At 46.3% G+C, this 113470-nt stretch overlaps 7 protein-coding genes across 17 annotated transcripts; 3 read left to right on the top strand and 4 right to left on the bottom strand.

Annotated features, from left to right (window-relative positions):
• The first annotated feature begins 1756 nt into the window (after positions 1-1756).
• TM7SF2 (transmembrane 7 superfamily member 2) lies at positions 1757-18455 on the top strand. 2 transcript variants are annotated; one of them, XM_007070345.4, is made up of 11 exons: positions 1757-1912; positions 4807-4970; positions 5239-5435; positions 5739-5793; positions 6154-6348; positions 6960-7063; positions 12372-12491; positions 13727-13895; positions 14346-14426; positions 14583-14705; positions 15416-18455. In XM_007070345.4, the coding sequence occupies exons 2-11, from the start codon at positions 4913-4915 to the stop codon at positions 15574-15576; spliced, it is 1263 nt and encodes a 420-aa protein (XP_007070407.2). In that variant the 5' UTR covers positions 1757-1912; positions 4807-4912; the 3' UTR covers positions 15577-18455. The 2 variants fall into 2 exon arrangements, with proteins under 2 accessions (XP_007070407.2, XP_037761331.1); XM_037905403.2 differs by having other exon boundaries at positions 6154-6387; positions 15416-16551.
• A 3805-nt stretch (positions 18456-22260) lies between these two features.
• ZNHIT2 (zinc finger HIT-type containing 2) lies at positions 22261-24009 on the bottom strand. The gene has a single exon (XM_027832573.3). It carries the CDS (start codon positions 23771-23773, stop codon positions 22493-22495), a length of 1281 nt encoding a protein of 426 aa, XP_027688374.2. The 5' UTR covers positions 23774-24009; the 3' UTR covers positions 22261-22492.
• Positions 24010-25069: 1060 nt separating this feature from the next.
• FAU (FAU ubiquitin like and ribosomal protein S30 fusion) lies at positions 25070-29306 on the bottom strand. 4 transcript variants are annotated; one of them, XM_007070344.4, is made up of 5 exons: positions 29238-29306; positions 27703-27790; positions 26469-26613; positions 25469-25524; positions 25070-25232 (listed from the first exon to the last, which is right to left on the bottom strand). In XM_007070344.4, exons 2-5 carry the CDS (start codon positions 27775-27777, stop codon positions 25107-25109), a joined length of 402 nt encoding a protein of 133 aa, XP_007070406.3. In that variant the 5' UTR covers positions 27778-27790; positions 29238-29306; the 3' UTR covers positions 25070-25106. The 4 variants fall into 4 exon arrangements, with proteins under 4 accessions (XP_007070406.3, XP_037760789.1, XP_037760788.1 ...); XM_037904861.2 differs by having other exon boundaries at positions 27703-27785; positions 29238-29286; XM_037904860.2 differs by having other exon boundaries at positions 29169-29273.
• A 67-nt stretch (positions 29307-29373) lies between these two features.
• MRPL49 (mitochondrial ribosomal protein L49) lies at positions 29374-34298 on the top strand. Of its 2 annotated transcripts, none has more exons than XM_027832492.3 (4): positions 29374-29514; positions 29738-29903; positions 32446-32570; positions 33734-34298. In XM_027832492.3, the coding sequence occupies exons 1-4, from the start codon at positions 29434-29436 to the stop codon at positions 33878-33880; spliced, it is 519 nt and encodes a 172-aa protein (XP_027688293.2). In that variant the 5' UTR covers positions 29374-29433; the 3' UTR covers positions 33881-34298. The 2 variants fall into 2 exon arrangements, with proteins under 2 accessions (XP_027688293.2, XP_007070405.2); XM_007070343.4 differs by having other exon boundaries at positions 29377-29529.
• LOC102941138 (pre-mRNA-processing factor 39) lies at positions 34192-60528 on the bottom strand. 2 transcript variants are annotated; one of them, XM_037904856.2, is made up of 14 exons: positions 60231-60528; positions 54082-54389; positions 52437-52562; positions 49782-49900; positions 49224-49391; positions 46997-47186; positions 45928-46035; positions 44943-45107; positions 43729-43855; positions 41937-42205; positions 39952-40136; positions 38356-38430; positions 36964-37117; positions 34192-34800 (listed from the first exon to the last, which is right to left on the bottom strand). In XM_037904856.2, exons 1-14 carry the CDS (start codon positions 60340-60342, stop codon positions 34738-34740), a joined length of 2169 nt encoding a protein of 722 aa, XP_037760784.1. In that variant the 5' UTR covers positions 60343-60528; the 3' UTR covers positions 34192-34737. The 2 variants fall into 2 exon arrangements, with proteins under 2 accessions (XP_037760784.1, XP_027688292.2); XM_027832491.3 differs by having other exon boundaries at positions 46922-47186; positions 60231-60435.
• Positions 60529-61984: 1456 nt separating this feature from the next.
• SYVN1 (synoviolin 1) lies at positions 61985-88852 on the bottom strand. Of its 3 annotated transcripts, none has more exons than XM_027832503.3 (16): positions 88699-88852; positions 79804-79952; positions 77945-78037; positions 77320-77472; positions 76532-76580; positions 74240-74343; positions 73518-73644; positions 72239-72338; positions 72071-72136; positions 71268-71384; positions 70517-70692; positions 69716-69874; positions 68863-68982; positions 68416-68602; positions 66922-67076; positions 61985-66489 (listed from the first exon to the last, which is right to left on the bottom strand). In XM_027832503.3, the coding sequence occupies exons 2-16, from the start codon at positions 79933-79935 to the stop codon at positions 66335-66337; spliced, it is 1893 nt and encodes a 630-aa protein (XP_027688304.1). In that variant the 5' UTR covers positions 79936-79952; positions 88699-88852; the 3' UTR covers positions 61985-66334. The 3 variants fall into 3 exon arrangements, with proteins under 3 accessions (XP_027688304.1, XP_037760787.1, XP_037760785.1); XM_037904859.2 differs by lacking the exon at positions 88699-88852 and adding an exon at positions 84976-85122; XM_037904857.2 differs by lacking the exon at positions 88699-88852 and adding an exon at positions 84157-84226.
• Positions 88853-90862: 2010 nt separating this feature from the next.
• Positions 90863-105963, top strand: SPDYC (speedy/RINGO cell cycle regulator family member C). 3 transcript variants are annotated; one of them, XM_043550478.1, is made up of 7 exons: positions 90863-90911; positions 96567-96820; positions 97622-97680; positions 102088-102173; positions 103556-103727; positions 104587-104893; positions 105638-105963. In XM_043550478.1, exons 2-7 carry the CDS (start codon positions 96601-96603, stop codon positions 105703-105705), a joined length of 912 nt encoding a protein of 303 aa, XP_043406413.1. In that variant the 5' UTR covers positions 90863-90911; positions 96567-96600; the 3' UTR covers positions 105706-105963. The 3 variants fall into 3 exon arrangements, with proteins under 3 accessions (XP_043406413.1, XP_007070401.1, XP_043406414.1); XM_007070339.4 differs by lacking the exon at positions 90863-90911 and adding an exon at positions 91959-92053 and having other exon boundaries at positions 96565-96820; XM_043550479.1 differs by lacking the exon at positions 90863-90911 and adding an exon at positions 92070-92156 and having other exon boundaries at positions 96565-96820.
• Positions 105964-113470: the final 7507 nt, after the last annotated feature.

Raw genomic sequence — 113470 nt, 5'->3', positions numbered from 1 at the left:
TCAGGTTGCTGTGTAGAAGCATGGGGTCAAATCTCACTCCTGACACACCTCTTAAAACACAGCAGTGTGGCCTAGGGGATAAGGGCATTGGCCAGGGGCTCAGGAGAGCTGCGTTCGGTTCTGCTGCGTTACCTTAGGCAAGTTGTTTCCCTGCTCTGTGCCTCAGTTTCTCCATCTGTAAAATAGAGATAATGATAACTACTTGATAAGTTTATGAACAGGAGTATATGACATAGTTCTCTGCAACAGCAGGGACTGAACTTGTTGATCCAGGAGGTCCCTGCCATCCCCATGAATGTTAATTGTTTTGCTGTAAAACGCTACGGGGACAAGGCTCTGTAACTTTCACTGGTAATGAAGATAGGCAACACCAGATTGGGGAGATGGTGTTGCTACATTGGTAAAAACAGGCTATGCCTTGTCTCCACTAGGATTTTACAGCAAGGCAGCAAATGTTCATCAGTTATCCCGCTGTAACACCCCTCCTTTGACTGACAGTGAAGACATAGCCTAGGCTGCATGGCAGGTCACAGCCAAGCCAGAGAGCTGAGGGGTTTCCCTGATGGCAGACACAAGGACTAGGAGATTGGATTGCCTGTGTGTGCTGGAGGCAGGAAGCCAGGAGAAGCGGTTGTGAGCATGACCCTGAGAGGAAGCAGAGAAGCAGGGCTTCTTGGGCACAGAGCTCGCTGAAGAGGCAGACGTGGGGATTTCGGAGCAGGGAAACCACCTGCTGTTGTTGATTCCTACTCTGTTCAGGGCAACAGGACTTTGTGTGCATTCTTTGTGATTGCAAGATTGCACCAAAGAACAGACCTGGCTTGTACCATCAGTTCCTCTTAACAGAAATAACCCTGCGAGGCCCTAGATTCTAGCAAACCCATACGGGCCAAAGAAGTGACAACTGCAGGGAGCCTCTGCCAAAACAGCCCCAAACTGCACCACCCGACTGCCACATCCTACCCTTCGCCATCCTGTATCTAAGCTAACTCATTTGTAGGGCCCTACCAAACTCACGATCCATATTGGTCAATTTCACGGTCATAGGATTTTTAAAATAATAATTGTCATGACTTCAGATATTTAAATCTGAAATTTAACAGTCTTGTAATTGTAGGGGTCCTGACCCAAAAAGGAGTGTGTGTGTGTGTGGGGGGGGGGGGGGTTGTGGTACTGCTACCCTTACTTCTGTGTTGTTGCTGATGGCAGCACTACTTTCAGAGCTGGGCATCCAGCCAACAGTGGCCACGCTCCAGCCACCCAGCTCTGAAGGCAGTGCAGAAGGGTGGCAGTACTGCAACCCCCCTAAAATAACTTTGTGACCCCCTGCAACTCCCTCTTGGGTCAGGACCCCCCCAACTGAGAAATGTTGGTCTCCCCCATGAAATCTGGTCTTTGGTGTGCTTTTACCCTCTACTATACAGATTTCACGGTCCATGATGCGTTTTTCATGGCCGTGAATTTGGTAGGGCCCCAGTCATTTGGCTTGCCCTGCATACGAACACTTTGGTACCGCCCATGGCCTGATCCTATTGGGATCTGGGCTGCCCATGGCCTCTTTCTGTGCTGCAGGGCTCCTGGGATGGGCAAGGCAGCCATTGCCATGACCACAGCTCCTGGCCAGTAAGAAGAGAGCTTAGGGAGCTTGATCCACCCACTTAGCTAGTAAGAGGCTCGGAGTCATCCTGATAGGCCAGAAGCTCTGGCTTTGCCCCTCGCTCGGCAAAGCTCCCTGCTCTCAGATTGGATGTTTGGTGATAGTAACAGGCGGGGACGAGCTACAATTAGCTGGCGTGACAACAGCTGCTGTGGGTTAAAGGGACAGGGGGTGAGGTGCATGTATGGGAGGAATCCGGAGTCACTGCGAGCACCTACTGTGTGTGCTTTGGAGAGACGGACACCGGGCTGTCAGGTAGGACTGTGTGGCAAGGGGGAGCATAGGTTAGTCACACAGAGGCGGGCAGCAGGCAGAGATGCAGCTTGACATTGCTCAGAGCGTTAAAGGTGACCGGTGCTGCTGCATTTCATATGGCTGACAAGACAGCGCAGTCTTGTGCAGCCACCGGCAACAGCCTGTGAAACCGAGAGATCCCCACCAGGAAGGGGGTTTCTGGAAGACTTGGAAATTCTTCCCCTTTTGTGAATTTGGAGGCTCTGAAATGCAAGTGCTGGGGGCCTGAGCTGCACATTGCCCAAACTTTCCCCTTTGTGCTCTGATGCCCCTCAATCCCAACCTGTGTTGCAATCCTGGACTCCCCTCACGTGCCCTGTTGGTTCTCCTCAGTATCAACCTGCAGCCTCACCTGCTATTCTGGTTCTGCCCCCCCCCCGCCACTCCCCGCCAATGCCCCTCTGTCCTGGCCTGCAGCCCCCTGCTATTCCATTTCTGGGGTCTCCACCCCACATGCAGCACTGCCAATGGCCCTCAGTCCCGACCCGCAGGCCCACCTGCTGTTCTCATTATGGATTCCTCCCTCTCAATCCTGATGCACAGCCTCCCTGCTATCCCTTTCTACAAACATACTTTAAAACAACAAAACCTTGTTCTGCCAGATGACTAGGAACTCCAGAGCAGACAGGGCTGTTTTCTGTCTCTAACGCTATTGCTGGAAGCATTTCCAGGTCTTCTCTTAGCCAGCAACCTCATCTTTCCCTTAGCTATAGACCCACATTCAGTGCCCTGCTCTACCACAGGCTCCCTGTGGGACCTTGGGCAAGTTGATTAGGCCCAGATCCTCAAAAGTATTTAGGTGCCTAACTCCCATTGACATCTGTCCTCCATCACTGCACAGGAGTTTGATGCTGCTCATGTCTTATAAACCTATGGACCTCCATGCTACTGGATTTTACTGAAGCAACGAGTAAGATTAAAAGAAAAATGAGTGGGAGACATGAATGACCAGGAGGGGACTGTCAAGAACCATGGGGCTGAGTTCCCTAGCTGAGACTGGGGCTAGCAGGTTCAGCCTTCAGACAGGTTAATGAGACCAGCTGGGCTTCAGCAAAATCACTTGATTGGCCAGGCCATTCAACTGGCTGAAAGAAGCCAACAACTCTGCATTTATGCTCAACAACAGCACAGCTTAACACTTACATCTGCAGCTGCAATTGCTCTTGTGCACAGCTCGCTAGGGATATTAGTTGGCGTCTCCTTCATGGAGCTGTGAGCATGGGCATGTACCTGGGATGGTTCACCACCTCCCCCGATACCTGCCCCTTCGGCGGTGAGAGGGAGACCCTGGTGCACATCTACTTTGAGTGCGCCAAGTTGCAGCCCCTTTTCCGGCTCCTCCTGAACCTCCTCCTCAGGTTCTGGGTGCACTTTTCACCACACCTCCTGATCTATCTGTGGCCCCATGAAGTTGCAAGACCTTCTTGTTGACCTCCTTCTGGCATTTGCCATGGTGGCCATTCACCATACCAGGAGGAGGAAGCTGGACGGGGAGGTGCTCTGCAACTGTGAGATCTATTTCTGATCCTCCCTTAGGTCACATCTCTGGACAGAGTTCCTCTGGGCCGCATCCACTGGACACCTCTGAGGAGCAGTAGGCATTGTCCGAGGTTCTCTGCTTAGCATTCCCCTCTGGATCCCTGCTTTTGACCCTGTGCACCTCACTCTCATTCCTGTTTTTTCATTTGTTGTCCCCTGAATTCAGTTGAGACTTGGGCCTAGTAGTTCCTCCCCATAGGCTGTGGGGAGGGGCCTTTAGATGTGGGCAGGCGGCGCCCCCCAGAGCCTCAATAGGTGCAATTGCTTCTGTGCCTGCTTGCTCCTGCCCTGTTCTGGTCCTCCTCCAGTCCACCTGACCCTGCATCCTTGCCTGGCTTCTGCTCCTGGCTCTGATTATTGGCTTCAGATTCTAGCTCTGACCATTGACTCCGGGTAGTGGCTTCTGATTCTGACATTTGGCTCTGGCTCCTGGTGCCTGTTCCCCAGTCTAACCTCTAGGGTAGACTGCCCACATCCTGGTCCTGACAGGGGGTGGGTTGCCAGCAAGAAAAAAACAATCCAGGCTAAGCAACATAAGAGTCATGCCCTGTTCCCTTCTCATGATCACTGCACAGGGGCTGGAAACCTCAGACTCTCAATTCACCTCTTTGTAGTCCTGTGACAACTCCAGCCCCAGCAGCATAACATAGGCCTGGTCCACACTACACGGTCAGGTCGATGTAAGCTGCCTTGCATCGACCTAGCTGTGGAAATGTCTTCATTTAAATTTGGCTCCCCCCAACGTAAGTGCGTCTCTACGCCGCTTTAGTAACACCACCTCCCCAAGCGGTGGAGAGTCAAGGTCAATGTAATTAGGTCGATGCAGTATCAGTGCAGACTTTCATTGACTGTGACTGACTTTCAGGAGCCATCCCACAATGCTCTGCACTGACAGTACAATCGATACAAGCGCCCTGGTGAGGACGTGCACCGCCAACACAAGTGATTTAATACCTGTGGTGGCTGTATGCAGATGTAAGTTAGGTTGACATAATTTTGTAGAAAGAAAAGGAGTACTTGTGGCACCTTAGAGACTAACCAATTTATTTGAGCGTAAGCTTTCGTGAGCTGTAGCTCACGAAAGCTTACGCTCAAATAAATTGGTTAGTCTCTAAGGTGCCACAAGTACTCCTTTTCTTTTTGCGAATACAGACTAACACGGCTGTTACTCTGAAACCTGTCATAATTTTGTAGTGTAGACATGGCCATAGGCTAAACACGGAACCCAGATCAGTGCAGGCTCTCTCTGACCCTCCCACTGCAACCACTGTCAGCTGAGAGTGGCAGGTGCTAATGACCCATGTTCTATCCCATAGGTCCGGGATCCACAAGAGCCTCTCCTGAAGGAGGAAGTGACTGCGGCTTGAGAGACTTCCTGTGGGAAGAGCTTTGTGTCTCGGCAGAGAAGGCTGGAGCACGAGGATGATGGATCGGTATAAGATCCCACGCACCAAAGAGCTGGAGTTTGGAGGGCCCCTGGGTAAGGCGAGAGGGTGAGGGCGGTTGGAAGGCAGTGGCTCACATACCCTGAAAGGCAGGGCAAACTGGAGCTTTGCTTCAGGGCTGTGCTATGCAGCTACATGGTTAGAGCAGGGTTGGTGTGGGAGTCAGCACTCCTGGGTTCCCAGCTCTACCATTGACTCACTGTGTGATCTTATCTCTCAGGGATGCTGCTGCCTGTCACTCACCCACAGTTCTGATCACCCTGGAGATCTCGTCCCTCTAACCTCTCCTTCCTCCCTCCATAGGAGCCATGATCCTCATCTTTCTCATGCCAGCTACTGTCTTCTATCTTCTGCTGACGTGTCGCACTGAGCAAGCCAGCGTGCTGAACTTCCCGCCCCCACTGCCACCCCTGAGCACCCTGTGGAGCCCCCACACCTTCCTGCTGCTCCTGGCTTGGGTGGGATTCCAGGCTGCCCTCTACATGCTGCCTATGGGGAAGGTAATGCTGGGTCAGCCTCATTGGAGCAGAGGGGAGGGCAGGACGTCCCCTTCCCTGCTGGGTGCCATCTGCCTAATGGTACCTGTTTGGCTGCCCATGGGGGGTCAAGGGCATATGTGAATTGCCTGGGCCACGGGCTGAGCCAGTTCATGGCCAACTGGCTACACCATGTAGGCAGAGACCTGCCCAAACTCAGCTCATCTACACAGTTGTGAACTGAGGCTCCAGGGAGGGTATCAGTGAGAGGAGTTGGAGTCGAGACCAGAGAGATTAGTGCTAACTGGTTGTGTGGCTTTCCCCCAGGTCACAGAAGGGATCGTCCTTCGAGACAAGAGCCGGCTCCAGTATCGCATTAATGGTGGGTGTTGGGTTTGGTGAGGGAGGGGAGATCGACTATGACCTGCCCCAGAATTTGCAGCCAATCACATCACTTACGGAATTTTCTCATTGTAACAAGTATTGGGGGGAAGTAATAGTATTGGGGGGAAGTGCTGTCTATTGGGTCTGAGCAAGGGGCTAGGAGTCAGGACTCCTGGGTTCTATCCCCAGCTCTGCCACAGATTCCCTGTGTTATGTTGGGCAAGTCCCTTCCCCCCTCTGTGCCTCTGTTTCCTAGAATAACAGTGCACTGTGACTCGGGGATCCTCAGCTAAAAAGCCACAAACTGTTGCTTTATCTAAGCAGCCTGTGTCCTGCTTTCCTTCCTCCTGCACTGCAGCTTTCCATGCGATGGGGGTCACGGCCCTGGTGGTGGGGGCTGGACTGGCAGCCGGGCTGCGCCTCAGCTACATCTACGACCACTTCCTGCAGTTGGCTTTCTCGGCCTTGCTGCTGGCCTTCGGCCTCAGCTTCCTCCTCTACTTCAAGTCCCTCTTTGCCCCAGAGACAACACTGGCACCAGGTGGGAACTCAGGTGAGTCCTTCCTCAGGACTCAGGTGAGCCCTTCCTCAGGTGAGCATGGGGCACACAGACACAGGAATGATCTTGTGCATGCAGACACATAGACGTGTGCACATATGCATGTGTGAACACTCACAGACATGTGCACACTGACAATTGTGCATGCACTAACACATAGACACTCTTCGACACACAGGTCACACCTGGTGTGTCACGGAGGGTGCAGGTGGGAGAGCAGCCAGTGATGCCAGTCAGGTTAAAAACAGCCAGGACTCTACGGAGGTATCTGATCAGTTGATGCAGGTCAGAAAGGAACCACCCCTGTTGTAGGCAGTTTAACCTTCCAATGAAGCATCCAGCAACAGCACCCATTGGAAACTAGACACATCCAGATCTAGCACAGCAGGGGTGGGGGATACCAGGTCAGTGGGATGGGCCCCCTGGACTGATCTGGGGTAGCAGGGAGGGGAGCATACCAGACTAGATGGACCCATTGGTCTAATCTTAGGCAGCAGGGGGATACCGGGCTGGACAGGCCTATTGGTCTGATCCAAGGTGGCAGGGAGAGGAAAGGGGAGTAGCTATTCTGCCTTGAGGTGCCTGACTTGCTATTGGTCACACAGGGAATCCTATCTATGACTTCTTCATGGGCCATGAGCTGAATCCACGCATTGGCTCCTTCGACCTGAAGTATTTCTGCGAGCTGCGGCCAGGCCTCCTGGGCTGGGTAAGTGGGTGGGATTTTAGGGCTCCCTGCTGCAGAAAGACCCTTGGACCCATGGCTTAAATGACCTTGCTAAGGCAAAGGATAATCAGAGAACCTGCTGCAGGAGAACACTAGTCCCCAGGGAAAGGTTGCAAGGGGGAATTTCCCTCGCTCCAGATGGCCATGTGTAGCAGATACTATCCACAGCCAGAAATTCCAGCCTAGATAGACCCATTAGTCTGACCAAGCATGGCGGGAGGGGTGAGGAATACCAGACTGGATGGGCCCATTGGTCTGATCTGGGGCAGCAGGGAGTATGGGATGCCAGGCATGGGTGGGCCCATTGGTCTGATGCAGGGGTAGGGGTAAATCAGGCAGGATGGTCTTGCGCAGGGGCTAGATATGCCTTTGGTCAAATCCGGGGCAGCAGGGAGGGGAGGATACCAGGCTAGTCTGCCTCAGTATGTCAGTGAGATATTTGGGGGTCTCACTCAAGGATGCCAATTAGATAGGGCGGAGGAGGGGCTGCCACACCCCCTTCCCACCCCACCCACAATCCGAGTTTCATACAGGAGGTGTGCTCCCAGGTGGAGCTCTTAACTGCACATCATTAGTGTGGAATGTGAGTTCTGCAGAGAGGTGCTTCTCCCAGCTTGTGTCCCTGGGGCAGGGAGTTAGTGTTTTGTTTCCAAACACAGGCAGGATGATTAAGATAAGAAAAGGCAGATAATTAAATTAAAGCTCTGGAAGTCCTTAGATGAGCCTGTAAAGCAGGTTTCAGAGGGGTAGCTGTGTTAGTCTATATCAGTAAAAACAAAGAGGAGTCCTTGTGGAACCTTAGAGACAATTTATTTGGGCATAAGCTTTTGTGGGCTATAACCCACTTCATCAGATGTGTGGAGTGGAAAATACAGTAAGTAGGCATAAATATACAGCACATGAAAAGATGGGAGTTGCCTTAGCAAGTTGGGGGTCAGTGCTAACTAAGCCAATTCCATTAGAGTGGATATGGCCCATTCCAGCAGGTGACAAGAAGGTGTATCAACAGAGGAAAAATTATTTTTTGTAGTGACCCAGCCACTCCCAATCTTTAATCAGGCCTAATTTGATGGTGTCAAGTTTGCAAATTAATTCGAGTTCTGCAGGTTCTCGCTGAAGTCTGGTTTTGAAGTTTTTTAGTTAAAGAATGGCCACTTTTAAGTCTGTTTATTGAGTGTCCAAGGAGATTGAAGTGCTCTCCTACTGGTTTTTGAATGTTACAATTCTTGATGTCTGTCTGATTTGTGTCCATTTATTCTTTTGCATAGAGACTGTCTGGTTTGGCCAGTGTACATGGCACAGGGGCACTGCTGGCACATGATGGCATATATCACATTGGTAGAAGTGCAGGTGAATGAGCCCTTGATGGTGTGGCTGATGTGGTTGGGTCCTATGATGGTGTCCCTTGAATAGATATGCGGACAGAGTTGGCAACGGGGTTTATTGCAGGAGTTGGTTCCTGGGTTAGTGTTTCTGTGGTGTGGTGTGGTGTGTAGTTGCTGGTATTTGCTTCAGGTTGGGGGGCTGTCTGTAAGCGAGGACTGGCCTGTCTCCCAAGGTCTGTGAGAGTGAGGGATCGTCCTTTGGAATAGCTTGTAGATCCCTGATGAAGCGCTGGAGAGGTTTTAGTTGGGAACTGTAGGTGATGGCTAGTGGTGTTCTGTTACTTTCTTCATTGGGCTTGTCCTGTAGTAGGTGACTTCTGGGTACCCTTCTGGCTCTATCAATCTGTTTCTTCACTTCCCCAGGTGGGTATTGTAATTTTAAGAATGTCTGATAGAGGTCCTATAGGTGTTTGTCTCTGTCTGAGGGATTGGAGCAAATGCGGTTGTATCTTCGGGCTTGGCTGTAGACAATGGATCATGTGATGTGGTCTGGATGAAAGCTGGAGACGTGTAGGTAAGTATAGCAGTCAGTAGGTTTCTGGTATAGGGTGGTGTTTATGTGACCATTGCTTATTAGTACCGTAGTGTCCAGGAAGTGGATCTCTTGTGTGGACTGGTCCAGGCTGAGGTTGATGGTGGGATGGAAATTGTGGAAATCCAGGTGGAATTCCTCAAGGGCCTCTTTCTCATGGTTCCAGATGATGATGATGTCATCAATGTAGCACAAGTAGAGTAGGGGCATTAGGGGACGAGAGCTGAAGAAGCATTGTTCTAAGTCAGCCATAAAAATGTTGACATACTGTGGGGCCATGCAGGTACCCACAGCAATGCCGCTGACTTGAAGGTATAAATCGTCCCCAAATGTGAAATAGTTGTGGTTGAGGACAAAGTGACAAAGTTCAGCCACCAGGTTTGCCATGACATTATCGGGGATACTGTTCCTGACGGCTTGTAGTCCATCTCTGTGTGGAATGTTGGTGTAGAGGGCTTCTACATCCATAGTGGCCAGGATGGTGTTTTCTGGAAGATCACTGATGGATTGTAGTTTCCTCAGGAAGTCAGTGGTGTCTCGAAGATAGCTGGGAGTGCTGGTAGCGTAGGGCCTGAGGAGAGAGTCCACATAGCCAGACAATCCTGCTGTCAGGGTGCCAATGCCTGAGATGATGCGGCGTCCAGGATTCCCAGATTTATGGATGCGGGTGATGGTGGTGGGTGGGCGTTGAATAGAGAATGCAGGGGACTTGCAAGAAATACAACCAAGCCCTCTGAGCCAAGGTTACATTCAGAAAAGGGGAAGATGTGAGGGGCATAAGTGAAAAGAAGGGGCCAAAACCCTGGGAATGGCTAGCAGTGATATAGAGAAGTTCCCACTCCACCTGTGGTACTTATGTGGTCCCATCACCATAGTATCTGAGTGCCTCTTCAAAGGTATTTAGGCACCTAGTGGGATTTTCAAAAGCGCCTAGAAGGTTAGGTGCTTTGTAAACCCCACTAGGTGCCTAACTGCATCTTTGAGTGCCTAAAAGCCTTTGAAACTCTGTCCCTAAGGCACTGACCTGAGGCCATACAGGAAGTCATGGGTGGGTGGGAGGGGTGGGGGGAAGTGTAGAACCCAGGTCTCTCAGGGCTAGCTCCCTAACCACTGGACCAGCCCTTCTCTCTGCTTCATGCTGCAAAAAAGAGGCCTCTGATGCATGGGAGCAAAACCAAGAAGGCCGGTTCGCTGAGACCCCAGCAATTGGTTCCAGGGGATTGGGAAGAATGTCATAGTTGACAGTATGAAAAGCAGCACAGAAGTCAGGAAGGATAAAGAAAGAAAGAGGATGAGAGGAGAGCACTTAACTGCCAATGGCTGGCAGGTTCTGCCCCAGGCTGAGTTGTACAGCAATGCCTGCTATGCAATTTTAGGGCTTGTCTCCAGTGGCACTTGACAGCGCTGCAAATTTCTCGCTCAGGGGTGTGAAAAAACACCCCCCTGAGCGCTGCAAGTTTCAGCGCTGTAACGTGCCAATGTAGACAGTGCACCAGTGCTGGGAACTATTCCTCTCCTGGAGGTCGGTTTTTTATGGCGCTGGGAGAGCTCTCTCCCAGAGCTCTGCTGCGACTACACAGCCGTGTTACAGCACTGGCTGCAGCAGGGCTTTAAACGTTGCTAGTGAAGACATGCCCATAGATTTTTAACTGAAAATCATTTTTTGTTCTGAATTTGAAAAAAAGGAAGAAATGAGAAAGTGTTGTATGAGTATCAGATGTGATTATACATCAGATTCGTAGGGTTTCAGCTGTATTCAGGCCAATTCCAGAACAAAACAGAAATTGCATCCACAGAGTCCATAAAGTCGACGATTATTGTCATGATTTGTGTTATTCACTGGGCACCATCTGTGTGACCAGCACTGTTCAGAATATGCCAGAAAATTTAGTCCTTGAGCCAATGCATATAAGGTGTGTAACTCTGGATAAGATGGCTCTGATACTTAAGTATGAAGTGCATAGTTATTGACCTCAAATGTTCACTGTGATGTTTATATCTATGAGCGGAGGAGCTGATGACAATATAAGTTTTACTTGATAAAGGACTAGAAGATTTGCCCCTCCAACTTTCTTTCAAGAGGAAGAGCTTCCCAGAGGAAGAGCTGTACCTTTTTATTTTCCTTTCCTGTCTGCAGTCGCCCTGATATACCTCAGAAATCGCAATTTTCCCCTCAACTTTAAAATGTGGAATTTTCTTGGTGTTTGATTTAAAATATTATCCTGTAAAAACAGCAACTCAATCACAGTAGTGTTTGTTTAAGACCCTTCTGGAAAGTAACTAGCCTTTAAACAGAAGTGAAAGCAGTGTTGCCAATTCTCATGATTTTGTCATGAGTCTCATGATAATTATTTTTTCCTTAAAGCCCCAGCTCCTGCAGTCAAGTGATTTGTGATGATTTCAGCCTTCATTCTTACAAGTTTCTAGTTCTTGTGGCTGTGGAGAAAGCTTCAAAATGCGACCCCAGTACACCTTAAAGGCTCAAAAAGCAGAATATACATTAACCCCCCCCCCCCCCACCAAATCAATTATTTTTACATAATCTCATTATTTTAAAGTCCATCTCATGATTGTTGGTGAGCCTGATTCTTGATTTATTTTTTTTTTTGAACATTTGGGGTTGGCAATACTATGAAAGTGATTTGAATGTGTCAGTTTCACTACTGCTTCAAGTCATTTTCTTGTCTATTATTTGTAGTGGGGTAACACCCCTAGAGCCCCAGTCAGGTGCAGTATAAACTCATGGGGTCTTACCCTAATAGGATGTTTCCAAAAGTTAAATTATCTATTCCAAGCTTGATGAACTGCAAAAAAGTAATAGAAAGTAATGTAGATTACTTTCTACAGTTGTTTCAATTTTTGTATTCAAGAGTTAGTTACAAATTAAGAATATACAGTAAAATTTTAAACCTACCCAGTGTCCCTTCAGTGACTTGACACAAGATGTCAGACCATATTAGTATTAGAGCTGAGTGGGTCTAATATTTATTTATTTATTTTTTCTTTATATAGGAATTAAAAATTATTATCTGACAGGAGCACTGTATATAAGTTATTATCTGCAAAAAAAAACCAAGAGTTTTTAGGTGCTCAAGTAGCCTCTGGAATCATGGTTAAATTTGCCTCTTCCCAAAATCTGAAATGGCACTCCTGGCCCACTCAGCAATCAAGCTATGCATCCGATGAAGTGAGCTGTAGCTCACGAAAGCTCATGCTCAAATAAACTGGTTAGTCTCTAAGGTGCCACAAGTACTCCTTTTCTTTTTTCAGCAATCAAGTGTTTTTCTCTGGGCAGACAGGGTGCTGGGGACAAGGGAAGGAGCAGGGAGGGAGGTCTTCTCCAAACTCCATTTGATTTCTCCCCTCCTGCCAGGCACTGGTGAACATGGCCATGCTGGTGAAAGAGACTGAGCTGCGGGGAAGCCCCTCGCTGGCCATGCTCCTGGTCAATGCCTTCCAGCTGCTGTATGTTGTGGATGCACTTTGGAATGAGGTGAGTCACTCCCACATCCTGACTTAGCCTGGGCTTGGGATCTGCACTGGCCTAGGGGCTACAAAGGGAACCTTAGGGGAGGCCTCCTGGGTTCCCTTCCCATGTCTGGGAGGAGTGTGGAGTCCAGTGGTTCGAATGCGGGGGCTGGGATTGAGGACCCAGCTCTGAGAAGGGAGTGGGGATTGGTGATTTAAAGCACAGATGTGGCCAGGGTGGATTGATTTAAATCAAAGCAATTTAAATCATTGATTGTAGTCAACTTTTGCATTTGTACTTCATAGTTATTTTCCTAACAAAAGGTTGATTCTCACTGGTGGGTAATTATTAAAACATGTTAACTTGCAACCAAACATGTACCGAATTTAGTATAAAGTCAGGATTTCTTTTTGCTAACCAGGAGGACACAATATATCTATACACATTTATTTGAGCAATTATATAGCTTACTTTACATATATTCTGATTCTTAATTTTTACATTTTTATTATGTTAGAAAATGGTGAATGTTGTATTTATTTACAGTATGATGATTAATGTTTTACTTGCAATTTGTGTCCAGCTCTATTTGTATGGAAATTTAAAATTCAATAAAAAATCTCCAGAAACAGCATGTTAGGAGTTTTAATAAAATAAAACTATTTTGTGGGTTAATACACTTTAAAACTGATTGTATTAAACAAAGGAAGTAGTATCCGTAGTTAGTGAATTCAACTGATTGTTTCTGGTCACCATGTCATTCAAGATTTTAGAATTAGTAGATCTCTTCCTCTCACACATAGTTTTTCTTCATAGATTAGAATAGAAAAACCAACTTTCCTGCCTGTTCAACTCCCAATTGATTTCTTAACTTTGAATGAACTAGTCGCTGAACTGATTTAGTTGAATAAAAGGAAATGAAATGGAAAATATTCTCTCTACACCTGCAGAAGAGACTACTGCCAATAGTTGAAAGATGGTTTAGCGCTTCAACAAACTCTGGTTCCAGGTGCCTAGCCAGTGATGTCAAGCAGTTCCACGTGTTCACTTTCTTTAAACTTGGCAGCAAACGTGTCCTGCCTAATATTGGGTGGGTTTTTTGTATTTAAATGATTTAATAGATTATAGCATGGTTAGGCCTTAGCATAGGTTGTTTGTTTCAAATTTAATTTTAAATAGATTTAGGGTTTTTTAAATATTTAAATTTTTTTAGCATTGATTTTTATCCATGCTGGATGTGGCTCCTCTGTGTCCTGCAGGAGGCCATCCTCACCACCATGGACATCGTACACGATGGGTTTGGCTTCATGTTGACCTTTGGGGACCTGGCCTGGGTGCCGTTCATCTACAGCCTGCAGGCCTACTTCCTGGTCAACCACCCACAGAAGCTGAGCCTGCCCATGGCTGCCGGGATCCTCTTGCTCAATGGTGAGGCTCAGGTGATTCCCTCTCACACAGCAGACCAATAGGCCCATTCAGTCCCATATCTCTCCTCTCCCCCGTCCTGAATCAGACCAATGGACCTATCTAGCCAAGACCAATAGGTGTAGTATCCCTCCCACTTTACCCCATGACCCCATCTATCAGAGTATCTCTTACCCTCACCCCCACCCTCCCTACCTCACCAACCCTACAACGCACCTTACTGTACAATGGGGTGAAATCCCTTCCTGATCAGCCCCAAGCCACACCCTGAAGCCTGAGGATCGAAAGCCCTGCTCAATGTCACCCCCTGAGCCAGCATCCACCAGCATTGTCATTCATCCCTTTGTCCTCTCCAGAGAGATCTGTTTCCATACCAATCCATGGCAGAAGTGCCAGTATCCCCATGCCTCGAGCTCCCACAGCCTATCCTCACTCTGGTTCTCTTCTTGGCAGGTCTGGGCTACTGCATCTTCCGCAGCGCCAATTCCCAGAAGAACACTTTCCGCAGGAACCCCAATGACCCCAGAGTAACTGGTGAGCTGCAACCATCTCTTGGACAAGAGTTATATGGGGGACATGGAGTGAAGGAATCTGGAGTGGGAGAAGAAAGGAATGCTAATGGAGGGTTAGGTAATGGGAGGGACGGAGAAAATGGATGCTATGTGGGTAATGCTCTTCTCCTCCTCCCAGGTCTCAAAACCATCCCCACGGCCACGGGCCGGCGTCTCCTGGTGTCTGGGTGGTGGGGGTTTGTGCGCCACCCCAACTACCTGGGGGATCTCATCATGGCTCTGGCCTGGTCTCTGCCCTGTGGTGAGTCTAAATCCCTGCCTGGAGGGGGCCAGTGGAAAGGCTAGCAAGGAGGTGGTGTTGTCTCCTTCTCCTGCCCCCAGGATTGGTGTCCCACTGGGACCTGTGCCTTTAGGGCATGCAGGACATACCCCTATTGCCCCTCTGCAATGGAGACAGGGCAGCATCTCTTTAGCCCTCAGGGCAGTGATGTCTGCCTTGGGGCACCCACTGTGTCTTCCACAAGCTACACAGAGGGTGCCTGCTCTGGCCCAACCTCCCAGCCATGTCCCAAGCAGATGAAACCAATATGCTGCCCCATACTCCAGCCACAGGTCACGTAGAAGGCGCCTGGTCTGGTTGGCCTGAAGTCCCAGGTGGAAGGCGCTGGTCGCACCTTCAAAGTGATGCCATCACTTTGATCATTAACGTGGGAGTGGGAAGGAATCTATGCCCCTAGACAAGCTTGCTCAGCGCTCAGGCTATCCACTAGAACAATTGTTCTCAACCTATTTACCATTGTGGGCCACATATGCAGCTCTCTCTGTTATGTGGGCTGCATCCACACAATATATATACTACCTGTAATGCCCTGAGGATGTCACATGGGCCACAGCTGTGTGCTGATTAGGCCACAAGCAGCCCATGGGTTGCGAACCATTGCACAAGAAGGTCCTAGAGGAAGGGCCCATGGCCTCCTCTTCTCATGGCCCATGTCTCTCCCACCCCCTCAGGCCTGACACACGTCCTGCCCTACTTCTACGTCTTCTACTTCACCGTGCTGCTGATTCATCGGGAGGCCCGGGACGAGCACCAGTGCCTGCGGAAGTACGGGCTCGCCTGGCAGGAGTACTGCCAGCGAGTTCCCTACAGGATATTCCCTTACCTTTACTGAGATGCGTCCCAGCACATCATGCCCCATGCAGACCCAAGCACAACAGCTTACATCTGCCCACCTCTGCTCCTAAGGCTGGTAGGACGCTAGCCTCTGTCCTTACCACTGGGGCACGTTGTCATCCTCTACCGCATCATTGCTGTGACACTGTCCATGCTGAGTCAGTGCCAAACACCCACTCAACCAGTCCCCAAAGGGAATTAAGTCCATCTTCCTGGAAGTGCAGGATTGTTCCCTCCAGTGTATTCCATGGAGCTATGCACTGTCTAGCTTTAAATGGTTCATACAATGCAGCTCGCAACTGGTCCCGGAGGGAGAGAAGATCATCTCATAACGGAGCTTTCTTCTTCGTTATGGAGTAAATCCAGACCCCAGAGCAAGTGGGGAGACTCTTCCTCCTTCTGAACATCCACAGTTGAAGTTGCTTTGACCAGCTGTGTCCTAAACGCCATCAGCCCTATCTGCACACTAATGCTCGCTTACCATCACTGCTGCCCAAAGGCAGCTTGGGGCTACGCCGAGCTTCGCCACTGAACACTAAAGAGGAACTGCAACCAAATCAAGGCAAATGGCAGTACTTAGGTGACAAGATGCTGCCCCCATGGCAATTTCCCACATGGAACTATAGATTTGTTTGTGGAGCTGCCTGAATTCACAGGAAGTGGATGGCTCATGGAAGCTGAACTCCTTATGTCTTAGAGAAGCTGCCACTCCACCCACCTTGTGCCTATAGTGAAATAGAAAGCCATTGTGCCAGAGTGCGTGCAGAAATTGAACAGACTCAAGGTGCTTTGCAAACTGCTATGTGTGATTAGCAGGCGATGGTACTCTCTCCATCCTGGAGTCTAGAGAGACCCACACACAACAAAGTTGGGTAAACACATGGGAAGTTGTCCACACTCATGGCCTTACACCAGAGGTGGGCAAACTTTCAAGGTACAGGAGGGGGCTCCGGGTTGGGGCAGGGACTTGGGGTGCAGGGGGGTGAGGACTCCAGTTGGAGGTGTGGGCTCTGGGGTGGGGCTGGGGATGAGGGGTTTGGTGTGTAGGAGGGTGTTCCAGGCTGGGACCAAGGGGTTTGGAGGGTGGGAGGGGACACCAGGCTGGGGCAGGGGATTGGGACACCGGGAGAGGGGGGAAGGGCTCTGACTGGTGGTGCAGGCTCTGGGGTGGGGCTGGGGATAAGGGGTTTGGGGTGCAGAATGTTGGGAATCCTTAAGAAAGGGATGATAAGAAGAAGAAGACAGAAAATATCGTATTGCCTATATATAAATCCATGGTACATCCACATCTTGAATACTGCAGATGTGGTCGCCCCATCTCAAAAAAGATATATAGGAACTGGAAAAGGTTCAGAAGAGGTCTAAAAAATCATGACTGGTATGGAGAAAGTGAATAAGGAAGTGTTATTTATTCCTTCTCATAACACAAGAACTAGGGGTCACCAAATGAAATTAATAGGCAGCAGGCTTAAAACAAACAAAAGGAAGTATTTTTTTCACACAGCGCACAGTCAACCTGTGGAACTCCTTGCCAGAGGATGTTCTGAAAGTGAAGACTATAACAAGGTTCAAAAAAGAACTAGATAAGTTCCTGGAGGATAGGTCCATCAGTGGCTATGGGCAGGGATGGTGTCCCAAGTCTCTGTTTGCTAGAAGCTGGGAATGGGTGACAGGGGATGGATCATTTGATGATTACCAGTTCTGTTCATTCCCTCTGTGGCATCTGGCATTGGCCACTGTTGGAAGACAGGATACTGGGCTAGATGGACCTTTGGTCTGACCCAGTATGGCCATTCTTATGTACAACAAAACCCACAATGTTCTCATAACAGCACTAGATGTCTGAGCTGCATTCCTCTGTGCTTCACTCGAGCTTAAAGCGTTGCCTTCCATGAGGGACCACAATGGAGCTTACTGCATGATTGGTAAGGCTTTAATGAAAGAGTCTAACAATATCACAACCACTACAGTTGGCTGCAAGCTCATTGCAGGCTTCACCCTGGACATCTGAGAATGGAGCGTGCCTGAATTCTCCTCTCCTGCTTGTAAGGAGGTGACAGCAGAAAAGTCAGCCCAACAGATGCATGGGTCATGATGAGATGGAGGGTTTGTCTTCACTGCAACAGTTAGCTCAAGTGAGTACACTGGAGTTACTCACTCTAGCCGAGCTCAAATGAATCTCTACACTGCAATCAAATGTGTGAATGCAGCCTAGACTGGTATAGCCACACTACCTTTACTCTAGCTAACATGGCTAAAAATAGTGCTGTGGATGCACGGGCTTATACAGCACGTGCTGCTGCATCGTCACTATCCTCAGCCATGCTAGCTAGAGTAAAGCTAGGGCAGGTGTGCCCACCCAAGCTGCAGTCATGCCTCGGACAGCAGTGTAGACCTACACTGAGAGCAGCATGAGAGCACCTGCACTGTGAAACAATACTGGAGCTGTACAGGGTGATTGGATTAGCAGTTGATGTGCTGCTGTAACTCAAGATGCTGCATTACAAGCTTGAGTGGCAGCAGCACTCCTGCTTCAACTTCCAACCCCGTACAGGCCAGCTAGCTTGATTTTAAAGCACCACTTAACTCATGCTAGAAATGTGTGTGTGTGTGTGTGTGTGGACAGGAGTCAGGTTAGGAGCCAAACTTGACTTAAACCTTGAGCTAACACCAGAAAGAAGACAAGCCCCAGAGAGAGAGAATCATAGCTGGGAGTCTGTTTTGGCTTGAAGTGGAATACAAGTTTGGTTTGCTGTGTCTGTAAGGGCCTGATTAATTTTAAGGACTGGGGAAATCCCCTTTTGGGGAACGCTGGAGTGTGGTTTTGGACAATGCACTGACGTGACAATGATTTTATTAAATGCCGTCTCCATCTGGGTTCAGAGTCAATTGTTTGCGATGCTTTTGAGGGCTAGATGAGCAAACTGTCAGATCTTAAATACATGGATATAAACTGGCCATCAGGAAGTTTAGACTTGAAATTAGATGAAGGTTTCTAACCGTCAGAGGAGTGAAGTTCTGGAACAGCCTTTCAAGGGAAGCAGTGGGGGCAAAAGACATATCTGGCTTCAAGACTAAGCTTGATAAATTTACGGAAGAGATGATATGATGGGATAGCCTAATTCTGGCAATTAATTGATCTTCAACTATTAGTGGTAGATATGCCCAATGGCCTGTGATGGGATGTTAGATGGGGGGGATCTGAGTTACTACAGAGAATTCTTTCCCGGGTGTCTGGCTGGTGAGTCTTGCCCACATGCTCAGGGTTTAGCTGATCGCCATATTTGGGGTTGGGAAGGAATTTTCCTCCAGGGCAGATTGGCAGAGGCCCTGGGGGTTTTTCGCCTTCCTCTGAAGCGTGGGGCACGGGTCACTTGCTGAAGGATTCTCTGCACCTCAAAGTCTTTCAACCATGATTTGAGGACTTCAGTAGCTCAGACATAGGTTAGAGGTTTGTTACAGGAGTGGATGGGTGAGATTCTGTGGCCTGCGTTGTACAGGAGGTCAAACTAGACTGTCATAATGGTCCCTTCCGACCTTAAAGTCTATGATATGATTCTAGGAAACAATCAACCAAATAGGCAACACTCCTTTCAGGGGGAGTCTGCTCCAGAACCTCCCTCCCCTGATGGGTAGAAATCTTCTTCTCATTTCCAGCCTCAGTTGATTTCTGGACATTTTATCCCTACTTGTCCTTGTGCCAACATTGTCCTTTAGCTTCAATAGCTCTTCTCCCTCCCATGATTTATCCCCTTTGTGCATTTATAGAGCACGATTAGATCCCCTCTCACCCTTTAATGGCCAGGCTAAACAAACCCTACTCTTTCAGTCTCCCCTCGTAAGATTGCCTCTCTACTCCCCTCATTGGCCTAGGAGCTCTTTTCTGCGCCTGGGGCTGTTTGAATATCTGATAGATGGGGCTTTTCAGGCTAGCAGAGGAAGGCACAGCAAGATCCAATGGCTGGAAGTTGAAGTTAGACAAATGTAATCTTGAAATAAAGCAATTTCCTAGCAGGGAGGGTGAGTAAACACTGGAACAGCTCGCTAGGGGAGGGTGGGTTGGCCACCACCCGGAGTCTTTAAAGCAAAACTAGATCTCTTTCTAAAACACATGCTTTAATCCAGCTTCTGGGGAAAATTCTACAGCCTGTCTGTGGGGGATGGGGAAGAAACAAACTGGATGATCACAATGGTCCCTTCAGGCCTTAGGTCCATGACAGACCAACAGGGCTCAATCGTGTGCCAACATAAAAGGGCACATCTACAGTGTAGTCTCAACTGTACAAAGTGCTTGTGGGGTATGGGACATTCAGAAAGGCCACAGGCTCTGAAGCCAAGGAAGGGTCAGCAGCAGTCAGGAAAACCCCGCAGACTGATACAGAATGGTGACTGCATGGAACATGTTATTCTGATTCCCTGAAGGCCCATAGCCAAGGATTAGATGTTTATGGCCATGTGGCTTAGAGGATAGAGCACTGGGACTCAGCAGACTGGGGTTCTATTCCCAGCTCTGCCACTGGCCTGCTGGATGACCTTCAGTGACTCATTTCCCTCCATGTATCCTAAGGTACATCTACAGTTTGATTAAAAAACCAACATGGCACAGTGTCTTAGGTCAGCTGACTCAGATTCGGGGGGCTTATGCTGCAGGGCAATAAAGTTGCAGTGTAGACTCTTGGGCTGGAGCCCGGGGAACTGAGATCCCAGGGAGCAGGGAGAGTCTGAGTCCAGCCCCAGCCTGAACATCTGCATTGCAATTTTATAGCTCCACAGCCCCACCCCATGTCAGGTGACCTGGCCAGCTGCAGCTGGGCCACAGATCTTTTATAAAAGCATAGATGTACACTTGGATACTGATATGGCCCCAATCACAGTGAGATCCAAGGACCTTAAAACCTTTAAATGTATTTATCCTCATAACATCCCAATGTGGCAGGGCAGTGCTATTAACCCTATTGTACTGATGAAGAAACTGAGGCACAGAAAGGCTAAGTGGCTTTCCCAAGGTCACATTGGAAGTCTATGTCAGAGCAGGGAGTTAAACCCAGGTCTCCTGAGTCATAAGCTAGTGCCCAAATGGAGTTCTCAGATCATAGAGTCACACTCCACCCAGGATAGGTTAATGCTAGTTCGAAGTTTACACCCTAACCCTTCTTTGGTTGGGCAAAGGAATTTGAGGTAGGAGGTGGGTTGCGGTCAATTGGATACCATTATAAGAGCTAGGTATTATTTTAAATTCATAGATATTCTATTGGATTAAGCCCCAGACCTTCCATGACTTCTCCCTTCCCCATTGGTTCTCCCTCATTCAACCAACCCACTGCAAATAAAATGCCCAATGGTTCTCAATCCATAGCTGGCTCTCAGCCCCAAGCAAAAGAACAGACAGGCTGTGCAGCATGCCCTGAAGGGCTACAAATTCAACCTCTCTCACACCAAAACCTTAGGGTATCATTCTATGAAGCCTTGCACCCATCACCGGCCCCATAGGACAGAGTGTAAGACTAAGGTGTTAGAATTCTAACTAATCACACCAAGCCAATGGGACTTAGGGACACCAATAGCTTTCCAAAAATATTTAGGGGACAACATCCCTCTCCTTGAGACACATGAAATTCACCTGTGACATCCTAGGGCAGTTTGGAAATGGGCCTATTTTCCAACAATCCTGCAAACCTTTAATCAAAGTCCCATGCTGTGCATTTTGTGTCACTGATAAAATGAAACACACCTTTTGCAGACAACATATTGTTAGACTGTGAAAGTCACTGCCACAGGAAGTCATTGAGGTGAAGAATTCAGCAAGATTAAAAAAGGAATAAACTACCTATATGAGTATCAAGAATATCCAGTTATCATAATTCAAAACAACATTATGGAAGGAATATTAAACCTCGCTATTCAGGTCTTAAAGCCAGTCTAACTCCTACAGAGCAGCAAGGGCAGATTACACTACATCTGCCTACTGTGGGGTTTTTACACTTTCCTCTGAAGCATCTGGAGCAGTGTCACAGATAGGATACTGAACTAGATGGACCATGAGTCTCATCCAGGCCAGCAATTCTTACATTCCTGCCACAGTGATCAGTTACAATAGCTTAGAGAGCTAAATAAATATTAACTAGATAAGACTACATATATTAAAATATCAGATCTTAAAAATACCTGATATTCATTTGCTCTTTCCTGCCACTGTCTCTCACTCTCTCCTGAGCTGTGAATGGGTCCGGCCTCTCTCTCAACAGGAGCTGTCTTTTCACTTATTTCAGCTGAAGCTCCAGTCTAATGATGCAGAGTAGGCCTTGGGGGAATACATCCCCCATATTAATGCACAGGAAAGAAAGGACTTTTCATGGTCTGTTATTGCTGTTGAGTGGTTTATAACAGCTGTCAGCACTGATGTAAGGATGCAGAGTACGTTTGTCCTTGCAATGCTAGTTTTCTAGTTTACAGCAACTCTAGCTATGGTGGTGTCTAGCTGTCCTTTTATTGATGATTTCTGCAAAAAATCTATACTTGGTGGGATACAAAACACATTGTATGGGACTCTGTGACCAGCCAGAGCTTTGTGCAGCACCAGTGGGAAACACACCAACTTTGAAACCAACAAAGTAACAGCCAAAGCTTTAAGCGCATGAAACACACCAAGGGGCCTGCTGAATGGAAGACAGGAATGCACACAGCCAGCTGCTTTGCTCTTTTTATTGCAACAGGTCAACTCCCTAGAAACCAGATCAACATTTGTGCCAAGACTCAGTGTGGTGGATTTATCTAAAATAGCTATTCACCAAGAGAGGGTTCATTCAGTTTTTCCCACTTAAAAAAATAATCTGGTCTCTAAATGGGTCCAATTCCACTCAAATCCCCCAATGTTTTAAGTGTGGATGGTTTTAGGGGTGACTAAGTTCCAGCCATCAGTCCAACTCCTCAATCAATGGCTTTTTTGCAGGGGGCAGTTTCCCACCCCACATCTTCTGCAGTTCTTTGGTAACTACATCCACTTCTTTGACTGCCTCCAAATGGGTTTTATATTCCCTTTGCACCTCTAGGGCCAGGACAGTCAAAGATTCCTGGTTCTCATTGACCCAGGAGAGCAGAAATTCACACTTCTTCTTGGCGCCATACACCCTGAGCCGCTCCTCTGTTGGCATCAGTTTCTTGGCCTTGCCCAGCAGCCTGGCAAGATGGGAGAGGGCTGCCAGGCTGTAGCCTTTCTGCATGGCTTGATTCTCCCCCATCAGGATCTGGGCCACTGCCATCATAGCACCTGCATTCCCCAGGGGGCACTCAGGGTACCGGCTGGCTGTCACTGCCTGGAGGGAAGCCTGCAGCGCCTCTGCTGTGGAGTGGAAGACCTGCTTGGCACCCAATGCCCCAGCGACATCCAGGACCATGTCAGAGAACTCAGGCAGCAGCTCATCTTCACTCAAGTCCCCATTGTAGAGGGTGAGGGCGAAGACGTAGGCATAAAGGACATTAGGCAGCTGGAAACACACCAGGGGTGAGGCTGGGCTGCAGGTCAGGGAGCTCAGTGGTGGAACGGATGCAGGCACAGCAGGAACTGGGCTTGGCATTTCTTCAGGCTGCTGGGTGGGTGCCATACATGAGCTCTCCTGTGGCTGCTGGGTGCCCATGGGGGGGGAAGTACCTTGGGGTATCAGTGGCTGGTGGATGGGTGCCGAGCCTGGGGTCTTCTTCTCTGGCTTCTGGGCAGCAGGGGGTTGGGCACCCTCAGCACCCCCCAGCTCCTGGACCAGCCCCCGGCCCCATCCCCACCACCAGGGCCTCCACGGGGGCAGAAAGGCTCCAATCTCCCCGCTGCTCAGCAGGCGCTGAAAGGCGGCCTTTTCGGCCGCACTGAGCCGCTCCCACAGACCGTCGTCCTGGTCCTCAAGGTCGTGGCCTAACTGGGGCTCCGCATCCCCGAGCTCGCGTAGCTCCCGCAGCCGGAGCAGGGCTTCTTTCAGGCGGGTTCGGGAGGCCGGGTCCCCCCGCTGGCCCTGGAGCCGGAGCAGCAGCTGCCGGCGGTGGAAAGCCTCGGCGCAGGCCCCGTGGCCCCGGTAACAGGGCACCGAACAGAAACGCATGTTACAGCGGGGGCACGTGTAGGGGGCCCGCTCCCGCAGGCACAGGCCGCAGGGCTCGGCCGCCTCCATCTTGGCAGCGCTCGGACATTTCCGCCACGGCTCGGGCATTTCCGCCTTCACTTCAGAGGCGCTCGAGGGGGTTCGCAACCGCCGCTGCGTGGTTCGGCTATTTCTGTCTTCGGCTCGGAAGCGCTCGTACAACTTCGAAGAATTCCGCCCTACATTCGGAAACGCTCGGGCGTTTCGCCTCTCAGCTTCGGAACTCCCCCCCGTTCGGCTATTTCCGGCGACCCCGGCGTAGGGTCACGCTGTGTCAGGGTATGACAGTCGACGGCATTGTGGCCGCCCCTGCCCTTACAAGGCTGGCACCTGTATCTGAATAATCACAGCGTTGATCATCCGCTCCCACCTGTGTCACTACTACAGCTGCCAGGAAAAAAAAAAAAAGCCTGCTCCACAGCCAGAGGCAGCTGCAGCAAAACTGCATCGGGTTCTTGCGGAATAGAGTCCCATGAAAGTCTGTACTTTTCCTTCTTCCTAGAATTAGATCCAGCAATACACCCTCAAAGGTGCAGTAATAACAAAAGCAGCAGCATGGCCGCACTGCATCATCACTGAAAAGGCAGGTGGAGTAACACTCAGCCCTTCTGTCCCAGCACTTCGTAATTACTGACACATTAAGCCGTAACTGCCTTGGAAGTATCATCTCTATGTTACAGATGGAGAAACTGGTGCACAGAAGCACACAGACTTGAGCTATCTGAAGTGATCAGCACTAGAGCCCTGCTCACATCTTCCATGCTTTAGTCTAAATGAAGCAGAGAACAGGACTGAGCTAGTGCACAGCTCAGAGCACACGATCAATCTTTTTGTTCTTTGTTTCTACTAATCTGTTTAAGCAGAGGATAAACAGTTGCCTGCTCATCGTAGCTACAGCTTCCAGAAGGGTTTCTCCCCCCCGCCAGATTTTGGGCACCAAATAAGAAGCCCCAGGGAGACTTATACTGGGAGTGTTCAGAATTCAGCCCATAGAGAGACAAAACCAGCACTCATTCCCCTGCCTGCTTGGCGTGCCAGTAATGAAGGTTGCCTACAGGACATGGAATGCACAGAGGCTTCAGTGAACATGCAGCGGTATGTAAACTCAGAGTGAAGACCACAGGTAGGGCAACCTATGGGTCATCCCCAGTTGTCCTAGCTCCTTCTCAGTCTCTCACAGCTGGTTCCCTCCCTTGAAATGCCCCAGAGGAATCTGAAGCACAGGCAGGCAGGAGTGGTTGAGAGTGGCTGGGACTCAAGGACATCTTGAACAAAGCCAGCTGACATGCAAGCGGAGGGAGAAGAGAATGCCTGCCCCCCCCCCCCCCCAACCCTGAGAATGAAAGCAGCCACAAGACAGCATGCTTGGGTGACATCTGCTTTATTGGGTGAAGTGTGTCATTTAGGAGTTAGCATTGGGGCCCTTCTTCTTGCCGAAGCCTGGCACGATATTGACAAAACGCCGGTTGTACTGCATGCGTCTCTTGGCACGGCCAGTCTTCTTCTTCTTCTTCTCTTGCTTGGCAACCTTTGAGGGAGAGAGTACAGTTAGCATAGCAACATGCCAAGAGGGGGCACTCCCATTCTAGACCCAGGACTCCTGGCTCCTAGTCCCATGGCGTGAACCACTAGGCTGTGGTGGTCTCAAAGTGTTTACTGATAAAGTGCAACAAACCCTCAAAGTCTGCAGCAGGTGAAACAGCTCCCCCCCCCCACTACCACCCCTCGGTGAGAGTACATCAATGCACCAAAAGAATCACTTACCTTGGGAGTCTGGCCTCTCACCTTCCCAGCACGAGCCAGGGAGCCATGGACCTTACCTGCGGAGAGAAATCAGGAGAGCTGCACTCAGCGCCACAGGACACTGGGTAATAGGTACAGTGTGGCTGGGACAGCTGCCCTGATGGCCAGATTCATCTCAACTTTGTTATTCAAGGGCCTGCACTTTATTCACCAGTCCTTTAAGTTAACCCATGTGTCACCAGTGCCCTGGTAACTGGTTCCTGAACCTCCTTTGTAAAAGACACATGGGTGACTGGGGGCCTTTAAGGGTATGTCTACAATAAAAGACTAGGACCATGGCTGGCCCAGATCAGCTGACTTATTCTCACAGGGCTACAGAACTGCAGCGTAGACTTTCAGGCTCAGGCTGGAGCTTAGGCTCTGAGATCATGTGAACAGGGAGTTTCAAAGCCCAGGCTCCAGCCAGAACATCTACACTGCTATTTTTAGCCCCACAGCCTGAGTCAGCTGATCAATGCTCAGACTGTGCTGTGGGTATTATTGTTGTTTGGGAGGGTTTTTTTTTTTTTTTTTTTTTTTTTTAAAATCACAGTATAAATGTACCTCAAAGGACTGACAAGGTTCCCACAACCAACCCAACGGGCCTCAGTCCTGGACTGGAGGGGAGTTCAGTATGTTCTATTCACTCTGGGGGCCACAGACTGAATATGAGGGGCCTCTCAGTGCTGTCTGATATGAATCCCTGTACACTGGGCAGAGACCCAGCAAGCTTGTTTTACACAGGCATCCTCCAGGTCCTCTGGCATCTCATGCACCATTCAGAGCCCCAATGGCTACAGTGGTCTTAGTTTAGCAAGACCCTGCTGTAGCTGGTGGAGTTAACAGCTTGGCCATCCACTTTTGAAACCCAGCTAAAGAGCACAGTGGGCTGGATCTCTTTTGCATGCCTCTTCCACCTGTCCAGGAGCTTTATCTGGGAATTGAGTCTAGTCCACCTCTCCCAGAACCTTTTAATACTTACCACCCAGCATGCGAGCAGCCACCTCCAGGGTGGTAAACTCGCTGATGCCACATTGCCCAATGAGAGATTCATCCTCCAAGGGAGTTCCACCCAAGAGAACCACCTGATCCTCAGGTGCGATGCCCTCCAGGGACTCAATGTGAGCCTGACAGGAGACACAAGGTACAGCGGGGTACAGTCAGCTAGTAAGGCCAGGAGAACAAAGCTAATCAAGCACCTTCCGCAAGTCAGCAGGCATCACTGTAATCCTCCCCATAACATGAGGTAGAGGTGTGCTATCCAGGGGGGCACAGTATCCCAGATCAAAGTTTCTTTCTGGGCAGCACAATGCTAAAAGGGTTGAGTGGTTGGAAGGAGTTCAGATCCCACTGACAGATCAGGAGTGAGAAGAACTGATTCAGCAGGAGAGTTAGATCTGTAGAGACTGGATTTGCAGGGAAAGAGATGATGCATTCCAACAGTCTCTGGGGATATGAATGGGGTAAATGCCATGGAGGGAAAGGAATCCATGCACTAGGACACAGACAGGAGCTACAGTAAAGCCTGACCAAATTGATTAGAGTGGCAGTGGGGAGGGGTACCACTGAGTTATAGGGTGAAACTAACAGCCCTTCATTCAAACTGCAAGGCCAAATGCAATTACCCCAATTACAATCTGGTGTCACAAAGTGCCAGAGTATTTTAATGATAAGCAATCAAGAACATTTAATATTTCTTCTGAAGGAGCAGACACCAGGGAGTACTGGTTGAGTCCAGCATTGACTCAGAGGTGAGAGCAAGCCCTCCTGGGCTCAATCCCACCCCACCCGCTGCAGCACAGCCCTTTTCAATACCATGCTGGGACACTGGAATCAGCAGAATGCCCCTTACTGACTCAACTCCAGAGCACTGTGGCTTTCTGTGAAAGTCTTCCGTCCAAGTTCTGGACTTGGAAGCACATGCACAGCGTAAAACGTCAAGATCAAAGCCTGATGTGTTCCAGCTTTGGGCAGCCATGTCCCTAGGATTCTCTCATAAGGCTACCTTCAACACAGATCAAGCAGAGGAAAGAGACATGCAGTGCCCAATACTTTCTTTGCCAATATTTATGATCAGAAATCAGCAGCAATTCTGCTCCTTCCCCTCCCCTCGGGCAGGAGCAATCAGCTGAAGGATGCACTGAAAAGCCCAACACACGTGTTTAGGGTGGCATGGGGTGGGGCACAAAGAAAGTATGTGGCTAGCGAATCCTTACCTTAATGTGAGCTACTGTTTCCTGTCCAGACACCTCAAGGGTGTGCAGATTCTGAGCACGGATGAACAGCTGCATGGTTCCAGCTATGCTGAGTGGACAGAACAAGAAGAGTTAGGGCAAGTTACCCGAGATCAGGCCATTCCCACAGCAGGCTAAAAACATTAGGTGTCGCATTCTGTGGCTACATTGCATTAGACAGACAGAGAGACAAGCAGCTTACTTGTCAGATTTCACCACAGCTACCCAGTAACCTACTGGGAGCTCTACAGATAAAACCCAAACAGAAAACAAGCAGACACCATGAGCCAGTGAAACACCTAGGAATAGAACCCAGGAGTCTTGACTACCAGCACCCTTGTTGTAAAAACTAGACCCCACTCCCTCCACCCACCCTTCCAGAGCCAGTGTAAACCCAGAAAGAGAACCCATAAGTCCTGTCACTTGCTTAAACACAAGAGCAAGTGAAGGAACTCAGAAGACCTGACTTCCAGCCTCCTTCTCTAGCTGTGAATCCCATATCGAAACATGAGTTAAGTGACTGAGCCTGCAGCAGTAAATCATTACTCACACAATGCAATCAGCATACACAAACCCTGGCAAAGGCAGGAATCTCCAAAGGCCCTGGAATTCTGCTCTGACTACCCCAGATCAAGCACAGTCTAGCCAAAGTCAGTCTCTGCACCTTCCCTAGCAGATCTGCTAGGGCATAAACAAGGAAACTTTACTGATGCTCCTCCCCAGATGGACTTTGCTGCCACCCCGGCAACAGACGGTACTGGTAAAAAGTCAATGCCACCTACTGGGCCTGGATTAGTTTGAAAGGTTGTCTAACATGTGGAAGTTTGGATACGCTTAATAGCAGCATCCTTAGCATGCCCCTGAAACAGAACCCAGGAGTTCTGACGCCCAGCCCTCCCCTGCTCTAACACCCACTGACTCCACTTTCCTCCCAGATCTGGGGATAGAAGCCAGGAGTGGTTCACTAGGGAATGAGGATTAGAAGTGCCCAGCTGAGCTAGCCAACTTTACCAAGAGATGCAGAATGGGGAGCCACTTCCCAATCACCAGCAACTTGGGGGGCGACACAAGGCACCAGGCACCATCCAGGGATCTCCTCACCAGTCACAATCCAGGGCATGAGTCAGCCTCAACCCCTCTCACCGTTTGCCTGTCACACCCATCGGCCCTTCCCTCGTTGGGCCTCCTTGTTCCAGACCAGGCCAGCGAGGCGCCTGGCCCACCGGAGGAAGAGGCGGGGGAGCCTCCTCCCTTCACTCACCCAAGGGGTGTCCTACCCGCACCACAGCAGCCAGCCGCCCCCTGCCGCCCGCGGGTGCCCCCGAACCACGAGTCGCCGGGGGACGGGAGAGGCGAGGGCTGCTTCGTGTCCCGCCCCGCTCTGAATCCCTGCCCTCCCCAGCCGCCCCTCTCGCCAAACCAACGCTCCCGCCGGCGTCCCCCACCACCTGATCCAGGTCCGCGGAGCGCCCCGAGGCCGCGCTCTCAGGCGGGCAGGACACCGGGGCCTCACTCACCACGAGACGCCACCACCGTACAAAATGGAGCCGGAAAGAAAAAGGAGTTCACTAGGAGCGCGCACGCTGATATACATACAGGGAGACGCGCGCGGTGCGTAAAACGTCACGTCATACGCAATCGGCTGTCGCCCGCGGAGGCGTCCTATTTTTACGTCAAACCCCCCCCGCGGTCCCAGCCAGACGCGGCAGCAAAATGGCGGCGACCATAGCCCTAGCGGGGCTGAGGAGACGGCCGGGTAGCGTGTGGGGCGCGGGGGTCCGGTGGCTGCTGCAGGTGACTCCCCAGCAGGTACCGCGGACGGGGGCTCAGGTGGCCGGATCGTCCTTACCGCCTGCAGCCCGGACTCCCCCCCCCACAGCGCTACGCGGCTAGAGGGTGGCTCTCCTGCCCCGCACTGAAACGGCGCCCGCCGTGGGGCGGGACAGGCAGCGCGTGGCTGCTGCAGGCGGGATAGCACCTGACGGTTATTTACCCTCCCCGCCCCTTTGCATTTCAGAATCCGTCCCGGGACAAAACTGAGACCCACCACCCCCATTATCCCGGGATTGTGGAATCCACTGAAGAATATAAATTTGTGGAGAGACTCATTCCACCCACCAGAATTCCTGCTCCCCCCAAACACGCCCAGTACCCCACCCCGTCTGGCTGGAGAGCGCCATCAGGTAACCGTATGGGGCACCCGTCAATTTCACTGCATGCACCCAAACCACTGAAATATTGCTATTGATAATTGACATTTACAGATAGTCCACCTAAAAATACTGCTTAAGAACTTAATTTGGTTTAAGGATATTTACTTTGTATATTTTGATATGTGATGAGTTTGTATTTTAATGGATATAAAGCTTTAACTTTGAATTTCAATATGTCTTTAATTTCCCACAACTGTGAACATTTAAATCAATAAAATGCTTCAAATCCATGATTTTGCACAACTGGAAATTTAAATTGAAAAAGCTGCGTAAAACATTGATATTATCCATCAAAAACAAACAAATAATCAAATTCTGCCAAGCTTACTTGTAGCAACTGTTCTTGAATGCCAAGTATTGGAGGGGTAGCTGTGTTAGTCTGTATCTACAAAAACAGCGAGGAGTGCAGTGACACCTTAAAGATTAACAGATTTATTTGGGCATAAGCTTTCGTGGGTAAAAAACCCACTTCTTCAGATGCATGGAGTGAAAATTACACATACAGGCAAATATATATTGGCACATGAAGAGAAGGGAAGTTCTCCACGTGTAAGGTAACTGTCTTCATGTACCAATATATATTTATGCCTGTATCTGTAATTTTCACTCCATGCATCTGAAGAAGTGGGTTTTTTACCCACAAAAGCTTATGCCCAAATAAATCTGTTAATCTTTAAGGTGCCACCGCACTCATCGCTGTTTTTGTTGTTGAGTGCTGATTTAGTATGCTGTGCCTGTATCCCAGTTCTGCATTGACTAGCTCCTCCCACCAATAAAATGTGTCCAAAATGGTGCTGTTGTGAGGAAGACCAGCTTTGGCCTGAGCTAGAGCAGTGGTCTCCAACCTTTTTATGCGCAAGGTCACTTTTTTGAATTTAAGGGCAACCCAGCGTCAACACCCCCCCCACACACACTTTCCCAAAGACCTGCCCCACTCACTCCATCCCCCCATCTCCACTGCTCGCTCTTCTCCAACCTCACTCACTTTCACTGGGCTGGGGTAGGGGGTTGAGGTTCAGGATGGGGTGTGGACTCTGGGCTGGGGGGTTCACTGTGGGAAGGAGCACTGGGCTGAGCCTGGAGCAGGGAGTTGGGGTGCAGTAGGGGGTAAGAGATGCAAGCTCTGAGGGAGTTTCAGTACGGGGGGGGGGGGTCAGGGCTGGGGCAGAGTGTCAGGGTGCAGGAGGGGGTCTGGGGTGCAGCCTCCTGCTGGGTGACACTTACCGTGGGTGGCTCCTGGTCAGCAAGGCTAAGGCAGGCTGTCTGCCCCACTCCACTCCTGGAAGGGACCAATGTGCCCATGCAAGGGGCACATGGCTCTGCAAGCGCTGCCCCTGCATCTGCCATTGGCCACAGCTCCCTGTTCCTGGCCAATGGGAGCTACGGGGGCAGTGCTTGCAGGTAGCATAATATGCAGAGGGAGACCCCTGCTCTCCCCCGCCCCTGGGGCCCGCACTGGCTGCTTCCTGGAGCTGTGTGGGGCCGGGGCAGACAGAGAGCAAGCCTTAGTAGCAGCCCCGCTACACTGCCAGAGACTGCGATCGACTGGGAGATCCTCTGGGACCATGGTGACCACTGTTCTAGAGTATCTTAGAACATCCAGTGCCCTTAAGTGAAAGGGAACTAGTGTCACGCCTATGTTTTTTCCACCAGATTATGGGTTATGCTGCAGTAAATGCACTGAATGTTGGTAAGTCCCGTATGCTCCTTAAAACATTTTTCCATGTGATATTAAAGTGGAGGGTTTTGGTCACAGTGCTATATTCCTATGACTCAGATTATTATTTTTAGTCTGAGGAAGTTTTCATACAGTTAAAGAGCTGGGTGCTATTTGTCTCTTTGAAAATTTCCCCCCATAGTGCTGCATAACCCTAAAGGGTATATGAGCCTAGAGCAAAAAGATACATTTTCTCAGATCAGAAGGCATCCAACCTGCAGTACTTTTTTTTTTTTTAAACTTCTAACAACACAAACTGGCCCTTAACTCTGTTCTCGCTTCCTGTAACTTAATTTGAGCTACCGTCACTGTTGCTTGCATGTTTTATTTCAAGGATTTGTGGCTTTAAGAGTAAGGTACAGAAAAAGTGATCAAGGTTTGTAGTAGTCCTTCCAGCAGGTTATGCTGCCTCTTTGACTGGAATAGGCTTACCCCTCTGTTTCTAAAGCTTGAGAAATACAAGCCTTGTTAAGCAGTTGGTATCAGAAAAGTGACTAAAATTTATTCCAGTCAGATTTTTTTAGCAAAGCTACTGGCATATGAGCAGGCATCTGTTTTGCCATAATGCGTAAGTCAGCTAAATTCTGATTGCATTTTTACCAGTGACTGGTTTAGCCAGGAACAACCCAGTTGGATTTTAGATGGTACTGGGAGTTTGTGGTACGGAGAGTAGAGTTGCAAACTGAGATGACTTGAGCTTCACCAGGGTCGCTTTTCTGATCTGGGCTCACTAGTGGAGCATACAGAGCAAACAGTGCTCTGGCCTAGAGTTGAAATCAGGTTTTTTTTGGTTAGATACTCCACCTGCCCTTCCTTACTTTGTGAGACGTTCCCGCATGCACAACGTTCCAGTCTATAAGGACATCACCAGTGGCAACAGGAGGATGACTGTCATCAGGAAAATCGAAGGAGATATCTGGGTATGTGCCATTCCAACGCATTCCTAACAGCCTACCAGTGATGATACAGATTCTTAAGCAATGCATATTCGGTGATTCTCCTTACCCCAAAAGGGAAAGCAAATTTAATAATAGGAGAAAGTATATTGAATGTATCCTGCAGAAGTCAGTTTCACAGCCAATCACAGGAATATAGCTAGGGCCCTACCAATTCCCAGCTCATTTTGGTCAAATTCATAGTCACAGGATTTTAAAAATGATAAATTTCATTTCAGCTATTTAAATTTGAAATTTCATGGTGTTGTAATTGTAGGAGTCCTGACTTGAAAAGGAGTGGGGAGGGGGGAATCACAAGGTTACTGGGGAGGGGGTGTGGGTTGGTTGCTGTACTGCTACTCTTACTTCTGCGCTGTTGGTGGCAGCACTGCCTTCAGAGCTGAGCAGCTGGAGAATGGCAGCTGCTGGCCAGGAGCAGAGCTCTGAAGGCAGAGCTGCTGCCAGCAGTAGCGCAAAAGTAAGGGTAGCATGGCATGGTATGAGCACAGAAGTAAGGATGGCAATACCATAACCCACTAAAACAACCTTGTGACCTCCCTGCAACTGCCTTTTGGGTCAGGACCCCCAATTTGAGAAACACTAGTCTCCCCCCATGAAATCTGTATAGTACAGGGTAAAAGCACACAAAAGACTACATTTCATGGTTTGACACGTTTTTCATGGCCATGAATTTGGTAGGGCCCTAAATATAGCTTTGGAAGAGAGTTACATATTCCCCAGGGTAACAGCCACTACAGTGATATTAGTTAGGAAAAAGCTAATAGGGATGCTATTCTAGTCCAGGATAAGGAGCAAAGCTTTTTTTCTTGAGAGATCACTTTCCTCCTTGCATGGATGCAGAAAATGGAGAGTTATATTTGTCAGCGAATCATCTACCACCCCAGGAAACAAAATTCCAGACTAGCTGGAGCACTGACACTGCTGTTCTGGCAGCTCCTACAAGACCTAATTAACATAACATCTCTGAACTGTTTAGTGTTATGCCTTACACAGCTTTAAACGAAGACAGTCAAACTAGCTCTTAACTGCTGAAAGCATGGCCTAGTGTTTGATGCCTAAACTTTTGGGCTGTCATTATTTGATAGTTACATTGAGACTGTATTCTTGTTCTGTTTCTTTAACCTCAGGCCCTGGAAGAGGAAGTTAAGGAGTTCCTCACTCAGCTCGCTGGGAAACCACCACCTATTCAAGTCAACGAAATCACCTGCAGCATCCGTATCAAGGGCTATTTTGACAATGAACTGAAAGAGTGGTTGTTGAACAAGGGGTTTTAAATAAACCAACTATCCTGTTTTCTTTGTGCTGATTGATGCTATCTATCCCCTTCTGAGGAGGATGTGTTTTCTTGCTCAGAGCTATTCTCGACCCAGATGAACCAGTCTTACTTTTTATGCAAAAGCAGCAAGGATCCACAGGGGCACAACAAGGTCCCAGTAACCTCCATATTACACTCCATCCAGAAAAGGGGGAAGTGTCCACATAATGTCCTAGTAGCACAATGCTTTTTGCCAAGAGAGGGAGCTGTACTATAACATCCCCATGAAAGTGAACAAAACTCCAGTCTCTGCTGCGCTGAAGAACAATGTCTGATTAATTGCACGTTTATTTATACCACATGAAATGTACAGGAAAAGTTTACAAAATGACCCTTCCCTGGGTGACTGTTGCAATAAAGTTAATTTAAAAAAAAAAGTTCTGCTCTATGAGCTCCAATAAGGGATCATTCCTTTGTTGCTGCTGCCAAATGAGTTCAGCTTTTGGATCCCCATTGTGTTGCAGTGAGGCCAGTTTGAGTTCACTGTATACAGGAAGGGATTCTCAGACATTTCCATCTAAAAGAGATCAGTTCAGTGCAAAGAGGCAGTGCCCACCCTGGCTGCCATTGGAGGTGAAGGCCAGACATGATCTAACCCGGTTCATAATGTGGGCTAAGGAAGGAGTTAGGGCAGCTCACTGCAATGAGAGGAGAAATGGGGCTTTTTAACAAGGCAGTTCAGTTTCCCTCTCTTACAAACAGTCAACAGCCACTTTCCTTTCACTTCCCTTTCACTTCTTGTTTTCTTGGAAGCAAGTGTAAAGTGGCTGCTCCTTGATCTTTAGAACTGGTCACGCGTCTCACACGGTGTCACTTTCAGCTCTGAGAGTAATATTGGCTGTAGTTCCATGGATTTTGATACCCATAGACGCCGTAGTTCTACATTTGAAACAAAAGAGGTATTAGTTATTATCAGAGTGGGGTGAAGCATGAGACTAACTTCTCCCCCAGCACCAAGGAAATTCCTTTGACAGTGAGGCCATCATAAAGAATTACAGTTCTACAGCACCCTTAACCCAAAGGATCCAAACACTATACATAAAGGAAGCACTTCATCCATCTCTGGAGTTCAGTATGACCACTCTAAACAGCTCACAGTAACAGTGGATGAGGATAGGAAAGTGAAGAGTCTGCCATACTGGATCAGACCAACCATTCATCTAGTCCCATATCCTGCAGTAGCTGCCCTGCTGTCAGAAACTATCATGGGATCATCTGCCCTTAGGGGAACTTCCTTACTAACACCAATCAGTTATTGGGGCTGGAGCAGGGAAGTTTACACCTTATGAAGGCTAAGAATGTGTAATTGTGGAGCGAATCCCATAGGCAAATAAAACTGGGATGAGAACAGGAGGTCAGTGAGTCAATGGTAGAGGTGGGAATAAAACCTGAGAGCCCTGACTTCCTGTTCTAGCCACAAAAGCTCATTCCCCTTCCAGAACTGGGACTAGAACACAGAGGGGCTGAGAGTTAGCCCTCCTGCTAACCACCAGAAAACTTTCCAAGCTAGGAACAGAACCCAGGAATCCTGAACCCCAGCCCTTTGATCCGATCACCAGACGACACACTCTTCTTTATTAAAGACCCCAGAACTTTGTTAACAGACAGTTCAGGTTGCCCAGCCCTGCCTTGTGCTCTTCCAGAATGTGCAGAGACACTAATCAAAAACCTTTTAAAACCAGAAACTACAGACCTAAGGCACATACTACCTCTTCAATGCAAACATAACTCTACCCGCTACCCCTCAGCTGGCAATAGCTCCTGGGAATGGATCAGTAAGGGTGGCGGTGAAGAATAAAATTACAAAGAGAAATGGTGGATTTTCCATATCTTCAGGTCTTCAAATCCAGACTGGATTCTTTAGTCAACCACAAGTTATTGGGCTCAATATAGAGGTAACTGGCTGAAATTCTCTGGCTTGTGTTATACAAGTGGTCAGACTAGAAAATCCAATTTTCATTGCTTATCTTAAAAGCTATGAATCTACAATAAGTAGATACAAGAAAGTTCTAAGAGAAAGTGCCATTGTGTTTTCCAGAAATCCAAATTCCAGCATTTATTTGTATGCACACAACCTGCGTTCAGTGTTAGATGTAGCTCAATGAATGGTGGAGAGATTGGTTGGAGCATTGGTTGCAGACCTGTTACTCTGATATGAGGGGTGCACATGTACCTTGAGGGATTAAGTATGCCCCTTTTCAGTGCTGAGTTCTGCAGGTTGTGTCAACAGAGGTACACCAGGGTGTCTTCTTGTCAAAGGGATTTTGGTGGTAGTCTGTGGTCTTTAAGGCTTTGTGAGGGATAAATGAAGGCAATGTCTCAGAAAGAATCCTCATGGCAAGGGTGAAGGGGAGGTAAAATTTAGCAAGGCTGAAGTGGTTTGTGTGGAGTAGGTTTGTTTGAGTGTAAGTACCTCTTGTTCACCACACCTGACCTAAATGCAAGGATTGCCTTAGCAAAAAGGTGGCATTAGACTGGGTTCTACAGTGCTCATGTGCTCTGTAGCATCTGTGAAGGGACAGTGCTAGTATGGGTGTTATTGGCATGGTAGAGCATTGCTCAAAGAGGGCAGATTTAAGGTTGCTTTGTGGGGAAGGACAAGGGATTTACCTTAACTCTTCATTTCCTGGTGTTCTGTGGTTTAAACTTAGCCACTCTCCAAATTCTGGAAGGGCACAAGACACCACTAAGGTAACCTTGACATTTTTAGGCGTTTAATTTCCTCTTTTTGTTTTGTTTTTTTTAAATAATCTCTCAGCACCTCTGTAATACAGCCTACTTCTCCGCTGTTCAACATCCAACACTGACCCACTAACCCTATCCCCACATCCCCATAAGACACAGCAAGTTTCAAGATAATCTGAGTCACCATGCAGCAATCATCTTAACCATTAAGCAACTCGCAACCTGAACTATAGCAGAGCTGCTGTTCTGCTATAACAGGGAATGGACATGGGAACATGTCACACACATTTATTTCAATCTTGCCAGAGGTATTAAAATACAGGGCTCAAAACACCACATTAGTGCCACACTGCTGACCTGATACCAGGTGCTGTAGTTATAAGCGGCTGCTGGATTGGTACTCATATCTCCACCCATCAGTGGTGGGATGCCTGCAGTAGTGACCGCAGGGGTGACCATCCCAGGAGAGTCCTCAGCTCTCAGCTTTTTGTCTTCTGGTTCATCAGTGCAGCTGGGAAAAAATTTAAAATGCAATCAATAACTCAGTTCATAGCACAGGACCTAGAGGGGTCTGGAATCAGAGAGAGGAAACCCAGTATGGTACACAGCACCTCCTTGTCTGGGCTCTGGGGTGAGCATTACTTCATTAAGGATGTCTATCATCAAAAATGCTGCTTAGTCTGTGTACAACAGTTGGCAAGCAGAAGTCTTAACTGAGTAGGGTGGCATTCAAGATTAGATACGGACAGCTATGGTGCACCATAAAGCAATCAGGACTGGGAGGAACCTCCTGTGTCAAATCCAATCCATGCTATCACAGGCAACCTCAAGTTACAATCCTGTTTATAAACTTAGGAAGGTCTATCTTCAAACTACTTTGCCCCCACCCACTGCCTCTACTGGCAGACTGTTCCATAATATCAATCCTCTGATTGTTAGTACCCTTCTAATTTCCAGGCTAAATTTATTCTTGGCCAGTTTATCTCCATTTGTTCTTGTGCCATCATTGTCCTTTAGCCTCGACAGCTCTTCTCCCTCCCTGAGGTTTATCTCCCAGTGTATTTATAGAGAGCCATCAGATCCCATCTCAGCCTTCATTTTGGCACGTTAGACAAGCCCAGTTCTTCCAGTCTCCGCTCATAAGACTGGTTCTCCATTCCCGTCATCCTAGGAGCCCTTCTCTGCACACATTCCACTTTGGCTTCATCTTTCTTGAACACAGATGATCAGGCTTGTACACAGTTTTCCAGATGAAATCTTACAAGTGCCTTGTCCAATGGCATTATTACTTCCCTATCTCTACTGGAAATCTCTCACTTGATAGGATTGCATTTGCCCTTTACATGGCTGCATCACATCGGTTGCTCTCAGTAATTCTGTGATTGACTAATACACTGACATCTTTTCAGTGGGGGGGCGGGCGGGTGGGTAGGTATGATCCCATATCCCAACCCCCAAGCATCGTCTCTGGCTTCTGCCCAGCGGGGAGGGGTTCTTGGGATTTCAGCGCCGTGGGGTGCGCCTAGTGGGGCTTGGCACTTCAACAAGAGTGGGGCTGAAGCCCGAAGCCCCGGGAGGCATTCTCTGGCTCTCAAACGTCTGAAGATTGTCATATTTAGCTTGGAGGGTCAGTAAGTTTGGCCATCCCGATGTAGTTCTTCTTATATAATATTCTGACCCTCCTCTCTATTCATGACACTTCCCAATGTATGAGAGGCTGTTTAAAATCTGGTAGCATCTGTGCCTTACCCATTCTCAGGGGCTCTTTTCCTGGTCATCTGGTGTTTGAGGAACTTCTGGTGTTCATCATACGCTGTCAGCAAGCTGGGAAGACAGAAGGGGAAAGATGGTCAAGAACAGGAGAACTTCCTGTGTGTGTTTCAGTGATTTTACCAAAGTTTCCACTGGTGAGAATAGAAAGCTTTCCGCCTCTAACTTTGAAAGTGCTTTGTTTTGCCCCAAGCTTCCTTTGGCCCTTGGTGCTCCCTAGCAGAGGTGGGAATAGAAGTGGCGTGCTAAACTCCAACCACTTGAGCCAAGTCTTTACCCCCAACAAGATGGGTATTTTACTCCTGCTGAACTCATTCCACCACCACTGGCCTGTTGAGCAGCTGGTCAGACTTGTGGTTCCTTCTGGCTTTATAACCTATGAACGAATGATTGGCTCCCTTATTGGCAGATTTGAAAGATGGAAGATTAGGCCATCAAGTCTCAACTACTGTCCCTAGTGGTAATTCAAGGACAAGGGGCTGGTGTTAGTCACCCTGTGACCGATCTGACGTTTGTGGATGCAATTAACCCAAAGTCAGTTCCAGGCTAGAGGATTCTGGGTGTAAGAATAAAGGGCTTAATTCTTTAGAGCCATCAATCAGGTACCTTTCACCAGAGAAGAAGAGCCACAAGAACACTCCCCTCTGTGGGCACTGGGATGGGAGGCAGTGTGGCCTAGTGGACAGTACTCTGGACTGGGATGCAGGAAATCTTGGTTCTATTACCAGCTCTACCACTGGCCTTTTGGGTGAACTTGGGCAAGTCACTTCCACAATATATGCTTCTGTTTCCCCATATGTAAAACGGGGATAATGATACCAGCCAGCTTTGGGCTCTACTGATTAAAAGCATTGTAGAAGAGTTAGGTACAGTAACTCCTCACTTAACGTCATCCCAGTTAATGTCGTTACATCACTGATCTATTAGAGAACATACTCATTTAAAGTTGTGTAGAGTCTGCTTGTTTGGCCGTGGGGGCTTGGAACCAGGGTGGGCCGGCAGCCCCCCTATCAGCTCCTCTCTGGCGGCCCCACAGATCAGCAACTCCCCCTCCCTCCCTGTGTCTCCCGCCTGCAGCAATCAGCTGTTTTGCGGCATTCGGGAGGCTCGGGGGAGGAAGAGGAAGGAGCAAGGACACAGTGCGCTCAGGGGTGGAGCAGTGCCTGGGGCAGAGCTGGTGGTTGAACACCCCCTGGTACTTTGGAAAGAGCAGCAAGAGGAGCAGCTGGATGATCCACCCTCTTTCTCCCTCTGACTTCACCACCTCAACCAAGCTTCACAATCATTATTGCTGAGTACAGTATTAAATTGTTTGTTTAAAATTGTTTAAAAAACTTATACTGTATATGTTTTGTCTGGAGAAAAACATTTCCCTGGAACCTAAACGACCCCCCTCCCCCATTTCCATTAATTCTTATGGGGCAATTGGATTCACTTAACATTGTTTCACTTAAAGTTGCATTTTTCAAGAACATAACTACAACATTAAGCAAGGAGTTACTGTATTATCTGACTTTTTGTACCCAAGAGGTGAGGGAACAGAACCAGCCCCATGCAGACAGGGTGTTTTCTTACCTGTGTATGCTGGACCCAAAGTCCTCAAGGAACTCCACTCTGCGCTGTGAGAAGACAATCTTGGTCTCCTCAGGGAGGCCACTGCTCAACGCTCTCTCAAAGCAGTTCATGGTGTTGCCTTCATTCTGCCTGACATCGGCGCTGAACTCTATCTCCAGGAGGTTGGTGTAGAGCTTTGCATTTTCCTGTGTGACATAGGGGAGAGGGAGAGATGAGAAATGTGGTGCTTGGCCCAGGTGGAAAAGGCATGTTCAGAAGGCACCGGGGAAGTCTTGTTGAAATCTCCCTGCTTCGGTCTTCATTCTTAGGACCAAGGATGAATGTCCCTCAGCTCCAAGAATTATGGGGTGATCTCTTCTGCACTCAAAAATTCCCCAGCTCCTTTCATCCTGAAGGGCTTCATCATCTACCTATGGGACTCCCTCCTGCCCTACTAAAATGTAGCTGCCTCTGAACTGGAGCGCAATAGCTGTTGAGCCGCACAAAAATACCACACCACGATTTAGTACAAGAAGCAAAAGAATCCCACACTGAGTTGCAAGTGTGAGAGAGTGTGTGTGGGGAGGAAGAAAGTAGATTCAATAAGGCAATAAGGCAGAATGGACTGGTCCAACCTGGAATTCAGCCAGGGACCCTGTCACTAACAGAAGCCAAAATGGCTAATGGTTGGTTGTTGCCCTATGATCCTTGCTTATCACACCCCACACCCCCATAAACCCCCAACCTGACTGTTCTCATATTAAAGTTGTTTGAATGGGCCACTCCAAGAGTCAGGCAGAAGTGTGGTTTAGTGACTGGAGCACTGGGAATAAGGATACCTGGGTTCTATTCCCTGCTCTGCCATCACAGGCACATCCTTTCCTTCTCAGTGCCTCAGTTCCTCTTGTGACACTGGCAGGCCACAGGTGCCAACTGCTGCCCAGGCTGTAGGCATAAGCTAAGAACCAACAAACTCATAGCTGGAGACCAGACCAGTTCACCTGTATGTTCATTTTGCTCATTAGTCTTATAAGAACGTATTTAGTGTTTAGACTCTATGAAAGCTTGTCCTGGGGACTTGGAAGCTGAACGAAGGAAAGAAAACAGTCATGGGAAAATTTTCCATCTTTTTGGCTGTTGAACTCTGACAGGGGCAGAGACTCTAAACTGAAGCCAGAGATCCCCAGGGTCTGCCTCCTGGGTCCGCCCTGAAAGACACTTTGAATTGACACATGACTGAAAGTCTGTCACTCTTAGGATTTACCTGGTAACATTTGTGTGTAAGTTTGTTTGCTTTAACCTGTAAATAATTCTTATTTCTTTTGCCTAGTTAATAACCCTTTAAACAGTTTATTAAAGGACTGGCTATAGGCGTTGTCTGTGGTGTAAGATCTAGGGTACCAACTGATCTGGGGTTGAGAGTCTGGTCTCTTGGGACTGGAAGCAACCTGAATGTGGTGTGATTTTTGGGGTAAGTGACCATTTAGCACTAAGTCCAGTTTGTCTGAGTGGCAAGATAGACTGTAGAGTCTAAGGGGACCGTCTGACTCCATGGTAAGACCGTTATAATGATCTAGGAGTTCACGTTTGTTACTGGGTTCGTGAAATTTAATTACAGAAAACACCACCAGTTTGGGGTGTCTGCCTTGAGGTTGGCACTCAGAGTCATGAGTCACTCTGGACAATGTGATACCCCTCACTAAGCTTGACTACTTGACTACTGTGAGCTCTTTGGGGAGGGATTCTTTCTCACTAAGTGCCTATGCAGTGCCCGGCATCACAGAAGGATGGCCCCCTAATCTTGGTCAAGATCTGCGTGTAGTGCCTAGCACCCCCTCAATCTTAGCTGGAGCCTAGATGCAATCAATATACTAATAAAAATATGCAATTATGCAGAACAGTCTTCCACAGCATCTGTTCCCTCCTGGACAGAGACAGTATCTCACCAAGAAACCCTAATGCATTGTCTTCTTGGGAGCATCACCCTCCCCTTCCCAAAATCTCACCGGGTCTTTCTCTAGTGCTTCCATGAGAACCTTCCGAGCCTTTATTAGATTCTTCTGCACTTTCAGCACCTGTCGGGCCAGCTTGATGGCATAGAATGAAGCCAGGGGCATCCCCTCATTGTCCCGTATGGCTTCCTGCAGCAGAGCCTCAGCTGCCTCCAGGTTGCCGTGTCGTCGCTCCAGGCTCACTCTCCGCAGCCGAACCATAGCCAGCCCTGGGATGGATTCCTCATAAGACTTCAAGATGCGACGTGCCTCCTCCAGGTCTCCTGCACAGATGCGGGAGAGGAGAGAGAAAGAGGTGACAGTGGCAGTGAAGGCAGGCAGCATGGCAAGCACATGTGGTGCTCTGTGAATTCAGAGGCTATATTTATTTTGCTTTAAATCTATGTTGTACGAGAGTCTCACTCGTTTCAAAGGCAAAAAACTTACCACACTAGGGGGCTTAAAGGGTTTAGCGGCATTTTCCAAATCATCTAACCTCCGCTTTAAGCCTGTAAAGACTGAAGGGGATAGCGCACCATCACGGATACACATCATGGTCTTGGCTTTGCAATTTAAACATGGTACAGGCCAATATTTGCAATTGAAATCAATATAAATCTGAAAAGAACACATTTTAAACACATGGACACAGCTAAAGCAAAGGGTTTCCGGCCAAGAAGCTCCTAGGTTTCTGTATGTCCCTTACTAGGCAGCAGTTCACAGATTAAGGCCAGAAGAGACTATTAGATCATCTAGTCTGACCTTCTGTATAATATAGACCGGAGAACCACCCAGTTCCCCCTGTGTGGAGCGCACACGCTTATAATTGACTGAAGTATCTCCCAGGAAGACATCCAGTCTTCATTTAAAGATCTCAAGGGATGGAGAATCCACCACTTCCCTAGGGAGTGTGTTCTGATCGTTAATCATCCTGTCAAAAACATGCCTTATTTCTAATTGGAATAGGTCTGGCTTTAACTTCCAGCCATTGGTTCTTGCTCTGCCTTTCTCCAGTAGTTTCCAAACTCCAGCGAGTTTGACAGTTTCAGCCAGGTCCCTGAATCCCCAATTGGCCGGGAAGAGGAATCTCACCTGTACATGGTGGCCAAGAAATACTGTACAGAAGTACAGTAGGCTAAAGAGCCCTTTAAGTATCCAGTATTTCTCCCCCCCACCCATAATTAAGTCACTTCTTGTTGATAAGTTAAAGAGACTGAGCTCCTTAAGTCTCTGTAAATAATTTTTTCCAACTCTTGAATCATTTTTGTGGCTCTTCTCTGCTGGAGGTTTGAAGACAAGCACCCAACTTACATGTGAGTTTACAGAAAAGCGAGCCAGAGCCAAGATTTACAGAAATGACTAGTGATTTTGCTCAACTTGAGACATCTTAAAGGAGCCTGGATTTTCAAATTGCTAAGCACTCAACCTCTAAGAAAACATCAGTTGTCACGCTGGGCACTCAAAACTCACTAGCTGATTTTGAAAATCTTAGCCCAGCATTCCCAGATTCTATTGTCCGCTAAGCATTCTGGAAGAGACTAGCACACGAAGAGCTAACTTTAGAGTCCAGAACTGAACCGGTCATGTCTGCCCCTTAAGATTTGGCCTCAATCTTTCAAAGAGTTACTGAGCAGGCTGGTTGTGAACACACACAAAAAGGGTTGGGTGGCAACGTGAAATGTCAATGAAAAACTCTGTCACCTCCCCCACTATTGAACTGCTTAGTAAAGTCAACTTCCAGCTAACCAAGGGCTTCTCAGGCCAGCAGATCAGCAGAGAGGTGCAGATAGGGTAAGTTTCCTCTGACCTTGCTTCTCTTCAAATGCAGCCCACAGGAGGTGGATGTTGGGCTTCCTGGGGAGGTGGTAGCCACAAGCTCGTTGGAAGACACTCCTGGCCCCAGCCACAGTGTGGTTCTCAAGGTATTTCGTGTACTAGATTAGAAGGGGTCGGGGGGATACAAAGAGGACATGGATGCGTTAAGGTTGCCCACTTCCTGTGGCATAGAATGTATGAAAGTCTGCTACATCAGCTTGTATTGAGAAGGTTATGGTGCACTCACGTTAAGGGGCTTAACACACCTCTCTTCAGAATTTCCTGCACCCTCTTAGGCAGGTAGGAAACACGGGCAGATAAAAAGCAGCAACGGAATTTAAAAGAAGGGTGTTAGAATTTTGCTCCACAATATACATGCAGAATAAAAAAAATAAATGAAACGTTTGGAAATCCGTAAGAGAGCACCACTTGAACTCATGCTCACTGCACAAGTAATGTGGGCAGCAGCCAGGGTGGGGAGAGGGATCTCATGCCCTGGTGCAGAATTAACTCTCTGATTCCCAGGGGGCATTTAATACCCCCACCCCTGCAAGATGCTGCTGGCTTAGTCCAAGAGCTAGGGGACTCTGCCCAATGCTAAAGGGGAGCAGAATTACTAAACCCCTGCCTAAGTGCTAGAGGGTGAAGCCAATCTACTTTAAACCAGTGAAACAAGAGACTGCATCCAACCATTCTGTTCCAGCTCTGAGCTGCCGTCCCAAGGGGTGGGCTTGCTAAGCCCTGTAGGCCAGTGTGCCCTGGGGATTTAACAGATGCTCCCCCCTTTACCCACAGCCATTTTTTAAAAAAGCAGCAGGGGTCTTCAAGTTAAAATTTGCTCTTATCAGCTGCAGAATAGGGACACAAATCCTCCCAAGGCCTGCTACCTCCATCCAAAGCCAATCCACCCTCCTAGTCATGGCATTGTTGAACATTTGGGACTGCAACGAGGCTTTGGCTTATCTCCTGCCTGTCTTCTGTGAATAACGAAATACGGTAAACTAACAGATCCATCTTCCATGGCTAAGACAACACACAGCCACTGAGGATATTTTTTAGAGCATCCTCTTAACTGCCTTAGGAGCAGAGATGGAGGAATGTGTGGGGAGGAGGGGAGTAGCGCCGCCCATCTTCAGCATGAAGTCAGCAGGATTCAGATATGCAGAGCAACCCCCAGGGAGGAGGGGGAAGTGGGAAGGGGCTCACCTTGATCCAGAACTCCTCGTAGAGGGCACAGGCAATGACGCAGCGCTCAAAGAGCACAATGGTGCGCTCGTGGGAGCCATTGGTAATCTCGTAGTCCAGGTAGTCGCGCCAGTTCTTCAGCTGTGCTCTTTCCAGCGGTTTGACATGAAAGTATGGCCTCTTGATCTGCAAAATGTTTGGGATGGGGAGGAATAAAGAGAGATTTGCAAGATAGACAGGAGGGGGGCTGCAGAGGAAGCAGGCTCAGTCACAGGGTGGGGGAGAGCTAACCTAGAGAGTGAGTTCTTAGGGGCAGGTATTGCATTTAGTTTTACAGTGCCTTGTACAATGGAGCCCTGACTAGGATCCTTCGATGTTACAATAAAGATACTACACTGTAGAGCAGACATTCAGAGCAGCATTCAACCCAGGGAGGAGCTAATGGAGGGGCACCATAATGGTACATCCTTCATCTATCTCCCTATAGTTTGCTAAATGCTACCCAGGCAGCAAGTGCAGCCACCTTTGGGGGCATGAGATGAGAAACCCCCAGTATACAGCAGCAAGGGAAGAAAATTTTGGCCAGATATCTCCCTTACAAAGAGCACTGTGAAATCTTATGTCCATGTAAAGAGAGGTGCTCAGGTTAAGGCCCCATGACTAGAAGCCCCCGACTACAGCTCCATGTTCAGCGTTGCTGCTTCCAGAAGGATGAAGGAGTGATTCCACCAGGGGAAGTCTAGGTATGTCTAACCTAATACTTAGAGCACTGAGCCATCCCCTCTGGCTTTCTATCTCTCCATAAGAGATGGCCTGTGCGAAACAGAGAACGCACAAGAGCTTCTGTGAATTCCTGCCAAAACAATGCACGTTATTTCCTCTTCACGGAACAGAATCTGAGGCTTCTGCACATAGGGACTGGGGTATCAGCTCAGATAGTGGATGCTGCTAAGCACGTAGCCCATGCCGTGGAGCCTTGCCTACAGCGGAGTCCATGGTTACCTACCCCTTCCTCAAAGTTCCAGCGCTTGCTGACTTCTGCCTCATTCTGGGTGTACACTTGCTGCCGGATGGAGATAACGAGCTCCCGGATCTTGTCCTGGTCCAGGTCTCCCTGGAAGATGAACCAGTGCAAAGAGATGGTGATAACCTTATGTTTCTATAGCATCTTCCATCTCATTTAGAGCTTAAGAAGTCATGTGTGAAAGGATCACTAAACATGGCTGCCCCAAGGTGGAACACAGCCATGCTGCTAACACTTTAAGACAGTCAGTGAAGTAGACTCCTTAATTCAAATGAAATTGAAAGGGGGGAATTTCAGGGAGCCAGCACATAGCTGGAATATGTTGGAATATGTCCAGGAGAGGGAGGACCACATGCTATCTTTGACAAGAACTGCCAGGGCATCTTTAGTAACAAGGATCTATGTTTCACATCTTAATCCCTTCCACCATGCTGGGTTACGAAGGCAAAGGCTCACAGCAATAAGTGATCCACGCTGAGGTCACTACCACCAATTCCTGCAGTTCTCCAGGATGGGAAAACGCTCCAAAGTGAAAACCTTGAGTACTGTGCAGGACTTCGCATACAAAAACTGAGGAAATTTCAGATTGCACTGGGCAGTCTATAAGATGCAATGTAACACAGAGCAGGCTCTTGACGGGGGAAGAATAGTCAATTCTACAGCAATCTCTCCAGGTCTATTCAAGAGTGAATAGTGCACTGGACTGGGAATCAGGAGAGACTGGACTACTATTCCTGGCTGTCATTTACCGCTGTGACACCCTGGAAAAGTCCCTTCTCCTGTCTTTGTCTCCATTTCACCCCCTACCCTTTGTCTATTTAGATTCTAAGTTCCGAGGGGGGGGGGGGGGGAGGGAATGGCAGACTCTTTCACTAAGTGTTTGTCCAGCATCCTGCAGAATAGTCCCCACCCCCAACATTGGTCAGGGCCTCTCTGTGCTACCATAACACAAACAACAAACATCAACAATACCCACCCGGACAGCAGATGTCAGCTCAGAATAACTGTCAAAGTCTGCATCATTTGGGTAGGAGGCTGAGAAGCGTGGTACCTGGGCATCAGCTCCTGTTTCTGGCTTTACTTCCACCCCCGGAGGCAGGTCTTCCCCAGGTGGCACCTCCTCCACCTCTGTCTCCACACTTTTCTGTACTGTCTCCGTGGTGATCTTGGATTGCAACCACAGCAGCTCCTCTGCAGACAGGATGTCTTTGGGGGAGTTGCTCATCACGTGTTCCTTGAACCTGAGGCACGGGAGGAAGGAACAACAGCTGATGATGGATACCAAAGCCCACTCAAGTCAGAGTGAGGAGGCCCTTTAAACCTGGTCATTCAAACTGCTTAGGAGAGTCTAAAACAGAGGAACTGCTGTACCCAATCAGCTCACCTGTCTGCCTGAAGTGGTGTCCCACTCAGCCATCGTATTTTATACAGCAAGCTAATTTGGAGGCATCTGCACCAATTTTTATGTCGTTTTTCTTAGGTCATTACCACAGTATCAGAACACCTCACAATTTTTAATGGATTTATCTTTGCAACACTCCTGTGAAGTAAGACAGTGCTATTACCCCTGTGTTACAGATAGGGAACTCAGGCAGAGAGAGACTAAGGAGAGGTCTACACTGCAATCAGGAGGTGATCCAGGTAGATCAAAGCCAGCTCAAGTAAGAATAACAGTGAAGCCACAGAAGCATGGGTGGTGGCCACCTGAGTATGCCCCCAGGATCCCAGGTGGGTGGGGCTAGCCCGTGCTGCCAGAGCTTATCTACTCTTACTCAGTGAGCTAGCTCTGATCTAGCTAGCTTGGGTACATGTACCCTTGCTGGCAGAGCTGGGAACTGAGCCAGGTCTCCCAGTCCCAGGCTAGCACCCTAACCGCTGAGCCATCTTGCATCTCTCATCTTCACCTCCAGTTGTATCAGAGCAGCCCAGCATCCGCTGTATCAGACCAGATGGACAGTGTGGTCTCTTGCTCAGAGTAAACAATGCAGGGTGCTCCAGAGGAAAATGTACAACTCCTTAATGCATAACAGTTTGATACTACACTGCATGTGTAAATATATGTGATAACATATACTCCCCACCTCCCTCTCTGAACCAGTTAGCAATCAGCTCATGCCTTGAAGATGAAGAATCACTAAGCATGTTTAATCCTTTCTATGCTCTCTGCCTCCAATGTCCTGTCACAGAATTCCACAGCTCAACTACTCAAATTGGCAGCAAGTGGGTAGAGGAAGGATTATTCAGCAGTTAGGGCACTAGCCTGAGACCTGGGTTCTATTGTCTGCTCCCTCAGACTTCCTGTGTGAACTTAGGCAAGTCACTTAGTCTCTCAGCTCCCCGTCTGTAGGATGGGATAACAGCTCCACCCTACCTCACTTGGGGGGGAGGGGCGCAAATTGCGAGGCCATTAAAAGATTGTGAGGCACTCAGATGTTGCAGGAATGGGAAAATCTGCCTTACAGAAAATGGCGACCATCGACTTCTACAGCTAGGAACTGAGCAATTTGGGAGAAGGACGTGCAGGGGGTTGTCCCAGAAAATCTGGGATGATTTACATGTTGCAAAAGATAAATTTTTGTGAATTTTTTGTGTGAATTTAACCTCAGTAGTAAGTTCCACACTGAGCCATAGAAAGGGTAGTTCTCCATCTACAGAATAGGCCAATAACTCCACCAGATTAAAAGAGAGACTGGATACTTATATGGACATCAAGAAAATCCAGAGTTGTAATAACTAATGACAAATATTATGGAAGGAACATTAAACCTCATGCTTCAGGGGTTAAGCCAATCTCTAACTATTAGACATCAGGAGCAGTCTAAATGTGGGGACCAGATTATTCCATGTCTGCTAATCTGGGTCTTTTTATGCCTTCTTTTGAAGCACCTGGGATGGACCACTGTTGCAGACAGGATATTGAACTAGACGGACCTTGGGGGTGATCCAGTCTGGTAATTCACAAAGTTTAAGACCAGAAGGGACCATTAGATCATCTAGCCTGACCTCCTGTATAACACAGAGCAGAGAATTTCAACCGGTCACTCCTTTATTAAGCCTAATTTCTATGTCCAGATAGAGTACCAGCAATGTGAGTTTCTCTTATGCTATCCTGCAAACACACCCCCTCTAGGGAAAAGAGGGAAGGTCAGTTTAGATGGCCTACCCCTAGTCAACACTTAGCCTCTCTGCAAAGACTACCAATAGAGAACCAATCACTGCCAAACTGTGGTGGTTGTTGCTGAGACTCAGGGATTTGTTTCATCCTGAATGAGACTTACTTTTCCCAGTGGTGGCTGTACAGCTGGGTTGGTGTGGAGAGCACTCGGTCATAAATGGCTGTGATGGCCTTCAGGTCACCTTGCTCCTTCTCCCACTCCACATACATCTCCCACAGTTTGTCTGAGCGGAAGTCCATTCCTGCGGCAGCCACTGCTGATTCAAACACACTGTAAGAGAGAAAGAACATCCATTAAACAAGAAAGGCAACATGATCTAACGGGTGGGGCACTGGACTGGCATTCAGGAGATCTGAGTTTTATTCTCATCCCATGGGCAGGTTGCTTCCCCTCTGTTTCCTCTCCACCCATTGTCTTGTCTATTTAGACTGTATGCATTTTTGGAGCGAAGACTTGCTCTCCCTATATGTCTGTACAGTGCACCACATTATGGGGCACCAATCTTGCTTGACCTCTAGGCACCACTGCAGTACAAACAGCCACCCCAAAGAAAGCAAGATCCCTGGATCTTCTAGTAGCTCACTGACCCAGCCAATATTACAGTCTCCCCTAATGCCTTACACAGTGTTGTCCTGTGTTTTCAATGTTCTGGTTACGTACCTATGGATCTTCTGTATGGACTCAGGAAGGTTCATATCTAAGGTGGCCTGTAGGTAAGAGATGTAATGAATCCAGAGGTCCATGCTGAGGGGGATGGACTGCAGCCCTCGTTCGAACACCTGCAGAGCAAAAGGTTCTGACAATGACTGAAACGAAAAGAAGCTTCATAATGCTCCCTCCCATCTGACCCATGTGAAAGATGCTGTGGTATATTCAAAGACTATTAGACTGATTTCATAGTACTGTATGTATCTGTGTGTGATCATTAGCGATTATATTCCTAGCTAAAAGGGTAAGGTACACAATGCTTTCTCCAATAACTAAAGGAAGTGGGGTAACTAACGCAAATTCCTAATACTGAAACAATGCAGCTAAAGTCTTTTGAAGATTCAACCTCTTGGGGAAAAAAAGCACACAGACTGCTCTGACCTGGCTCAGAGGCCTTAGCAGACAAAGGACTTGAAGCAGCACAAAATAACAACCCCGACCTGAGATATGGTCATAAACCATTCAATAACTGACAGGCATGAGACGTTTACCAATACAATCAGACTGCATGAGAAGACCCCAAGTATTTTTAGACCTGCCATGGTCTCCACATGAAAGAAAGGTGACCACCTGGTAAACAAGACATGCATATAAGCTTTTATTGTGAATAACTGGTACTTTGCTTTACGAAAACTGGCTGGGGACTGGATAATTCTGTCATTGAGAATTGCAGGTAACTGAAGACAGACCAACTGAGGCAATCCAGTAAATTGCAGGGGTCTGCACCTAAGGACCTGGTCTGGAGAGAGAGAATTGTGGTATTTCACCCTGAGAAAGGGGACTGCTGGAGGCCTGACACCTAAGTGTGGTGCCCTTGAGGAGATGAGGGGGGTCAGAGGTGCAGTTAATTCAGGAACTGTGCAAGACCAGTCCCAGGGAAGAGCACCTTATTGGCCACCAGCTCCTGGGAAACCAGTACAGCACCAAAGGAGGCAATAATAAAAAAATAGGACTGGAAGGGACTCAGGAAGTCATCTAGTCCACCCCCACCGACCATCCCTGACAGGTGTTTGTCTGATCTGCTCCGAAAAACCTCCAAGGACGGGGATTCTACAACCTCCCTAAATAATCTGTTCCAGAGCTTAACTATCTTTAGGGTTAGCACGTTTTCTTTAATATCTAGCTCTCCCTTGTTGCAAACTAAGGGAATTACTTCTTGTCCTATCTTCAGTAGACATAGAAAACTATGGCTTGCTCTCCTCTTTATAACAATCTTGTACATATTTGAAGATTGTTATGTCTCCCCTCAGTCTTCTCTTCTCTAGACTAAACATGCTCAATATTTTTAACTTTTTATTTTCAGTCATGTCTTTCTAAACCTCTCGTTTTTGTTGCTCTCCTCTGGACTCTCTCCATTTTGGCCATATCTTTTTTTAAAGTGTGGTGCCAAAAATCAGTCACAGTACTCCAGCTGAGGCCACATAACTGTTGAGTACAGCAGAGCAATTACCTCCTGCATTTTATATACATCATTCCTGTTAACACATCCCAGAACAACATTTGCCATTTTTGCAACAGCATCACACTACTGACTCGTATTCGATTTGTGATCCACTTTAACCCCCAGATTCTTTTCTGCCTCGCCAGTTATTCCCCATTTTATAGTTGTGTGTTTGATTTTTCCTTACTAAGTGTGGTACTTTACAGTTGGCCTTCTTGAATTTCATCCTATTGATTTTAGACCACTTCTTCAATGTATCAAGGCCATTTTGAATTCTAATCCAGTCCAAAGTGCTTGCAACCCTTCCCAGCTTGGTGTCATTCTCTAATTGTTATAAGCATACTCTCCACTGCATCATCCAAATCATAAATGGAAATATTGAATACTACTGGACCCAGGACTGACCTTGCAGGACCCCACTAGATATGCCCTCCCAGTTTGACAGGGAACCATTCGTAACTACTCTTTGAGAACAGAAACTAAACACAGTCTTTCAGCCAATTATGCACCCACCATATAGTAGAGCATTTTCCCCTAGTTTGCTTATGAAACTGTCACGTAGGAATATGTTAAAAGTCTTACTAAAGTTCAGACATATCACATCTGCTGATTTCTCTCCTATCCACTAGGCCAGTTACCTTGTCAAAGAAAGAAATTAGTTTGTTTTGGCATAATTTGTTCTTGAGGAATCCACGTTGGCTGTTACTTAACATCCTATTATCCTCTAGGTGCTTATAAACTGACTGTTTAATTTGTTCCAATATCTTTTCGGGTATCAAAGTTAGGCTGATTGGTCTATAATTCCACAGTCTATAATTCCACTTTGGTCTATAATTCCAAATCAAAGTTAGGCTGTTTGGTCTATAATTTCTCCCTTTTTAAAGACAGGTGCTATGTTTGCCCTTCATCAGTCCTCCAGGACTTCACCCATCCTCCATGAGCTCTCAAAGATAATTGCTTATTGGCTGAAACAATGCATTCCTGCTATATAATTACCAAGTCACCTGTGACAGACACCAAGAGGGACTTTTGCACAGGCTTTGTGAAGAACTCCTGGCCCTATTGCATTTGGTCCATTCAACAAGGAGTTAGCCACTGGGGTAATCAACCTTGGAAGGGCTGCTGTAGCACAGCACAAAGAAATCCCAAATAATTCTCCCCCCTACCTCCTCTGTCTCCTTGCTGAAGTCGAAGCGCCTCTCCATGTCTGCATACTTCTTCCAGTAGCCGTAGCAGTAGGGGTAGCGAGCAAAAAAGGCGTCGAAGGCTTTTCGTGCTGCAAAGATGTGATTCTGTATAGAGAGAGGGTAGTAGGAGGGGAACGAGCATGTGTGAAGAGCCCTGGAACTGGGAGAGCTGGAAACCAAACCCTGCCAGCCCCAAAGCAGCCTTACGAATAGAGCTGGTAGGAAAACAAGGGTCCCTCCACCCCCCTCACAAAATATCATGTTTTTGCCTGAAAATTGAAGTGTTTCAATTCTGAAACGTCACTGTGGTGCCTCACAGGAGTTGTAGTTCAGGTGTCCCATGCTCCCATTCTCCCCCATAGGATGGGCTCCCTTAGTCAGACTACAACTCCCATGATGCACTGGAGTCTCCCCCTCTTTGTGATGGGACACTGTGCATCATGGCAGCTGCATTAATGCAGTGAATCATAGAAGATATTGTCCAGCTCCGAACCACAACTTCCATGAGACACTACAGGTGCGCTTCAGAAATTATACACTTGGGTTTTCTGCTGAAAGGTTTCTGGTTTTCAAGCAGGGTTGGTGATTTGCCGGGGGGGGGGTGGTGGGTGTTTGGGTTTTTTGGTTGGGTTTTTTTTTTTTGGTTTTTTGTTTTTGGAGAGAAAGCAAAAAATAAATTCCATAGACAGCAGACACTTCTCAAAAAGTTTCATTTAATCAAACCTCCCAATTTCCATTGAAAAACAGTTTTGACTGAAAGTTTTCGAACGAGAACATGTTGCTCTTACTTAGCACTTGACAAACCCTAATTTGGGTTTACAATACAATAAGCTGCGGGAGTCTAAATACTATGTTACCACACCACTTTCAAAGGGAAACTCCATCAATTTGCAGCGAGCCTTAGGCTCTTCCAAATTATCCCTTGTATAATGCTCTTTCAGGTGGCAATTTGATCTTTCATCTGAAGATCTGCAAGGTCCTTGCATTAAATCTCTCACTAATTAGTACTGAAACTTGCAATACCTCTTTAAGAATTATCCTATTAAAATTAATCAAAGGGGCTAGAACAAATCTAACCCTTGACAAACCAGGTGCAATACCAGAGACTTCAATGAAGTTGCATCTGTTTGTGGCAGGGCTAAATTAGTCAGACCTTAAAATGGCTTGTAATTAGGGTGAAGCAAAAGTGCTGCACATAAGTGACTCATCTTACAAATGGGAAAACAGACACAGATAGGTGAACTGTCACAAAACAAGTTAGTGGCAGAGTTGGAAACAGAACCTAGGAGTCCTGTCCCTTAGCCATCTGCTGCGCTAACCATTCAATCCCACTCCCCTCTGAAAACTGGGAATAGAATACAGAAGTCCTTACTCCCACCCTCCACACTGCTTTAACCATTGGACCCCACTCTTCTCCCAAAGCTGGAAACAGATCCCAGAAGTCCTCTCTGCACAGGACCCTGCTCTATTAGACAACGCATTCCTTTTTTTCTAAATTAAAGGAGTTGCTACTTTTTTGTAGGAATTATAAACTTCACAAACTTGTGGCACCTGCGCCACTGTTAAAAAGCAAATGCAGTAGACAAATTAACAGCCCCATGCACCAAGAAAGTTCACTCCCTACCTCTTGTTCCACATACTGCAGCAGTTCAGTCCATGCCGTGAAGTCATGAGGATTCTCCTGAGCTGCCTTCCAGTACTTCTCAAACTCCAGAGGGTATGAGAGGGAGGCTTCTTCCGCTGCCACAGGGGTAGCCACTGCTGCGTGTTCTTCCTCGGAGGCAGGATATTGACAGTTCTCTTCACTTGCATACGGGTCCTTGAGCCCTGACACGTTGGCTTCGGCGTTAACTCCATTGCACCCTTGCGCTGCTTTGGTGTCTTCCTGCTTACTGTCACTTGGTGGTTTTGGGAGCAAGTCTTGGTTGGGACCTACAGCATCAAGATCAGTGAGGAGGTGAGGGATCTATCTTGGGTTTCTCTATCTTGCTGCCAAAGATTACCATCTTTTAAGCATATGCAGCAGTGAAATATTGTATCAGTTGTGTCAACATTCCCTGACATACATTCATTACCCAGCATGTGTCAACATACTGGGTAAAGAACAGAAGCAAAGGTGTGTGCACCCTTTAATTCTGCTTTTATCTTGGAGCAGATAAAATAAAAGACAAGACAAGCCTCCTCAATCTTGTTTTGCTTCATATACCTATACCATGTCCATGACATCTGATAGTTCTTCTGAGAGGTGTAAACACCGAAGTCAGAACCACACCAGACCTAGATTGATATCTTGTCTCCAAACACTACAGGATGATTGATGGAAAATGCAAGAAACCCCTGCAGTGGATAATTATGTAATAACCTGCCCATAGGGTAAGTTTCTTTCTCTTTCTGAGGCAGCCAGCAGTTGTCTTACATGAGAAGGACCAGAGGGCCCAAAGTGATCTAAATAGGAGCATCAGGACAGAACTGAACAGAGCAAAAACTTCAGGCTATATACCTGAATATCTAGAATCATCTCCTAATGAGGAGAAATTCAGATTGTAAAAGAATCAATGGTAAAAGCCTCATTGCTTGAGCCACCGAAAACTGGATGGTCAAAGCCCTTGAGAATATATTGCCGAAAGCAATCCTACATTTGCTAAAAGGGAGATGAGAAAGCAGACTCCAAAGTGATCTGGCATATCATCATTAACTTCACAACACAGATTACTGGAAAGGAGAGTCATTCTGTAATTAACACACACCTTACTACCAGGTAATATTTTGGAAAGAAAATTAATATACAAACTACAGCTCCTGAGTAAACTGGGAAGGAATGTAATGTTTCTTTGGTGTTGGAAACTACTTCACCCTCTTATTTGTACTGAAACGGGAGCAAGTAATGTGGTTAAGAAAGAAAAAGCTATTCCCCAGAGCATTAGACTAAGGATGGGTGAGTAGGATTATGAGGTGGGGACACAAGAGTTCTATGTACTTATATGGTCCTCATCACAATAGTATCTAAACATCTCATAATCTTAATGGGGGCTTTTTATCTTTCAAAACAACCATGTGAGGTAAGGAACTAATTATCCCCATTTTACTGAAGAACAAGTTCTATTAAGCGACTTGCCTTAGATCACACACGAGTTTGTGATTGCACAAGGAACTGAACCCAGGTTTCTTGAGTTCTACCAGTCCAACATTCCTACCCTAGGAATGTATACCTAGAGTGTTATACAGAAGGGGAGCATGGATGAGGAACATTATGAGTAGCACGGTGAAGATGCAAACCAAATTGCTTTGTTGTATTTCTCAATTGCCTTCTATACAATTTCTTGCATCTTCCTCTGAAACAGCTGGTACTGATAAGTATCAAAGATATAATACTGGACTAGACACTGCTCTGAAACAGTCTGGCAACTCCTAGGAGCCTAATTTTTCCAATTAGCTTTTCCTACATTTTGTTGCAAAATTAGTTCCAGTGAAAGGTACTAGCTTGACAACCCCGGAGACTAAGGCCCTAGGAACATTTCCCCAGTACAGCTATCCCAGTATACTATGCCAACAAAGGGCTCCTAGCGTGGATGCAGCTTAGGCCAGCAAAGCTGCACTGTTATGGTCTAGCTTATTTCAAACCCCCAAACAAAAAACACTACCGTATACAAGTAAAAGTACTGTTCTGCCGGGTGCAACTAGGCCATTTGGGCATTGCACCTCTTCACCTGACCAACAGAGCTGTGCCAGCAGAAGTCTGTAGCAAAGACATAGCGTAAGTTCTCCAATTCTCCACAGATCAGGTGTCACCAGGGGCTGTAGCAGGGCAAGCTGCCTCACCCTATCAACATACTTCAGCCCTTACACAGAAGCTAGCTCCAAAGGTGTTCAGTCTCCCTGGTTCATGCAGTCCCTGACGTCTCTGGGAAATCGACTAAACTCAAACTTGGGGCACACAGCCCTCTGAATAGTCACTAATTTTAAAGTTTTGAGCCTATCCCCACACCTGTAGGTAAGGTAGAACCTAAATGGGTTACATTTTTAAGAGGCAAGGTTTTGCTCTGTGATAAAGCACCAAAGATGTCAAATGCCCCCACTCCAATAAGTACCCAATATATGACAGCATTTTAGAAAGTGAGTCGTCTTCATACAAGCATCCCACCCAATATCTTCGTTGAAATCCATCTCTGTCAGCAAAGCTAGCTAATGAGTCTCTCCCACTTAGAACACACTTTATAAACTAGGTTTCAGAGTAGCAGCCGTGTTAGTCCGTATCCACAAAAAGAACAGGAGTACTTGTGGCACCTTAGAGACTAACAAATTTATTAGAGCATAAGCTTTCGTGGGCTACAGCACACTTCATCGGATGCATAGAATGGGACATATAGTAAGAAGATACATAAACACATACAGATAAGTTGGAAATTGCCATACAAACTGTGAGAGGCTAATTAGTTAAGATGAGCTATTATCAGCAGGAGAAAAAAAACTTTTGTAGTGATAATCAAGATGGCCCATTTAGACAGTTGACAAGAAGGTGTGAGGATACTTAACATAGGGAAATAGATTCAATATGTGTAATGACCCAGCCACTCCGAGTCTCTGTTCAAACTCAAGTTAATGCTGTCTAGTTTGCATATTAATTAAAGGTCAGCAGTTTCTCATTGGAGTTTGTTTTTGAAGCTTTTCTGTTGCAAAATTGCCACCCTTAAACCTTTTACTGAGTGGCCAGAGAGGCTGAAGTGTTCTCCTGCTGGTTTTTGAATGTTATGATTCCTGATGTCAGATTTGTGTCCATTTATTCTTTTGCATAGAGACTGTCCGGTTTGGCCAATGTACATGACAGAGGGGCATTGCTGGCACATGATAGCATATATCACATTGGTAGATGTGCAGGTGAACGAGCCCCTGATGGCGTGGCTAATGTGATTAGGTCCTGCGATGGTGTCACTTGAATAAACATGTGGACAGAGTTGGCATCGGGCTTTGTTGCAAGGACAGGTTCCTAGGTTAGTGTTTGCTGTGTGGTGTGTGGTTGCTGGAGAGTATTTGCTTCAGGTTGGGGGGCTGCCTGTAAGCAAGGACTGGACTGTCTCCCAGGATCTGTGAGAGTGAGGGATCATTTTTCAGGATAGGTTGTAAATCTGTGACGATGCGTTGGAGAGGTTTTAGTTGGGGGCAGAAGGTGACAGCTAGTGGCGTTCGGTTATTTTCTTTGTTGGGCCTGTCCTGTAGTAGGTGACTTCTGGGTACTCTTCTGGCTCTGTCAATCTGTTTTTTCACTTCAGCAGGTGGGTACTGTAGTTCTAAGAATGCTTGATAGAGATCTTGTAGGTGTTTGTCTCTGTCTGAGGGATTGGAGCAAATGCGGTTGTATCTTAGAGTTTGGCTGTAGACAATGGATTGTGTGGTTTGTCCTGGATGGAAGCTGGAGGCATGTAGGTAAGTATAGCGGTCAGTAGGTTTCCGGTATAGGGTGATGTTTATGTGACCATCGTTTATTAGCACTGTAGTGTCTAGGAAGTGGATCTCTTGTGTGGACTGGTCCAGGCTGAGGTTGATGGTGGGATGGAAATTGTTGAAATCATGATTTCACCACACAACAAACACACTAACCCAGGAACCTATCCTTGCAACAAAGCCCGATGCCAACTCTGTCCACATATTTATTCAAGTGACACCATCGCAGGACCTAATCACATTAGCCACGCCATCAGGGGCTCGTTCACCTGCACATCTACCAATGTGATATATGCCATCATGTGCCAGCAATGCCCCTCTGCCATGTACATTGGCCATACCGGACAGTCTCTATGCAAAAGAATAAATGGACACAAATCTGACATCAGGAATCATAACATTCAAAAACCAGTAGGAGAACACTTCAACCTCTCTGGCCATTCAGTAAAAGATTTAAGGGTGGCAATTTTGCAACAGAAAAGCTTCAAAAACAGACTCCAATGAGAAACTGCTGACCTTTAATTAATATGCAAACTAGACAGCATTAACTTGAGTTTGAACAGAGACTCGGAGTGGCTAGGTCATTACACATATTGAATCTATTTCCCCATGTTAAGTATCCTCACACCTTCTTGTCAACTGTCTAAATGGCAGGTTTCACAGTGGCAGCCGTTAGTCTGTATTCGCAAAAAGAAAAGGAGTACTTGTGGCACCTTAGACACTAACAAATTTATTTGAGCACAAGCTTTCGTGAGTTACAGCTCACTTCATCGAATGCATTTTCTTTTTGTCTAAATAGGCCATCTTGATTATCACTACAAAGTTCTTTTCTCCTGCTGATAATAGCGCATCTTAACTAATTAGCCTCTCTCCGTTTGTATGGCAACTTCCACTTATCTGTGTGTGTGTATATATCTTCTTACTATATGTTCCATTCTATGCATCCGATGAAGTGTGCTGTAGCCCACGAAAGCTTATGCTCTAATAAATTTGTTAGTCTCTAAGGTGCCAAAAGTACTCCTGTACTTTATAAACTAAGGAATGAAATTCCAAGCAGACCATGGCAGGAAGAAAAACTACTCACAAGCAAAATATGTGCATGAAAACCTAGGCCCCACTGCCTTAAATTTGGAGCATGTCTCTGTCTGGGTCATCAGTCAAAAATTACTTTTTTTGTGTGAATACTTCAGAAGGTGCCCCACAGGGCAAAATCCACTGCACTGTGAGACGATGGGGAAAGAGACACAAAAGTGAAGCAATATGCTCTACATCTACACCACAAATGGAGTTAGGGAGAGGAGTAGAACTCAAGAGATCAGGCTCCCAATTTCCTACACTCACTACTAGGAATCACTCCCCATCCCAGAGCTGAGAATAGAATTCAGGGATTCTGGCTTCCCCTGCTCTCTCCCCTAGATCCTCCCCAAAACCAGGAATAGAACCCAGGAGTCTCTAACTATTAAGCTTTGTCATTTCACAGTATCAGACAATGAAGAAGGTGAACTCATCAGTCCTATGGCCTCCAAAAGAACCACACATAGGTCCGCTATTTATACGCAACCCAGAAAGGAACCAACTCCAGTTTCCCTGCTGTGTAACCAGCCTGCCAACAGATTTATCCCATAAGAAGTTAACGGTTCAGACTAATCCAGCTGACACAGTTGGACCAGCAAGAGATACCAAACCCTCCACCTCCCCAGGGAAGGCCATACATCAGAGATCATCCCAATACAGTGATCCCTTTTGGGGTGCCCCTCCTCAGCCCAGGAAGCACCCCACCCTTTCCTCTCTGAACCATGCTACAGCATTCCCCCCCTCCACCAACAACACCATAGGTCCCATTGCAGAGGGGTGTTTCTCAGCTCCAGCAGTTCTCTCCCACCAGGTCCTATCCCAGAAGTACCTTCCCCGGGGAATCCCCCTGAAGAATCCCTCCTCCCCCAATCCCCAGGAGGCCCTCACCTCTCGGAGCACTTCGCTCCCCTAGCCCCAGAGAGACCCCTCCACCCCCAGCCAGGCTCCTGGCCTTCCTCTTCCCCCTGTCCGCAAGGGGACACACTCGCTCTTCCCGAAAGTCTCCCTCCTTCCACCAACCCCATACCAAGAACTCCTCCCTCCTTCTGAGAGAGACCCCGGGGGCCAACTCTCTTCCAGGACTCCCTGCACGCCAAGGGGATCCCCCCAGCCGAGTCCTTCCTCCCACAAGCCAGGGTCACCCGGTAAAGGAACTCCCCCGCCCCCACCAGCCCGCTCCTCTCCCCCACCCTCGGGGAGGAGCTTGGCCGGGGACTTCTCCCGGCCGGACCCCGAGCAGCCCCCCTTTCCCGCTCTCACCACCAATGTCCAGGCCGCTCTCCCCCCTCTCACTTCCCCCGCCGAGGGCCCTCTCGGTCCCGGCTCCGCCACAGCTTGAGCTCCCCGCCGCCTCCAGCCCCTCAGCCGCCATCTTGTCCCGCAGCTACTACGGCGCCACCAACTGAGCCAGCAGTGCGCATGCGCCCGTCACAAGGACCCGGATGGGGATGGGTAGTCCGCCGGCGTCGTACAGGAAACTAGAGAGAGTAGCGGGAAACAGCCTGGAGCGGCCCATCACCGGTTCGGGACGCCCACCAAGACCATAGAGACCTGGCGGACGAGGAGTTAACTCCCTAACCCAGTAGCTTTTAAACTTTTGTACTTGTGACCCCTTTCACATAGCCAGCCTCTGAGTGTGGACCGACCCCCCCCATAAATTAAAACCACTTCTTTATATATTTAACACCATTATACATGCTGGAGGCAAAGTGGGATTTGGGGTGGAGGTTGACAGCTCGCAACCCCCCCATGTAATAACCTCGCGAGCCCCTGAGGGGTCCCGACCCCCAGTTTGAGAACCCCTGCCCTAACCCGTTCTAGGGCTCCGTGCTATATGGCGGAACCATAGGGAGCTGGTGGAAGAGGAGCTAGGGCAGCAAAGAGGCTTTTCAGCTGAGCAGAGGCCTTGAGGAGGGGCTAGAGAGCTTCCTCTCAGCAGACATGTCTGTGCCATAGAGGGGGAGGAAGAACGGGTCAAGTGCCAACCGGAGTCCCATGACACCAGCCCTACTCTTAAGATTAGAAGACAAAAGGGAACCATAGAGGCCTGGCTAAAGAAGTCTAGAGGGGCCAATCAATCAGGTGGCTGATGGACTCCATTTCTACTGCGTGAAGTCTCTGCATGTAGTCTGCAGGAGAAGTAAAGAAGATGAACTTTATCCTGTCTTTCACCAAGTCTCTAAGGCTATGTCTACACTACAGTTGGGATTGAGGCTCTAAGATCAATCCACCGGCAGTCGATTTAGCAGGTCTAGTGAAGATCCACCATAGCAACAGCAGGTCGCTCTCCAGTCAACCCGTTCTCTGCCCCAACGACCCCGCAATAACTCGACCTAAGATACGTCAACTCCAGCAACATTATTCATGTAACTGGAGTTGCTTAGTGTAGGTTGACTTACCGCAGTGGTGTAGACATAGCCTAACAGTCTCCCACAGCCATCACCAGAGGTGTTTGTGAGCAGGAGACGAAGGGAGGCGCTTAAGCCTACCAGTGTTACACTTTGCATTTGCAACATTAAGCCTTATATTACTCGGGGGCAGGGGTAGTTAATAGGCAGACTGAGGACCACCAAACACTTTTGAATAGACTCTGAAATCTTATTTACTTATTATTGTTGGGTTTATTATTATTTTCTCTGGAGGCCTTGACTATACCTTTGACCAAGAAATTTGGTCCTTGACAAAAAATAGATTACCCCTGCTCTAGGGCATAGGCTGGGTGGTAACTATTATTGACATTTTATAGAAATGTAAACTGAAGAACAAGGAAGTTACAAAACTTGGTGCTGGCCTCCTCCCTCGTTTCCCTTTCAGTAAGGGCAGAACCATGAAGGAAAATCAGGCATCCTACCACTTTTGTGCCTGCTATCAGTACTAAATCATCTTCAGTCGCCAAAGGGAGGCAATGGATTAGTAGGGTTGTGTACTTACTATAGGGAGAGCTGGTAGCACCACTTGTAAGCAAGGCTGCCTAACACTTCCCTTCCAAAACTATCAAAGCATACAACACCATCTTTAAAGCAAGTTTTATTTTGCAGTATATACAATTTAAGCTATTAAAAATGTACACAATATTTACAAATTAAATAATAATTATCCAAACCCTCTTCACCTCCAACACATAACTCTGCAACACAAAAACAATGAAAGAGAAGTTAAAGGAAGCCATTGGGATGAATATAGGCCATGAACATTTCCCAATGGTCTCTCATTTATGTATTTTCCTCTTCATTTATGTATGTAAATAAACTCCTGAAGGATGCAAATGTCACGGAATGTGTGGCACAGTTTAGCACATCCTCTGCTAAATAGTCATTTTATTGAAATTGAAAACAAAAAATATGGACACTTCCCTAAAGTATTCCCATCTTTAAATTCAAACAATTTAATTTTAAACAGGACATATGGCATATTTTTTAAAAATAAAACTTTCTAACCAATCTCTGGAAGCATGAGACCAAGTTTTCTCCTCTTCCGCACACCCGGCAGTAAATTAAAGATGTTTATGCAGGCTAGCTTGTTATTGCAGAGTTCCTCATATTACCATAGTTATTTCTGGTAAGGAGCCAAACAAGTTATTTTGGGGGCATGGAGGAGGGGAGGGGACCCTCAGCATTACATGGACTTTGGAATCAAAGAGGATATATGAGGAACACATGTCAAATTCTGAGTTGATTGATCTTATCATCCCTTTATAGAATGAAAAAAAGGCCCTTCTGCTCACTGAAGGAAATGAACATGTTCCAAGCATGCAGTCCCCTTTAAAAAAGAAAAAAATGCACTCTCTCACTACTTCATGTTCCATAGCCAGAGAACAGGAGGTTCTCGATCCACATTTACAGATGAGTCTACGTTTATGTATAGATTTTACTCATGCTTTTTGTTGTTGTTCTTCCTTAAAACCAAGATTTTCTTTCTTAAGGTTTGGATATAAAGAAAGGAAGGAATGCATAGTTATTACACCAAATGCAAGGTTAGCCCACTGTCTTGCTACAAAGTGATATGCAGCCTGGTTGCCTTTTGATACCCTCTCCCCACCAGAACACCAGGATCCTAGCTGTCTGCCAGATATCACCATCCCTTGTCAGTCACTCACTCCCGTCCTCAATGCTCAGTTCTAGTTCTCGGTGGCCGGGACTCCCATCCAAGCCAGTATTGTAATCCCGATGTGCCGCCAAAAAAACCACAGATCTATGTTTTAAAAATATAAATCTTTAACTACTTTTGCCCTTCTCCAGAAGGAACTCAACTATTAAACGAATTTACAACCCTTAAGTGCTGTCTCTGGATTGTTTCCCTGAGATAGGTGTATGATTAGAAGCCACTTATAGAGAAGCACTGAAGGGTTATACCAACTGCTGAATTAAAGTAAACTGAATAGCAAACAACGGTTTAGAGAGTCACCACACACACAATTTTTGTTTTTTTGGTTGGGGAGGGTAGGAATTTTAGGACTCATTCAGTGCTTGTTCTATGATGTAATCTATTGCCTGTTGCAGAGCATCTTCCCTATACCAAAAATGCTTATTTAACCCTTCATTGCCTCTCCTATCTAAATCCAGCCCATGGCTTACTTCCCCATTAAGTTGATATCCCTATAGATACAGGGGTTTTTATATTGTATTATGCTTGCGTTAGGTATGTGAGTTCACATAACACTATTGGATGGGATTTTCAAATCACTCAAGGACTTTTAGGACCACCAGTCCCACTGAAAGTCAACAGGACTGGTGCTCCTAAGTCACTTAAGTGATCCCCCTGTCATGACTTACACTCAGGAGACATGTCAAACAATTACTCAAGCCAGATTAGTCCTCTCAAATTACATTTTTGAAACACAGTGTTTGAGGACTTTAATATCCCTGCCTGTTGTCTTAACCTATTGGTCCTGTTTTTAAAACTATATAGGCTCACACAAAAAGGGATAGAAATAGCCTATTGAGGTGGACAAGATAGCCAAGAACTTTTTCCAGCTGATTGCTAGCAGACTGAACAAACTCACGGTCCATAACCATGACCACGGTTTAACTGCTCGCTTACATCAATTCAAAAAGTTTTGAGTTTGGTGTTAGTCTTTTAAGGTGCATTGGTGTGCAAGCAAGGATCTGGGGAAAGAACTAGGCTGGACAGATTGCGGAGGAGTTACTAAAAATCTAACATATGTGAAGGTGCTACAAGTAACAAACCCATAAAGTCATATGTTCTTATCATATCAATTAGCCTAATGTCCTTTAATTGACCTACAGAGTCTGGGTAGTAAAACAGACTGGATGAGCAGGGTCTCATTGCTAATGGGAAGTTTCTACTTATTTATTCAAAGTAAAGGTATTTTCCTATAGGAGTTCCACTACTAATACTGTCAATCAACAAGAGTCCATTCAACCGTTAATAAGCCCTTCTGAAGTTGTTGGGCCACTGCTATAAAAAAGAAAAAGAGCAGAAGTGACTGTTTTGTGTCTTGAAAGCAGCTCTTAGAGAACCTGACTGTGGTGCCAGGAGCTGTACAAGATCCACAGGGACAATTCACAGAAGATGGCTATGGGACCAGGGCCTGCATACAGAACAACATAAACCTGGCCAATAAGCCATTTTCATCCCAAGCATAAAAGCACGGACTTAAGTAGAATCACAAAGGATGAGGCTGGCCCATTCTCTTCCAAGTAAGACTGGAGGTGAAGAGGTATTTCATCTCCCAACTCCTTAGCAACTGAAGTGTCACTATGATGAACAAAGCATGTGAAAGCTGCAACATTAGAGAGTATCAAAGGCCAGGAGGATCATTGAATAGCCATGGCTACTGAAACTTCTCCAATCCTTCAATGTGGGAAACATGACAAGTGCTTCTCTGGTGGTGGGGCACAGAGAAGGGGGCAATATTAACTACATATGACTAACTTCTAAATTCTTCACTATCTGTGCCATCAGCATAGATTCATTGCTAAACACAGGCAAATCAGTACTCTGGTTTCAAAGGTCTAACAGACTCCATTCTACATCCAGAAGATGTTATTCTTGCTGGGATGAATATTTGAGCAGTGTAAGCCAGGGGATGTCGTTTTAACTCCATGATTATCTCCTTCTAAGATGATCATCCCAATGCCATTTGGATAAAACTCTTTGAGCATCACAGTTTGCGATCAATACTGAAGCCATTTGCACTAAGTTAAATTATAGATTGTGAGAGCCTGCACTGGGCTTCCTCAGATGATGCAGAACGTTGATCTCCACCCACACTAGAGCACTCAGAGAGGAAATATAGTTAAAAATGGACTGTAAACCAACTCGCAGCTCTCGCACAGCATCCCATGGGCCTCAAGTATCCCACAGTGTCCACTGCTCCATTCAGTGCTCCTCGCTCAACAAAAATAAATTCAAAAAAAGGTATAAAGCAGAAGCGATGGTAGATGTTGTAACTTTACCCCACCACAAACCAATTCAAACTAGCAATGTCTACCAGCAACACCTAGGGTCTGGGTCCTGCCATCCTTAGGCTTAACTGTCTTGGGAGTTCTGGCTGAGTATTAGCAGGGGATGACAAGTGTGTTTCATGAGCTCCTCTCACCTTGAACTGAGTCACCTACATACATTGCTTCTACATATAAATCTGAGACTAAGCTCACTTACAGGTATCCTTCCAAGGGTAGTTTGTTAAGGAAATACACCTCTTTCCCCCTTTCATGATGGGAGCATGTTTCTTATGGACTTCCTTCAGCTAGACATTAGCATTGTTAGGATGAGCCCAGAAGGCATTGCTTGAGGATGGAGGCCAGCCGCCGCATGAATGCCAGAGAGGTAGAAAGAACTGGGTTAAAGCAGGAGAGAACTATTTTGAGAAGTTGCCACCCAACTCCTGTTGGGCAGATGGGGGAAGGAAGGGCAACTTTCTAAACAATAGATATGCCCACTGTAGTTAAGTGGCACACCACAGAAGTCCCTGGGGTCTGATCACCTCAGTCCTGCAGCATCATGTTTTGTAGAAGGACCCTGCTTTTCAGGGAATGCTGCTGGGAAGGCTCTGGAATTAGAACAGTTAGTGCACAGGTGGGTATGACTAAATCTGCACATCAGAGAGAGGACAGCTGCAGACTGGGCGGTGGGGTTTTTTGTTGTTGTTGGTTTTTAAATTAGAAACCATGGCAGATTAAAGAGTCAATTCTGAACCCCAGCATAGCGGCCCTAGCACTCTCATGTCAAGTCAGCACTTGGTGCAGGTTAGAACGTCCTAACAGAGCGATGGCAGAGTCTCATTTCTCTTGTCGTATCCCCAACCACCACCGCACACGCTGCTTTTCAAAAGAAAAAGTCAGTGTCAAACGGTAACCCAGGCAAGACAAGGTACTTAGGAAAGGGGGGTTGGAGGGGTGTCAATGGGAAGGGGGAGAGGAGGATTCCAGTTTCTGAAGCCGGCGCCTGCGAAGCTCAGCTGTGTCAGGCTCCCCCGGTAAAGGCCGCTCCTCTTCTTCCTCATGCCCAGCTGGCTCTGTGTATCCCTCCGCACCCACCAATCCAGATGGATCATCTGAGACAGCAAGGGGGGAGGAAATCATCAGAGGTTGACATCCACCGGATTCCTTTGTTTCCCCTCGCGCCAAAGGGTCTTAGAACCGCCACTTTAGAACAGCCAAATGTGGCCATTAGCACTTAAAGGGACAGCCACCTAGCCTGTCTCATTCAGCAGCAAACCCTCAGCTGGGACACACACCAGCATGACAGATGCTGCCTATCCTGGATGCACCTGTACCTTGCACAGTCAGTAGATGTGTTGCACCTAGGATGAACATGGTGCAGACACGTGCCATCAGCTGCTAAAGCCTCTTGCTACAACTTTTGGCCCCCTCTGTAAGGTTTCTTAGGGAATGGGTTAGGTCTTGTTCCTAGACCATGTGGCTAAACAGCGACACTATGAGGCTTCGCACTACAAGGTCCTACAACAAGGAGGACTTTTGTCTACCTGTTTGACCTGTCGAGTCTGGTTCCACTGCTGGAGAGGTCCCTGGGGAAGAGGTACTGTCAGGTGAATTGAAAGTGGTGGATTCTCTGGTGGGTGTCTCTTGAGAGGAGGTTGAAGTGTTTAGGCTGCTTGGCAGCTGCGTAGGACGGGGTGACCTGTCCAGAGGGGAAGCCAGAAGAGGGTTACAACGTGGAAAGCTATAAACAGACCATGATTAATTCTTTTTAGTATGCTATCACCCAGAGGGCCCAAATGAGATCAGGGCCCTAACAAAAGAACTTTACAAAAGAACTGTCAGACTGGATCAGATCCTTGGTCTATCTAGTCCAGTATCTTGTCTCCAACAATGGCCAGGACCAAATGCTTCAGAAGCAGGTGTAAGAACCTCACAGTGGGCAGATACAGGCTAATCTGCCCCTCCCACATTGGCTTAAGCAATGAAGTAGGAAGTTCAATGTCCCTTCCAAAAATTTTTGCTGTCATGACAACTCTCAATATTCTCGATATCCATATCCAAGCCCTTTTTGAATCTTGTGTAATAAAAAGAGTGCTCCTGCCCAGAACAGTTTACAATCTAAATGGATGCGAGAGACAAAGGTTTACCATCCTCCTCTTTATTTATAGCAAAGCTAAGGCAAAGAGAGAGAAGTGACCCAACTCACACAGGATGTCTGTAGCTGAGCCAGGACTTGAACCCTGATCAGAGTCCCAATACAGTGTCTTAGCCACAAGAACACACTTCTGGCTTCCAAACTCTGCTTTCCTAGCTCATGTTTCCTTTCACAGGGGTGGTGAACAGAACCTTGGCCTGAGTGCAAGTGCAACTGCATCTTCCAGCACTTCCAGTGCAGGCTTATTCCTGGCCCAAGGATAGGAATAAGGGTGTCTCCACACTTCGGTGCCAATTTGCCCTACGAGCAAGCAGGACTTAAAGTATCTACTCAGTGCTATAAAAGGAGGTATTGCCAGGAACTGAAACTCTTGAGTTCTCACCCTTACTCTGAGAAGCTATCTATGGCAATAGCTTCTCCACCGCTCTGCTTCAGGCCCCCCATTTTCACCATGCAGCTGGTCACTGACCTATGTCATGTTTTGAGGTTTGTACATAATCCCTAGATCTTACATGGCACTTTTCATCAGCAGATCTCAAAGCACTTCACAAAAGGTGGTCAGTATAATTATTTTCATTTTACAGATGGGGAAACTCAAGACCAGTGGCAGAGTTGGGAGTAGATACAGGTCTCCTCAGTCCCAGTCCAGCACTCTATCTCCTAAGCCCCACACATTGGTGGTACAAGCTTTGGGTACCTGTTATCACCAATGAAGACCACGCACTTTTAGCATTGTGAGGACCGGGAGCCAGCAGTTTGGAATCACATGTCATTACAATATGCTATCACTAAGCTAGATGGATCATAGTCAAGTCAGTGGTTGCACCATGTGTCCGACAGAGTATAAAAGGTCTCACACCCTGCTGCAGTACTGGATAGTTACCCAATGGTTGCCAGAACGGTGAGATACTGGTTTATCTGTAACATGGCTGCATCTAGGAGTGTGTGGATGTTCTGCAGACACTGGAGCCTGGCTTCCAGATGCTGCCGGTCATGTCCTTCCATGGCACGGAGCTCTTCGTCTGTCAACCCAGCAAACCCAGCGGGTGGCACAGGCATAGGAGGGAAGCCTGTTCAGAAGGAAAACAGATGGTCTGTAAGAGAGGTCTCAAAGCAAGCTTCCTGACTTCCTCTCCAATGGACAAGGTTTTAATTACTGGTGAAATCTATCAATTTACTGAAGACGATATGAGCCACCATGCTCCTGGCAAGTTGCTAATTTGGCCCTTAGAGAGAAAATTTGGATATTTTCTTTTCCCTCCCCATGCTCCCAGTAGAGGAACATCCTTCCCCCATCCAGCCCTGGATGGAAAAAGCCACCCTAGCTTACCAAATAGAGGTGGCAATGCCATTCCCATCCACGGGGGAGGGAAGGGAAAGCCAGGCACTGTTCCCACAGGGGCAGTGTCCGATCCAGATGCTGAATCACCAACAGGTCTCGAGGTACTCGCTGCAGAGGGTGAAGGGGACAAAGCAGATGATAGCCTGGTTAAACAGTCATGGTACATTTATGCCCATCCACCGCTTTACACATAGCCAATGAGGTTTCAGCATGTCTTCAAACACACAACACCAGGGTATCTTTCTTGGGTCAATGTTAGTTAATCCCACACTATAAAATAACGTCAAAAAGTTAAGGGGATATGAAGCCTTTCATCTCTAGGGGTGCCAGTTCCAACCTGGCCTGGGGGTGGAGACTAGCTACCTTGGAGGGGGAATGAAATACAGAGCTTTTTCTCTATAGTGCACTAGCGCAGTTCCAGTACCATGTCTGAGGGACTGGCTGGCTCAGGGTCAGGGAATTGGATACAGGGCCTTTCCCCACTTAGGGGCACCAGCTCCAATCCAGCCCCAGACTGGGGAGATTGGCTGGCTCAGGAGGTCAGGGAATGGGATATAGGGTCTTTTCCCCTTTAGGGGACAAGCCACAGATCAATAGCGTCAAAGCTGTTTTCATCTTGTGGCAACTCTATGGTCTGTTGGTGAGTCTCTGTCCAAACCACAGAACCCACGACTGGCATAACTGGCCTCCTTGCTGGCAGTCCCAACTTACAGGTCTAGAACAAAATGGGCCGTGGAGGACCAGAAGCAGGTCACAGTTGAAATATGTTGGTGGAGCAGTGAGAGGGAAGCCTGCGCCAGGGATGGCATGAAGAAGAAGGTTAGACTGTGTGGCTTCTCACCTGTTGTCTGAATGCCTGAAGCGGAGGGTGCACTGGAAGCAGCAGAGGGATTCTCTGCATTGTTGGGTGGCTGGACACCAGGCACTGGAGGAAATGGACCTATGGGAGGCCAGAGGGGGAACATCCCAGGAGGAAATGGGGGCAGGATTCCTTGGGGGACTGCGGAGTGAAGGAGAGAAGTGGGTGACCCACAGAGAAGAGATGCCAGACAGACACTACATTTCTCCAGCACCTTCCAGCCAAGGGTCTCAAGGCACTTGTGACATTAACAAAGCCTCAGGGGAGGTAGGTCACTGTATTACGCATTTTACAGAAGTACACTTATGGAGAGTGGCAGAGCGGAGTCCTGATTCTCAGCACACCCACACCCAGCTCCAGCCACAGGACTATATTCCCTCTCCAGAAGCAGGAACAGAATCCAGGAGTCCTGATTCCCACTCTGTTGCTCCAAGAATTACACAATTCCTCTCCATTACACAATGCTCTTACTTTCCTTCTAATGACAGAGAAGCTAAAGGGCCAAATGTCTTTGGTTATTCCCATACGGCCCAACATATTGTAATGTGGTTGTGTGTATAACTGAAGGCAGAATTTGGCCCAAACGAGGTACATTCAGTAGTACAACGTAGTAATACACTTCAGTTTTTCAGTGCTGGGCAAGTAGTCCCAGTATCAACAGCTACTGCATCTCAGCCCGAAGGTGGCTGCAGTGATTCCCACCTGGGATGAATGGCATCAGGACAGGATTACCGAGAAACTGCTCAGCCCTGCTGGCTTGGTGTCCAGAGAAGCTGTACTCACAGTTCGGTGGCTGGGGGATCAGTGGAGTATGGTGCGGCGGTGGCTGCTGTTGCTGCTGCTGCGCTTGCTCCTGTTGCTCAGGTGGCGTCTGGGACTGAGTGGGGAGAGAGGCACGGAGGACGTCCATGCGGCAGGTGGGGCAGGTCTGCTGCCGCTGGAACCATGAACGCAGGCAGCTGTGGAGGGGGCAGAGGCCACCTGGTTAAGATTGGCTCATTTAAACAGGTTACTTTTTCAGGGCAATAGGATTTACACACAGTCCCGACAATTAGCTGGAGACACCCCTCGCCTGCTATTGTTTCTCCCTCTTGCCATGGGTAGGTGGAGAAGAGAAGAGATTTCAGCCTGCATAGCCCATTCAATCCATGGCTTCTTGACAGAGACAGCCAAAGAGTCCAGTTCGGATTATGTTTGTTACATGGACCTGCTCGCTAGGGACTGAACTTGGAGCCACCAACTCACAGGCCTCCAGACAACAGTGACCAGGCATCACAGTTGAGAAGAGATGGATTGGAAGCAGTGAGCTACAGCTGAGGGGACTGAATTCCTTTACAAATCCTTTTTATTTGTTTGGTTCTTCCCTGGTTCCATGCACCCTACAGCAAGGAGGAAGTTACCATGCCCTGGCTCCTCCGTTATACAAGGACAAGGCTTGGATTTTCATGCCTTCGGCAGCTAACTCCACACCACAAAGAAAGCCATCTGCAAGCAGCTGCGTGGGCAGACGTATTAGCAGTAAGCCTTTCCTCACCTGGTATGGAATATGTGGTTGCATGGCAGGCGTTTAGCGCCCATCACCATCTCCTCTCGGCAGATAATACAAACATTATCCATGGCTTGAAGCTCTTCTGGAGTGGCATCAGGGTATCTGGGGAAGCAGTAGAGTTTTAAGAGGCAGTAACATATATATTCTCTGATGATCTACAAGGGCAGTGATGTCAATGATGGAGCAGGGGCTATAATAGGAGATAATTAAGCAAAGGGAAATTTAGGCTGGATAGCATGGAGATCTATGTGAGACAGTCCACCCAACCCCAAGGGAAGTTGTCTTGCCCAGGGCATTCCAAACTGGATGAGACAGGACTGAGGGGGTTGCGCTAGATTAGCTGTGATTTACTAGGCCTCTAACAAGCTGTACACTGGACTCAGTGTCTTAAACCAGACTGCTCTAATGTGGATTTCCCGTTTTAAGTAAGCTTAAACGGCCAGAGAGATTCATTGCAAACATGGCTGTGTGGTCTTGTGGCCAGAGGACTAGACTGGGAGTCAGGAAATCTGGATTCTACTCCCAGCTCTGCCACTGATCTTGGGCAAGTTCTTTCCCCTCTGTCTCTGTTTCCCACTCCCACCCTTTGTCTATTTCGAATGTAAACTCTTTGGGACAAGCGCCATCTCCCTAGGTGTCTGTGCAGCGCCTGGCCCAATGTGATCCTCCACACCCCAATCTCAGTCGAGGGAGTGAGGGGTCTGTGCGGTGCCCTGCCCAATGCCTTTAGGCCCTACTGTAACAGATTTCATTCTACAGAAGCAATTTCTCTCCAACTGGATACTTACAGAGTGTTCATGTTGCGAATGGCGCGGCGTGACATGATGGCATCAGTCACAGCTCTCTTGAACTGCCTGAAATGACACAAAAGTTGCTGGAGTTACATATACACACACACACACAGGAACAGTATCAGACACTCAGCACGTGCTCAATCGATACCAGAGACGTCTTACCTCATTGCCAGGTACATGGGCCGGATAGCAAAGAGAGGGAAAGTGTGCACTTTGATCATGATGGTCATGAAGGCCATGTACAGCAACACTTTAATGAAGCCTGAAGAGGAAGGAGAGATATTAGTGCTCTCTCTCTTTCTCATGTGCCTCTACTCGGAGGATCTCATTGCCCTTAAACACTAGTGAACTCCCACATCAAACCCTGGGAGGCAGGGAAGCGCCTCAATTTTACAGGTGGGGAAAGAGGCACAGAAAGGAAGCAACTTGCTCCCCCATGTCACACAGAGAGTCAATGACCAAGCTAAAAACAGAACCCAGGAGGCTCTAGTAAAGCAGTCGCACTCCCCTCCCAGAGCTGGGAATAGAACTCTGGAGTTTTGGCTCCCAGTTCCTCCCTGCTCTAACCACTGACCAACACTCCCCTCCCAGAGCTGGGGATAAAGCGCAGGGATCCTGACTCCCCATTTTCCTTGCTCTAGCCACCAGACCACAATGCCTGCACAAACCAACCCACTGTGGCCTCCAGAAATCCACACAACCCACATTTTGATTCCAATCTTACCAAGCCATCAGCATTTTAGGCCTGGTCTACACTACAGAGTTAGATCAACATAAGGCAGCTTACGTCAACCTAACTCCGTAAGTGTCTACTCTAAAATGTAGCTGCCACCAATGTAACTCACCCACTACACTGACTTAACTCCACCTCTGTGAGAGGCATAGCACTTAAGTCAATGTAGTTAAGTCGATGCAGAGTCAATGTAGACACTGCGTTGCTTACATCAACTGTTGCTGCCTTTCAGAAACCATCCCACAATGCCCCACACTGGAAGTTCAATCGGTGCAAGCACTCCTGGTGAGTACACACACCGCCAATGCAATAAGCGTAGTGTGAGTGTGTAAAACTGATTAAATTACTGTGGTGGCTGTATGTCGACGTAACTTAGGTTAACTTAATTCTGTAGTGTAGATTGCCCTTAGTTTTAATGATACATTAAATCATTTTGGATGGCCACAGGCTTCTCTTACAAACACAGCTCATATTTAGCTCCATTTCAATCCCACTTTCTTCCCTTCAAATGATCAATGAAGTGGTGAGACAATCTACAAACTACCCCTCCCAACCATGCTCCTATGAAGAGCTCTAGCACAAGGCCCAATATAGCACCACAATTCAGGCTTCCATGACTGTTAGATGTTCATATGAGAGAACACACAAGTCCCCACTGGGCTATGAAAGGAGCTGGCTGTTATCCAGAGCTGGGGAGAGAGAGCGTACCTGTGAAGAGCTCCGTGTACAGCATGTAGACTGCCTTGTTGTCCCATGGATTCTCACTCTGCAGGTCGACTGAATGCAGAATGTACTTTATGAAGATTGTGAGCACCATGGTCATGAGGATGGCATACTGTGGGGGCAGGAAAGAAAGAAGAGGCATATCACAGGATGCTAATCTTTTAAAGGCATTGGAACTCATCTGTACCCTGTGCCAAACTCAGCCCAGGGACCAGGTCACATGGTTGGAAACTGGTGTCTCCGAGCCAGGCCCGCACAGATACAAAAGGCAGCCTGAGTTCAGGGAGAGAAGAAGGGAGTAAGGAGGCTCTCCTTAGCTCCCTGGCAGATGGCCTGGGAGTGCAACCCTACAGGAAGCAGGCTGGAGGAAAGCCTAAGCAGAAGGGAGTAAAGATTCACCTTAAATTAAAGGCAGAGGGCCTGGGGAACCAAACCTGCATGGAGCAGATGGTCTCCATCAGAAATCCCAGGGCAGGGGAAAGGACTTGATTGATATGCGTAACTTCTGTTTTTGGAGAAATAAAACAGAACCACGAAGAAGAGGGACCAAAATCCAGATGCTGCCAAGAGGACTCTGATGCACTGGCAGGTTAGTCAGCCCCACTGGCTTACAATGCATCACAGAGCTCTGATTTGCAGTAAGTAGCATAGCAAGGCAAATATTCCTCCCTCCCTCCTTGCCACACAGGCAGATACTTATTTCGTACCTCAAACCCAAAGACCAGCTGGACAGAGGCTCCCCGGGTGAGGATGCTGTGGTAGGCATGGCTGACAAATAGGAAATCCAGGATGCCCAACAAAAGCATCAGAGCTGGACACAGAAAGAAGGGAGGTCAGACACTGGAATTACAATACTGAGCTGTGATTTGGGGTACACATGGGGAAGGGCTGACAGAACTAAAGAAAGGGATGATTTAAGCATAAGACTAGGAGCCAGGACTCCTACAATCTATTCCCAATCCTGGAAATGGAGTGTGATCTAGTAGCCAGAGTATAGGTCTGAGAGCCAGGATTCCTGGGTTAAAACCTTAATTTTCCCACTGACTCACTGTATGACTGTGGGCAAGTCGCTTCATGTCTCAGTTTCCTCATCTGTAAAGTAGTACTAACACCCTTCTCACAGGGGATTGGGAAGCACTAGGCAAGTGCCACGTGGAAGAAATTGAACTGCTACATCCCATATACAGAACATTTCAAACTCTAAACTGCATGGGATGAAAGCCATGCTGGGGTGTCAGACATTGATATTTATATTACAGCAGAGCCCCAGTCAAGATCTGGACCACATCACAAACACATTTCAATGGGTCCCTTAGGATCCTCTGAAAGCCCCAGCCTCAGTTTCCCATGGCACTTTCTTGCACGAGTCAGTATGTTAACCCCAGTGTGCTGCATAGTTTCATTCTTCCTTCCTGAAGTTTTAGCTAGCTACAGGGTTCTCCTTGATATCCTGTCTTAAACTAGGTTGCTGTGAGCTGTTAAACAGCTGCTCTGCTCCAACCCAGAGTTGAAAAAGCAATCTAATCCATAAAAAGCCTTCTGGAAGACATTACATACTGTTCTGACAAGGTTATCGACTCTGAACAGTCTCACACTCAACTGCACAAATGAGAAGGGGTTTTACATTAGTGTATTTAGCCTGTCACATGCAAATTATCTTCTGAAATTATCTTTCCTGGCCAGCTGTTGCTGCTCATTTAGTCCTGGAGAGGAAACGTTCAGAGTAGAGAAACTCTTCCCCCTCCCCAGGAGATTTCTGTCAGGTATCAAGCCAAGTCATGCCTTCATTAAACTTCGTTGCTTTAATGATTTCTCCACATCCTACCCTCTGCATGGGTAACACTTACTCACAAAGTCATTTTCATTATTAACAGTGCAGGCAGAGGTTAGCAAGCTTCTCACCCACAGCTTTGCCAGTGCACCTCACTCAGAATGGCAGCCCACCACCCTCACTGCTATTCCAGGGCTGATCTGTTCCCACACCTCTGCCAATGCACCTCAGTCCTGGCTTGCAGCCTCCACATTCCAGTCCCGGATCCTCCCTTACCACTGCCAGTGCCCCACAATTCTGAGCCACTGCATCCCTGCTACTCCAGTCCTGCATTCTCTATGCCTCTCAGTTGTAATCCACTGCACTCCCTGCTAGTCTAGTCCTGGACTTTCTCCTGACACACTGTTCTGCCACTGCTTCTAAACCCTGACTTGCTGCACTCCCTGTTATACCACTTCTGGACTCCTGACTCTCAGCTCTGTCAATGCCCCTCAATCCCAACCCACAGCTTTCTGCTATTCCAACCTTGAACCCCACAGCGCTCAGCTGATGCCCCTCAATCCTGATCTGCAGTCCCCTTGCTATTCCAGCCCTGGGCTCCACCCAGATACACAACTCTACAAAGGCCACTCAGTCCTGACTTGCAGCCCCACTCCCCACCCTTTCTAATCGTGCCCTGGACTCTCCAGTAGAAATAGATCTGCCAATACTCTCAGTCCTGACTAGCTGCATCTCCTACTATTCAAGTCCTGAGCTCCAAACATAGATTGTTGAGGGTGAATTGTATGTTTGTTTTTGGAAAATGGGGACTAAGCCTGTTACAGAGATCTGCGAATCTCAGAGATAAGAAACCTTTTAGGTCCTAACAAAACAGTCTCTAAAGGACCAGAACTAGGCAGGGAAAATGAGATTCCACATATGATCTAAAGAGAATTTGAAGTAACTGCTCTCACACCACAAGGCAGATATGTTAACATGCTGAACCAATCCTGCTCCTACAAGTCTGAAGACTTCCCTTGCAGGTAGATTATCCCATATCTGCCACACTGCAGTGTTTCTTGCACCTTGCTCTGAAACATCTGGTGCCGGGCTCGGTCAGATACAGGAGACTAGACTAGATGCACCTCGGGTCTGACCCAGTATGGCAATTACATTGTAATAGGAGGAGGAGGGGAGAGAAACAAGAACAGGGGAGGACAGGCAAAGGGAATAAAATAAAGGCACTTACAGATTATGCGGAAATGAAAGAGCCAGGAGATGTTTGGACTCCTCTCCATCTGGGAAGAGATGAACAAACTTTTAGGACTCTCCACCCAATTTTCCAAAACTCCATTCTCTGCATTCTGACTGCATGAGATACCCAGGAACTGTAAAGAGTTATTGATGTAGGACCAATAGGCCAATCTTATTTTCTATCCATTTTGGTTTCTACACCACAAGCATCATTGTGTCTTGCTGATTCCTTGTCTGCTGGCATCAGTGTCTTGCTGCTCTGCAAAGCGCTGAGCACACTGAGGTACTGAGCTACTTTAGCTCCTATGGAATCAGCGCTTTTACTATTTGTATTACTCTAGAACAGGGGTTCTCACAACAAATTTTTTGGTGGCCTAACTCTTGCTGGCGGCCGTTCTGACAATTTTTCCTAAAGTTACATAAGTAACTTTAGGAAAAACAAATAAATATGCACATATAGATGTTCAAATTATTGTAATTTATTTAAGTGAGATAATCCTGACCAGCCTGGCCCGAAGGACAATTGCAGAAGCACTAATGAGAAAAATGAATGTAGAACAAGCAGAGGACACAAAAGGATCTGCTTCCAATGCTCCCTACACACAGAACACACTATGCTGTGACAACTAAAGCACAGTGACAATGGTTTTCATCCCTCAAAAGGCCACAGAAGTACCTTAGATAGACAGATCCCTTTTTGTTACCAAGATCACTGAATGACTCCCCAGGTAGATTGCAGCCAACCCCAATCTGGCATCCTTTTCAGCAGCATGTCAGACTTACAAAGTCCACCCGGTCCTCAGCGAGCCAGTGGAAGCACTTGAGGAACAGGAGAAGGGTGAAGAGGGCCACAAAGCGGGGACTGAAGTCATCTCTGAAGACGGTGAAGGCCAGGCAAGTTTCCGTGACTGCATACCATGACCTCTCAAGTAAGTGCTGAGAGAGAGAGAGAGAGAGAGTGAGTTAGCAGCACTGTCCCAGTTCCCCACATACAGCTCATCTTAGCTCTCAGTACTGAAGGGAGGAGGGGAAGGAACTTCTATTTGTATGTCCCAATTTCTAAGGGAAAGCATTTTCTTTTGCACTCCACCCCCTTCCCTCTGAGGATCTCAGAGCACTTGGGTATCGAACTCTGTACCATGGTTCTGTAAAATGGGGTAACAGCAGTGCCCTGCCTCACAGGGACGTTGGGAGGATAAATACATTCAAGACAAACGCTCAGACACTCTGGTAATAGGGGTCATGCAAGTACCAATGATAGATATGATTTTATGCTCAGCATCAAAATCTCATTTAACTTAAAATCAATGCAGTTCTCAGAGCAACCCTCTGCTACTGTGTACCTTCGTCACCCAACATAAGATTGTGCTGCAAGTAATCAGTTACAAGGGCCAGAGGCCTCACTCACCTCCATTTCTGCTGCTCGGAGCTGGCCAAAAAACACTTTGCCCATGAATTTGCCCAGGAGGAAAACCAAAACAAAAGCCTGAATGTAGAGAACCTGCAGGGAAGGGAAAAGGAGAGATTGAGCCAAAAGAAACACACATACACACACACTACAGTTTATGAACCAAACCAGACCAAAAGAAAAGGCTGGTGAGAACAATCCTGCAGCACCGCTTCTAGCCTAGATCAGACCTTCCCATCCTTAAAGTCTATGATTTACAACACCCAAGGGATCTACTTTAACCAGTTATGACTGTCCTCTGTCCACTTTCAAGGCACGTAACACTCTCGCATCTTATTTCCCATCCCCAAGGAAACACATGGCTAGTTTTCAGTTAACCCCTTCACAACATCCTAAGGCTCTTCAGGGTGTGTGTAATCTGTGTACCCTTGGGCCTGGAATTTGTATTTTGAAGGTACTTTGGTTACTGTAGGGAATTGGTGAGATGTACAGATTTCTACCCCACTTGCACCTGCACCTTATGTGTATGTTAAAAAAGCCCAACTGAAAACAGATGAATGAGCCTTTCCAAATTTAGCTAGAATTTTGCAAGCCAGCTGTGGAGTCAGTTACATGCACACATACTTATAAATATTTCCCACACTAAAGCAGTAGTTTGTTCCGAGTACTACTGGCTCAGCATCTGCTGTAGCGTGGAAGTGTTTGTTTTGGTCAACATACCCTGAGGGAATAGAAAGCAGAAGTGAACTGAAAAAAGAGCCACTGAATTACATTGATTAAGAGAAATGACTCATTTGAATGCCGTCCAGTGCTCCCTGAAGTAAATTGAGGGCGGGAGGAGAGGGACAGGACTCTGTCCACTCCCTAGCAGATGGATGCCAACCTCACGCAGAAGTCACCATCACAGTTTGCACTTATTAGTATCCTTGCTGGAAGACTGAGTGGAGTGGTTAAAAACACATTAGGCCATGGAGACAGAACTACCTCCAGGCAGGGCTAAAGCCCAGTGGTGGATCAGTATGGAATACTTGCCCTGCTGCTGGCAATGCTGTACTCATGCTTGGGATAAACAGAGTGTGAGAGGCTCCAGAGTGGTCAATCCAGCATCTTTCACTGACATTGCATCTCCTCAGTTAAACAAAAGCACAAGGAAAAAGGAAGCCAATATTTCGACTGACTAGCAAGATTCATTTGGGACCTCAACTCCTGAGCCTCCAACTTAGGAGTTAATCATCCCAAGGATGAAATGAGACAGCCAAAGACTGTGCAGGATTTGGCTCTGCTCTGTATCAGAATAACCCTGGATTTCAGCTCTCTTGAAAATGTTGATGTCCCCCACTCCCTGTGTAAATGTAGAGGTACTACATAACAAATTGTTTCCAGGGATTGGAATATAGCACTGGTTAAAAGGATTGCGTTGACAGGAATTTTCATTACTGCTGCTCCTGTTTTTATACCACATCCCACCAACATACCAGAGCCCTCCCTGTAAGAGGTAAGCTTAAATTCCATGTCACACTCAATTCACACTCCCTCTGCTGACGCTGACAGTAAGGGGGACACAATTAGTGCCAACTGTGTTGGGTTAATTGCAGCTTGGATTCTCAAAGTGGGCAAGACCCCATGAAACTCATTGCACTGATGAGCACCAAACAGGAATGACTTTCAGGCACTAACAAACTGGGAGCTCAAAAACTAGCTCTCATTACCAGTCCCCCAGAATCAGGTCACTTCCACATGGCTTTGGATGGCCACTGTAGCAGTGCAAGTTAAATACCAATAGTTGACAGGCTGAGCCATTATCAGAGCAATCTGATCTCCACCCCACAACCTGGACAGCCCATGGACTGCATACTTACTGCCATGCTGGGGCTGGATTTGGTCAGATACACCACTGTTGGGTAGAACTGGTGCTTCAGGTAATAGGCGTGAGCCACTACCACCGATGTCAGAGCCAGGCTGGCAGCCATCATGACTGCCGTTCGGAACATCTCCCCAGCCCAACGACCTGGGTGAGGGAAGACAGACATGAGCATACGGTTTAGAGATACAGAATAAAGCCGTAGCTGCCTTCACATCACCTAAGGCAACAAAAGAGCCACCAAATTTGCATTGTAAGGGGTCAGTGGATCATTGCTGTATTTGGTTTGCTGCTTCTTGGCTTAACAGAGTTTTCATTACATTCCCCCTCTCCATCTGCTTTGTTCTTGGCCTCGCATACTGTAAGTTCCCACCAGGCCATGGACTTTGTCTTCCGATATTTGTCTGCAAAACGCCTATCAAACACTAGGTGATCACATAGCAAACTTCCTTTAACCTGGATGTAAATAGTTATCAAAGGATATCAAGCACTTTACAAACAAAAGTTATCAAGCACTTTAAAACAAAAGAATCATTCCATGCAGCCACCTCTAGGGGTGGGACAGGGAAGCTCTTAAACAGCCACACAGCACCAATCAGCAATACTTTATGACTGGATGCAAAGAACAAGTCAACCAAGATGGAATTTTGAGGGGAATTTTAGTTAAGAAGAAAGCAAATATCCAATTTGGAATTGGGCCATGACATCATGGGTTTTGGCATCCCATCCTTGTGAAATCAGGGGTATTTTAATGAGCACAAGTGAGGGACTGGTGCTTCTATCAACATTGTACCAAATGCATATGCAAACGAGGAGGTATTTTCAGGCAAGACCTCCATCCCTTGAGGTGCGTAATTCAATGCTAAAATATCTGACATGATCTAACTCAAACAGAATTTATGAACATGATGCAGGAAACCCTGGGTGACATTCTCCGGCCTGTGTTATGCAGGAGATTGGAACCTAGATAATCAGAATGGCCAATGCTACATAAAAACTGGTGAACAGTAACTATTTTGAGCCTGCTGCCCTTACACAGTCAATGGATATATTAAAACAAACGCCCGCTGAGAATAGACCAAAACTTCAGCGAGGACATGATCCAAGCAAAGCCTATCTCTAGCATCAAAAATGCAATTTATTCAGTGGAGATTTTACACTTTGTACAGTTCGGTCAAGAAAGTGAATACAGCCATTGTACTGACTATAAACCTAATAATGAAAACAATGTTCCTGGATTGTCAATGTTGTGAACAGAAAAATTAGTGAAAACTTGAGCTTTCTCCAGGCTAGAGAGCTTTTATCCTGCTCCTCCAAGGATTCTCAATTACATTTTATAGGCCAGACTGACCTGATTTAGAGGGGAAGTGAAGGCAGCTATCAAAAAATAAATGATAACAAATGGAAGAAAGGGGAAGTTAACAGTAATGAATATAAGTCAGAAGCCAGGAAAAGTAAAAAATTGATAAGGGAACCAAAGAGACACAAGGAGAATCTATGACCAGCAGAATTAAGGACAATGAGGAGTTTTTTTAATACATTAAGAACAAAAAGAATCCTAACAATGTTTTGGTCCATTACTAGATGTAAATGATAGAATTATCAATGATGCAGAAAAGGCAGAGGGTTCAATAAATATTTCTGTTCTGTATTTAGGGAAAACACAGATGACATAGCTATATCACATAATGATGACACTCTAACATCCTCCAGAGATACTAGTGGAACAGAAAAAGAGCAGCTACTAAAGTTATACATTTTTAAATCAGCAGGTCCAGGTAACTTGCATACACAAGTTTTAAAAAAGCTGCTAAGGAGGTCACTGGAAAGTTAATGCTGATTTTCAGTAAGTTTTGGAACACTGGGGAAGTTCCAGAAGACTGGACGAAAGCTAATGTTGTGCCAATATTTAAAAAGAGTAAACAGGATGACCCAGATAATTATAGACCTGTCAGTCTGACATAGATCCCAGGCAAGGTAATGGAATGGCTGATACGTGAGTTGATTAATAAAGAATTAAAGGGTAATATAATTAATGCCAATCAACATTAGTTAATGGAAAATGTATCCTGTCACACTAACTTGATATTATTTACTGATGAAATTACAAATTTGATTAATAAATTTCTGTAAGGCATGAGACTTGGTACTATACTACATTTTGATTAAAAAATAGAATATAAAATTAACAGGGCACACATTAAATGGATTAAAATATGGCTAACTGATAGGTCTCAAAAGGTGATTGTAAATGGGGAATCACCATCATCCAGGTGTATTTCTAGTGTAGTCCCGCAGGCATTGGTTCTTGGCCCTATGCTATTAAACATTTTTATCAATGGCTTGGAAGAAAACATGAAATCATCACTGAAAGTTTGCAGTTGACAAAAATTGGCGGAGCAGCAATTAATGAAGAGGATAAGTGAGGTCACTGATACAGAGCAATCTGGACAATGCACGTTTTAATACAATTAAATGTAAATATTAGGGCTGTAGATTAATCACAGTTAACTCACACGATTAACTCTCAAAAAAGTATATCGTGATAAAAATTAATCATGATTAATCGCATTGTTAAACAATAGAATACCAATTGAAATTTATTAAATATTTTTGGATGTTTTTCTACATTTTAAAATACCTTGATTTTTATTACAACACAGAACACAAAGTGTACAGTGCTCACTTTATATTTATTACAAATATTTGCACTGTAAAAAATGATAAACAAAAGAAATAGTATTTTTCAATTCACCTCATACAAGTATTGTAGTACAATCTCTTTATTGTGAAAATGTAACTTACAAATGTAGATTTTTTTGTTGCATAACTGCACTCAAAAACAAAACAATGTAAAACTTTACAGACTACAGTCCACTCGGTCCTACTTCTTGTTCAGCCAATCACTAAGACAAATAAGTTTGTTTACATTTACGGGAAATACTGCTGCCTGCTTCTTATTTATAATGTCACCTGAAAGTGAGAACAGGCTTTCGTTCACATGGCACTTTTGTAGCTGGCGTTGCAAGGTGCCAGATATGCTAAACATTCGTATGCCCCTTCATGCTTCAGCCACCATTCCAGAGGACATGGTTCCAGGCAGAGAATGCTCATTAAAAAAATAATGAATTAATTAAATTTGTGACTGAGCTCCTTGGGGGAGAACTGTATGTCCCCTGCTCTGTTTTACCCGCATTCTGCCATATATTTCATGTTATAGCAGGCTCAGATGATGACCCAGCACATGTTTGTTTTAAGAACACGTTCACAGCAGATTTCACAAAACGCAAAGAAGGTACCAATGTGAGAGTTCTAAAAATAGCTATAGCACTCACCGGAGGTTTAAGAATCTGAATTGCCATCCAAAATCTGAGAGGGACGAGGTGTGGAGCATGCTTTCAGAAGTCTTAAAAGAGCAACACTCCAATAAGGAAACTACAGAACCTGAACCACCAAAAAAGAAAATCAACCTTCTGCTGGTGGCATCTGACTCGGATGATGAAAATGAACATGCGTCAGTCCGCTCTGCTTTGGATCATTATCGAGCAGAACCCATCACCAGCATGGACGCATGTCCTCTGGAATGGTGATTGAAGCATGAAGGGATATATGAATCTTTAGCACATATGGAACACAAATATCTTGCAATGCCGGCTACAACAGTATGATGTGAATGCCTGTTCTCACTTTCAGGTGACATTGTAAACAAGAAGCGGGCAGCATTATCTCCTGCAAATTGTAACCAAACTTGTTTTGTCTGAGTGACTGGCTGAAGTAGGAGTGAATGGATTTGTAGGCTCTAAAGTTTTACATTGTTTTATTTTTGAATGCAGTTATTTTTTGTACATAATTCTACATTTGTAAGTTCAACTTTCATGATAAAGAGATTGCACTAGAGTACTTGTATTAGGTGAATTGAAAAAGACTATTTTTTACAGTACAAATATTTGAAATAAAAAGAATAATATAAAGTGAGCACTGTACACTTTGTATTCTGTGTTGTAATTGAAATCAATATATTTGAAAATGTAGAAAACATCCACAAATATGTAAATACATGGTATTCTATTATTATTTAACAGTGCGATTAATCAGGCAATAATTGTGATTAATTTTTTAAATCGCTTGACAGCCCTAGTAAATATACACATCCAGGAATAAAAAAATGTAGGCCATACATACAGAATGGGGGACTCTATCCTGGGAAGCAGTGGCTGAAAAAGATTTGGGGATCATGATGGATAATCAGTAAACGAGAGCTCCCACTATGACACTGTGGCCAACAAGGCTAATGCAATCCTTGGATGCATAAACAGTGGATTACTGAATAAGAGTAGAGAGGTTATTTTACCTCTGTATTTGGCACTGGCGTGACCACTGCTGGAATACTGTGTCCAGTTCTGATGTCCACAGTTCAGGAAGAATGCTGATAAATTGGAGAGGGTTAAGAGTAGAGCCAGAAGAATGGTTACAGGATTTGAAAACATGCCTTAGATGATAGGCTCAAGGAGCTCAATTTATTTATCTTAACAAAGAGAAGGTTAAGGGGTGACTTGATCACAGTCTGTAAGTACCTAGATGGGGAATAAATATTTGAGAATGGGCTCTTCGATCTAGCAAACAAGGTCTAACATGATCCAATGGCTGGAAGTTGAAGCTACACAAATTCAGACTGGAAATAAGGTGCACATTTTTAAAAGTGAAGACATTTAATCCATGGAACAATTTACCAAGGGTTGTGGTGGATTGGCAATTTTTAAATCCAGATGGGACATATTTCTGAAAGATCTGCTCTAGGAATTATTTTGGGGAAGATCTATGGCCTGTGTCATACAGAAGGTCAGACTAGATCAGTGGTTTTCAAACATTTTTTCTGGCGACTCAGTTGAAGAAAATTGTTGATGCCCATGACTCAACGGAGCTGGGAATGAGGGGTTTGGGGTGTGGGAGGGGCTCAGGGCTGGGGCAGAGGGTTGGGGTGCAGGGGTGAGCGCTGCAAGGTGGAGTCAGGAATGAGGGGTTCAGGGTGTGAGGGGGGGCTCAGGGCTGGGGTGCAGAAGAGGGTCAGGGCTCTGGGCTGGGGGTGCAGGCTCTGGGGTGGGGCCAGGGATAAGGGACTTGTGGGGGGGGGGGCTCAGGGCTAGGGTAGGGGATTGGGGCACAGGCTTACCTTGGGCGGCTCCTGGTCAGCAGTGCAGAGGGAGTGCTAAGGCAGGCTTTCTGCCTGTCCTGGTACCGTGGACCACGTTGCGCCCTGGAAGCAGCCAGCAGCAGCTCTGGCTCCTAGGCGGAGGCACGCAAGTGACTCCATGCGGCTCTCGTCTGCAAGCACCACCACCCCAGCTCCCATTGGCCAGTTCCCAGCCAATGGGAGTGCGGAACTGGTGCTCAGGGCAGGGGCAGCGCATGGAGCCCCGTGACCTTCCTACCTATGTGCCAGACCTGCTGCTGGCCACTTCTGTGGCACAGCACAGTGTCAAAACAGGTAAGGACTAGCCTGCCTTAGCCGGGCAGCACCGCCAATGGGACTTTTAGCAGCCTGGTCGGCAGTGCTAACCAGAGTTGCTGCAACCCATTGCCTTACATTCTGCAACCCAATACTGGGTCGCGACCCGCAGTTTGAAAACCGCTGGACTAGAAGATCACAATAGCCCACTCTGGCCTTGGAATCTATGAATTCTATACAGTACACTGTCCATTTAGGGAAGCCCTGTTAATGTTTTTTCTCAAGCTACTATGCAAACCTCTGTGGTAAAATTCCCACTGATATATGCCACATGACAACATTCAATACCCTGATTAATAAATATTAATACCACCTAGCTCTTATAACACTTTTCATCAGTAGATCTCAAAGTGGTTTACAAAGGAGGGGCAATATTATCCCCATTTTATAGATGGGGAAACTGAATTACGGAAGGGTGAAAGTGATTTGCCCACGATCACCAACAGACCAGTGGTAGAGCCAGGAATAGAACCCAAGTATCCTGAGTCCCAATCTGTTCTATCCACTAGGCCACACTACCTCCCCATACTGATTAGCACCTTGCATCCAAGGTTCACAGAGTGTTGTAATAACACAGGAATAACAATCTTTCCTTTTCTGTCCCATCCTTGTCTTTTTTTAAGTTGCCCTGAAAAGCATACAGTCTAAGTATTCTCTCTTACGCTGTGTATTTAAAGCAACTAGCACAATGGGACCTCGAAGCACTAATGCAATAATAAATAATAAAATATGCCAGTAGCAGTCAAGGGAAGAGAATTAGGTCTCATGCCTCCCAGAAGTCTCTGCTCTAGTAACTAAAGAGCATTCTCTTCCAGAGCCAGGCATAGAACACAGAATTGTCTCACAATCCTCCAGCTACCAGACCAGACTGAGAGACACCTGTGCTTTCTGAATGTCTAAATACTCAAGTCCAATTAGCAGCATTCCTGTGCTAGAACATTAAAGCATCACATTATAACAAAGCAAAACACTGACACATAAGAGTGAACATAAAGCAGTTCTGTGCGCTAAGGCTGTCATACATTTCACAAATCACAAGTAGGGGGGTGGAATTTTAGTTAGCCATCCAGATTGCTTCTTTGGCCATGTCTTGCCCCTTTTAGGAAGTTATTTATAAGATGAGTTTTTGAGACCACACCTTTCTCTTTGGTTAAGTTTCAACCAGAACTGGTCTGTCCCCTTGTCCCCTAAACCTGTGAATTATAATCTCCATGTTTAGATTAAGATAATTTAAATTCTATAAAACAGATGGCAGAGTTGTCGTTAAAATGTTAGACAACAGTTTATGAGCCTGCACATGACTAGCTACTTAGGTTACTTTAACAGTGGAGTTACATGCACACCCTCCATTTCAAGCAGCTTATAACAGAAATGCTGACAGCCTGTATCCAGTCAAGTTACAGGGAGTACCACTTGGAGATTCTTATACGGATGTCATTTCCATGTCCCACACTAAACACTTTCAGCTTCAGTCAGTCCACCTGGCACTAAAACAATTTAGTTCTTTAAATACTTATGTGCTAGAAGTGGATCTTTTATAACACAGAGTTCGCTAACATATTTTACATTTCATTAGTGCCTTTCAGACCAAAGGCTCTGGAAGCACTTCACTGATTATACATTATTAATCCTGTTTATGACAGTAGTGCCTACAGGCCAACCAAGAATGGGGCTCCATTATGTGGGGCACTGTACAGAGTAGTCAATAGACTCTGCCCCAAACAGCTTACAGTCTAAACCACAGGTGGCCAACCTGAGCCTAAGAAGGAGCCAGAATTTACCAGTGTACACTGCCAAAGAGCCACAGTAATACGTCAGCAGCCCCCACCAGCTCTCCCCTGCTCCCAGTGCCTCCAGCTCACTGGCAGCCCCGTTGGTCAGCACCTCTGCCCCCCGCACCGCCCAATCAGCTGTTTCGTGGGGTGCAGGAGGCTCTGGGGGGGAAGGGGAGGAGCGAGGGCACAGCAGGCTGAGGGGAGGGGATGGGAAGCGGTGGAGTGGGGGCAGAGCCTGTGGCAAAGCCAGGGGTTGAGCAGTGAGCACCCCCCGGAGTCGGTGCCTATCCAAGGAGCTGCATATTAACTTCTGAAGAGCCGCATATGGCTCCAGAGCCACAAGTTGGCCACCCCTGGTCTAAACAGATAGAACAGATGAAGAGGGTGGGAGGGGGAGAGCATATGACAGACAGACCCAGGGCATCTTAGAAAGCACAGCCAATTCAGAGATGAAGGAGTAAAACTGTAGCTGGCACAGTGTGTTATGAGGGGGTGGGACAGGTGAATCATGATCAAAGACTCTCCAATAAGCCCTCTTTGTTGCAGAAAGTACTGGGAGTGATTAGGCGGGATCTATAGTTTCTATCCTGAGCAGATAAGACCTTGTTTGTAGACTGCATGAATCTTATTTATCAGCCTCGAGCGTGGTAATGTTATCCCCACTGGGCTTCGATCTCTGGTTCCAGGGAATCTTGACAACCTTTCAAACCTGAGGGTAGAACTGAGCCTTCCCCTTCACGTAAGCAAGATTTATCATATAAAGTGCTTGGGACATATTTCAATCTTGCTCGCAGATAGGAGACAGCATTCATATTATTTCCCTCACAGCTCCAATCCTTTCTCCTCCCACATCCATTTTTTTAAATACTTGCCTCTCCTTCAAATTATTTCCTCCTGCCAGTTGGGTTTTAAACTTTATTGAAGTTTGAAAGATGGGAAAGTGAAGAAGTTACACAAATTGGAAAGGGGAGAATTGTTAATTTTTTCCTGAGCTGCTTCAGAAGTTCTCTCCCATCATTTTTAATATTGAAAGAAAGGGAGGGTATCAATTTCCTTAAGGGTCTCTTCTCCCCCAGTCCATATGAGTGACACCAAAACACACAATAATCCCCACCGCTTCCAGCACTTTCAAGGGAGCCATAAAAGGACACTCTCCATCCATGTGAGCTCTACTACCCCTCCCAGCATCTTTGCCCCTCTTTTCCCCCAACCAGAACAGCTCAGGCCCCCAACAACTACTTAAATCCCAGTACTCCCTTCCCAGCTTCTCAGATGCCTCCTACTACACAGGCTCTAACTTGCCCACTCCACGCCCTCCTCCCCAAATCCACCTTACTCAGGTGCCCAGAATCGAGCCCCCTTCTCACGTACCACGTACCCAGCCCACCCACATCCGATCTCCCCTTCTCCAGACCTTCCATGACCCCCCTCACTCCCTATGTCCCTCAGGCTTCAGCTCCTTCCCCAAACCCCCTACGCCCCAGCAACCCCACTTCCCACTGTTCCTTCCCCAGATTTCAGCCCCTCCCCAGGCCCCCTTGCTCCCCAGCTCCCTCATACCCGCTGCACCCCACAATCGGTCCCTCGCCAGGTCTCCCAGGCCCGGACTCACCAAGATCCGGGAGCCCCTCAGGCTGCTGCTCCCACCACCACAACCAGCTGCGCCTCCCCCCCGCCCTCCGCCGGAAGTCCTGAAGCTAGGAGACACCTCACTTCCGTTTGGGATGTACCATGCGCACACATCGTAGTAACCCTACTCAATTCACCTCTACGGGGACTAGCTCCAGTCACGCCCCGGGGTCTCGTCTCAAACCCTCCCTTACTTAGAGCAGCGAGCGTTACAATTCGAACCCAACCAGCTCCCCCGTTTCAGGATGCAGCAGGGCTGAATCAAATTCACAACTCCCTAGTGCCCCCCACTATTTCAGACGGTACGATCCCAGTGTCTACTTGGTATCGTCCGCCTTCTACCACTAAGGGGTAAAGAGGGTCCCGTGGCTCCTGCTGATTGGTCTAGCGTCATGGGTCTCCTCTAATCAGAAAAATCCCCATTGCTGGCCAATGAGGAAGGAACAGTTGTTGCTAGGGGCGATGGGGCAGATTATAGAACAGACCTATGGTGGACTCTGCATGTGTGAAATGAGTTGGGTATGTTCTCATCCCAGATTCCCCTCTCGTCACCTCCCCACCAGCTCTCCCCTATGGGGAGAAGTGGGTCCCTCAGGTCTGGGGTGGGGATGACGCTGTGAGACAATAGATAGGGCACAAGAGTGGGAGCTATATCTGCTGGGTTCTTTCCCAGTTCTAGGAGGGGAGTGGGATTTAGTGGGTTAGAGTGGGGTGGTGCTGGAAGTCAGAACTCTTGGGGTTCCATTTGTAGCTCTGGCACTGACTTGCCATGTGAGTGACCTTGGGCAAGTAAGCTCTGTGTGCCTTAGTTTTTCCAGATTTAAAATAGGGATAAGGATACTATGAGATAATGCTGTGAGATCCTTGGATATCAGTGGTAAGTTTGACTGTAAAATTTCCTACACAAGTGAAAAATATGCTGCACCCCGTGCTATAGTACGTGCTATAGTCCTGAGAGCATTAAGAAGCGAAAGAGAGAGATCAGAGAGAATAAAGTATCCTCTCTATTCTGCATTTGTCACCTCCCTGCCACTATGGTAACAGATCTGACTCTGTCTTACTGTTCACTTGCATCAGAAAGTGAACACTTCTGATTCTGAGATGCTCAGTCTTTCCTGCAAGAAATCCTTCAGGGTGCAAATGTATGTAACTAAATTAAATGCAGTTCTGTGCCTCTATTATTGAATAAAATTATTGCAAAACAAACAACCTTGTGCTTCATTTTATTTGCAAAAAGAAAAGGAGTACTTGTGGCACCAATTTATTTGAGCATAAGCATCCGATGAAGTGAGCTGTAGCTCACGAAAGCTTATGCTCAAATAAATTGGTTAGTCCCTAAGGTGCCACAAGTACTCCTTTTCTTTTTGCGAATACAGGCTAACACGGCTGTTACTCTGAAACCTTTCATTTTATTTGTGAGTTAATTTAGTGCTCAAGAAAGTAAAGCATATGCCTAGTGTTCTGGTGTGGGCAGTTGCTGGAAACTTCCCTTATACTGTTAATTTCTCCTGATTTGCAATACCCTTCTAATCCCAGATTCACCACATAGCTCTGCCAAACCAATGCTTCTCAAGATGGTTCAGCAGTACTGCTGTTCTAGTCTGGGGGTCTGTTTCTGCACTGCCCTTCACCTTTGGTAGTCATTTACACCAGTGCGAAGTGAGTTCAAAAGTGGGTGTGTAAAATTCCATTGTTCTAATTTGGTAGCAAATTATATCCACCACTCATGTAAATGTCTAAGTAGTGCTGGGCCCCTTGTTCTCAGTACACACGGTTTTCCAATACATCTCAATCTTATCCCACAGTACTGGCTGATTTTCCAGTCCAGAGCTCCCTTGAGCTGACTGCCAAATATGCTTGCAATGCACACAAATAAGGCACCAAGGACCTTTTCACTTGTGACCTAAACTAAAATTTGAACCCATGTGCATAGAATTGATAGCCGAGTACATTAACCTATTGTGTTTCAGGCCTTGCAAATGCCTTTCCATCACGTTATTTATTTATTAACTTATTATTATTATAGCACCTAGGAGCCCCAGTCATGGACCAGGACCCCGTTGTGCTAGGCACTGTACAAACACAGAACAAAAAGATGCTGCCTGCTCCAAAGATCTTCCAATCTAAGTATAAGATATGAGACAACAGATGGATACAGACAGATGGGGAGTACAAGGAAACAATTAGACAATATTGGTCAGTATGGTGGGCATTGTAATCTGAATTTTAAGGGCTAAGTAACGTAAAATAGGATGGCAGATATGTGTGTAAAACTGGGCATCAGTTGTTCCTTTGCATGTGCAAAACTGAATGGCAGAAGTGTGTGTTAATCTGAAAGGGCGTGTGTGTATTTAAGACTGTCTGGAAGCCAGTTGTGCTTTAACATGGATGACAGGTAGGTATGTGTGTGTGTGTTAAAGTGGATGGCAGGTTTTTCTGTTAAACTGTATGGCAGGTTGGGGGCTTTGACAAGCTGGCAGTTGTGCATGTATTAGACTAGACTATAGCTGTGCATGCCATGCAGGGATCTTGAGGCTTTGTAGCTCACACAACCATGTCTGATAATCTAGTCACGGCACTGCTCTTGGTGTGTTGTGCTTCCTGAGCCCCAATGAGACTTTGTTTTAGCTGTCACCCTCACCACTGCAAAATAACAGGGACATTTGGACAAAGGATGGGAGGTCCAGGCTGGTATGTGACTTGCCACACACTAGGGTCACATGGTGAGCTGGGAATGTAACCTAGGAGTCCTGACTCTGTTGTGCTAAATGTGGGCTGATTTCACCATGCTCTGACACACAAGTTCCTATAGGAAGCTATATTGACAGGTGACTCTATAATAAATATCCCTTTAGACTTATTGGCTGGGAGTCTGAATAGCTCCCAGAAACCTCATCAGAATCCAATAAAACCCAGGAGTCCTGACTCCCAAGTGTGGGATGGGGGCAGCTTGACCTGATATACATGCTGCTATAGGAAGTTATGTTTGCAGGCGACCCTATAATAAATACATAATGAGAGTTGCTGTGTGGGCCTCAAATAGAGCCCCTGGAGCCCAGAGCCATGTGAAGCGTAACTTAGCCTACGCTCTGAGCAACACCCCTCTCCTCCCGCACGGCCCATTCCCACGGGCTAATAGGGACTGAAGTCCCGCCTCTGACTTCCTGCTCTTTGATTGACAGGGGTTTGCCAGTGGCCGGTCTACCCATCGCTGATTGGCTAGGAGCTGGCAGGATTGAGCCTATAGAAGCCAACAGTGGGTAAGGGGGCGGGGTAAGGTTGATACCATCCCTGCGTGATTGCTGCGCGCGTGCGCGCTGCTTGGTTGCTCTGCTCAGGTGAGCGGGGGAGGCGGGAAAAGCAGTTGGTTGGGAGGAGCCACAACGGGAGGCGTAGCGGCTCCCTCCCTTCCCCTCACGCTCCCCCCATGGCCCCCTAGGGGTAATGGGTATTAACCATTCCTCATATTAAAACTGTGGGGTAAATTGGAGGCTCCTTTGCCTGGAAAAGGGAATCTCTATTCTTCCTCAAAATGGTGCCTTACATTTCCCGCCCCCCCGGGGATGAGCGAGGCACCAAGTTGTGTGTGGGAGGGTCACCCCAGATACTGAGGGCGTAGTATTGGCTCCATGCACCGATGTGGTAATAATGCATCAGGTGGGGTGTCAGTGGTGACCCCAGAAATGTCCCTCCTACCACCCTCATGCCCTGCTGTAATGGGTAAGGTGGTGGTGTAAAAAGTCCTTTCATATTATTCCACTACACATACTGAGGGGGTAACAATGTACCTTTATGTATGTATTTGGGAGTGTGCGTGTGAAAGATCCCCAATCATTTCCCCTACCTGAGGGAAATAAGGCACCAATGCTCCCCCCACCCCCAAATACTCTTCTTATAGCTGCCATATAGACTAAGGGGATAGTGGGTCAAGATAGTGGGTGAAATACAGCTGGCTTGGTTTGTGCAAACTGTTTCCTCCCCTTTTCTTATGAACCCTACATTTGCCTGAAAGGCTGTCTTTTTGGTGAATTAGATCTGCCCCATTTAATGCGGTGGCTTAGGCTTTCCACAAAGGTCCATGAGCCTAAACCTTTGTTTGATATTTGTAAGTGCCCAAAATGGTTGGGTTTCATCTGACTTTAGTCTAGCTCTTAAAAATAAACACAAAACAACCCCAGATGTGGAAATCTGAGGTGAAAATCTTTCTTGCCCTAAATTTGCCAATTGCATTAGCCTGATGGGCTGAGTTATGTGGTCAAAGTTTGGTGGCTTAAGACCATGTAAAGCCCAAAACTTCCTTTAATTCCAAGAAGCCCAGGTGTTGGGTCAAAACTGTCATGTGGTATTGGCCCCAGGTCATTCCAAACTGGATACCACGTTTGCTAAAACTGGCAATTGTGACCTCTACAGTCCATAGTTCATTTCAAAAATATGAAAATGGATCACTTTTGCTTCATTTGAGGTGTTGAAAAATTAAATGGGGCTGGGGGGAAAGGTTGTATGTCTAAGTAGGTACTTAAAATGGCCAGGCAGGCTGTGGCTAGATAGCATGCCCATTAGTTAAAGCAGAGGGCTTCTATTCTATTCCCAGCTCTGGAATGGAGTGTTGACTAGTGCACAGAACTAGGCATTGGAATGCCCAGGTTCCATACCTTATTCTGAGCCTTGGAGCAAAGTTGCTTCACATCTCTGTGCCCCAGTTTTTTCTTCTCTGTAAAATTGGGATAGTGCATGCACTTGAAAAGGGCTACAGTATATAATGGCAACATGTACTGCTTGATTGTTTCAGAGTTGCAGGATCTGACTTCATAGTAGTAGAACTACCAAGTGATATCCTGCATGGAGGCATTTTGATCACTTAGAAATTATTTGGTATTCCAGCTGTACACACACAAACACTCACTCTATGGCTAAAAAAGGATGCAAGGATTAGACCCATCAAACTGTTTTAATAGTGTGTGCCCTGAAAGTGATTCTGGGAACTTCAAGGTTAATTAGTGGTATTCTTGGGATTGGTTTTACACTAAAGGTTAGGAGGATGCTTGTACAGATGAAAAGTAGGGTGGGGATAGGAGAGGAGGAGAAAACTAGTGTGTTGGATTTGACACTCACTTTAGGAAGGGAAACCTTTTAAATGGGGGAATTCAATCTACATTTGAGACAAATTGCCTGTCTTCTGCCCCATGTCCCCAGAGAGAGAGAGAAATGATCCCTCTTACCCAATGTTGTATTAATTATCTAGACTGGTGGTAATTCACTAATTAAAATTCATTCTTGAAGAATATTACATACAATATGGAGTCAGCAGTCATAGAAGGTCTGTCTGGTAGAGTTGATTAGTCTTGCTGTTGAATAAGTATTTTCTCTCTATAAATGTTATTTCCATTGCCTCCTGTGAGGAACGGACTTTAAGAGGTTACAGAATACCTAAATGTTAATTTTTTGGTGAGATTGTTAAAAATATTATCGGAATGGTCAAATGGAGGCCAAAAAAATCACTGTGGCTTGTGTAGGTGTAGGAAAAAATTGTTTAGACTTCAGAACAAATTTTAAATCCTGTTTTCCAGTTTAATCTTATTTACCACTTGCTGGGAAGAGACCACTAAACTTAAACTACTCTTTCTTTTGGGGGGAAGTGGAGGTAGGGGGAAGGTGTTTAAGTTAGGAAACAGTTGGTGAAGTTGGCAGGGGAGGAGGGAAGGTTGGAAAAACAAGCTGAACAAAGATGTGGGGCCTTATAGGGATGGAAAGCATGTGGAAATTAAACATGAGGTGATTTGAGATTCTCTCCACTCATAGTAGGTCTGACATACAGTAACTCCTCACTTAATGTCGTCCCAGTTAACATTCTTTCATTATTAGTTTGCTGATCTATTAGAGAACATACTCGTTTAAAGTTGTGCAACGTTCCGTTGTAAGGTTGTTTGCCTCGCCCCCCTCCACCCGCCCGCCTGGCGCTCCTGCCAAGGAGCGGGGTCGGGGCGCGGGGGCTTGCCCCATTCTGCCTGCCTGGTGTTCCTGCCGGGGAGCGTGGTCAGTTACTGTAGTAATATTCCTTTCCCAAAATATAGTCTTGTATTACTTTCTAAAGTACTTAAATGTGGGTATTCTAGCTAAATGCATTCATAGACAGAAATGTAGGACCAGGGCAAACACCTTAAAAGGAATGGGAAAACATCTCCTTTGTGAAAGTTTTTATATTATAATTTTCTCACTGTCTATAGTAATCCTGACACCTGCATGTTAATTACTTTCTCTCTGTTCGGTGTGTAAATTAGTTATTGGGTTAGAAAATGGCATTGGAAATATTGGTTTGAATTGGTGGGGACCATAGTTCTGCAAATGGATTAAAAAGGAGGGGAGGAGTTTAGATCCTAATCTACAATAACAGATTTGACAATGTCTTAACACCTACTCTTCACCCTAAAACAAGTAACTGGCTGAGTGTGTGTTGTACAGGGAATTTTACATGGGAATTCAGAGGTCTAAACTGGTATTTTGGAAGGCTTTAAGGCACCAATGATTGATGTGTCTTTAGCATGATTAATTACACAGTTCCATTTTCACCTATCTCTGCTGACTTTATCCTTTTAAATTTAACAGGTATTGTTGTATGGCTCCCTCCTTCCCCATCCCACATGCACAGTTAAATGGTTAAAGCTCTTATTTTTAAAAACAGTTAAATGTTTAGATTGGTAAATCTGTGCTCAAGTTTTGGCAAAAGGCTCTTTGCAAGTCCAGAGTATTGTAGGAGTGATTTAAAACATAGTTACAGGAGTTTTAAAACAAGTTAAGCTTTTCCTTTTAGATTTATACAAGTCAGCACCATATAGCTAATGAGTCACGGAGTTCCACACTGTGTGGGCAAAGGCAGGATATTCTGAATTAATAAACAGAGAATGTAAATTGATAGTCTTGTGCTGCAGCATTGGATGTATAATGAGCAGTAATTTTGAAAGGCTAGCAGAGGGACCATTATTCTCTTGGTTTGTCTGTATGTATTCAACTACTGACTTATTTTCATTTTGGAGGGATTTTTCTCCCCATTGCCCTTACATTCATTTATCTTGATTAAGTACATTGTAAAGAAAAAAAAATCTTTGATTTAAAAACTAAGGTCTCAATTTTTACAAGATCCTAATGATTGCAGGTGCTGAACTCGAGACACCTTAAATGGGCCTGATTTTTCAGAGAGTAGGTGCTCTGTGCTTTCTGAAAATCAGGCCCCTTTAAGGTGTCTCGAGTACCCATAATCATTAGGATCTTGTGAAAACATAGGCCTTAGGTTTTAGGTTTTTTTTAAACCTGATTTGCTTTTCCTTTTTTTCGAAACGTTTACTCAGCTTGGACAGTGAAACTGGATTGGTCAAGTTTGTTGTTTGTTTTTTTTTTGCCCCCCCCTCCCCCCGCCATCTAGTGCTGGTGGGCATGACAGCTTGACAATTGTGGAAACGCAAGTTATTGTTGTGTATCTAGAACAGGTGTAACATGGGCAGTAGCAGTGCGAACTGTCTCTCAATGCTCTAACTGGGTGCCACTGTGCCTTAAGCCTGCCTCTAGAGAAGAACGGTATTCAATCTATGCAACTCAAAGGCTGACTGCGCCAATGAAGGCGGCTGTCCAACTTCAGTTGTTGTGATGGGTCTTAATCCACTTCCCAGTGGATAGTTATCTGTTTTACAAAACCAATAACTAATATCTCACAGGCCACCAAACAGCCATTATGTGATAACAGCTCTTGATTGCTACTGATTCAAGCTTGACTTGGAAATGGTAACCTTTACTGAAAGAGCTTCCTATTGAATTACCAATTCTGTTAATTCTACTTCTTAATCCCTTTCCACTGCAGAAAAGCCCCTGAGCCTCCACTAATACCAGCAAAAAAATGAGGCATACTCAGAGTATTTCCCATGTCCCTCCTGTGGTCACCACTGGGGTGAAGCCAGGGAACATGAGGCCGCATCACAACAGCACAAAGGGCATTGGAGCACGTAGCAGGATGCGAATCCCTGAGAGAGAGCATTCCATAGCAGTGCTGAAAAGCATGCAGCGACCTCCATTCCATCTACACCAGGAAGAGCAAGAAGCCTTCTTCAACCTACTGGGTAGGAGGCTAGACCAGTCATTCAAACTGTCCAGCATCTTGGGATATACAGTTTAGACAAAAGATGGTATACAAAACTGTATTGTGTATTGGGAATGGGTTCCTAAGGCTGGATAAGACTGCAGTGACCAACTGGCAGTAAACCCAAGTAGGGAATTGCAGGGAAGGGGTATTTTTAACTGTCTGTAACAAGATAAGCTTTGTATCCAAGATAAATTTTAAATGATCTGGAGGATTCAAGTTGATGATTTGACTGTTCAAGTTGATAACTGCTTGCAAAAGGGGAATGTTATCTGTGTTTAGCACACAGTATGGGGAGTAAGGAAATGTGGGTTTCTAAAGGAAAAAAAATTCTCTTTGACTTAATTCCCTTATCTCCACCTCTAAATGTTGGATGATACCACTGTTCTAAAGTGCTCTGAGAACCTTGAACAAAGTGTCATAAGTGCAAAATACTTAAAATTCCATTTTAGAAATGGAATAGTTTGATGGAAGTCTAGACTTTATCCACTCTGGGAGTATGGCACTGCTAGCTACAGCTATGTTTAAGCTGCTATATTTAGTAGAGTTCCAGCAACTTTCTTTGACCACAGGCTGTGAAAGGTTCTTGTCTGAGAACAGTGTTGGAACCATGTTCTAAATTCATGCTATAAACTACCTTGGCAGGTCACTCTAGAGAGATTTTTGCAAAGATTCCACCATTCCTAGAGTAGGAAACAGTACTCACATTCTGAAAGCAACAATCACTGAACAATATGAAACAACTAAATACAGCTGCCTCACTTTTTCTTCCCTTTACCAGAGGATGACTTGGTACAAGAGTTCTTGTCTATGGACATATGCTACAAGATTTCAGATAAGGTATGTCCCTCATGCTCCTACTTCCCTTCAACTTCCCTATAACAACCTTTCTAAATAGCAATGCGCAGTAGTTTAATGACTCTAACTTTTTGACTCTTACGCAGTATCTTATTTCACTAGGAGGGTGGTAAAGCACTGGAATGGGGTAACCTAGGGAGGTGGTGGAATCTCCATCCTTAGAGATTTTTTAAGGCCCAGCTTGACAAAGCCTTGGCTGGGATGATTTAATTGGTGTTGGTCCTGCTTTGAGCAGGAGATTGGACTAGATGACCTCCTGAGGTCTCTTTCAACCCTAATATTCTATGATCTCTAACTTATAAACCAAACTTCAACACACGGGCCAGAGCCTCATCACCACTGAAGACTGATATTTTTGCATTCATAACTCAAATGACTCCACCACTTTTCTTCAAACTTTCCATAAATCCCATTCTAGGCTGAGAGAAAGCATGAGGCTTTAGCCCTTGGGAAAACTGTAGGGAGTGGTAATGAATCATAGACTATCAGGGTTGGAAGGGACCTCAGGAGGTCATCTAGTCCAACCCCCTGCTCAGAGCAGGACCGATTCCCAATTAAATCATCCCAGCCAGGGCTTTGTCAAGCCTGACCTTAAAAACTTCTAAGGAAGGAGATTCCACCACCTCCCTAGGTAACACATTCCAGTGTTTCACCACCCTCCTAGTGAAAGTTTTTCCTAATATCCAACCTAAATCTCCCCCACTGAAACTTGAGACCATTACTCCTTGTTCTGCCATCTGCTACCACTGAGAACAGTCTAGAGCCATCCTCTTTGGAACCTCCTTTCAGGTAGTTGAAAGCAGCTATCAAATCCTCTCTCATTCTTCTCTTCCATAGACTAAACATCCCCGGTTCCCTCAGCCTCTCCTCATAACTCATGTGTTCCAGTCCCCTAATAATTTTTGTTGCCCTCTGCTGGACTCTTTCCAATTTTTCCACATCCTTCTTGTAGTGTGGGGCCCAAAACAGGACACAGTACTCCAGATGAGGCCTCACCAGTGTCGAATAGAGGGGAACGATCACGTCCCTCGATCTGCTGGCAATGCCCCTACGTATATATCCCAAAATGCCATTGGCCTTCTTGGCAACAAGGGCACACTGTTGACTCATATATCCAGCTTCTCGTCCACTGTAACCCCTAGGTCCTTTTCTGCAGAACTGCTGCCGAGCCATTCGGTCCCTAGTCTGTAGCGGTGCATTGGATTCTTCCGTCCTAAGTGCAGGACTCTGCACTTGTCCTTGTTGAACCTCATCAGATTTCTTTTGGCCCAATCCTCTAATTTGTCTTGGTCCCTCTGTATCCTATCCCTACCCAGCAGTGTATCTACCTCTCCTCCCAGTTTAGCGTCATCTGCAAACTTGCTGAGGGTGCAATCCACACCATCCTCCAGATCATTTATGAAGATATTGAGCAAAACCGGCCCCAGGACTGACCCTTGGGGCACTCCACTTGATACCGGCTTCCAACTAGACATGGAGCCATTGATCACTACCCGTTGAACCCGACAATCTAGCCAGCTTTCTATCCACTTATAGTCCATTCATCTAGCCCATACTATTTTAACTTGCTGGCAAGAATACTGTGGGAGACAGTGTTAAAAGCTTTGCTAAAGTCAAGGAACAACACGTCCACTGCTTTCCCTTCATCCACAGAACCAGTTATCTCATCATAGAAGGCAATTAGATTAGTCAGGCATGACTTGCCCTTGGTGAATCCATGCTGACTGTTCCTGATCACTTTCCTCTCCTCTAAGTACTTCAGAATTGATTCCTTGAGGACCTGGTCCATGATTTTTCCAGGGACTGAGGTGAGGCTGACTGGTCTGTAGTTCCCAGGATCCTCCTTCTTCCCTTTTTTAAAGATGGGCACTACATTAGCCTTTTTCCAGTCGTCCGGGACTTCCCCCGATCGCCATGAGTTTTCAAATATAATGGCCAATGGCTCTGCAATCGCATCCACCAACTCCTTTAGCACTCTCGGATGCAGCGCATCCAGCCCCATGGACTTGTGCACGTCCAAGTTTTCTAAATAGTCCCGAACCGCTTCTTTCTCCACAGAGGGCTGGTCACCTCCTCACCATGCTGTGCTGCCCAGTGCAGTAGTCTGGGAGCTGACCTTGTTCGTGAAGACAGAGGCAAAAAAAGCATTGAGTACATTAGCTTTTTCCACATCCTCTGTCACTAGGTTGCCTCCCTCATTCAGTAAGGGGCCCACACTTTCCTTGACTTTCTTCTTGTTGCTAACATACCTGAAGAAACCCTTCTTGTTACTCTTAACATCTCTTGCTAGCTGCAACTCCAGGTGTGATTTGGCCTTCCTGATTTCACTCCTGCATGCCCGAGCAATATTTTTATACTCCTCCCTGGTCATTTGTCCCATCTTCCACTTCTTGTAAGCTTCTTTTTTGTATTTAAGATCAGCAAGGATTTCACTGTTAAGCCAAGCTGGTCGCCTGTCATATTTACTATTCTTTCTACACATCAGGATGGTTTGTCCCTGTAACCTCAATAAGGATTCTTTATAATACAGCCAGCTCACCTGGACTCCTTTCCCCCTCATGTTATTCTCCCAGGGGATCTTGCCCATCAGTTCCCTGAGGGAGTCAGTCTGCTTTTTTGAAGTCCAGGGTCCGTATTCTGCTGCTTTCCTTTCTTCCTTGTGTTAGGATCCTGAACTTGACCATCTCATGGTCGCTGCCTCCCAGGTTCCTATCCACTTTTGCTTCCCCTACTAATTCTTCCCGGTTTGTGAGCAGCAGGTCAAGAAGAGCTCTGCCCCTAGTTGGTTCCTCCAGCACTTCCACCAGGAAATTGTCCCCTACATTTTCCAAAAACTTCCTGGATTGTCTGTGCACCGTTGTATTGCTCTCCCAGAAGATATAAGAGTGATTGAAGTCTCCCATGAGAACCAGGGCCTGCGATCTAGTAACTTCTGCAAGTTGCCGGAAGAAAGCCTCGTCCACCTCATCCCCCTGGTCCGGTGGTCTATAGTAGACTCCCACCACGACATCACCTGTGTTGCTCACGCTTCTAAACTTAATCCAGAGACTCTCAGGTTTTTCTGCAGTTTCATACTTGAGCTCTGAGCAGTCATACTGCTCTCTTACATACAGTGCAACTCCCCCAACTTTTCTGAACAGCTTATATCCATCCATGACAGTACTCCAGTCATGTGAGTTATCCCACCAAGTCTCTGTTATTCCAATCACATCATAATTCCTTGATTTTGCCAGGACTTCCAGTTCTCCCTGCTTGTTTCCCAGGCTTCGTGCATTTGTGCATAGGCACTTGAGATAACCCACTGATCGCCCCTCTTTCTCAGTATGAGGCAGGAGCCCTCCCCTCTTGTGCTCTCCTGCTCGTGCTTCCTCCCGGTATCCCACTTCCCCACTTACCTCAGGGCTTTGGTCTCCTTCCCCCGGTGAACCTAGTTTAAAGCCCTCCTCACTAGGTTAGCCAGCCTGCTTGCGAAGATGCTCTTCCCTCTCTTCGTTAGGTGGAGCCCATCTCTGCCTAGCACTCCTCCTTCTTGGAACACCATCCCATGGTCAAAGAATCCAAAGCCTTCTCTCCGACACCACCTATGTAGCCATTCGTTGACTTCCACAATTCGACAGTCTCTACCCAGGCCTTTTCCTTCCATGGGGAGGATGGATGAGCTTAGAACCAGTGCTTAATTTGTAATGAAAGAGGTGCTGGGGTCAAGCAATATTTTTATTACATTCATAACTGATGCAGCAAGTCCAGAAGTGCTGGGGCTATGAACTGCCAAGCCTCAAGGTGCCAGGGCTCAGCCCTGGCACAAATTAAGCACTGCTTAGAACAGACACTCAGTCTGACTTCTTATAGCTGTCACTCTGGTAAAGGACCTTGGGATTCTATAGATGGTGCATTAAAATGAACGACAGTCCTAAGCTGTCATATGCTTTTTCCCATGCTGCCTGTCACGCTTGGGAGAAGCTAACTGTAAATGTCTGGAGAACTAACTCTATCCACCTTCAAATTCCTCTGCCATGAAGCTTACGGGAAATTTTTTTGCCAACAGTTAGTTAACTGGTGTGCATAGACCACTGCTTATTGTGCTGACCAACACTGTCTCATTGTTTCCTTGTACGCCCCTGTCTGTATCCCTCCGTCTCCTGTCTTGTACTTGGAAGTTTTGTTCTGTGTTTGCACAGGGACTAGCATAATGGGGTCTTGGTCCATGACTGGGGCTCCTAAGGGCTATGATAATACAAATAATTAGCAAGCCTCCACAAAAGTGCTTCCTTTCTTCACTCACTCCCCTTATGGCTCAATTTCTTTTGTTTTTAAACTTAAATACTAGATAGAACATATTTTGTTTCTTCTGATCCAGAACTGGGTCTATTAAAGGTAACTCTTGTTTAGTATCTTCTAGCCATGGCTCTGACTTACTTCAAACGTGCTGGCCTGCATATTAGTGAATACACACGGATGAACCTTTTCACTGCTCTGTAAGTACCTTGTGGCTCTTAACCTTGTGATCCCAGTCTGTAACGATCCCACCATATAAATAATGCATAGACAGCAGAATGGAGAAGACGAATTGGGTTACCTAGTCCATGCCACCAAATGGTTTGGCAGGAGGAATGGCTATTAGGAGTATAGTTTACTGTGGACCCAGACACTATTACACACACCGGTATCTGAAGAAGTTATACCCAACTTAAACCTCCCTGCACCTACCCCCCCGCCCCCCAAAAATTCCCCATGCCATACTGATCAGCCATAATTGTCCCCCAGCTCGGAGAAGCACAATTTACTTGCAGTGTTTCCAGTTAGCTTAAGTAGACAATTTCAAAGGGTTTCCCTCTAACACTAATTTTAGACTTCATTATTGGGTAGAGGCTAGTAGATATTTTTTTTTTAACCTTCTGTTTCAAGAGGCTAATGATGATAAAACACAAATCAGTGGGATCCTGATGAATTTTAATTACATGGGCTGGATGCAGGGATCCCGAAGTCATACTTATGTCTTTTTCTCTCTCTATGGATAAGGAGCATTTTATTCTGTTTGTATAGTGCCTAGCACATTGGCGTCCAGGTCTATGACTGGGCTCCTACACATCTTATTATATATGAATGAGAGAGAGAATGTAAAAAATCCCCACCCCCGTCTTAACACAATTACTATTTCAGGAGTTGCAGAAATCTCCCATAGTGCTTGCAAGTGAATTCCACTTCCATGATCTAGTAGCAGGAGAGGCCTCTATCGGTTGCTCTTCAATCCCTCCTTCGTGTACTAAGGTTTTAGGTATGACACCTGCAGCTGAATGTACTGCATGGGCACTTGAGGCCTGATTCTTACTCTAAAGCTCTTCTGGCTATGGACCCACTTGTAAGGATACTTTACTCTTTCAAAGTGGTGTAGAGCTACGTTGGTGTGAATGAGAATTATTCCTGTTAAGGGCAAACACAGCATCAATCCAATCCCAAACTAATCACATCATCTTGCAAACTATACGTATCTAATAGAATCAGTATCTACTGTCATACGTATGTTGTGTGAGAACTCATTTACAACATAATCCACTTGTATTCTGTGCAGCTATAGGAAAAACTCACGCGCTATTGTATGCACCTAAACACAATTGGCCTTTATTGCAAATGAGTGATTTGCAAAAGCCTCTTATGTTGGAGTTCTGTGGGTTTAGAATGCTCCCTCTTTTATACAATGTAATGCTGGAGCGTTAAGGCTTAACACTTGTTACACTGAAAGCTAATATAACAATTCCAGGCTGTACCATACAACTTTCTAGGCTGAGTGCTTCTGAGAAGCACTGGTTAGAAGAATTTCTGTGGATATAGCCTGTTTTGCCCCATTTTCCTGATGCAGGTACTTGGCTAATGACATGGAGGAAGATGAAGAGGATTACAAGTATGAGATCTTTCCCTGGGCCCTTGGTGACAACTGGCGGCAGCTGTTCCCACAGTTCTTAAAACTGAGGGATGGCTTCTGGGCTAAAATGAACTACCGAGCAGTGGTCAGCCGGCGTTGTTGTGATGAGGTTAGCCATGGCAGACATATTTTTTGCATGCTTGTAATACTTGGACTATGGCTAACACGTTAATAGTCACTAGAATCAATAATCTATGCAAAATCCAGTTCCTCTAAAGGGTTAAGGCCTGAACTGACCATGGGAGGATAAGTGTCCCTGCTAGCACACTAGGAAGGTCAAGAATATCGTAGTGGGTGCATCTGTCTAGCTATTTCTCAGACATTAAATAAAACCTCAGTCTCTAGGATTTTCAAACCACTCTTAGTACAGAATCCTACTTAAGTTTAAAGATTCGTGGATCAGCGATGGCTAGGATTCTACTGAACAGTCACAACCTTTACGTTCTACAAATGTCTTCCCCACCAACATTAATTAGCGGTTGCTATTCTAGCTTTAGTTATGATCAAAGCATTCTTATATCAATAAATCTGTCTGATAAATAAATCCATCTGGGGAATGTTCAGATGCTACACTGTAGTTCTTACTGTCTTTGAAGCCTTATACCGGGGTGGCCAAACTTAGTGACCCTTTGAGTCTCATACAACAATCTTCTGAAGTTCAAGAGCTGGGATGCACCTGCTGGGGCACAGGGTCCCAAGCTCCTCCACTCCCAGTCTGGTAGTTAGAGAATAGGGGCGTGGAGGGGCTCGACGAGCCACACTTTAACTGTACGTGTGGCTCACAAGCCATGGTTTGGCCACCCATGCACTATACACTAAAACGACTAGGTATGACAAGATTATATATATATATATATATAATATATATAGCCTTAGTTTTAAATCTTACTGAATACAATTTTAAATGAATCCAGAAAGATTCAGTGTCGAGGAAAAAAAATTGGCTGGTCTATACTCTTCTGATCTAGATAATGTCAAAGGAGCCATCCCACTGGGCTTGGTCACGTGAACGACCCCTTCATCACAGTGGAGCACTGAGAAGCTACCTGAAGAATGAAAAGGACTCACTTCCCCGAGGACCTGGTGTTACACCTCCAAGCTGCCCCCTCTGCACTTGTGAGCTGACTGAAGAGGAAGGCAGCCCAGAAAATGCTCCAAGTGCCAGTATTACTTCTGATGGTGACCTATTGCCATTCACTAACAAGTGGTCCCAGAACTTTATTATCTTCCCTCATAAAATAATGCTGGATCCAGTGGCAACATATAGCCTGCAGAGTAAGTAGGGACAAGTCCCTCTCCCGGGCTCCAGCTCAGTCCCTCTCTCCCTGCCTCCAGCTCTGTTATCTGATTTGGAAAGAATGCACACACTTTTTTAGAGGAATAGGGTTCCTAAGTGCCCAGTTTCCATATTCATAACTAGTGGTGAGATGAATTGATGGGAATCACTTTCTCTTCTAGGGATAAGCAAGTTAAACTTGTTTGGATGCAGTTACTGTACTTGAGTTAATTTAAACCTCATGCTGAAGAACTAGCCCTCTGGGCTAAGTGTAATGGTTTCTTTCAGGAAACTGGAAACAATCCCTCTCGCGTGGCAAAGAAACGGGCCAGTTTTACTCCTCAGACTTGCCTGCTATTGGGAGCCCTTTAGATTTTAACCTTTTCAGGGCCACCCACATACATCTGTAAACCATAAATGGAAAATTAAGCATGGATTGTGCTGCCTCCAGAGTCGATGCTGCATTTCTCTGGGCAGAATTCAGCAAAGAGGTGGGGTGTGACTTTGGATGACACTCCAGAAGTAGTGACTCTGGCTATCCCTCTAGTAGTTCTGCTTCTGGGAGTCTGTTCTTGGCACCAAGATGCTGTCTGCTGTTTTATTGGAATCCAAGAGCCAGTGTGGTCTCCAACCACTGACTTAATGTTTAGTGGCTATAATTGTGTATTTCCCAGTAAGGTGTATAGGTACTTGATTTGCCAGTGTGGTTATATGTTAAGCCTCTTGGGTTTCTTGGTCTGCAGTCCTGCAGGAGCCAGGAGTCACTATGGAGCCTGATGGAACTGGCATGGATTGGCGATCTGTGGGGTGACTGACTGTTCCAGGACCAAGATGTCTCCTCCCAAGGAACTGCAAGTGGCACTGGACTTGTTCTCATTCTGCTGTTCACAGAAGTATGTTTTCCCCACGCACTTTATGAATATATTCTGGTTGTGAACAGGAAGACAGGGCAGTACTTATGTATTTAAAAAAATTGCTTGCTGATGCAGCTATTCAAATATGCCTTATTTAATGTGCAAATGCCAATGTAATAGCTGGACAGGCTCTTAATAAAAATGTCCAGGAAAAAGTTTATTTTCTGTTCATAGAGAATCCTGGTGAATGTAACAATTATCAGGGCAACAAAACTTGATATTGAGTGAGCATAGCAGTGACCTATGGTGTCATGGTTGTACTTGTTTAAGGCTTGGGATGAACACAGATGTGGAGGAGGGATTCCTGGAGAAGAAAATCAGAGTTTTTACATTGCTGGTAGGTCTGTTTGAGCAGAGCACCTGAATCTTTCAGGTCTCAAAGGAAACTCAATGGCAGTAATATCCACTTGCACCAAAAAGGCTTTATTTGGGTGGGGTGGGAGGGAAGAATGTAATCAATACTGGGCTTCTGTTTTAAGAGCAACTAGTACTGGCTGCTAACACATGACAACACACTTTTCTAACCTAGAATAATTGCACAATGTTAGGAGTGTTAGTCACATTATCTTGATCTACTGGGAATGACCACAAGGGTTAGCAAATACAACACATGCCATTTCTGTCAGGGCCGTGGTGACTTCACTGACCTAGCTGAATGCTCTCTGCCACGGTTCATCTGGATCAGTATCTGATGCAAGTAAAATAATTGATGTAGAATCAAAGCTTGGTAGTCTCTTTAATTTGGCATCCCTCTCCCCAGCTGTCTATATAGGCAATGAGAGAGCTTGGGCTACAGGGCACAACACTTTCTCAGGCTGTGGTGCCTGGCATCACTTATGGAGGTAGGGACAGTGTCTGGGTGGGGCATGAAACTCCATCTTATTTCCAATTAATAGGCAAATGCAAATCTTAACCACTAAACAGGGTGACAGGAGTCTTGCCACTGTATTCCTAGGGCTGCCTTTGACTTGTTATATGGGAGGGATATGTCCCTTCTCAGTACCTTAGTGGTAGAAATCTAAGGGTATGTCTACACAGGGAGCTAAGAACAGCTATTTGTGAATAACTCTCCATGCGGATGCTCCTATTCTGGAACAAGAGTGTGTCTTTACCGAGACATGCCTTAATCAAGTGGCATGTGTAGAGGAGACCTACTAAAAATGTTGGTGCCTGTCACAGCTCGAGTCTTTTGACACAGTCCCATGTGACATTCTGATAAGCAAACTAGATGAAAGCACTATAAGGTGGGCGCACAACTGATTGAAAGACCATACTCGGAGTAGTTATCAGAGGTTTGCTGTCAAAGTGGGGAGGCCAGACCTATGGGGGCCCAACAGGGGTCAGTTCTGTATTCACATGCCACATTTATTGTGAATACAGAAAGAATCATAGTAAGCAGTTAGTTATAGCTATAACATTCCATTCAATTTCATATTTATTCACACATTCATTCATACACACACAGGTTCTGCAAAGTTGTTATCATAGTTACCAGCCTTAGAGTTGCTCATGCCAAGCCACTGGCCAGGTGGCTTGGACACAAGGAGGGAGAAGGGCCTTGTCAGATGCCCCTCTGACGCTCCTGGAAGATGGTTTGCAGAATCAGACCCCAAAGTGCTCAGTTTCTAGAGTCCATTTTTATAGGAATTTATTCCTATGCCAGTCATTGGGAATTGCTTCATCATGCTGTTGCTGAATCAATCAGCAGATGGCACATTCCTGACAGCTCTGTGTTGTTCTTTGGTTCTCTCATCCTTGAGGCTGTTGGGTGGATTCCAGTCTGCCCTCTGGGGGTCCTCTGATTGTTTCCACTTGATGCCTTCTTTGGCTGCTGGACACTGGATTCTTAGGCTGGCACCTCCCTGATCATTCAATTATTATCCACACCAAGCATCCATCCACATACATCCTCTATCTCTATTTTAATCACAATTGTTACCAAAGCGAGATAAATACAACAAAAGAGCGGGGGAGTCTCTGTGTGCTGTTTCTGTTACAAAGTATTGCTTTGAGAACAGACTCTGTCTTAGGATGTACTAACACAATTAGCAGCTTGCAAGTTTCACACAGAGAGGGAGAGAAACAGTACCAAAAACCAAGAGACCTCTTAATTAGTAATACCCTGGAATTTAAACTATGGGGAATCAAACTCATTTGTGATTTTAATACAGAACTTCTTTAATATGATCCAACAGTAGTACTGCTGAAAAGGAGTTGGGAGGTTATAGTGGATCACAACCTGAGTCAACAAGCTGGTGCAGTTACAGAAAAAGGCTAATATTTTTCTGGGGTGTATTAACAGGGAGTGTTGTATGTCAGATAGGAGGTAACTGTCCCTCACTGTTCAGCCAAAGAACTGTGCCAAATTCTGGGTGCCACACTTTAGGAAAAATGCAGACAAATGGGAAGGAATGCAGAGGGGAGCAACGAAAGGTTAAAAAAAGAAAAAACTGGTTGTGTTTCTTAAGAAAAGAAGACCGAGGGACTTTGATAAGTCTTCAGATATGTTAAGGGCTGTTATAAAGAGGACTGTGATAATTTGTTCTCCATATCTATTGAAGGTAGGACAAGAAGTGGTGGGCTTAGCCTAAGTCTTCGATACTGGAGATTGTCTACACTGCACTTTTGCCAGTAAAACTTTTGTTGGTAGAGGGTCTGAAAAAAAAAAAAAAACCCACACCACTGACCAACAAAAGTTTTACTAACAAAAAGCGCCGGTGTGGACAGTGCTTTGTTGGCGGGAGACACTCTCCCACCCACAAAGATACCATCTCTCGATGGGGGTGGCTTTATTTTGTCAGCAGGAGAAACAAAGAACAGCGACACTGCTGTAGCGGCACAACTGTGCTTCTGTATGGTGTGCAGTGTAGCCACAGCGTTAGGTTAGACAATAGGAAAAACTTTCCAACTATAAGGGTAGTTAAGTTCTGAAAGAGACTTCCAAGGGTGATTGTGGAATCCCCATCGTTGGAGAGTTTTAAGAACAGGTTAGACAAACACCTGAAAGGGATGGCCTAGTGAAGGAATGGAAGTTCGACACCATGTACAGTCAAGCACGAGGGTTTATTACACACAGTGCTGTCGGAGTGTCACTTTGCTCATTAGGCTCAGTAAGACACTGCTAAACAATTGATTACAATAGATTATATAGGGTGCCAATGGGTGGAGAGAAGCGACAGAGTGCGAGTTTCCAAGCCCTTAGATAGGTTCTAGCAATAGTCTAAAAGATTACATAATGGCTCCGCCCATAGCTCAGATTAACATGTTTGCTAATACACAGTTGTTATCCCTCAAATTCTCCTCTTGCAATGTGTAAGTTAAATCCTGATTTCAGGTCCATAGAAATGACGGTGGCTCTTTCCAGACAGGTTGGCCCACAGGTACATTGCTGGAGGGTTTAAAGCAAAAAGAAAAGTAAACAGTACACAGCAATGACAATTGTGTATGGTTTACCCCTGCGTTTCTGCAAACTGGGGTTGGCATCTGTGAGGGAGGATGCCATAACTCATGCTATCATGTTAGGCCTCTCTGAACCCTGGTTGGCATTAGGGGAGTATGTACCGTTATCTTTTCCTGAACCAGGGAGTAGACTTCAAGTCTCCTCTCAGTGAGTTATGTGCCTATGATTCCTGATAAACCTCCCAATTACTGCTCTCTACCTGGAGTTATGCTGTCTCTGCTTATTTTATGTATAGTTGAAACAAACAAGGCTGTCTCCTGCTCATCCCATCTTTCTTTAGTCATGTATTGTCCATTGTTAACTAGGCCTCAGACCAAGCCAAGGAATTAGGGCCTATGTGAAAGGTCATTAACAGAGACTATGGTCAAGATCTTACCTACATATTATTGGGATTTTGGCCCTTCACCTAGGTTTACTTTGTCCTGCCTCAGTACAGGAGATGGGATTTGATGACCTCTCAAGGTCCTTTCCAATTCCAGTCCTATGGTTCTATGATGTTCAAAGTGCTCAAATCCCTGCATAAACCCCCCAAACACTTGATTGCTTTCAGTCACACTCCAGCAGTGAATGCAGCAGTTTGAGCTGGAAAAAGATCCCACCTCTTCTTAATACCCTGCACCATGTTTTATGATTCACTAACAACAAGCTGAGTTGTATCATTTTCTTCCTTGAGGGAAGATCCTTTGTTTTGACCAGAACATACCCCACATAAACTACCAAAGAGAAGAGGGAACAAATGTATAGTATTAATTCATGTGCTAATAATTTTGTGCTTTCTGTATATCATTCTCTATAGCAATGGATCTGCTCCTGTCTTGTCTAGTTCCTCTCCTCTTGAACTGAAGGGTAGCTGCTGAAAAATGGCTCATCCAGGAGTCACACCACCTACAACTGAGAGAGGCTGCTTAGATTGGGCTGAAAGATGGTAGTAGTTTAATGACAGACAGCAGTGCTACACAAACATGAAATAATATCTCTGAAACTGCAGCAGGCAAACTAATGGTGCCAAGCTACCTCTCTGTGCACTTCATCTTCCCCACCTCTGAAAGCTCGTTTGGAGTTGCACTTAAAGAATTTCCAGCACCAACCTGCTACAGTAAATGGAGTTGCTCACTCAGCAACAGGACGCTCTTCCTGCATATGGTGTGGGAGGGTGCCCTCTGCTGGGTGAAACCCAAAACTGAGGCCCTATTCACTTCTAACTGGGGCTGTCAAGTGATTAAAAAAATTAATCGCGATTAATTGCTCTGTTAAACAATAATATAATACCAACTTTTTAAATGTTTTCTACATTTTCAAATATTGATGCTCAATATATATATTGATATATAAAATATATTGATGTCAATTACAACACAGAATACAAAGTGTACAATGCTCACTTTATATTATTTTTATTTCAAATATTTGCACTGTACAAAACAAGACATTGTATTTTTTCAGTTCACCTAATACAAGTACTATAGTGCAATCTCTTTATCATGAAAGTTGAATTTACAAATGTAGAATTATGTACAAAAAATAACTGCATTCAAAAATAAAACAATGTAAAACTTTGGAGCCTACAAGTCCACCCAGTCCTACTTCAGCCAATCGCTCAGACAAAACAAGTTTGGTTACAATCTGCTGCCTGCTTCTTGTTTACAATGTCACCTGAAAGTGAGAACAGGCGTTTGCATGGCACTGTTGTAGCTGGCATCACAAGATAGTTACATGCCATATGTGCTAAAGATTCATCTGTCCCTTCATGCTTCAATCACCATTCCAGAGGACATGTGTCCATGCTGATGATGGGTTCCGCTCGATAATGATCCAAAGTAGAGCAGACCGATGCATGTTCATTTTCATCATCCGAGTCAGATGCCACCAGCAGAAGGTTGATTTTCTTTTTTGGTGGTTTGGGTTCTGTAGTTTCCTTATTGGAGTGTTGCTCTTTTAAGACTTCTGAAAGCATGCTCCACACCTCGTCCCTCTCAGATTTTGGACGGCACTGCAGATTCTTAAACCTTATGTCGAGTGCTGTAGCTATCTTTAGAAATGTCACATTGGTACCTTCTTTGTGTTTTGTGAAATCTGCTGTGAAAATGTTCTTAGAACGAACAACATGTGCTGTGGGTCATCATCCAAGACTGCTATAACATGAAATAAATGGCAGAATGCGGGTAATGGAGCAGGGGACATACAATTCTCCCCCAAGGAGCTCAGTCACAAGTTTAATTAATTCATTATTTTTTTAACGAGCCTCATCTGCATGGAAGCATCTCCTCTGGAATGGTGGCTGAAGCATAAAGGGGCATACATATGTTTAGCATATCTGGCATGTAAATACCTTGCAACGCCGGCTACAAAAGTGCCATGCGAACGAAAGCCTGTTCTCACTTTCAGGTGACGTTATAAATAAGAAGCAGGCAGCTGTATTTCCCGTAAATGTAAACAAACTTATTTGTCTTAGTGATTGGCTGAACAAGAAGTAGGACTGAGTGGACTTGTAGTCTCTAAAGTTTTACATGGTTTTGGTTTTGAGTGCCGCTATGTAACAAAAAAAATATACAATTTCAGTTACACTTTCACAATAAAGAGATTGTACTACAGTACTTGTATGAGGTGAATTGAAAAACTACTATTTCTTTATCATTTTTTACAGTGCAAATGTTTGTAATAAAAATAATATAAAGTGAGCACTGTACACTTTGTATTCTGTGTTATAATAGAAATCAATGTATTTGAAAATGTAGAAAAACATCCAAAATATTTAATAAATTTCAATTGGTATGATATTGTTTAACAGTGCGATTAATCGTGATTAATTTTTTTAATCGCAGTTAATTTTTTTGAGTTAATCACATGAGTTAACTGCGATTATTGGACAGCCTTACTTCTAACCTCAGTATGTGTGCTATATGCTGTCTTCCAAGTTCTCAGGCCCGTGTCAGCTTGAGCCTGGATTTTTTTCCACTTGATTCAGTTACAAGTGTTTGCTAACATGCCCGAGGGCACTGCTTTTCTGTGCTAGGTGTGGATCATTCTATGTCCAGTACACACTTTAAAACAGTCAGCTCCTTTAGTTAATGTAGAAAAGTTATCTACATGACAGTATAACCTACAGGTCCAAATAGATCCAGGCCCTGTTGTGCTAGGTGCATCACTTGGACAAAAGTGAGTCTGCCCCAGAGAGCTTATATGTTAAATCAATAATGAATGAGAGGGGAAGGGACTTGCCCAAGAGCACACAGTGGATCAGTGCCAGAGCTGGCAATAGAATCTAGGGGCTTGTTGTCTACACCACGCAGCTTTTAGCGACAAGGCTGTATCGACACAGCCTTGTCGCTAAAAGTCAGCGTATGTAAAGGCTCTTTTTCGGTACTTTGTCGGCACTTTTGCTGACAAACTACTTCCAGCCCCGTGAGCAGCGTTAGCTTTGTCGGCGGGAGAGCGCTCCTGCCGACAAAGCTGCGTTCACACTGCCACTTGCGTCGCCAAAACTTTTGTCTTTCGCGGGGGTGCTTTTTTAAGTACCCGTGAAAGACAAAAGTTTTGTCGACAACTTTGCAGCGTAGGCAAGCCCTCAATCTCTTGATTCCCAGTATGCTGTCTTATTGTCTAGACCACCCATCCTTCCCTGTTCTTGCTCTTGTGGAGGCTTGCACTATGCCTCAATTTTCCCCATCTGTAGAATGGGAAGAAATGCAAAGCACAGTCTACACTGGTAAAGTACAGCAAAACACTGTTTCCCTAGAAGTCTCTGTGCAGTTTAATTTGGAGACCGTACACTCCACTGCTTGTCCCCATCTTGTTTTGGCATTGCCGTTAGTTGCTGACAGGTGGCTGCATTTCCAGAATGAGTGATCCCTGAGAAAGCAATGTAATCTTTAAAGTCGTATGGGTTCATTTGGGATGGAAAGCACTGGAAAACTATCACACTGAACTTTTAATTCGCACACACACACACTTGACCCCCTGTCCAGTATCTGCTCACCCCAGAGGAGAGGTATGAAGCTACGTTTAACCTTCCCCAACTACTTCATCAAGTTCCACCTCCCCCATGCCAAGGAGAGTGCCTAGTAGCCTGTTTGCCAGGTGCTGGGCTGAGGGGCCAGGAAGGAGGGGTGGAGAATTTGTGGAGATTAGGACCACAGAGTCCTTCTCCTGGTTGTCAGCAATGAGCAGAACTGAGAGCAGGCCGTCAGTCAGGGGCAGGCACT

Source organism: Chelonia mydas, chromosome 7, assembly GCF_015237465.2.
Source record: "Chelonia mydas isolate rCheMyd1 chromosome 7, rCheMyd1.pri.v2, whole genome shotgun sequence".
Taxonomy (NCBI): domain Eukaryota; kingdom Metazoa; phylum Chordata; order Testudines; family Cheloniidae; genus Chelonia; species Chelonia mydas.
This window is presented reverse-complemented; position numbering and strand designations above follow the sequence as displayed.

Coding starts and splice junctions, on each gene's coding strand:
- LOC102941138 (XM_027832491.3), bottom strand. CDS start 60,342: ATGGCGGCTGAGGGGCTGGAGGCGGCGGGGAGCTCAAGCTGTGGCGGA. Junction 49,901..52,436: donor TCAGCAAGGAGACAGAGGAG/GTAGGGGGGAGA, acceptor TTTGCTCTGCAG/GTGTTCGAACGAGGGCTGCA. Junction 47,187..49,223: donor TACAGCCACCACTGGGAAAA/GTAAGTCTCATT, acceptor CCCGTGCCTCAG/GTTCAAGGAACACGTGATGA.
- ZNHIT2 (XM_027832573.3), bottom strand. CDS start 23,773: ATGCCCGAGCCGTGGCGGAAATGTCCGAGCGCTGCCAAGATGGAGGCG.
- TM7SF2 (XM_037905403.2), top strand. CDS start 4,913: ATGATGGATCGGTATAAGATCCCACGCACCAAAGAGCTGGAGTTTGGA. Junction 5,436..5,738: donor ACATGCTGCCTATGGGGAAG/GTAATGCTGGGT, acceptor GCTTTCCCCCAG/GTCACAGAAGGGATCGTCCT. Junction 14,427..14,582: donor CAATGACCCCAGAGTAACTG/GTGAGCTGCAAC, acceptor TCCTCCTCCCAG/GTCTCAAAACCATCCCCACG.
- SYVN1 (XM_027832503.3), bottom strand. CDS start 79,935: ATGTTCCGAACGGCAGTCATGATGGCTGCCAGCCTGGCTCTGACATCG. Junction 69,875..70,516: donor GATCCCCCAGCCACCGAACT/GTGAGTACAGCT, acceptor TTCACTCCGCAG/TCCCCCAAGGAATCCTGCCC. Junction 68,603..68,862: donor GGCATTGCCACCTCTATTTG/GTAAGCTAGGGT, acceptor CCTTCTGAACAG/GCTTCCCTCCTATGCCTGTG.
- FAU (XM_007070344.4), bottom strand. CDS start 27,777: ATGCAGCTGTTCATCCGTGCTCAGAATCTGCACACCCTTGAGGTGTCT. Junction 26,614..27,702: donor AAACAGTAGCTCACATTAAG/GTAAGGATTCGC, acceptor GTCTCCTGTCAG/GCTCACATTGAGTCCCTGGA. Junction 25,525..26,468: donor GGCTGCTCGCATGCTGGGTG/GTAAGTATTAAA, acceptor TTCTCTCCGCAG/GTAAGGTCCATGGCTCCCTG.
- MRPL49 (XM_007070343.4), top strand. CDS start 29,434: ATGGCGGCGACCATAGCCCTAGCGGGGCTGAGGAGACGGCCGGGTAGC. Junction 29,530..29,737: donor TGCAGGTGACTCCCCAGCAG/GTACCGCGGACG, acceptor TTTGCATTTCAG/AATCCGTCCCGGGACAAAAC. Junction 32,571..33,733: donor AAATCGAAGGAGATATCTGG/GTATGTGCCATT, acceptor CTTTAACCTCAG/GCCCTGGAAGAGGAAGTTAA.
- SPDYC (XM_043550478.1), top strand. CDS start 96,601: ATGAGGCATACTCAGAGTATTTCCCATGTCCCTCCTGTGGTCACCACT. Junction 96,821..97,621: donor AGCCTTCTTCAACCTACTGG/GTAGGAGGCTAG, acceptor TCCCTTTACCAG/AGGATGACTTGGTACAAGAG. Junction 102,174..103,555: donor ATGAACCTTTTCACTGCTCT/GTAAGTACCTTG, acceptor TTCCTGATGCAG/GTACTTGGCTAATGACATGG.